Source organism: Lycorma delicatula, chromosome 5 (assembly GCF_047948215.1).
Source record: "Lycorma delicatula isolate Av1 chromosome 5, ASM4794821v1, whole genome shotgun sequence".
Taxonomy (NCBI): domain Eukaryota; kingdom Metazoa; phylum Arthropoda; class Insecta; order Hemiptera; family Fulgoridae; genus Lycorma; species Lycorma delicatula.
Window position 1 is genome coordinate 127,469,265 of NC_134459.1, and position 117,283 is coordinate 127,586,547.

The 117,283-nt window shown below is 28.9% G+C and overlaps 2 protein-coding genes and 3 pseudogenes across 3 annotated transcripts; 1 reads left to right on the forward strand and 4 right to left on the reverse strand.

Annotated features, from left to right (window-relative positions):
• Positions 1 to 3,432: 3,432 nt before the first annotated feature.
• Positions 3,433 to 40,239, reverse strand: SecS (Sec synthetase). Of its 2 annotated transcripts, none has more exons than XM_075365362.1 (10): positions 40,119 to 40,239; positions 36,289 to 36,462; positions 34,129 to 34,258; positions 32,056 to 32,199; positions 31,401 to 31,559; positions 29,302 to 29,566; positions 22,730 to 22,851; positions 12,023 to 12,208; positions 7,504 to 7,644; positions 3,433 to 4,085 (listed from the first exon to the last, which is right to left on the reverse strand). In XM_075365362.1, the coding sequence occupies exons 2-10, from the start codon at positions 36,400 to 36,402 to the stop codon at positions 3,796 to 3,798; spliced, it is 1,551 nt and encodes a 516-aa protein (XP_075221477.1). In that variant the 5' UTR covers positions 36,403 to 36,462; positions 40,119 to 40,239; the 3' UTR covers positions 3,433 to 3,795. The 2 variants fall into 2 exon arrangements, with proteins under 2 accessions (XP_075221477.1, XP_075221476.1); XM_075365361.1 differs by having other exon boundaries at positions 39,960 to 40,230.
• Positions 40,240 to 41,684: 1,445 nt separating this feature from the next.
• Positions 41,685 to 107,222, forward strand: Gnpat (dihydroxyacetone phosphate acyltransferase). The gene is made up of 15 exons (XM_075365363.1): positions 41,685 to 41,813; positions 64,031 to 64,239; positions 67,978 to 68,154; positions 78,893 to 79,022; positions 80,301 to 80,504; positions 80,789 to 80,940; positions 81,175 to 81,359; positions 83,193 to 83,365; positions 86,227 to 86,361; positions 90,415 to 90,564; positions 92,145 to 92,224; positions 95,641 to 95,796; positions 100,774 to 100,943; positions 103,894 to 103,955; positions 106,661 to 107,222. The coding sequence occupies exons 2-15, from the start codon at positions 64,033 to 64,035 to the stop codon at positions 106,780 to 106,782; spliced, it is 2,103 nt and encodes a 700-aa protein (XP_075221478.1). The 5' UTR covers positions 41,685 to 41,813; positions 64,031 to 64,032; the 3' UTR covers positions 106,783 to 107,222.
• Positions 51,533 to 52,528, reverse strand: LOC142325741 (cytochrome c oxidase subunit 3-like; annotated as a pseudogene).
• LOC142325742 (cytochrome c oxidase subunit 2-like) lies at positions 53,205 to 53,834 on the reverse strand (annotated as a pseudogene).
• LOC142325743 (cytochrome c oxidase subunit 1-like) lies at positions 53,995 to 62,247 on the reverse strand (annotated as a pseudogene).
• Positions 107,223 to 117,283: the final 10,061 nt, after the last annotated feature.

The following is a 117,283-nucleotide window of genomic DNA, read 5'->3' on the forward strand; positions in this document are numbered from 1 at the left end:
TGAAAAATATTACAACCAAAATAACTGATATCACAACTACTAAAAAAACAATTTCATTGCATAAGTATTGTGAATCTCCTAATGACAAGAACATTTTGAAATCAAAAAAATGGTAAATAATATAAAAACACTTGCAGTTTAAAGGAATCCTAAAAAAAAACAATTGCTTCTCCTGAATGTAAAAAAAATTGACAATTTTAAAATTACAAAGGTTCACTTGCCAGAAGACTGTTTCAAAATATGACACACAAATGTTTTAAAAAACATGAGAAAACAAGCAAGCTACTCCAATCATTAAGAACATCTATTTAGAGTATCATCATTTTGCTATTTATTATTTTGAAATTTAAACAGCCCCCCTGACAAGTGAACCTTTGTAATTTTAAAAATATCAATTTTTTGGATTCGGGACAAACCATTGTTTTTTGAGAGACACCATCACACTGAAAATGTTGTTTGGGAGGTTTGTATTATTCATCATTTTTCTGATTTTATAATGCTTTTGTCATATGGAAAATTCACTAATATTTTTACAATGAAATTGTTTTTTTTTTTGTAAATGCGATAAATTCTTTAACCACACAATGATAGCACAGTAATCAATAGCACTCTGTAAATCAAAATTACTACACTATATTTGTATGTGCCTAACTCTAGAATAACTTAATTTTTTTTTTAAATCTGTTCTTGTGTCATAGTATTGAAGTAATTATTAATAATGATTTCCTTTCTGCACAGAAGAATGATATATAAATATTAGGTTAAACCAGTTATATTTCATATCATACAGGAATAAGTGAATCAAACCCCAACAAATATTTTTAAGAATTCCAGAAATCACGCAAACCATTCGCTTACCATTCTGATTACAAAAGAAAAATTTGTTTAATATTTTAGAGTACAATATTAGTTTAAAATTAAAACACAGGGAAAATATTAAATAGTTCGTTAACAAACAACTAAATCCCTAATAGTGCAAATTAAATAGCACAGTATACTTCACAAGCTCTTCTTTCATGCTGTTAACCAAAACATAATTTTTAATATTAACCTGGTGAAGGTATATTAATTTTCTTACAGCCACTTTTTTAAATTATTGTATCAATCATCCAGCAGCATATTATTAATCTTCAGAGAAAAGGATTGCATCCTTTACATGGTCACCTTATTTCATAATTCAAGACCTGTATACATCTAGCCACTGTTTTGGCTCTGAATGCCTAACACACCAGTCTTTTTGACTTTAAATAGACCAAGTATAGATTGCCTAGACTTTGAATCACAGTTGATAATAGCATATTTAGGATGATAGTTTTTGGAATGATAAATTATACATACATGCAGTCATGAGAAGACATACATTGCTATCTGATAAATTTCTAAATATACTGATTGATGTCTGTCAATAATTAAAAGTCGTTTAACTTTTAACGTGTTAATTAACAGTAAATCGTACAAAAGGCAATTTCTTATTATACAAATTATAAAATAGGTGTAAAAATTGAAAACAATTCAAAAATATTATAAAATATTTTGATGCTGGATTTTATTAAATAGAGTCCAGCATCAAGAATATTGAAATAATTATACAACCATACTTGAAAAGAATACAACTTCCTTGTTAAGTCTATATTAAAAATACACTGAATTAAAAGGTAGTTATTAAAAAAAAAAAAAAATGTATGTTACGAATATAAGAATATGTACTCTAAAGATATAGTAAGAAGCTGGTAAAAGAATATTAATAAATACAAATAAATAATAGTTAAAATAAAATTATCATTATTTTATCTAGATTGAATTCATTTAAATTTCTACTTCATTATTTATTTTGTTTACATTCAAACATTAATAAATAAGAAACCGTTATAATTAGTGATGCACCAATTTATATATCATATAAAAAGAGAAGTAAATTCTATTACATTAATTTGTTTTACAAAATTTAAAATTGGTTAAAGCTGTAATGGATGGAATTTTAAATTTCTAAACTTCAACATAAATGTTTTAATATTAGCTTTTTATAAAACTTTTTCAGTAATATTTAAATTGCAATTTAAAAAAATACCTTGTCATTGGAGGGAACTTTAAGCTTATTAGCAATATTCTGTATTCCGTCAAACAAAGATTGTTGACAATAGTCCTACCTAAAAAAAGAAAATGTACAACTTCAATTGGATTTATTTATTTATTTATTTTTTTTTTACAGAAATAGGCTTAATTTAATATTTGATAAATATTTTTTTTATCAAACAAAAATACAATAACTTCGGCATTTAAATATTTTGTTGATTACATAAGTAGCTTAATCTTAATGAGAAAACAGAGTGATGAGACAATTCAGTTGAATAGATACTGTTATTTCACCTGTGATGAGCACTCATCTCAGTTTCAGATCATAAATTTGCACTTTTTTCTCAAATGGAAACAATTAGAAGTGGAAGATATGCACATATTCTGTGAAAAATCTGAATTTTAATTTAATATTAAGATTCTTTTAGAATTAATGTGAGAAAATAAAAAAAAAACTACAACGAAAAAATACTAAAAAAAAGTCGTTAAATTGAGAGAAATCATCTTCTGAAAAGTTATTTAATTTTTTCAAAAGGAGGGTTAACAATTTTAAAAGCTTGTATTTACTTTATTCTTTTTAGAACTCTTATATCAGTATTGGTTTAACAATATATATATATATATATATATATATATATATATATATATATATAGTTTAACATAATTTAAACTAACTGTGTATAAAAAGATAATGAGATGGGTTAATAGGAGTTTCTTAATATCCAGATCATATAGGATTTAATTAATACAACTAAAAACTCTTAATCATTTTAAAAATGACTTTTTCTGATTGATTCAGTTATGTATGAATTATATGGAGAATAAAAATAAAAATTACTGAGAGAAAGACCATTTCATCGAATTAGGCATTGATGATAGTTTTATGATTCCTGCTCCACAATTTATACATTCTCACAAAATTGTTAATAATAATTAGAGATACATGAGATGCTCAATATTTGTTAACTTTCAAAATATAAGAAGTACATAAGAAACAAATAAAGCTACAATTTTATTTTCAATAATAACAATATACTATCATACAATTTACTGCAGAAAACAAGAAAAAAGAAACTAGTCAATTTTTTCTAAATTTCAAAATCAGTTCTGTTCTGAAGATGATCAGAAAAAAGTAAGGTTGGAAGATGTGTGAATCGGTATATTTAAAAAATTTGTTATAATTCGAAAAGAAAATTTTTAACAAATTATAATATAACTTAGTAATAATTTACTATCATATAAAAAACATTTTTTTAATATAAAAATTACAGTAATATAATTATTTGTAACACTAATGTTATATTTCTTTTTTATAAAAGTTAAAAAATTAATCAGAAATAAATAATTAAAAAAGCCAATATGATGTCATTAATTATAAATCATGTGCATTAATGGTGTTAATAAATAATAAATTTATTTGCTCAAAAAATTTATCAGATGAAATAATTAGGGAAGTTGCTGCCCAATTTATAAATACCATCCTATTTACTACTTTTTTAAGTCCTATATGCCTATTTCTATCTCCAGGAAAATTATTACCCAGAGTGATTGTTATTCAATTCTAAAAGTGCCTGATTATTTACGCTTGCATTGGTGCATCACTATCCTGCTATTATAAATTTATGTACATTTCGCCTTGACAAAACAAGAAGTCTCTATGATGAGCGAAAAACACAAAACATCCTGCGAAGCGATGCACAATGCTCGGTGTCATTTGATCTATCACTTGCGAAGGCTGTCTTTACTGCTTGCTAGTGAAGTACCAGCACTGCTTCCTTGATCTCCTGCTTCACCATTTATAGTTCCACCTCTGCTTCCTTGACCCGATCTCCTACCACTCATTGTTAACTCCTCAACAGAAGTGGGTGTTGGTGGTGCAGATCGGCCTTTGAGTTTATTTAAAGCCTTATCCAATCGATGTGTGAAAAGGTCCACGTCAGATTTTCGGATACCTAGGGCAGCAGCTGCTGTTAGATAAGGTGTAGGATAATTGGAATAGTGAGCTCCCCATCCTTTAAAAAAAATCATTTATCAATATAGCATCAATATTTTAATTTTTCATCACAAATAATAATTTGTGATAAATTTCTAAACAAATTTAAAAATAATCTCCTCTAACTCATGTATTTCATCATATATTAAAATTTCATGAACAAATTAGTACAAAATATAAGGGAAAAATCAAAATCGCATGTCAAAGTGCAATCAAAATCCCCTCCCAATTACAAATCACAGAAACTAAATTGTTCTGCTATGCATTATAACCTCATATCAGCTGTTAATTGGAAACATTGATTTGCTTTTGGCTACTTTGGTCATTTTTAAAATCAATTTAAATGAACAATCCACTGTCGATTGCAACAAGGAAGAAATGCTAGCAGTGATATATGTTTTTTAAATTCTGAAGGGATAAAATCAACTGAGATTAGTTATAGATTCACAGCAGCATTATAAAAGGTGTTGTTTGAGTGGAAGCAAGCTTTATTTATGGATATATTGATTTAAAAAGGTAGAATTTCTATATCTTTGATGGACAACAGAAAGCTAAGTCTTTCATTTCAAAAAATAATAACAATATTGAAGTGATTAAATGAATGATTCACTACAATCAACAAATATTAAAGTTAATGATGTTACAATAAGCTGAATATAAGACATGTCTTGGCATTTTAAATTATAGACTTTTTCAATTTTTGCAAACTCTGTGCTCACTGGGTTCCACATTAACTTACAGAATCTATAAAGAGAACCGTTAAAATTTTTCAGAACTTTTGAAATGTTAAAAAATAAAGGTGATCAATCTTTGAAGCAGATAACAGTTTTTTTTCAGGTAGAATGAATACGTTTAAAAATGAAAGAAAATGCAATGTTTATTTGGATAACATTTTTAAGGGAATGGTTCCAATAATAAAAGGTGATATTGATATCTGAAAAAGATTCTTTTGAAATTACTGCTACATTATTTCATATCATACTGGGTGATTTCCAGTTCTGGAGATATAAGGTGATTTAAAGGCCAACACCCAACACACACACACATGTGTGCACAAACATTAACATCTAGTTTTTTGGGTTCCTAAGGTGTCAGAGTGTCAAGATCCAGTGAAAACTGCATATGCCAAAATTGGACCAATTACAATACTTTCCCTTCTAGAGCTACAGCGCTATCTAGACAAGAAAGTAATAATATTATTGAATGTGATTAAATGAAGTAACTAATTATTAATTTGACAGATTCTGATGAAACAGCAACAGATATTATCTTTCACTATGTAACTCCTGCAAAATGCTAAGTATCGGTATAGTATTCACACAACACAGTATACTGGTAAAAATTTCTGAACCTGAAAAATAATTACAGTATCTAATTATGAAGTGACAAAAACTAAAACTGTCTACAGTGGGAAGCAGCTACCATCTAGGACAAATACTGTTCCATCAGATACATTTATTATAAGACGAATGGAAAAAATGTTCAACTGAATCATATGATTTCTTTCTTTTTCTGTTTAGCCTCCAGAATCACCATAAGGTATTACTTCAGAGGATGAAATGTATGAATGTAAATGAAGTGTAGTCTTGTACAGTCTCAGGTTGACGATTCCTGAGATGTGTGTGGTTACTTGAAACACAGCCATCAAAGAACAGTGGTATCCACAACTGCCTTTACTAGGATTTGAACCTTACACCTCTTGAATTTGAAATGTACATTATTATTTGCAATGACGAGTTCACCACTACACCAACCTGGTGGGTTGAATCATATGAAGATTAGTACAACAGAACTGGTACCCTTACAACAGAACCATACAAAACTTTCTGAAGTACAATCATAAAGTGAAACAGGAAACAGTATACAAACAAACTGTTATAGGTTTGGGCTTTTAACTGGGAACTTCTCATTTTAACTTTTCATAGAAGTATAATCATTGGCAACATCTCTTTTTATAAAAATGGTCATGTTTTTAGTTCTAAAGTCAATAAAATTTCAATTTTAAATATTTCTGTAAATTAGTAAGAAAAAACAATTTTATCACTTGAAATGACTGTGCTTTTTGTTATGCACACATAAAATACAGATGGCTACGAATGCAGTTTTAAGACTGACCAGTATTGCAGCAATTGGTCCCAGTGCATGAGTATTCGACAATAGAAAATCATTTTTGACAATGTGTGATGCAAAAAGTAAGTACTAATTCGTAACAAAGGATGTAACATTTATTCTCTTTTTTATTTACATTCCAAATGATTTTCATCTTTTAAGCCCTAAAAGAATGCTCTTTTAGCTCTTTTATCAAAAAAGGGATTCACTACTGTTCTGATAAAGAGGCCATGAAAGCAAAGAAATAATTGGCTGTACCACACCTAAATGTTTCTGCATGAATAGAGTTTAAAGGTTATTAATAAATTAACTGTGTAGAAGCAGAAGGAGATTATGTTGAAAAATAAACATATTTTAATAAATAAGTAAATAATAATGTACAAAGACAAATAAAAGTAACTGTTTGTTTAAATTTTATTTTACTTTTGACTTACCTTCATATAATTTTAAGACAATCAGCTACTATCCTACAAAAATTCATTATCATCTACAACAATTATTTTATGATCAAGATCAAAAATCTAGATTCTTATATTAGCAACATTGTTAAATCAATGGTTTCAAAATCTAATCCAATTTTTATTAAAATGTTTTATTTGCAGTTATATATAAAAATAAATAAATTGTCGAGTATTTTTTTTACATTTTTCAAAACTGGCTGAAAAGAATTCAATAATAATAATGTAATGTTAATATAATAAATCTATAACAGATTTCTTTATAAATATAATTTTCCTTAGAAGGCAAAACTAATTAATTTTATATATTTCAATGGAAAAATTATATAAACTTTATACAATAAAATTTATATGATTAGTAAAGTTGTACAAAATTAGTATTCTGACAACTCTCAGAAAAATGTCTTAAAAATAACAAGTTAATTATCCAAAAAATACCAGAAATTTAATATGCAATAATTAAACATTTTTAAATGAAGCATTAATTTTAGAATAATATTATATTTCATTTTTGTGCAGAACATTTTTTGGACTTTTTGTAGTATACAGTAACAACACAAGAGAGGTGCGAAGTAGAAACATATGGAAATTTCTAATAGCTGCAAACTATTTTTAGCTCAATTAGGAAGGTCAATTATTATATTACTGATTTATCACATGATTAAATGATTTGCTGATAACAATGCACAGGCATTCCAATATTATGAAAAAAATACAAAACAACTTTAGTGTTTCTTTTGAAACACAGTTTTTAGTTTTTTTTAGTGAATTTTTATAACTAACCAGTGATGTAATTAACAAAAAATAAATTAAGTAATATTGAATGGGGTTAGGAAAAGAAAAAGTTAAATTATTTTTATAAAAAATTACCTTCAAATTTGTAACCAGCAACCTCCTTCAACTCTACACCTGAAATAACTCGAGTGCCAGAAACACAGCGTAGGAATAGCATTGATCCCAACATTGTGACACGCTTGCTGTCACCTCCAGCTATTGAGCTAAGTGTCATAGCTGTAAGAATCCCAGAAAAATAACATTAAAAAAGGTAGATAAGAGTTGCAAAAATCTGACAATATTTATATTAAAAGAACATCACTTCTTGTATATTTATTTAAATATATATTGGTTCAACTCAAGTATACATTTTCCTGTTATTTTATATGCTCAAAAAACAACTTGTATCGGTTCAGTGTCTGTTGGTAATTTTTCAAAAGAACTCTATTATTTTTTTTCTAGATTGATAATGAACATAGAAGTATTGACAAAACCTTAAATTCCATAAATTTCTTACCAACTTGAATTTAAAACTTGAAAATATACACTGTGGTCAGTTCTAAAAATGTTGTTTTCTCATAAACTGTTACCATAACTTATGAAAGAATGAGTATCTATCCAGTGTAACTATTTAGGGTCTGTAATTAGAGCTAATTCTACAGTAAACAGTGAATGCATTCAGAATTATCTGCGTGAAGTTATAAATTTATGGTATTTACAAACATTCTTCAATTCAAGCATATTCATTTTGCAATGTAGTATTATCAGACAAAATAATAAATAAGATCAAGTTTGAGAATACACATCTTGGGCTGTCAGATTTTTAAAAACAACACAGAAATTTAGCCCATTCAATTATACACTAGTTGATTGCCTATTTTTTTTAAACAATTTATATGAGTTCTTTAAATAATAAAAAAAAAAATTGTTTTAGAATTATTAATCTCTAGATCTTGCTGATTACAGCACGCACATTCATAACCACATAATTTCAAATTTTGAATATCACAGTGTTTTGAGTAATAATTTTTATACCATTCTATTTTTTATGAAGATCTGTCAAACTCTTGCAACGTATAAAGATATATGACACAGTAATTATGATAAGCAAATTTTTTAGTAAAATGTTTTTTTTTTATTTATTATTATTTTATGGACATGGTGGGTATGCTTGAAATTCATGTATGGTGGGTGAGTATAACATTTATTTTTAATAACCACTTAAAGTTAGATACCCAAAATGAACTTAATGGTGTTTGAGGTATTAAATATCTGTGAGGAAATGACTTATTTTAATCTGAAATGAAATTGGGAAAGTTGAATGACCACGTCTATATAATGTAATTTTAAAAAATTGTAACAAATATCTGCCTGTTATAACTTTAATATTTAATTTATAACAGTGAATTCATAAAAAAGCTAACACAATATGTTGCATATCTCTATGAGCTGTAGTACACAGATTTATTTCTATATAGATGGGCTGAAAAATGGAAAAATAATAAGTTATTAATTTCAGATCCAAGATTATAACCAATGCTTCAACATTTTAAATAACGTTACTAGATTAAATGACTTTAATTATAAAAAATTAGGCCTTTAGAATCACGATCTCTAGAGTGGCTCTTTATAATGAAAACAAAAAACATCAAACATGATGTATCTGAAACATTATTAAAGTTAAAAGTTTTATACACTCTTTTGAAATTTCTTTTTGAAGTTCAATCATAATTGAATTAAGTTTTATTCACGTCCATGTAATTATGAGGGATATCTCTAAAGTAAAGACTGCTGGGAAATTTCTCTTCTTAAGGTTGGTGAACCTGTTTCGTTTATGGTCACACTAGTAATGTACACTGCATTGTTGTCTGTAAGTTGTCACGTTGCAGTATCTTTGATTACATGTGAGTTATTATGTTATAAAATGAATAAGAAAATTGATGTTGCCACCAGCTGTGAAATATGTGAAGTCATATGTTATTTAAACCATCAAAACGTTAAGTCGACTGAAATTCATAGACAGTTGGTTGCTGTGTATGGTGATAATGTAATGAATGAAAGAAATGTTCGAAAATGGCGTGAAGGGTTTAGAAATAACAGAGTTAATATGCATGAAGAACATTCGGGGAGGCCCTTGATAATGACAGAGGACTTATTGAAATACATTGATGATGAAATCAGAAAAGATTGTTGCTCAATGATTTCCGACCTGGCCCTTGTTTTTCATGACGTTTTAAGACCTGTTATTGGTCGCATTGTTCATGACCATCTAGGCTTCAGAAAGTTTTGTGCACATTGGGTGCTGCACATCTTAATGGAACATCACAAAAAAATCTGAACGGGATCTGCTTTGGAATCTTTGATGCACTACACAGAAAAAGGTTATGAGTTCCTTAGTTTGAATGTTACCGGCGATGAAACATGGATTTTGTATTACACACCAGAGAGAAAACGGCAGTCAAGTAAATGGCGTCATCCTCAATCACCAACCAGACCAACAAAGGTCAATCCACAGGCATTTGGATGCAAACTGATCGCCACCAGTCTTTGGGATAGGTTTAGCATACTGCTGATTGATTTCATGCCATGTGGAACGATTATAAATGCAGAAGCTTACTGCAGAACTCTACGTAAGTTACAGTGCACCATTCAAATTGGTGACGTGGGCAGCTGACCGACGGCATTGTGTTGCACGATAATGTACGTCTATATGTTGTGGGTCTGACATGTGATTTATTGAGAATATTTGGACAGGAAATTTATGATCACCCACCAAATAGTCTGGACTTAGCTCCTCCTGATTACCATTTGTTTGGGAAATTGAAAGAATTTTTGAGTGGTAAACAGTTTGCAGGTGATGAACTTAAAAATGCTGTTAATCAGTGGTTACATGGACTGGCAGCAGAAGAATTTGATAAGGGTATATTGAAGATTGTGTATTGCTATGATAGATGTCTTAATTCATGTGGCGATTATATAGAGAAGTAGTATAAAGTATGTAGTTTAAGAGAAACAAAAAATATTTATGAAGTTTTTCAGAATAATCTTTTTACAATGAAACGGTCTTTATTTTAGAGATAACCTCTTGTGCATGTTATAGTCTGTTAATGCTGACAAATGGGAAATACAGCTCTGCATTCTCTTTGTATACACAGTATGTCTGAAAAGTTCCTGAACTAAATTACAGATTTTAAGATAAACGAATTTATTCACAACAGCCCTCTACACAGAACCCTTCTATAATTATACACTTGTTGCAGCACTGGAAGAGCCCTTCAAAAGCTCTGGAGAAATCACTTTGTGGGATCATCTTCAACGATGCAAGCCCTTTGGATGGTCTTAATATCGTTGAAAAAGCGACCTTCCTTCTTCAACTTGAGTTTCAGGTACAGAAAATAGTGAATAGGGCAGGTGGGATAAGACAGTGATTTGATTTGCGGCATAATAATATGTTAAAACTGTTACCATGAGAGCTGGGGCATTGTCATGCAAGAGAGTCCTAACTGCCCGGATCCCTGTACTCAGGCCTGATTCGACAAATTCAACAAATGCGACACATCAGGCATTCCATTACTTCCAAATAGAATTTAGAATTCTCGGTTTGACCAGCTGGGACAAATTCATGATGAGTCAGGTCCTTTGAGTCGAAGAATGCAATCAACACTATTTTCGCTTGTTGATTTTTGCTGCCCGACTTTCACTGGTCTTTGTGCTCCAGAATTCAACCAAATAGTGGATTGACACTTCATTTGCAGATCATACATGAAGCAACAACTTTCATTCCCAGTTACAATTGTTTGCAAAAAATTCAGGTCGCTATTGGCAGATTCAACAAAGTCTTGAAGGCGAGAAAGACGCACTTGTCTTTGTTTTTGTTCAAGAAGTGTGGAACGAAACGAGAGCACACCTTTTGGCAGTTCATTTTTTTTGTTAGAATTGTACATATCGCGTCTTTACCGATGTTTAGCAACTGCTATGGCCCAAAGGTTAAGATGAGGTTGTTCAAGCAGGAATGCACGCACTTTCACAACGTTTTCGTTGTGAACAGCTGTTGACGGCCTACTGCTTCATTTGTTGTCATCCAACAACTCTCTACCGCCTTAAAACTTCTTCCATCATGTGTATATTGTAGTATGAGATACACCTTCATCACCGAATGCTTGCTGCATCATAGGATAAGTTTCAAAGAAAGATCTTTGAAGACTAACACAAAATTTTATCAAGCTTCTCTGTTCCATGTCACGAGCTCATACAAGCTCACATGAATATAATTTATGTGGCCGAATATAACTTGAGACTTGAGTGACAAAATTTTATACACACACTTATCAGACATTGTGCTACACAGTTCCTTGGTTGCCTGAGAGATGGCGCTACTTTTATCGAATATAGAAATTTAATTTGGGAACTTTTCAGACCAAACTGTGTATGTTTTTTACTTTTACTGAAATCTGATATCTGAGTGATTGAAGTGGCATATTCAACTCAAGAAGTGCCTTTTAAAGATAGCAATAAGATTTAAGCCTTATAAAAAATATCACTAACAACACACTAATAAACTAGTACATGCTAAAACACTACAATGAAACTATTAGAGAAAATAAAAAAATTATACCTATTGAGATTGGATTATTTTTTGTGTCAAGTAGACGTTCACCATGCTTTGAAGCAACTTTTCCTAGTTCTTCTTTCAAGTACTTGTACATCTCTTTCCTTTGACTGATGAGGTTCTTGTATCCATTCACCCCCAATGACAGCAGTGTAATGAACACATCCATTGCAGGACTTGCAGATGCTCGACCTCAAATAACAATCATTCACTTAACACAAAAGACTGAATGAAAACTGCTGAAAAAATTGTAAAATAATCTAATTTATGAAAATTTACACCTAACCTACATTGATATTTTTAATAAAAGTAAATATACATATTAAAAAGTAAAATAATAAAAAAATAAATTTTTCACTTTGGAAATTGAAAAATACTGAGCAAAGCAATTAATAAAATTTGACATCACGATAGCACAGCACAAGAAGAAAACTTGTCAGATATACATTTAACAATTAATTTTCTATCAGAAATACTGGGAAAATTAATCTGAATACTATGAATCTGTAAACTAATCTGTATACTATTAAAGAACATATTTTCTTTAATATCCTTTACACCCTGCTAAAAAAATTTGACCATAAAAAATTTTCTAATTTTGCCAAATAAACATACTGATATAAAGTGTGTGATCATTCTTTGGTTTTAAACTTTAAAAAATGCTACAACCAAAAAAAAAACATAATTGTCAATTATTATAGTCTAATTGTCTATTAAATCTAGTTTAAATCGTTACTATAAAATTAATATGAAATAAAAAAATGAAATGGGGAAAAGATTGCACTTGGATGTGATTATATTTGGGAGTAGTAAATTTTTTTTTATAGTCTTATGCTCAGGAATCAGAAAGTAAAATAATTACAGCCAACATAATTTTGGAATTTCTCTTATTATTGTATTAGTTTAAATAAATTATTCCATTCACTAGCCACTTGGGAATTCATAATTCAATATTTATAAATTTATAGGGTACTTACGTATTAACGCCACTGCAGCTACAGCTTTATTTAAAAAAACAAAGTAGTCAATCGGATTTCGGTGGAAAATGAACAGGCTCTTTATTAATTTTAATAAATGGTTATTTATATTTATAAATATAATTTAACCAAACTTAACCTACGCTCGCTAACCTTGACTAATTAACACCGTAATTTTTTGAGTATTTATTTAATAAATTCAGTAATTATTATTTATTATTTACATAATCAAAACACTCCTGTTAATTAGTCAAAGTTAGCGAGTGAAACGAGCGTAGGTTAAGTTTGGTTCCAAATCAGTTGATTTGGAAGTCGAGAGTTCCAGCGTTTAAGTCCTAGTAAAGCCAGCTATTTTTACACGGACTTGAATACTAGATCGTGGATACCGGTGTTCTTTGGTGGTTGGGTTTCAATTAACCACACACCTCAGGTATGGTCGAACTGAGAATGTACAAGACTACACTTCATTCACACTCATACATATCATCCTCATTCATCCTCTGAAGTATTATCTAAGCGGTAGTTACCGGAGGTTAAACAGGAAAAAGAGAGGTTAAGTTTGGTTAAATTATATTTATAAAATAAATAAATAACCATTTATTAAAATTAATAAAGAGACTGTTTTGAATCTATGTTAAACTCTATATCGGCCCATTTTCCACCGAAATCCGATTGACTACTTTGTTTTTAAATAAAGCTGTAGCTGCGGTGGCGTTAATACGTAAGTACCATTTGTAGATAAGACATTTTTTCTACATATATAACTTTTTTTTTTAATTAGTTGATTTCAAGTATTTTTATTTTTTTCTACATTTGTTACTTTATTCTTAATAAAAAAAATTACACATTCTATCACACATATTAATAAAAGTTTATCGTTCTAATAAAAAATAAAGTTCTCATTCTAATAAGTTTTAATATCTTTAAAAAAAATTTTTTCTTTTAAAAAAAAAATGTAATTCCTGCATTTACAGTAATTTAATGAAAAATCAGACTGAAGTGAAAGTGATTCAAGAATCAAAAGATATATCTCGATAGGTTCATTTATTGAGAATTCTCAATATCATTTATGCAATGAAATTTATATTATAAAATCTCAAATGTGGATACTTAACCAACCCATGAAATGAGGCAACAAACTTGAAACAAAAATTAGAAGAGAGAAGTAATGAATGCATGCAGAAATCAAATCTCTTAACATTTATATTTTTTATTTAATGTAAATAACTGTTATTTCATAAAATGGAAAACCAAAAGTGGGCGATGATGTATGTTCAAATATTTTTTACTGAATGATGAAGATTTTGTTTCTCTAGCATAACTGAACAATAAAATATAAATTTTACTTAGAAGTTTTAATTTTTTAATTTACAAGCTTGAACTTCCTTGTTTTGTTAATAATCATATCTGTTCTGTAAAACCAACTTTTTTAGGCTTAAATTTACTGGCTCATTTTGAGTTTTTCACAATGGCTCAGTTAGTTTTTTCAAAAAACTCTGAAAATATTAATTATTTTAATCTGTATGATTCAGAATTTTCACATCTTTTAAAATATTACATAGGGCTTAGCAAAAAATACAAATTATACTAGTCAACAAAAGAAAAGTATTTTCGTGTATCTAGAATCACACATGGTGATTACTAATTTTTAGGTGCTGAATTCAAAACTGTTATCAGAATTTGTGTAATACATCACGCTTTTTAGATACATATGATTTATCTACCAATAAATGCATAATCACTACGAAATCAATAATATTTTTAAAAAAATTATTATTGATGTGTGTTCATTGAAAATTGGTTTCAATCAACTAAATTTTTATTTATTTAAACACAGATAAATTAAAATACATTAATACAATTTTAAAATAACAGTTTCTAAAAGTTCAAATCATTGGAAATATCTTTAAAAATATCAGTTTTTAACAGTTAAATCATTGGAATTGGAATTTTTTAAATATGTTGACAAACTTTTTCACTTGTATGATGTCTGATCAGTTTCGCTAAAAAAAACCAACAACAGTCACCCATCATTCCAGGATCCCATCTTCCTTGGTACCAATACTTCATTGTCAGAATATCGTGATGAAAATGCTCTCCTTGCTCATCACTGTCAGAGCCCAAATTTTCAGGAAAAAAATTTAGGTGGGAGTGTAGGAAATTAATTTTTAATGACATCCTACATCCTAAACAATTGTAGTTTTCTAACAGCTTATTAAAAAAAGAACATAGGTTTCATCTTTTCTGTTGCCTAAAAAATCACCAAAAACATCTTTGATGAACCTCCATGCAGCTAGTTCACATTCATTAAATTTATCGTCAAAAGGTGAGTCCTTAAACAGCTTCTTGATTTGTGGACTGATAAATATACTCTCCTTCAGCTTACCGTCACTCAATTTAGGAAAAATTATTTTTAAATGATTATATCTAGGTCCATCTTTGTCAAAAGCCTATACAGAATTTTTCACTAGTCCGAGTTTTATGTGTAGTGGTGGCTGTGTGATTTTACCAATCTCAATTAATGATACTCAGTTTACATTTTTTTCACCATTGACAAAGTTCTACCGCAATGACCAGTTCTTTACTTGGTAATAATGTTTTGTATCACAACTATCCCAAAGACAAAGAAAACAACAATACTTTGTAAACCCACCTTGAAACCAAAAAGTTATGCAAAAACTTTCAGATCACTACAAACTTACCACAATGCTCTTTGTATTTTATTGTTTTTAATATTGATGTCATTGTTTCATTCGTTTCTTTCGTGTCGACTGTATGAGCTAATGGAATGGATGGCTGTTTGTTACCATTAGGCAAAAAACTACCTTAATGCTAACTACAGAAAAGTCAATAAAAAGATGCCATTCTTCAGGAATATGCTGAATTCCACACTCTCTCATCAGGCCATCTACATCAGTACAAAAGCACAATGATTTTTTCATAGTAAAATAAGTTGAAAAAGTTTTATTTTGTGTTCTAAGTGTGGTGAATGTTTGTTTTTTTCTGCTAAATGATTCAAGTATTGCGGTTTAGACCCCAGAAGTTCAGCCTACTGCTTTGATAACTTTAAATCACAAACTAAATCATTAAGTTCATGTTGAATTAAATGAGATTTCTCATCAGATGCAGGAAGAAATTCTTCAACGTCCTCTACATCATGTGCTTCATTTTTAGATTGTTGTTCTAGCAATTTTGGATTAGATGGTGGTGCAGGTACAGTAACTCCTCTCCGTGTGGTACCAGCTTTAGAGCTGAGGATACGTAGTTTATATTGCATAGTTTATGAACTTTCTATTTTTGAATGAAAATTCAAATAGATTTGTCATCAAAAATAGTAGTCTGTGAAGTGGTCCACAGATTCATGCCAAACCATCGGTACAGCAAATGACATGGCTTGTTGTTTCCCCTTTAACCATTCAGTTAAAGAGGTACTGAGCACAATATGCAAATAAAGTGGGACTCTGATTTTACTTGATCCTGAGTGTACAATCAAAATAAAATCTCTAAGTTGTTTTAATCAATTCAGAAATAGTCTTTGTTTGAAATTTAGGTGTAAATTTACCACAGACATAACAAAAATTGTCAGGATGATTTGAACATCCATGAACTTTTGCAGAAGTCATATTGTAGCAAATAAAAACGAGAAAATCTCTTTTGTATCATAAAGAATTGATGAAAATATAGAAAAACACTAATAACTCTGAGAAACACAACACACAGTACAGACAAGTGAAGATAGAGTGAATAAGATTTTAAGCTCTGTAGTAGGCAACCACAGATGTCTGTATGATATCATCATAGAGACATACAAGGATTATTTTTTTTTCAAGGTCCGATCAGTCACAAAATTAAAACCAGTGAAAATAAAATATTTTTTATTTGTAACAAGTACTTACATAGTTACGCTATTTCTCTACATAGTCGCCACTCCAATTTAGATATTTGTCGTAGCATGGTACCAACTTTCCAATACCCTCGTCAAAGAACAGAGCCACCTATGTTTTCAGCCTCGTCAAAGAACAGAGCCACCTATGTTTTCAGCTATGTTTCTACGCTGATCTGCAGCTCGATGTCTGTGCCAAAATGTTGTCCTCCTAGCCAGCGTTTCATGTGAGCAAAGAGGTGAAAATCGGATGGAGCCAAGTACAGGCTGTATGGTTTTTTTTTTTTGTTTGTGGGCGAAAAACGCCTGGGCGTTATCATTGCCCGGTAGTTATTAGTAAAATAACTCCGAAATAATATACAAGGTAAAATAAAATAACTATACAAGGTGTAAACGTAATATTAATCATATAACAAAAATTTACTAAAACAAGCCAAGAAGGCAAAATAAAACTCAAAACCAATACCACAGACAAAGTTGATAAAATATAAAAGTTAAAATAATAGATTAAAGAAAGTATATAAAACGTACCTAATTCCGATGGGTGGTGCAAAAATCCCCTCCCCGGATAGTAAAATTAAATACATAGAACCAAAAAATCAAATTGAAAATAAATGTTGAAATTATTAGAAAAAAAATCTCCTTACAGATAAACATATGAGTATATTAAATCCTTTGCAGTAACCAGATACCATATAAAAAGAGAAACACCCGTTCCAAAATCCCGCTATCGTTGCACAAGATATCACGGATGTTTCTGGGCATATTAAACTGACGACACAACGCTGCATAACATATGCAGTCCACGAGAATGTGGTGCACAGTCATGCGGCAGTTGCATTGTGCGCACAGGGGTGGGTCTTCTCCTGACATTAGGTATTCGTGTGTGACCCTCGTATGTCCCAAGGGCTGTATGGTAGGTGATCAAACATTTCCCAATGAAAACGTTGCATGAGCTTCTTTGTTACAGCTGCAGTGTGCGGCCGAGCATTGTCATGGAGAAAGACAATGCCTGATGACAACATTCCTCTCCATTTATTCTGAATTGCCCTTCGTAGACATTGAAGAGTCAAGCAGTATGAGGCTGCAGTGATGGTCGTGCCACGTATATATGAATTTCACCAAGAGAACTCCATTCTGGTCCCAGAACACAATAGCAATACACTTTCTGTTGGAGAAGGTTCCCTTGATCTTCTTTGGTTTACTGGGAGAATGAGGATGCATCCACTGTTTGGATTGTTCTTGTGTTTGTTCAGTTTTGAAATGGACCCATGTCTCATCCCCTGTGACAATTTTGTTCAAAAATCTTCTCCTTCATTGTGGTAGCGCTGGAGAAACGTTAGGGAGGTGTCCATTCTCATTGTTTTGTGATGGTCGGACAGCATCTTGGGAACCCATATCGCACACAGTTTACGGTACTGAAGTCTCTCACTCACAATGGTGTAGAGAGCTGACCTTGAAATTTCAGGAAATGAATCACTCAATACAGAAATTGTGAACCGACGATTTTCTCGAATAGCCTCATCCACTCGCTCAAGAAGATCATCGATTGATATTCGCTTCCTTCCCTGACCGCCTGCATCATGAACATCTGGCATGTCCTGCTTTAAAGTTCCAGCACCATTGTCGCACTTTGCTGTCATTCATTGAAGTTTCACCATATACATTACTTATTCATTGATGAATTTCAGCTGCATTACACCCCTCAGCCTGAAGAAATCGAATTACCGCATGCACTTCACATTTGGTAGGAGATGCTATTATTGTAGACATGTTTACGTGCTAGCTGCGTGTTCAGAACTAAACGAAGTGACGTGGCGTGATTGAAGGCCATACTAGAGACGCTGCACAACAGATATGCGCAAAGGTTCACCTGATTTTTGCGCGGGTTTTTATTTCGCGACTGATCAGACCTTGGAAAAAATAACCCTTGTATTTGTATGTCTACTTCTCATTATAAAGTGTATATATTTATTTTTTTTTTCTTTATTAAGCATGTATGCATATTGTTTAAAAGTAAAAATATGCAAACTATTCTTAATTGTAACCAGTAATTGATGAAAATGCGTTTATTATAAAAAATCTTTTACACATTTATGATTTATGTAAAACCTTTACATGATTACACAATTTCAATGTATTTGAAATTAGCACCTAAATTTCAGTGAAAAAAGTTGTATAAAATATTAGAAACAATCTTTGTGTTGACAATTGTTATCCCTATTTCAACATCTCTTTTCCCAAAAGGTCTTTTTAATTTATTTTATTACATCGTTTTTAATCAGTAAACTAGTATATTTCTTATGTTATGGTGTGGATCAAGTTGTATTTTTATTTCAAAATTTGTAATTTTGTTTAGGCATGAGTAACGTAAAACATAAATTAAAAAAATTAAGATAATCATTACAGTATAATACAGTTTCTAATGACGGCTTTTAATTGTATTTTATATCATAGTAAGCAACAAGTCAACTTTGATAATCATTTCATAAATAGAATCATAAATCCACCAACATTGATAGTAACCTTAATGTTACAAACATACACAAAAAATCTGATAATATAAACTAGTTAATATGACAACATCTTACCTTATGAAATGTACAACAGAAAAAAATACACAATTCACATACAAAATGATAAACACAATTTAAATCCTACACTTTTCGATACATTCTAATAAGCAACGGCACAATTAGAAAAAATTGCCAGTAGTATCATCAGTGAGAAAATGGATGTTACCTGATCTCTCACTCAGAAATCACATTAGATGATCTGCAAAGACAGCTAAAAACATTTTGCAGTAAGTTATTACATATATTACAAAATAGGCTCAGCTTATCATTTTTAAATACAGTAAAACTCCCCAATATTAAACTTAAAATGGAAGTTTATATTCCCAACATAAAGTTCCAGGGAACAACAATCTGTCTGTTATTTAGAGGCGTCTACTATTCAGAAAAATGCGAATACAGCATTATGTTCAATTATTGTAAAAAATTACTTTGAAAAAAAAAATACTTTGAAAAGAACAACAGTGTTGCATATTTATATCATGTAAATTAAAATTAAATAAAAATTCGTTGCTAATTAAAATGATTTTGTAAAAATTCAACTTTTTTCTATTGTTTTTCTGAAAATAAAACACTGTCCACTATGTTCATACTTTAATAAAAAAAAAATACTGTATTAGTGTAATCGACCAATAAAATAGAAAATAGATTACTGTACTATACTAAAATGGAATAAAAAACAATGTATGCTACAAAAATATTAAACAAGCTACAGTTTACAAGAATACTAATCAAAATATGTACAAAAATATAATAATAGCACTTCAGATATTAAAATAACACCTGGTAATCGTTTTTGTAAGAAATATCACTTTAATTTTCTAACTTCTTTTGTCACTTCCTTACTCATGATGGTAAATCCAAGTTCATCATTGTTCAATTTGGATAATCAATTCTGAGGCAGCAACAAGATCATGGTTGTCAGTCAGTAGATCATCTGTGTTGAATGCGTCATCAATATTCGTGTACTCTGTAATTTCCAAATGATTCAATAAATTCTTGTAATTCACTCTGTTCCACAGAATTTTCATTTGATTCAGTAAGATTTTCAATGTCAGAGTTGAAGTTACTTTGTGGAGGTTTAATACCACCTTTTACAAAACAATTTTTCACGGTCATAATAGTAATCTGCTTTATTGCCATACAAATCCATAAAACTATACCCAGCACACTAATGATTTTAGAAAGCTCATCAGCATCCATAATAACTTCATTTATTGTTGACAATAAGTACTGTAACGCATTTTTTCTACACTGAAGTTCTGAATGAACCGCTGATCAAGTGATTGATCAGGGATCATTACAAAATAAAATGATCGTCGTCTTGGATCTGCATCTATTTTACCTTTTATTGCAGTAATTTTTGTTAAACCATTACAAAAATACTAAACGTGTTCAATATAGTATAGACTTGCACATAATCGATGACGAATCACGCTGGATGATGAATTGATTGAAATCATATCAATGTCTGGCTGGAAAGTGATGCAATTACCAGCAGATAAACAAATTAATCAAACTGAGTATAAAATAAAATGAGAAAAATTATAATTTTTATCCCTGCTGTTCATTTTTCAAAACCGACAGAACAGTTTTTGTAAGTAAATTCATTGTCCGTGTCCATTGTTTAGGTCCATAACTGAGAATTATTTTATCCATTAATACTGCTATAAAACTGTCAAGTAATCTAAAAGTGTCCAGTATAGATTTTTGTTAATGTGGTACCTCATAAGTATTTGTACTGATTCAATTTTTCCTTCTTTGTGGACATTTATCTCACAGCTTACTGTCTCCTATTCTCATTACTTCTGTATTCTTAATATTCACTTTCATAGGATATTCTGTCACAAAGTCCTCTAATGATGAAATCGTCTGATGAATATTTTGTGGTACATCTCCTAAAAACACATGTCATTTGCAAATCTCATAAAATTTATTTTACTTTCTTCGATGAGATCTTACTTCATCCTCTTCCAGAGCACTCTTTGATCACATCTCCAATGTACATATTAAAAAAGGTTGGGAAATGATATGCTCTTGTTTTACTCCTCTCTTACATCAACCCACTCATTTTACACATCCTTTATTTTTATAGCTGCTTTCTGATTCAAGTAAAATTCTTTAGTTTTCTCTCTTTTCAACAGGCTATTTGGTTTTCTAATACTTCCACTCATTTATTTCATGACAAGGTTGAATAACTTTTTATACCTATTAACAAACAACATTTATTACTTTACTCATCAATAGCCCAATCAAATCTCTTAATTCTCTTTTCATTCTGAATCTAAATATTTATTTTGTAATCATTTGCTCCACATTTCTATGCAGTTTTCTGTTCAGACTTGCAGATGAATCTTTACTGAATCCAAAGTCAAACAAACCAGTGATCTTAAAACACTTCACTACACAATGCATTTGTAAGACTGGAATCATGCTTTTTTTAAGTAAGTTTTGAGAGATACCCCATTTTGTCATCATAGTGTACAATTTCACCAATACCTGCAATATTTCTTTATTCTTATTTTTTAATGATTGTATAACTCTTTTATAGGATTGCTATTTCTACTTCATCTTGATTTTCTAAGGGAAGATAAGCTGTGTGTTTGATTATTCAGTTTATCCATACATTCCTTCACCTTTTGAGCATTTCTTCTCTGTATACAATTTCCTTCTCTACAGGCAATTTTTAGAGTGCCTATACTCTTTCTCAACTTAATACATGAACTGATTTATAGTTCAACTATATTAAATATTTTATGCCTGAGCGTTCATCTATTAGCCACTTCTCATCTGCTTTTTGGATTAATCTTCTTAATTTATAGTTCAATATTTTGTAGATCCTCTTACTTTCTTCATCAATTGCCCATTAATAACACAGGAATTAATGATTAGTTAAAGCCAATACGAAGTCTAAACTTGAAAGAACTTTGTAAAAACACTTTAAAAATGTATTGCAGAATAAGACACAAAAATTCATTATTTTTATTTTCCACTGTATGTGTGTGTGTGTGTGTGTGCGCGCGCGCATGTGCACGCACGAGGATCAGATTCTGAGAAGCCATTCATATCTATGCTAATATACTACTTGCTTATATTTCATGCATTTCTAAAATTATTTCCTTTTAGTTCTTGAATTAAAAATTATAAAAACATATTTTTTAAACATCCAACAAAATGAACTGAATTAAAGATATTCCATATTATTTATTTATTGTAAATGAGTAAAATAACTACTTAAGGAAACCTGCTAAAAATTGAAAAAGAAATTCCACAAATTTACCAGGATAATTTTTTGCTATTCTTTCTAGAAGGCCTTTCTCAAACCCAGAAATTACAGCTCCACCAACTGGTACCAATAAATTCTTATCTGTACTTTGAACAAATGCATCCACTCTGCCTTTCCTAAAATAAATAAAAATAATGAAACAAAAAAAAAAAACATTTATTTGTAAAGTTATTTAAATAACAGCGAAAAAACACATAAAAGTAGGGCAATAATATAAGTAATAATATTTAGTAAAGATAGTTAAAAAAAAAAAACAAATTCAGTAGCTTAATAGAAGTTAGAAACTTTATCTAGCTGCATGAAGTTACTTGACTGATGTGACTTAAAATCAATATATAACAATTATAAAATTTATAACCAGTTTCTGAAAAATCATAGGAATACTACACAAATCACTGACTAGAACAATTTCTAATATAACTCAGGCAAAATATGGTATACTTCTAGTGGTAAGAATATAACTGATAAAAATGTAATCAAACCAACAGGGTGCAGAATTGAAACAAACATTTCCTTTTCTTAAGAAAATTTGTTTGCGATAGCAAATTTTACAAATTTCAGGTGATTCAAAAAGGACTTCAAAATTTTAAAAACATATAAAAATTTATTTAGATAACTTACAGATTCAATTGAAGTCTCATTTCATAGCAAAACACATTAAGTTTTGACTCACATAATTCCTTAGTACTGAATTCAGCCATCAGTGTTGTTAAAAATGAATTCATTTACTGGTGCAGAACATGCTCGCTGTGTGTTCTGGTTTCACGATTTGCAATCAGAAGTAATTTTCATACAGTACAGTAGGGAGCCTCCTAGTAGGCATACAAGTTACTCTTGGCACCAAACCCTTGTTGAAACAAATTGTTCTGTTAAACAAAACTCTAGGATGCCCACTTGTCTTTGAAGCTGTTGTGGAAAACTCAGAGAAAACTTTGCCTGTAGTCTGAAGAAATCAACTCGATGTGTATCGTAAGAGACCGACATTCCACACAAATGACTATTTGATGCTATTACATAAATAACTGCACTTGAAGCCAAACAAACTAACCATGGTTCAAAACATTACAGATGATAACAAAGTTGCTCAGTTGTTTTGTATGGAAATGATGGATAGATTACAGATGATACATTTTTAGACAATGTAACTTTTAGTGATGAGTCAACATTTCCACATCAATAGCAAGGTGAACATCTATCTATAACTGCTAAATATGGGGTAGAGAAAACTTTCATGAAACTCTGAAGCACATTTATGATAGCCCTAAGGCCGATGTTTTTTGTGCCCTACGTTATTGGATCACCTGCCGGTTATTGGTGAACCGTAGATATCAAAAAAGAAAGAGGCGTGTCATAGGGTGAGAAGACGTGTGATGAGGGCGCATCTACCAGTCCTCAGGAACATTTATAAGGCCGAATATTGCAATTACAAGAAGGACCTAAACAGAAATATTTGAGATGTGAAGAAAATGTCCTGGAGGCAACTGATTGCAGAAACAGAAACTGACCCATGGAGAAGGCCATTTACTCTACTGGTAAGGAAAGCCCTAAGGCCCAGAGTTCTGGACACGCAGGATGTTTGGGAGGTCCGAAAAATAATGAAAGAACTCTTCCTGGTGGTGAGGAATCAATGACTGAAAAAGGAGGCAACAAGGGCAACCTGCCTTTCTTCATCCAAGAACTTCTGGAGGCAACATCATGCAACCTTCTGGCTAAGGCACCGAGCCTGAAGTGGTTGCCAAATTTGGTTGTCAAAGTGGCGGTTTGGGCACAGCCAAAGGCCTTCCTGGAGGTGCATAACACGTGCCTTCAGGAAGGCATCTTTTCCGAGAAATGAAAGTGCCAGCGGCTGGTACTTCTGCCAAAACTGGGAAGGGATCCGGTGCTCTCTTCCTCTTACTGGCTGCTGGCTATGATAGATGTAATGATCAAGATGCTGGAGTGCATACTCCAGCATAGAATAACCACAGCAGTGGTGGAGAGGGGTGGGCTCTCTGTGAGCTGTTACAGCTTTTGCAGGGCAAGATTCGCCCTCAACGCCATGCCTGCTGTGCTCGAGGTGGCCGGGAGAAACATAAGAGGCAGTCGGCAAAGTATTTTCACTCTCGTTACCCTAGATATGAGAAATGCATTTAACTGTATTTCTCATGTACCCATAAAGCAGCACTGGAAGATCACAGGGTACCCATGCACTTATGGCGCATCATCCTATCTTACATTGCAGCATGCAGGATCGTGTCAGGGTGCAGGGTGGGATTGGTTGAACGGAGCCTGCACAGGGGTGTGCCCCAGGGGTTGGTCCCTAGACCGAGCCTTTGGAACCTGACGTATGATGGGGTATTCCGAGTCACCCTTCCGCAGGGAGTGACCATGGTAGGATATGCGGATGACCTCGCCCTGGTGGTCAGGGCTACCACCCGGCGAGACGCCACTGAGAAAATAAGTGAAGCATATGTGGCAATAAATATATGGATGATGGGGTGGGGTTGTCACTCGCTCCAGCCAAGACTGAGGTGGTTGCTATCTCCAGAGCAAGAGGAGATCGAAACTAAAACAAATGCTGGAAAATAGAAGGATTGATTTACAGCCAGCAATAAAACATTTAAGAATATGGATTGGTTCCAGAATGAAATTTGGCATTCAAACAAATTTTTATATGCTTTTAAATTTGAAGTCCTTTTTGAATCACTGGTATCACACACTCAGCATTTTCAATGTCAGTGATAACAGAATCACCACACACTTGAAAAACAAATTGAAGTATACAGAATTGTAATCAATAATTGTAAAACAGAGCATTATTTTTTTCAAAAATAAGAGTTTTGCTTAATATGGGCTACATAGCAACACTGACAACATATAAACGAACAATGTGAAATCTCCATATTTAGTGACTACAGCTGCCACAAGATGAGGATTATGATAATTATAACATGTGTTTCATCTAATATGAGCTGTCCTAGCCAGACCAAATTAGCAGTTAAAGTGATATCATGCATTTTATCTATAGAGTGATATGCTTTGTCTATTTTCCAAATTTTATCTGAAATTTTTATAAATACAAATGAAAATATTGTGCCTGATAATTGCATAAAATCTAAAAGGAAGAATGACAAAAGAATGATGAATGAACATCCTAAACGAATGAGAAGTAGTAGGGAAGCCAATATAAACTCTGAAAAGAAAGTTGTGGTGGTATAAAATGCCACCAAATAAAAATGTAAGTCTTCTTTCTAATTTTGTTGTCATAACATAAAGGAGTTAAGTAAAAAAATTTAACAATACTGTCTCTTCGAAATTAAATTGTATCTGGCAAATATTTTATAGAATTCAACACAAAAAACTGTTTTAAGTGGCAAAACATTTTCAGTGTTTTTAAGTCATTTAACAGTAATTTTTCCATATCAGGTAATCTAAAAATGTGCAAATGGTTGTCAAGCATTGCTGCAGAATCAAACATTGGCCCTCTTCACTGGTTTTTACAAACTGGTCCATAACAGAAACAAAATAGCTTTTTTATACAATTGATTTGATACATGAAGTAAAAAAGTGGCATAGCAATGTTAAACTTGTAAACAGAAGAAAACAATCATCTATTTATTTTATATTCTGGAAGGTAAAGGAATCATAAAAGCTTGCAAATAATTTTTTTTAATATTATTGGCTTTTAAAGAGACGGAAAAGAATAACAGAAAGAGTTTAACAAAATACAAAAAAAAAAAATATAACAATCAAATACAGAAAATATTTTGAGACAGACAATGCCAAAGGTTTCTTATTTCTTGTCATTCTTATCTAAGTTGTGAGCACGATTTTTGCCAAAATTGAGAAGAAAAAATATTTAGCTACCATTATGGGAAAAGAAGACTTTTATTGACTTCAAGTTTGCTGCAGATTCAACAATACTTAATATAAATTTTTAAGTTAACAGCTGTACAGTGGATTAAGGTTTCAAAACATTTTTCCTTCTATGAGCATGACTAGAAACTTGCTGCATAAAACAGAAGATTGGAAGGCAAAGTTTTCAAGAAAATGTGTAAATAATGAAAATAATTGAACATCTTTAATTACACACCAATAAAGATATTTAGTGATGTGTGGTTGACAGCATTATGTTCTGCATAACCTTCTCTGTAACCTCATGTTCTTGGATTGTTGATAACTTGTTTAGATTTCATGTTATTGTTATTTGAGTGCAATGTGTTAGTAGCGATTTTTGTGTGAATTGGGAAAACTTTCACAGAAATGTTTCAACTTTTGAAACAAACTTATGGAGATGATGCTCTGGGTTGTACAGAATGTTACAAAAGGTTTTGTAACCCTTGACCAGGAAGGTTTTCGACTTCAACTGATGACATTCATGTTCAGAAAATCAACAATCTAGTGTGTCCAAATCACTGATTGACTGTCAGAGAACTAGCAGAAGAGGTTAGCATCTCAATTGGATCATGCCCCATGACATTCTGACTGAAAAATTGAACATGCATGGAGTTGCTGCAGAGTTTGTTCCTCGTTTGATGACCAAACATCAGAAAGAATGTTGAGTGGATATTTGTTGGCAACTTCTTGAACAAGCCAATGACGATGAAACATTCATGCAGAGGATCATAACAGGAGACGAAAGCTGGGTTTACAGCTATGACATTGAGACAAAAGTTCAATAATCACAATGGATTGGTAAAGGATATCCCCAAGAAAGCACATCAGTCTTGATCTAATGTCCAAGTGAAGCTCTTTGGTTTTTCGATTTTAATGGAATTGTGCATTTTGAATTCTTGCCTCAAAGTGAAAAAAAGAACCACACATACTATCAAGGCATTTTACAATGGTTGCATGATAAAATCTGCCAAAACAGATCACAGAGTTGTGGCGAGACAAAACATGGTTCCTTCAATGTGACAATGCCCCCCGCACACTCAACTTTGTGAATTTGTCAGTTTTGTGCCAAAAATCAAATAACTGTCCTCCCTCAGCCAGACCTGGCTCCTTGCAATTTTTCTTATTTCTGAAATTAAAATCAATGATGAAAGGACACCATTTTGATGACATTACTATTGATGACATTAAAGAAGATTTGTCACAGACCTTAAAGGCCATTTCAAATAAAGCTATCCAGGACTGCTTTGCAAAGTGGAAACACTGTTGGTAAACTATGTGAACAGGGGAGGGGAGAACTTTGAAGGAATCAAGGACCAATAATCTGTAAAATTAATAATAAAGATTAAAAAAAAAAGTTTGATTATTTTCTGAACAGACCTTGTATACAATTCATTTGTCACATAACTGAAGAAAAGAAAAATTATACCAAGTTGATGCCGTTTTTAAATTATGAAAATAAAAGATTTTTATCTAACTGTTTGGTATTCAACAACAACAAGCATCTTATTTTATTTTTCTTTCATTTTCAGTGTTAATTTCATCATTTCAATAAATTGTTAGTATTATGCCTGTTTCTAAAATTAACATTTTTTTTTATGTCATAATAATGAATTTTGTATGCTTGGTGAAAAATGAATTTGACTTTGGCTTCCTAAATATTTTGAAGTCTTTTTTATGGATATGGAAAAATGTGTTGGTTTATAATTTAGATTAAATTACTTTGAAAATTTAACTATGCTACTTAAACTGTTTTTATGTCTACTCTACAATTACAAATTTAAATCACTTAAGATACATTTTAAATTCACTACCATGAGAAAAAACTAACATTCTGGGCTTGTCTCCAATTATTCTTAATAATAAATATATATTTCAATGGATGAGACAAACTGATACTCAGCTAAATATAAAAACAATTATGTTGGTTATAAAATTTCAAATAATGATTAGAATTGATTTTAATACTTGAAAACTAACTAGTCTTTTAAATATTACATTTACAATAGCTACTTTGATATTATTCAGTCAATTCTTATCAGTAATGACCTCTTCCCTCACCCTAATTATGTCCTCATTTTTGATAAATAATATAAAAATTTACATTTTAGAATGGAACACACAAGTTAAACCAGATATCACCAAAAAAAAATTACGAAAAGGACGCTCTGTAAGTATATATTATAATGAGATAGCTTACATTTGAAAATGGCATAGTAAGCTAAACAGTAGTGAAGTGTGTACAGATATAATTTTAAATGCTTAAAATTGATAGAATATCCAATTTTAAAATGCTTTCCATTTATCTGAAAATGAAAATATGACAAGGGAAAGATTTACACTAAAAATTTAAGTAAGTTACCATCATATCACTAATATAACTTAATTAAAAAAAAAAAAGAATCTACATAATATAACCACTTATTGTTTAATAGAAAAAAATTGATACATTATTTAACATCATAATAGAAAAATATTAAAAAACCATGAGCATTTTATATTAAATATATATCTATATATATTCAGGGATATTAAAGCAATTTCATTGTATGATTATTACATATTCTACTAAAAAGATAGACATTTGCAAGATAATCCAATAAGAACAACAAATTAAAACAATTATTAAAAAAATTTAGTTAACATATTTAAAAAAAAAATCAGAAACTACTATTAAAACTGTTTAAACAGACCTGGCTGCTTCTTGAATAAGATGCATTAGACGAGTACTTTGCAGACCATAAGCATTATTAACAAGATGAGGAATGTTATACCGACTACAAAGAACCGCTATTTGTTCAAGTGAATCTGCAGCTCTTGGAGCAAAACAACTTGTTGTTGATAGGACACAGACAATATTATCTGAACCAAGTGTCGCCATCTGTGTCTCTAAAGCTGCCACATCTGTACGAAGTTCTTCTCCTTGTACAACAGTTTCAATTACTATAGGTTGTAAACCTAGTAGAAACATAATTATGAATTAAGTCACTAATCTACAATTTTTTGTAATGCACATTAATGACATACATTAAGGAATTCATAAGCCACCAAAACAGTTAAAAAACTGATTTAAATATAGTAAACAAACCTTTAGGATGTAATAAAGTGGAAAACCTAACAAGAAACTTGAATTATGCCCAACAATCACAGAATATACAAAAATAGTAATAAAACCTGTATAAAATATAAACATATAATGTTAACTGCTTCTTAACCAAACATAATTGATTTAAATCCCTACTAATAAAAAAAATTAGGTCAGAAAATAATCAAAATGGTCATACAATAGCGTTAATGCAATAACTCAATCAAATTGGAAGGAAAAAACAAAAAAATAAAAATTAATACTGTAAATATATAACAAAATTAAGAAATATATAAAAATAGGGCTAAATAGACTCAGATCATGACCCCAGTATTTTTTAAATATAATTGATAAAGGGAAGCAAGCTGTAAGAAGTTATTAGTTTAATTATATGAATTATATGAACAAGCCTTAAATATAATCAAACAAGTCATCACAAAAATAAATTTATTAACATCAATCATCAAATCAAAACACTTATTTTTTCTCTCTTCATATTTTTACTCTGTAAAAAAATTAACTTAGTTATCAAGATTAATATACTAAATTAGAATAGTTTTATGGATTTTTTGAATGTTCTTAACAACAACAAACATAGCTACCATTGGAAGTGATTAGAGATTACATTATAAATCATAAATATCCAGTTTATAATAATTTTATTTATTTGTAAAATTTACTGAGCTCAACAGTGCTAAATATAATAAGAAAACAGCACAGTAATCTATCTAGATTTAATCTTTTAAAGCCTAAATACATTCCAGATCAAAAATATATTGCAAGGAAGTTGCAACTACTGATTTTTTAATATATATGGTCCATTTTTTTACTTAATTGTTGAAAAATTAATACTTATTATTTCTAAAACCTTTTTAAAAACTAAAAGTTCTGAAGAACATCATTAGATGTCATCATACAAACCTTTTATCTTGTTATTTTTAGTCTTGACTGAACATATCATTATCAATATATCTAACTATAGGTTTTTTAATGATGGTACAAACTAACCTCCATTATATGAACATATGCTTCAATTTGCATCATAGTAAAATGGATTTTTATTTGTGAAAATGGGTAATGAAACTTTAAAAGAAATGACATTGTGTTTATATTAAATAAATTTAATGATGGTGTTAAGTACTAATTCAATTGTTTTGGCAAAAGTAAAAATGATAACAACTTGATTTACAATTTGGATAATACTTGTGAATGCATTAAAAGTTACTTATCACACAACAGTAAGAAATCAATGTGCTATAAACACTTATTTGGAAACCAGAAAATAAAATGAACTTCAACATAAGAAATGTCCATCATACTTAGAAATATCTGCTACAAAACTCTCCTTTTAATATATAATTTATTTTTTACAGTTCAATATTTTGAAATTTGAATGAATCACTGCTAAAACATCCCCATAAAACATGTATCTCACTATTTTTTGTATTTTTACATTACAACTCTTTATCTTAAAGCTATTGTATATGAATACTGATAATGATGTTCACTCTATCAAGTATTTTAGTTATGTACTCTACTATCAGATTTGTATATAATTTATAAGTGTTAGGAAAAAATCATCCAAATGCAACAACAAATTTTTAAAGCATATTAAAGTAATTAAGAAAAAACAACACCTGCGAAAAGAAAAATATTAAAATGACAAAGGTGGTCAACTGAATTAGAAAATAAATTTCAAATCCAAACCTGCAGTAATTATACATTTGAAACATGATTTTTGATCAATGCGAGACCATAAAACGAATTTGGCTCCAGGTCTATCTTGCTTCATGGTTAACATACATAAAACTAAACTCATTCCAGTAGCCATTGGAATCATAAAACATCCTGCAGAATTATTCACTCCTGCAACACATTAATTTAAAGTTATACTACAATTTTTTTTCAATCACAAATTCTATAATAATTACAAATTTTATAAATATTCTCAATCATAATTACAAAAATTCAATTGATATGGGTGTTATTAAGCTTTATACAAAGCACTACAGCTTTTATTGTAATTTTGCAATTTACGAGCAGAACATAACAAATTCAATAAAATAATATCAATAAACAGTTGTGATAATGACAATATTAACATTCTTATCAACATAAAATATTTGTAATCACAAATAAACTACAAGGTACTAGTTAACTGTTAATTTAACATATATAACAAATAACAAAATTTTCAAAATAACAATCAACTATATTTTTTAGTCAACTTTATTTTTTACCAACGCAAACTATAATTTTTTATGAATGTTAATTAGTTTATATCCATGGACTTTTCAGGTCCTTTTTTGAAAAATACAGTCAATTTATAGCTTAATTTATTCAGTGAGAATTATATACATACCCATAAATCGGATTGTATCCAAGAGTAGGGCATTAGCCAATTTTATCAGCAAACTGGAGCCAGCTGCTTTGGGCTGAACTTCACCTATGTCTCCTGATCGCCCAATACCATGTCCCATTCTGTAATGTCTTCTTGCAACCAAAGCTGGAAGAATAAACATTATTACTGAGAAATATAATTTAAAAAAAAATCAACACAAGGTTAATAAAACTGAATTAAAACAAAAGGTAAATATTTTTAAAGAACCAAAACTAATTTTTTCACTCACTATTGTATTTTTTTTAATGTTTAGTATTTTACTTCTTGATCACAAATACAAAAATTTACTGTTTGCATTATAAACATTATATAATTACTATACAATAAAATTTTATATCGGTAACTGAGGTAGTAAAAACACACCCCTCCATAATTCTCATAATTTAATTAAAAAATTAAGTTTTTTAATTTTAATTTTTTGGGAAAGATCTAAATAGAGATCAGAGATCTTTTGGAAAATACTAAACAAAAAAAATTTAAAAACAGCAAATAAAAATATTAATTTTAGGATGAATTGATTACGAATAGAAATAGAAATTAAGTTTACCCAGCAGGCAACTTAATTAATTGATTATGCAATCACTATAGAAAACAGAGTCCTTGGACAGTTCCACAGGTTCACTACCACTAAGCTGTGATAAATAAATGACTAGAAGAAAAATTTTAAAAGATCACCTTGCTTCTAATTTTGAACTTCGACAGTTGCCTCACCTTCTAGAGACAGATGTATTGGAGAATATAGGACTGGTAATTAATATAAGGCATTGCCTCACAACTGATGGAAAATGTGGGTACTTCACTGTAATGTTTGAATTTACTACTTATAACTTTCATTTGTAATACAAATACAAATGTAATACATTCATTACATCTAGTGAATGACTTTTAGTTTATGCCAAATTACAGATATGGCAAAGCTCATGGTACTAAAAGCCTTAGCTCGGTCTATCAGACATTTTATACAGGTTAAATGATATGACAGACCTAGTTCTTATCTTGATCCTCAACTTTAGGCAAAAATGTAGCTCTTAAATTTTTTCATTAGTGGAGTCAAACTTCATTGGTGATCTTTAAACAAATTCCCAATCGTAACACACATGAGTTACATGTTTCCTTGCTATATATATTCTCCATTTAACACCACACAAGCTCTAAATACTAGGGAAAAAAAATAAATAAAGCTACACTAGATACATACACAATGAAGATCTGAGTAATACTGATGTGCTTATGAAGTATCATTGAACTACTAAACACTATTACTGTCGTCTGTATTTTTCTCCCTAATTTTAAGTCCCTAATTTAAATAAAAAAATTGTTTTTTAAAATTTATTTTCATAGGCAGATTAGTTAGTGAATGGCTTAAACAAGCATCGAGTGTTTTAAAATATCCATTTGCACATGCAAATGGATATTTTAAAACACCAAGCAACTCACTCCTATATAAAATACAAGCTAAAATAATAAAAATAAATCACATTAATGTAAAAAAGTACTTCAAAATTTAAAATTTTGGTACAGTTATGACAAAAACGAAAATAGACAGAATACACTCAACAAATGCAAACCCCTGGAAATAAAAGAATATTTTAACTGTGGTAGTTAAAATATTCAGGATACATGTTCATAAAAGCACTTCATGACAATGAAAAGGTGGGAAATTAAGAGTAATAACCTAGATATTCTAGAAACAAAATTTTTTTTAATGTATTTCATTATACTTAAACATTTAAAATATTTTACCATAAAACAATGGTGTAATTTTGTATCAGTGATGTTCCCAATTCCAAAAGAAATGCAAGGAATTACATATGCTAATATTATAGTTAGTTATTATATTACAGTAAGTGATATTACTGAAGATATTCTCAAGAGCAACTTAAGCAAAGTTTAAAAAATACAAAGTAAATTTGCTTTGGTCCATCAAAAAGATGTTTGGTTTTGAATAACATTCACAACTGAATGTCACAGACAATACTGCATATATGACTTTGTTAATTTCAAATTAATAAAAGCAGGTGTTGCTTAAGCTACCTGAAGCAAATCTAGCTTCCCGTTCTCCAATCCCACAATTTCCAGGGAAATTGTTGCTGTCCATCTGTGCCAAATCTGCCAAAAACAGTTCAATAGTTGCATCATCCCAACCTTCTTCTGGCCACTTACGCTAAAAAATAACAGCAAATAAGTTTTCATGAATAATAGAATAAAAAGTTTAATATGTCATCTGCTAACAATAAATTCTCAGCCAATGATTTTCAAGCACTGTAGCAGAAAGAATTCAATTTTATAAAAAGCAATATTTTTCTGAATAATATTTTGCTACACATATTATTCTATTACCGCTAAACAGTAATGTTCAAGTTCATTTTATTTTGCTTTCCAAAAATTATCATAAAATCCCTTTTACTGGATGTGACATACATTACTGTTCTGATCAATTAGTTATGCATTGTATTTTCATAAAAAAAAGAAAAGTTGCCTATGATATAGCTTGTTAGATATGTGATCATTAAAAGTTTGTAAAACTGTTATTTTATATGAGAATAACATTTTTAACTTCTTTAATGATATATCCTCAGGAGAGGTTAGACATTTTTTTAATCCAGGCATCAATTGCTACAGTCATCAGACTAAAATTATATAATAATTTGGCTCTATATGTTGAACTGATAATTTAATAAAGTGATGCAGAAGACACTTTACAAAATTAAAATTGACATAAAGCAACTTAAAGATTAGAAAAAAAATCATACATTTAAAAAAAAAAAATTATTTTATTCACTATTAATTCAACTTAACATGACCTTGCCATTAAAAATGTTTTACTTAAATGAATAAAGGGTAATTGGGCCTGAATCCACCACAAGGTAATTTTAATTTTCATATATGAATAAGCACTATTTATTATTAAATCCCAAAAAATTTATAAAATGTAATGAATTTAAATATTTTCCGCTAATTTTTTAACATCAAAATTTTAACATCATAGAAAAGTGATTCTTTTTTATGCAAGCAAAAAAACATGGAAATGTTATCGCTGCCTTGATATATGCAAATAAATAATCAGAATCTTACAAGTAAAACCTAAAATGAAAACAAAAATATTATACGTAATACTTAAATATTAACAAGAACATTGCAACATTATAAACTATTAATACAAACAAGAAACAGAAACATAAAATTACGTAACAAAAAACATAACAGTGTAAGTGAAGGCATAAAGGGTCAACACTTGTATAAACTATATAAACGAAAACAACGCAATTAAAGCTAGCAAAAAAAAAAAAATTAAAAAGCAACTACAAGTTCATTACTCAGTACTTCCTTCTTAGTTGTCACAAAGAGTCAATTTGGATAGTCTGTAAAATATATACAATGTTGTAAAGGATATCTTTAACATACTCTGGATAAAAACAGGTAGCTTGAATTTAATCATAAGGCCATACACAAACAATGAGGATGAGGTTGATTGTGAGGTGACAATTACATGTTTCAGATATGAGGGTGTCACTAGATTCATCAAGTAACCATGAGTGACTTTTACATGCCAATTTGTAAATGATAAATCATGATTTCCTCTCTGATTAGTCTGACTGGAAGAATTCATAGGCAGTACAGTATCCTTGATGCAGCAGAGCTTGTTATCGACAGTAGCAGTCCTCATTCTGTAGTTGCTTGAAAAAATGGCTGAAGTCTGAAGCTGAGACATGATTTGTAAAAATCAGCTGAATGCAGGCTTCTCTAGCCATGGCAGACAAATCTCTAATGTTGGTGACATGCACTGACAGACAGGAAAAATTGAGGGCAAGTTTAAGTCAAAACAGATGGCAAAGCCTAATAACCACTGGGACTGTACATACATTTTCTTCTTTTATTCTGGCATCAATGATAATCTTTGTTAATAGTGAAAATAGCCGTTTGAGAACAGAATGTCATAATTTTGATGTACTAACTGATCTTAGATTTGGGCTACATAGGATGTTAATAACTACTACTTCCTATAAAAAAGCATGGCTCCCCACAATCAACTAACAAGCTTGGTTACTAGGGTTATTGATTAAGGTAATTTTAAAAAAAAATTGCTTTATCAATAACCCTAGTAAATAGGTAATAAAATTTACTTCATAAAACATAACAATTTTATTTGTATAGAAGGGAATATCTAAAGTAAATCATAAATAGGGTAATTACCTGCTCAATTAATACTCTAATTAAATTTTCTCTTGATTTTTTTGAAGATGCAGCTTGCTGTAAGTATGTAGCTGGTATTAATCTTTCAGCCAATGTGAAACTTTGGCTGTTCATAGCTGTACAGATCTATTAAATTAATATACAGTTTATTTTTTGTACCCGCTAATTTTTCATCTGAAACATTCAAAAGAGGAATTAAAGCACAAGCCAAATAACATTAAAAAAATGAATTATGAGTTACACCAAGGGAAAGGGGGCAATGCATTAGAAATTAAACAGAATTTAGCAGATTTAATTTGTTCTTTTGAATGTAAGATCCTGTAGGATTCCAAAAAAAAATCTTCTAATATAACTGCCATTTACTGATATATTTTATTAAATTCTTCAATTAATTTCTATCATCAGTGTAATGTGTTGATTAAACACAAAACAATAAACCAAGAGCTGGGCACGATTTTTCCACCAATCGTGTAAATGGACAAATTATATTGGAAATATGAGAGATACCAAGAATATCTCAAATCCCAATGGGCAGACACAACTGGGAATCAAGGTCCCCTGAGCATAAGTAAAGTTACAAAAAATTGTTTTTTTCCATATATCTTGAGAAATATGTGTTGGATAAAATAAGGTTATAACAAATTTTGTTTGTCTTTCCAAGCTTTACAATGTTTTCCTTTAACACTTTCTTTAGAAATAAATAGTTTCTGCAAAAAAAAATAGAAAAACACATAAAAATTATAGATTTCTGTCTTTCATTGTCAAAGAAACTTAGTTCATATAACACATTTATAAATAAAATCATTCATGCAGCAAGACACCTTCCTTAAATATTAAAATAAATTGCTAAACAAAATTCATATCAGTAATAAATCCCTATTAAAATAAACTAAGGAAATCAAATTGAACTTAATTTACAATTGTTAATTACTAATTCATAAATAATAATAATATTATAATAATTTCAATACTCACAAGTTTCTAGTATGATGATGAAAATTTGTATATATAACAATCACCTTAATTTGTAATGCTTAATTATTAACCGATACATAAATTTTCCACAATCAATTTATAATGCTAAATATCACTGCTACGTTCTGACTATTATCACATCTTGGTTATTTAAAAACAATTTTGAGAGAGAAGTAAAAATACCAAATGAATCAGTAATATTTTCAATAATTAAATTGCTAATTATCATAATGTAAGTACTCCAGTTGACTATGCTCATTGATTTATTTATAATGGCTTAATGAGAATGTATAATGAGGTCTATTACTTAATGGTCTACATAATTTTTCTAAATAATGTATATTTACAATTAATATTGTATGTTAAAATTTAATATAGGAAAAAAATTGTAGAGCTTGTAAAGACAAACATAATTTGTTGTAAAAGTTTTTTTCATTTGATGCATATTTCTTAAGATGCGTGGAAAACTGACCTTTTTGCAACTTTACCCTGTACAGGGGCCTTTGGTTCCAAGTTACATATCTGTTTGTTGGGATTTGAGATACTCTCTCTATCCCCCCCACTATTCCCAATATAATTTTATAAATATAATAATTGAGTTGATATAAACAAAATTTTCACTTTATGGTTTAGGCATATTTATTTATGAAATCTCACAATTCTCTATATGAATATGAAATATATTTTAATCATGAAATTGATTTTTGAAATTCAGACCAAAATCATGACCTTTTAACAAAAAGCTATATAGAACCTGTTTTTTTTTTTTAACATGTGAAATTTAAATAAAATACCAAATTTTATTTCATTTTTTTTTAATCATAAAATATTACAATGAAAAAGAAAAAAAAAATTGAAATTAACTGATAATTTATTTATTAACTACAAAAAAGCTGAAAATTACTTTGTTACTAAGTATTATAATTTAAACAAATAATAGTTTTGCTAATCCAGTTAATATTAGCCTAAAAGTAATCATCGTTAATCAATTATACAAATTAAAATAGTTTCTAGTTATATTCTTGAGCGAGTTAGTATTTATAAATAAAGTAAGATTTTCTTAATTATATATGCGATGTTCTGTACAGCTCCAATTAAAACATTTAGAAACAGGCTTAACTTTAGAGGTGCCCCTCCAGTCTCAAACCTATATATATATATATATATATATATATAATAAATAAATCTAACCAAACTTAATCTATGCTCACTAAGCTTGACTAGCAAGCACAGGCTAAGTTTGGTTAGATTATATTTATACTTTTAGATTTATTAATTTTATATATATATATATATATATATATATATATATATATATATATGTGTGTAATTGAAACTGGAGGGGCACCTCTAAAGACCAGAAATACACTACAACAGGGTGGTTGATAACTGCTTCAGCTGAGGGCATTAGTGCATATATTTTCCAGATGCTAATTGTGAATAAAACTTTGGTTTAGCAAACTGGTATGCAACCTGCCTGTGATACTAGTATGGTATTTTTTTTATACATTAGTGATCATGATTGTATCCAGTAATTGCACACATCAATTTTAAGAATAAATTTATTACAATGGGATATCTTAATGTCTACATAAATATTTTAAATGGAGAAATACTATTTAAATTAACAACTAATAATAAAATTGTAATGAAAATAGCAATTTTCGTTATTTTAATAATAAAATTAATGTAATTCCATAGTTTATACCAGTTACATAAAACATAAGCTACATTAACAATAACCATTTATTACTGTTAAATGGCACTGATTTATAAAAACTATGTTCCTTTTAAGTTCAACACCATTATTACAATTATTGACACAGATAGATATTTGTTACTACTACAAATACATTAGCTATTATGTTATTAACCTATCAAATAAAATGATACTGCACTACATTTGTAACTAGAACTGTAACAGTTTATTCAGAACACATAAGGCAATTAAAAAATGGCATTGGAAAACAAAATTATTTCGTATATGAACTGCTAGTTCCATTTTTGTAATAAATTCATCATTATGGTTTGGTTGCTTTTATAAACAACAAACAAGTATATTTGTTCTACTTGAAGGTGGAAAATAAAAGCAAATTATTAAAGAAAAACACTGTATGTTTGGTTTTTTTAACAAAGTAAACCGATGAGTTATATAAACAATTAATAGTAAACTAACAAAATTTGTAGTACATTTATTAAAGAAAAACTATGTATACCAGTAATTAACGATATATGGATACACATTACACCTACTTCATATTTTGTTGGTTAAAATAAGCAGTTCATGAAGCATATAATATATTAATAAATATTTATAGCAGTGTTCCCTATAAAAAAATCGCAGCAATAATAAAAAATAACATAGGAAAACCTTATGGAATGAATAGTGCGGAACCGTTTAAATTCTGTATACTTAAATTACATCGCACTTAACACAAAAACAATTCCGATTTAAACAAAATTACTTAGTGTTATATGTGAATGTAACATAGGTTCACATGATCTCGTAGTCTTTTCTGTAAACAAAATAATCAATCACTTTTCATATACTAAACATTCAATTTCGTTCGGAAAAAAACACGATCAAAATTTTTCATAATACATTTTACAACAAATATAATTACATTCAAAACAATCAAGACCCTAGAAACTACTAATATTTTGTATAAAGATAAATATAAAGTATTATTAACAACCTGCCAGCATATAACCTACTAAAAGCAGGAGAATAACAACTTTTATTTTCAGTCTTGGAAGGTGTAAGATCACTACACAAAGCAACGAAATGGGCACGAACACTGACTATATCAACTTAGTGTTTCACGAAGCCTTTAATTCCTAAGACATTCTATTACCTTTATAGCTGACAACTGTTAAAATAATTGCTTTTTTCGTTCCATAAACAGTTCAATTAATCAACCTATTTGGCCAAGGGCCAACCTCAGGCTACACTCATCATGAAGCAGTAATGTCTGCAGACGACTTTGTATGAGTATTTCCCACGAAAAGAGAAAAGTCCCACTGCATTTTTTCTCGATTATAAAAAAAAAGAAAATGATAGTATTTTTTCATTAATTATAAATAAATACAACGAAAATTACAATTTATTCACCTTTCTGTGTTAATTGAAATAAATGAAGACCCACATTATTTTGTTTGGTTAGATATCCTATCTAATATTATATATTATCAATTATTTTATATATGAATGAAATACAGTAAAACGGAAGGTTCCACATCATTATAGCTGATTAAAAATGATTTATTTTTATCTTTTAATCTAGAGCCCAATAGTCAAGACATAAGAAATTGTTTACAGTTGATTGCTGGGAATAAAATAAATTTTAATTCACACTGAAGTCCAAAAAAAGCAAAATTGAAAAAAAATTCGGAAAGCGATATTTTTCTACAATCTCTATCAACAAAAAGTTATTTCAGTAATTTTAGGTTACTTGAAAACGTCGAATATTCTTTGAAGAATTATCACTTAACCAGACCTAAAATTGTGGCGTTTTGTTGATTGTACTTAGCGTTAGTGGTGAATTAATGAATAAATATAAAATTTACATCATTGCAGTTGCAATTAAATTTTTAGCTTTACTCATATTATTCAGCAGCAATTGTTCGAATCTCGCCCTTGCTCATTTTTTCTGCTCCATGATGAATACTGCTGTATGATAATTTATAGAAATTGTTGTCTGTAAATTTTGAAGAAAACATTATTTCTCGTATTCTGTATTTCTTAAAATTAATATAAAAAAATTAAGCAACTCTTGGTTGGAAAATGTGTTTGAGGAGATTTAGTTAACCACGACTACAATCTGGCAGGCAATCTTTTTCTCAGCTGATATCTGCTATAGCTCCTTTACAGATGCACTAGTTAATTCAAAGAAAACTGTTTATGAATGAAATTAGTTCTATTTTTAAGGTTATTAGTATAATTATCTATAGTAGAAGGGATTTGCTATTATTTATACAATTTTTTAATAACATTTCAAGAAGACTGTTATCAGTTTTAGTGACAGAATAAAATTGAGTTTGCCATTTTAAAATTTGCTCTTTGACGCCGGCTAACGTTGATAGATCATAGCGGTAATATAAGTTAATATGTAATCATTCTGTAGCTTTATATTTTGAAGTATTGCATGAATGTTATACCATCATGATTCATTGAATGTACATTAAATAATTTGTTACAAACTATATTATCCATCTACCTTTCTAGAATTTCTTGTTTACATTTTTCCTTCAATTTCTGCCTCTAACAATATCTTAATTATTTTCATATTCTGATATCAGCATTTGTTTGATAGGCTGAAGATTACATGCAAATTGGTTAGTTGTAGAAGATTGCTTTCCCGCCTCTCCCACCACATCCTCTTGGAGCTTAAGTTCTCGGCAGAGGCGTTGCTAATGTTAAGTTGGGTGGGTACTTCTTCATTTGTGCCGGTTCGAAGGTGCAGGTTGTTTTCCTTTCAAGAAGAGGAAATGTGTTTTGTTGTGAAATATACTAAATTTAGGATTTAAACCGGATTTTTTTTTTTAGTCGGGTCAGTATGATTAGATTATTTGTTCGGCAAGTTATGTAGAATATGAGGTTATAATATTACCATCCTAATGATGTACAATTAAATAATTTCATAATTTGTTTTATCTGTAGATAGATAACGATTGGGTTGTATTTACAAATTACGGTTTGAACAATAAATCTTCGTTAATTGATGCGGTTTTTATAATTAATAATTATAATCTTACAATTATTTTATTTCTAATTTTTAATGATGAAAGTAATCAACTTTTATTTATGTGCTTAGAATTACAGCTACTCGCATGTATGATTAAATAAACGTTTATGGAACGTGCTGTTATCTTCCTTTTAATTTTTGCAAATTATTTTGAAATGGATGTTTGTTACACTGTTAAAAAGAGGCTGTGTTTATGTAACTCAACTAATAAATACTTGGATAACGCTAGAATGTTATAAGATTAACAAGGACCTGTTGTTACAACCTATCATTGTGCAACAACTGAAGTGTTATAATTTCATTGACAGCAATTGCATTCGAGTTTGTTAGGCGGACTTTTTGAAGATAAAACAAAATTTTCTCCATATGGCAGAATTTTTGGTTTTTGGAGGTTAATTTAATGAAATCCTTTATTTTAATGAACTTTAAGATACTGGTTGTCATGAAATGTGCAGTTGCTTTACAGTTCAACAATATATGTCTGTTCACTCTGGTACCTCATTCATAATTTAACATTCTTTTACTGTTTTGTAGTAATACTTTAATATCTTAGTGAGGTCTATAAGGATGGCATCTATAAATTTATGTCATCTGCTTATAGCACTATTGTGATTGTAATGTTTTCTCTTTTGGTGTACAATATGTACATTCTGCACATATTGTAGTCAATTTGTTTAAGTGAGCTTTGACAGAGGAGTATCATAAAAATTTTAGCTTTTTAAAGCTAGGGTATATTAGACCTGAGAAAATATTTAAGGGGTTTTCAATATCAAATCGTCCTAATACGAATTAAAATTTATTTATTTTTATCACATTTAGAAGATTAAGATTACCAAATACTGTATATTGTAGTTTTTGGATATTTCATTTTTTTGGGGGGCGCATTTCATAACGGTACATCAACCAGAATTGCTGTTTTTGAAGTTTTGCAGAAATTTTAATAATTTGCTTGTTTTTAAAGATATCAAGTTAAAACAAAAACAAGGTCATTCTGTGTCAACTGGATCAGGGGACAATTGACCATCTCCAAACTTCAGAAAATTTTGCGTGGACATTCGCTGTGGTCGTAATAATATTTTATCAAATTGTAGCTGTATATGTGCTACTGCTGATTTTTTGTGATCTCTTGAAAAAAAGGGTATTACTGTAGTTTGCTTATACACGCAAAAAAATTATAACTTTAACTTATAATTTTGAAAGCAATAATAAAGCTATAGGTTTGAGTTTTAATATTTTTGGTTAACATTTTATGCCAATTTTAGATGTTATTCACAAGTTTCTTTTAGCACCTAGTTTTGAGATATAGTAGCTGAAATTCAGCTGAAAAGTTGTGACATTTTGTAAGTCTGAGTTTGAGGAAATATAATTCCTTATTTAGTACTTTAATTGGAACAAGACTTTGTAACCTGAAAAAGGACATAATTGTTTACAACATCCTAAAGTTTCAAAGCAACTGGAGGCTTATGTCAGGAGATATTCATCATTAAATTTGGTCAAAAAGTTTTTAGCCCTAATTTTGACCTATGTTTGAAAGCTTATCTCTCAGGTATACCTTCTTAGATTTTGTTAGTTTTATAATAGTTAGACAAAGCAACTTGGTCAATTCATTTGAAATGTTCCACAAAAAAAAACATAAGCTGGTTGCTTGACCAATTCAAAAAAAAAAGAAACTTGCCCACTTGTTTCCTACATGTTTCGGGACCTTAAAACTATTTTAAAAAAATTTTTATTTAAGGTGTTTACCTGTGGTGATCATTTTTGTTAGGTGTGTACACCTAATTTTGTGATTGTAAGGGTTATAGAAAAAATCATAACAAAAAAAACTATTGGTCCTGGAAGGATGAAAAAAAGCAGTTTAATCATATTTTCTCAAGGTAAAAGATTGGTCTAGTGGTCTATTTATCTATCTGTCTTCTTCTTATGTGAAAATTAACAATAAAGTTGCGCATGAGAAACTATGAAATTCACCTTAATTAATAATATTTCAAAAGGCAGGGATTGCATACACGGTTTGAATTATTTTTTTATATGTAGGTATATGTTAGCAGTTTTACCATAAATAATATTAATGGTGATATACTTGCCCATCGATTTTTATGAATTTTGAAAACTAATTTAAAAAAAAAATCAAATTTTAACTTCAATAACTTTGATGGGGCTGATAAAAATCTCAAATTTACACAACTTCTAGTGTTTTTGTAGATGTTTATGCAAATAAAAAAGTTATAACCTCTCAGAAATCATGAAAAACCTGGTAAAGGCGACCATTTTGACTTGACAAATAAATGCCCCAAGGGGGTTTCTTGTCGATCTGCGACAGTATATAAACACAACTCTCTCTCACACTCACCCACTGATTTTAAGTATGTATTTCCTATTTTTCTGTAGTGATCATACTACTAAGTATTCTGTTAAATTAAATTCTTCACAGATTTTTTTGTTAGAGACAAACTAAGTAAAAGAGTAATGACTTTGAACTTTTCTTGCTAGCTATCACAAATTTTTGTTTTAAATTTTCAATTGTACTTTAATATTTAACTGTAATGTTTTAGACATTGCATATTTTAAATGCTAATGAATATTCTACTCTCACTAACATTTGATTGAGTTCTAAAGTTAATTATTATTTGTGCAGAATTTTATCAAGATCTAATATGGCTTTCATGATTAGAGTGATCTGACGGGCAATGACATATTATAATATTTTCAACTTGTACATTATGTGAGATACTGAAAAAATTCCCCTTTTCTCCATTCCTCCATGTTTTTTGCCAAGCTTCTATCATCTTCAAAGCACCTAAGTTTACATATTTACTTTAACATTTTATTTTGAGCAGTTCATGATACAGTTTGTTGTAAAGAAAGGACACAGATGACAACTGACTAACACTCATTATTTTTCTCATGGCATTAGGGAAAGCCACTGTTCTCTTTATTTCAATGAAAAGCTAGTTTTATGAACAATTGAAAAAAATGAAGTTACCAATACTTGAGTTGAAAAACTTTTTTAAAAGCATAGATTTTTTCACAAAAACTTGAAATTTTTCAATTAAGCAGAATATTGTCTATTTTTTAAATATTAGATCCTTGGTACATTTTTTTCTGGAATCTGAATACATTACTGGATGTAAATCTAAATTTAAAGAGTCTGTAGTAGTACTTAAGAAAAAGATTATACTGTAATTTAATGGCATTTCCCCTTAATGCTCTTGAGTAACCAAACCACTTGAGTCTGAAATTGAAAAAAATGAGAGATATCTTAAAATTTTAATAGCAAATTGGTTACTTTTGACTTTTTTTTTGGGTGATTTGATACGGAATAATCAATGTTAAAATGTTATAAAACTTCAGTAAATATTATAGATGAAATGTGATTTCTCATCATATTTTGAATTTATGCTGCTGTTAGTAGTCTTACTACTACAGATATAAAGTTTATTGTGATAATTTGATATTTTTTTTGTGTCTCCTGTTTCTGTTATTTCAGTTTAAATATAGCCATATTATACAAAATACATTATTTAGAGCCTTCTAATAAAGCAAGATGTGTCTCCCAGGTCAAACGTTTTCAGGAAACAGTCCGTTATGAAGCCTGTATTCCCTCCTAAAAAATAAAACAAACTTGAAGGTGAGTTTCCATTTTTTCCCCAAAACAATTTTGATCCGAAATTGAGATGTGTTTTTTTTTTTATAACTTAGATTTTCAGATGGATTTTGAGCTATTTCTTTCATTTATTTGGATTTCCTAGGCCAAAATATGCCATTTACGTAAAGTACGGTATGTTTTATGCAGATTATATGGTTTTCTTTATAAACAATGAAGCTATTAAAGTTTCTGGAAACCTCACAAAATGTAAAATTGATTAATCTGTGTATACAAAATGGCTACTCAAACAGATTGAAACATGCTAAAAATAAAAAAAAATACATTTTGATTTAAACTTTTTCAGAATCTGCTTTTAGGTGATTAAAATGGATTGATCCTTAAATATTTTCTTATAAATAAAATTTGTTAAATTTATTAAAAAGATGTGAAACTTTAATGTTAATAATTTTGTTGTTCACTTCTCATTTATTGGTTCTGTTCTTTAAATTAATAAAGAAATTTGTTTTTCTTAATATATTCATTATGCTGCAAATTACTTCACATGGAAATAGAAAAGATTGAAATTAATAGTATAGATCTAAACTATTTTTCTTATTGTACTAATATGTTAACATAAAGAGTTTCTCATAAAGAAACTGAAAGATTTTAGGATGTCTTGTACAGGTAAAAATAAAGAAAAAGCTTCAGATAAACATCGGGTCCAGAAATGCTTCATTTTTGAGTTGTAGTTGAAAATATTTTTATCTTATACCTGCTCCAAGGCTAAAATGAAGTTACTGTATACTGAAATTTTTAAAACTTAATGGTTAATTTGTTGATGTCATATTGTTTTAACTGAAAAATTTAACAGGTTGCAGTTAAATTTGTAGTAATTTTGATGAAAGTATTGTAACACAAGTTTTTTTTGAAAAACATAATTTTTTAGTTTGATTTACAGTTTAATTTAGTTATTTACCTGTTACTTTAAATTATATTTTGGTTTTTATTTTTTTTAGGATTTTTTTGTTTTTCATTATTTTAAGGTGATAAAAAAGTTAATAGTATTTTATACTTTCCTATAATTTCAAGTTATATTGCTTTGAGCTTATTAACTTATAACTTATAATTTATCTCATATCCTTGCAGACATGGGATAGGTAATAAAAAATGAAAAGTAAATTGTGGTTAAGATTTGTCCTGTGATAATATACGGTTCTTCTACTGGTCGTGCTCCGATTCATGTGAGTAAACTAAATGTATTTACTATAGTTCAGAATATTATTTTATTTATTGGGTAGAATGATCTTGTTTGAAATTTTATTTTTATTGAGAATGGTATTGATATAATAATTATAATTGATATTATTAGTGCTACTACTACTCCTAATTTTCTAGGGATAGATCGTAGGATTGCATATGCGAATAGAAAGTATCATTCGGGTTGAATGTGTAGAGGTGTTCTTAGTGGATTTGCTGGTGTAAAATTTTCTGGATCTATGGTGAGGAATGGATTTAAATGAATTATTATTGTAAAAATTATTATTGTTATTACTATTCCTAAGATACCTTTTGTTGTAAAGTAGGGGTGGAATGGAATTTTGTCAATATTGTTTTTTATACCTAGTGGGTTAGATGATCCGGATTCGTGTAGGAATATTAGGTGTAATATTACTATTGATAAAATAAATACTGTTGATAAAGTGAATGGTAAAATGAAGTGGAATGTGAAGAATCGATTTAGTGTGGGATTGTCTACAGCAAATCCCCCTCACACTCATTGTACTACTATTTCTCCTATGTAGGGAATTGCTGAAATTAAGTTTGTAATTTCTGTTGCTCCTCAGAAGGATATTTGACCTCATGGTAATACATATCCTATAAATGCTGTTGCCATTAATGTTAAAAGAATTAACGATCCTGATATTCATGTTTTCTTTAATTTAAATGATCCATAATATATTCCTCGTCCTGTGTGTATAAAAATTAAAATGAAGAATAATGATGCACCATTTGCGTGAATATTTCGAATTATTCATCCGTAATTTACCTCTCGGGTAATATGTACAATTCTTTTAAAAGCTTTATCAATTCTTGGTGAATAATGTATTGCTAGAAATAATCCTGAAGTAATTTGAATTATTAAGCATATTCCTAGAAGTGATCCAAAGTTTCATCATAATGAAATATTTGATGGTCTTGGTAAATCAATTAAAAATGAATTAATTGGTCTTAATTTACGTATTGATTTAAACATAAGTTTTTTTAAGTGGTCCTTCAAATGTTCTTACGATGTTATTTACTGAGATTATTGTAATAATTAGGATTAATATTATTGTAAGTGTAATATTTATTTTATATATTCTAAAAAATTTTCTTGTTGATTTTTCTTCAGTTAGTTCGGTTGTCATTTCCTTTATTTCATTAAATTTAGTAATTATTTCTGTTGTTGGATCTAAATTTCTTATTATAATAGAAATTAATATAACTAATATTCAGATTAAAAAAATTTTTGTTCTTGGTTTGAATTTTTCATTTGATGCAATTCTTGATATATATATATATGAATATAATTATTAGTCCTCCTACTGTTGTTAAGAATATGATGTAAAGATATCATGATGATTTAATTATTATTGAATTATTTCTGCACATTAGGGCTGTTTGAAAAATTAGTATTGATCCTAGTGATATAGGGTGTTGGAGATATTAGTATTAGTGTTGTGATATAAGTATTGGAGATATAATAATATTTGATAAAATTAAATATTTTGTGAAAATTCAGTAAGTATTTTAATATAAAATATTAGTTTTGGATACTAAAGATGATTTTTTCTTTACTGATTTTGTTTAGGTAAATTTTTTTTAAATTATGATTTACAAGATCATTGTTTTTTTTAAACTATCCTAAACTTTACTTATGATGATTATTTATTTTTTTGGTTATTTCTTTAGATTAATTATTTTTTAATTTGTTCGTAGGCATTTTCTTTTGTGTCTTTTGGGACTTGAATATTTATTACTTTATTCTTTTTTTTTATTTTTGGGTTTATATGTTATTTTGATTTTGATTATTATTTTTTAGTTATTTATTTGGTGTTTGGGGTTTGTGATGGTGTTTTAGGACTTTCTTTATTGGTTTTTTTAATTCGTAATTCTAGAAGAGATTATCTAGATAGATTGACCTTATGTTAAAGTTTATTATTTTTTTTTGTTTTCTTTAATCCTTTTTTGTGTCTTAAATAATTGATTTGTGTATTAAGTGGGTTTGTTTTTTGATTTTTTTGTTTCTATTTCTTATTTTTTTATAATTGATAGGGTTTCATATATTTTTTGTTGTTTAAGTATTTGAATTTTTATTGTTGTTTTGCTATCTATTTATTTACATTATTATTTTGATTTGTTATCTAAGATTTATATTTTTTGTTTTCATTTTTTTTATTTTTGGATTTTATTGTTATTGATTTTTTTAATTTTTATTTTTTCTTTGAGTGTAGATTGATTCCTTTATTTTTATTGATTTTTGGATGAGGATATCAGCCTGAGCGTTTAAGTGCAGGATTTTTTAAAATGTTTTATACTCTTTTTGGTTCTTTCCCCTTTTTGTTTAGAATTTTTTATTTAAATAGTTTTTATGGTTATTTTAATTATTTATTTTTTGATTTTTTATTGAATAATTATTTGATGTTTATTATTTTCTTTTCTTTTTTGATTAAGTTTCCTTTGTTTGGATTTCATTTATGGTTGCCTAGGGCTCATGTTGAGGCACCTACCTCAGGTTCTATAATTTTAGCTGGTGTAATATTAAAGCTGGGGGGCTATGGATTTATTCGTTGTTTAGGTTATATTTATTATTTTTTATTTAATTATGGTTATTTTTTTGTTAGTATTTGATTATTTGGCTGTTTTTTAGTTAGAATATTTTGTATAATTCAAAGAGATTTAAAGGTACTTGTTGGTGATGTATTTTTAATTTTGTGTTTAGGTTTATTTATTAATTTTGGTTCTTTTCATTATATTTTTTATATTAATTTTTTTAATAATGATTTTATTATTTTGGTTTATTTAGTTTTATTTGGTTCTTTTACTAAAAGTGCTCAGTTTCCATTTTGTGTTTGGTTGCCTTCAGCTATAGCAGCTCCTACTCCTGTTTCTTCTTTAGTTCATTCTTCTACTTTAGTAACTTCTGGTGTTTATTTAATTATTCGTTTTAATTATTTTATTTTATTTTGTGATACTTATTTTTTAATAATTATTTCTTTGGTTACAATAGTTTTATCTGGGTTTGCTGCTTTTTTAGAAAATGATTTAAAAAAGATTATTGCCTTTTCTACCCTTAGACAATTAGGATTTATGTTTTTTACTCTTTCTTTAGGTTCTTTGACTCTTTGTTTTATTCATTTGTTGATTCATGCCTTACTTAAGTCGTTACTCTTTTTGTGTTCTGGAATTCTTATTCATTGTTTTTTAGGTAGTCAAGATATTCGATTTATAGGTGGGTTGGTAAAGCAATGTCCTTATGTTGAGTTATTTTTTGTTTCTTTAATTTGCTTATGTGGATTTCCCTTTTTCTCTGAATTTTATTTTAGAGTTTTTTTTTTTATTTGACTATAGAATTTTTTTTTTTTTTTTTTGTGTTACTTTTATTTACAGTTTACGTTTAATTTATTATTTATTTTCTTCCAATTCTTTTTTTTTCCTTACATTAATTTTTGTTACAGTTTTTTTATGTTTATTTGTTGGTTCTTTTATGTTTTGGTTATTTGAGGATGATTTTTTTTAAATTTTGTCTTTTGATTTTAAGTTGATTCCTTTGTTTTTGTTTGTTGTTGTTTTAAGTTTTTTATATTTTTATTTTGGTTTAATTTATTTTTATTTTTTCAGTTCTATGTGGTTTTTAAGATTTTATTCTTCAGGTTTTTTTTTAAATCGGTTTTTTAGTTTTTGTTATTTTAGTTATAGATTAGTTGATGTGGGTTGATTAGAATATTTTGTTTCAGGTGGTTTAGTTGGATTTTTGCAATGGTTAGGTTTTTTTTTTTGATAGGTTTACTTTAAATATTCTTAAGTTTTATTTATTTTTTATTTTTTTGTTCGGATAGCTTAACTAAAAGCCTAACATTGAAATTGTTATTATGAAATTTTTCTCTGGACATTTATAAAATTTATTTATTTATACATTGAAAGTGTATTGTTTTTTTTAAACTATATAAATAAGAATAAAGTAATTTCACTTGAAAGGTAGTTAGCGGCTCCTTTACTTTTTATTCTTTTAACTGGATATAATCAATTTTTTCATTAACAGTGAATAGCTTCTATTTAGCTTCAGTTAAATTGAGTATGAGGATTATCCTTAAAATTAAGTCGATATTAATTGTAATTTTACTTCTTTACTCTAAGAGAAATTGATTATTCAATAATTTTTATTTGCAAAGTAAATGTTATATTTAACTATTCTCCTTAATTTCTTCATTCTAGTATTCCTATTTTTCATTCATGTATAAGTCCTATAATTAAGATCAAGATTGTAATTGTTGATGAAATCAGTCATTCTTCTATAATTATTATTTTTGTTGAGAATATTGGTATGATTATTGAGATTTCAATATCGAAGATTAAGAAGATTGTTGCAATTAAAAAGAAGTGAGTAGAAAATGATTTTCGTGTTGATGATATTTTTGAAAATCCGCATTCGAATGGTGAGTTTTTTCTCGTCTTATTTTATTTTTTTTTAGAGATTAATATTGTGAATATTATTATTATATAATGATTGATCTTAGTGAAATTATTGTTATTGTAATTTTGATTATCTTTTTAATTTTTTTAATCTATTAGTTGGAGGCTAATTATACTTTTTGTACTAAAAAGATTATTATTATTTTCCTCATCAGTAAATTGAAAGATATAGGAATAATCAGATTATGTCTACAAAATGTCAGTATCAGATTGCTGCTTCTAAACCTAGGTGATGTCTGGCTGAAAAATGTATTTTTATGCATCGTACCATTGAGATTATAATGAATGTTGTTCCCACAATTACATGAATACCGTGAAATCCTGTAGTTAGAAAGAATTATGATCCATAAATTGAGTTTGCTATTGTGAAGGTTGATTGTTGATATTCTCATTTTTGTAGAAATGTAAAGTATAATCCTAGAAGGATGGTTAATATTAATGATTTATTTGATATTGATAGTTTATTTAGTAAGATTCTATGATGTGCTCATGTTACTGTAATTCCTGATGAGATTAAGATAATTGTATTTAGTAGAGGAACTTCTAATGGATTAAATGGTTTAATGGATTTTGGTGGTCAGTTTATTCCAATTTCAATTGATGGTGCTAGTCTTGAGTGAAAGAATATTCAGAAAAATGATACAAAGAATATTATTTCTGAGATAATGAATATAATTATTCCTATTTTTATTAGTGATTTTACTTTATTTGTATGATTTCCTTGGAATGTTGCTTCTCGTGTGATGTCTCGTCATCATAATATTATTGACATTGTTGATAAGATTAATCCTAATATTATTAAGTTATATTCTTTTGTTTGGGTTCATTTTACAATTCCTGTTAATATTGTTATTACATTTATTGATAGCATAATTGGTCACGGTCTTTTTGTTACTATGTGAAATGGATGATTTTTTTCATAGGGTACTTCTCTAGAATAAAGAGTTACAAGTGTGGCAAATACGTATGCTTGAATTATTGAAATTGCTGTTTCAAATGCTGTTAAGGTTATTTGAATTGGTATAATGAATATTAAGATTTTAATAGATGATGTGTTCCCTAATAGGGTTATTAGTAGGTGACCTGCAATTATATTTGCTGTTAATCGAACTGCTAATGAGATTGGTCGAATAAGATTTCCTGTGGTTTCGATTAGAATTATTATTGGTGAAATGGCTGAGGGTGTTCCTTTTGGTAGCATGTGTTTGAATATTTCATTTGTAAAGTTTTTTCAGCTGTATGTTGTAATTATGATTCAGCTTGGTAATGCAATTGACATTGATACTACTAAATGGCTTGTAGATGTGAATACATAAGGAATTAATCCTATTATATTTCTGATTATGATAAATGTAAAGATTGATATTACTATGATTAAAATTTATTTTTGGTGAGTTATTAATTTAAATTCATTTATTAGTTTTTTTTCTATTATTTTTATTATTATATTTATTCAAGATTTTTTGGTTCAGTATCATTTTGGTAAAATTATTGTTGTTATTATTATAATTATTCAGTTTCTTTGTAAAAGTTTAGTTGTTGGGTCAAATGTTGAGAATAGTCTAGTTATCATTTTCAGTTAATATGTATTTTTATTTTTTTTTATATTTTTTTTATTTGGATTTAGATTAGTTATAAAGAATAATTTTGTTGTTTATTGTGATTGTGGCTGTTGTTATTATTAATATGATGTTTCATATAATAGGAGATATTTGTGGAATCAAGATGCACATAAAATGTATTTTTTATTTGACAGTTAAATGTTTTTTTTTAAACTAGCTTCTTTCATTAAGAGTATTCGATGTTTACTATATTTTGGTTTAAGAGACCATTACTTTCTTTCAGTCACTTAATGTTTATTAGTTTCATGTTTTTATTCATTTAATGAATGATTTTATATTAATTCTTTCTATAGCGATTGGTATGAATCTGTGATTTATTCCACAGATTTCTGAACATTGTCCGAAAAATACTCCTGGTTTTTTGGTTATTAGGCTAATTTGATTAAGTCGCCCTGGGATTGCGTCTATTTTTACTCCTATTGATGGAATTGTTCAAGAGTGGATTACGTCAGATGATGATACGATTATTCGGATTTGTGTTGAGAATGGGATAATTATTCGGTTATCTACTTCAATTAGTCGAAATGATGATAAGTCATTTTGTGGTTTTATATATGATTCAAATTCTATTTTCTTGGAGTCTGAATATTCATAAGATCAGTATCATTGATGTCCAATTGTTTTAATAGTAATTGATGGTTTGATTACTTCTTCTATTAGATATAAGGTTTTAATTGATGGGATAGCGATAAAAATTAAAATGATTGCTGGTATTGTTGTTCAGATTGTTTCTATTATTTGATTTTCTGTTAATATATTATTTGATAATTTATTTTTTCTTATTGTTGATATTATAATTGTTACTGTTACTGTAATTGATAATAGAATTATTATGGTGTGATCATGGAAATTTAATAGTTGTTCTATAATTGGTCTGGCTCTATTTATTATGTTAAATTTTATTTATGGTGATATTTCTAAGGAAATTACTTTTTAATTTATTAATGAATTTTAAGTTCATGGCAATTTTCTGCCACTCTTAGAATGGCTTAGATGCTAGTGGTAATTCATTAAATGAGTGTTCAGGGGGCGGTGTAATTGAAAATCATTCAATTGAGGATGATTTATTGTTTTTAAAGATTGTAATTCGTTTAAATGCTATAGCTTCTCATATAATAAATATGAATATTATAATTCTGATTATTGAAATTAATGATCCTATGGATGAAATTATGTTTCATGTCATGTAGTTATCTGGGTAATCTGAATATCATCGTGGTATTCCCGCTAGACCTAAAAAGTGTTGTGGGAAGAATGTTACGTTTACTCCTAAAAATATGGTTGAAAATTGAATTTTTAATCATTTTTTATTTATTCTTATACCTGTTATTAGTGGGAATCAGTGAATGATTCTTGCTATAATGGCGAATACTGCTCCTATTGATAGTACATAATGAAAGTGGGCTACAACATAGTATGTATCGTGTAAAATTACGTCAATTGAAGAGTTAGCTAGAATCACTCCTGTTAATCCTCCAATAGTGAATAGAAATACAAATCCTATAGATCAAATCATTTGGGGTGATTTTTTTTTTTTGTTATTCCTTGTATTGTGGCCATTCATCTGAAGATTTTAATCCCTGTTGGTACTGCAATAATTATAGTTGCAGAGGTGAAGTATGCTCGTGTGTCAATATCTATACCTACAGTAAATATGTGGTGTGCTCATACAATAAATCCTAAAATACCAATTGCTAGCATTGCATAAATTATTCCTAGATGACCAAATGTTATTATTTTTCCTCTTTCGTTAGTAATAATGTGGGAGATTAATCCGAATCCTGGAAGGATTAAAATATATACTTCTGGATGTCCAAAGAATCAGAATAAGTGTTGATATAAGATTGGGTCTCCCCCTCTTGTGGGGGTCGAAAAATGAGGTATTAAATTTTCGGTCTGTTAATAGTATCGTGATTGCTCCAGCTAATACTGGTAATGATACTAGTAGTAGAACTGCTGTAATTAGGACTGATCAACAGAAAAGGGGTATTTTTTCTATAGTTATTCCTTTTGGTCGTATATTTATTGTTGTTGAAATAAAATTAATTGCTCCTATGATTGATCTTAGTCCTGCGATGTGAAGGGAAAAGATAGTTAAGTCTACTGAAGGTCCTGAATGTGCAATTTGGGCTGAGAGAGGAGGGTAAACAGTTCATCCTGTTCCTGATCCTGTGCCCACAATTGATCTTGCAATTAAAAGTGTGATTGATGGTGGTTATAATCAAAATCTTATGTTATTTATTCGTGGGAATGCCATGTCTGGTGCACCAATTATTATAGGGACTAGTCAGTTTCCAAATCCTCCAATTATAATTGGTATTACCAAAAGAAAATTATAATGAATGCGTGTGATGTTACGATGGTGTTATAAATTTGGTCATTTTTAATTATTGATCCTGGTTGTATTAATTCTAATCGGATAATTATTCTTCTTATTGTTCCAAGTAATCTAGCTCAGAGCCCAAAAATAAAATAAAGAGTTCCAATATCTTTGTGATTTGTTGAAAATATTCATTTATTCATTGAGAATGGGATGGCTGATTTAGGTGATAGATTGTAAATTTATTTAAGGTTTTAAACCTCTCATTATTTGTCTTGTATTCAATTATGATTCTATATTGCAAATATAGAGGTGCATTACTTGCTAAGGCTTATTTATAATAATAATTTTAACTTTGAAGGTTAATAGTTTTTTTAACTTAAATCCTTCTTTTTAGTTTAATTTAAAAATTATTATTATTGGAATTCCTATTAAATTTAAGATAATTGGGATAATTGATTCTTTTTTTATTATTTTTTTTATTTTTTATTTGGTTATTGTAGGGATTATTATGTTCAAGTATATGAATGTTGACATAATTGATGAAATTAGTATAATTAATGGAATTGTTGGTGCTATACAAATTGTTGATTTTATAATTATTCATTTTATTAAAAATCCTGTAGTTGGAGGTATACCTCTTATTGATAATGATGAAATTATTAGAGATGTTTTTGTTAAATTTGTTTGAGTATTAATTTGGTTTAGAAAATTGATATTATTTTTTTTGAACGTGTTTATTATGGTTAAGTTTTGATTATGGTATACATAATTAATAGAAGAGTAAATTGTTGTTTTGAAATTATTAATGAAAAGATTATTACTGGTGAATTTGAAATTGATGAATATGCTATTAATTTTTTTAGTGATGTTTGTTTTATTCTTGAGATTGGTGCTATGATTATTTATATAATTATTGATGTTATTATTATTTTAATTCTGGTTATTTGGGTTGCAATAAATGTAGGAATGATTTTTTGTATAGTTATCATTATTATGCATATCTCTCATCTTATTATTTGTATGATTCTTGGTACTCATAGGTGGAATGGGATTATACCTATTTTTATTAAAATTCTCATTATTATTAAAATTCTTTCATTAATGGGGCAGTTAATGATAGCATTAATAATTATTGAGGTTATTATAATTGATGATGATATTCTTTGAATAATTAAATATTTTATAGATTGTTCATTTATTTTATTTATTTTTTTTAAAAGGGGTAGAAAAGAAATTAAATTAATTTCTATAGATATTCATGAGAATATTATTCTGTTGGAGGATATTGTTATAATAATTCTTACGGTTATTGTTGTGATAAATATTATTTTTGATAAATTTATTTTAATTAAAAAGAGAATTTATTCATCGATGGGGTATGAACCCATAAGCTTAATTTAGCTTATCTTTTTGTAAAAGGATGTGTGATGCATTAAGAATTTTGATTTCTTTAGTTTCAGTTTAATTCTGGATTTTACAATTTAGCATGAGTGAGGTTTCACTTAATTTACTTCATCAAAGTAATCCTTTAATCAGGCATCTTGCTTGAGTATAAAAATCCATTGTTTTTTTTCCTTTTTTTTTATATATCATTTTTTTTACAGTACATTATTTGCTTATTTGGTTTTTTTAATTTTTTGCTATTTTTTTGCAATTTTCTGCAATTTTTAATTTTTGAGTTTAATTTTTCAACAAAAGTTTTTTCGTTATAATAAGATATTTATATTATATCATTCAATTGATTAATTATTATATTACAAAAAAGAAAAAAGATAGTTATATTATAATATATATATATATTATATATAGTAATATATTTATTTTTGGTTCTTTCCCCTTTTTGTTTAGAATTTTTTATTTAAATAGTTTTTATGGTTATTTTAATTATTTATTTTTTGATTTTTTATTGAATAATTATTTGATGTTTATTATTTTATTTTATTTTTTGATTAAGTTTCCTTTGTTTGGATTTCATTTATGGTTGCCTAGGGCTCATGTTGAGGCACCTACCTCAGGTTCTATAATTTTAGCTGGTGTAATATTAAAGCTGGGGGGCTATGGATTTATTCATTGTTTAGGTTATATTTATTATTTTTTATTTAATTATGGTTATTTTTTTGTTAGTATTTGATTATTTGGCTGTTTTTTAGTTAGAATATTTTGTATAATTCAAAGAGATTTAAAGGTACTTGTTGCCTATTCTTCTGTTTGTCACATAAGTTTGGTTATTTGTGGATTATTTACTATATCTGGTCTTGGGTTTATTGGTTGATTATCTTTTATAGTTGCTCATGCCTTTGTTTCATCTGGTCTTTTTTTTTTAATTGGTATTATTTATGATCGGTTAGGAAGTCGAAGATTTTTTATTGTTAGGGGGTTACTTAACTATTTACCTTCACTTAGTTTCTTTTGATTTTTGTTTTGTGTTATAAATATATCTTGTCCTCCCAGATTAAATTTATTTTCTGAGATTTGTTTAATTATTCCTATTTTAAGATGAAGATTTTTTTCAGTTATTTTTTTGATGTTTATCTTATTTTTTTCTGCTTGTTATAACAAGCAGATTAAAAAGCAGATTAAAATTATCACTGTATACAGTGATAATTTTTTCTTTAACTCAGCATGGTTTATATTGTAGTGATTTAATTTTAATTAATTCTTGTTGTGGTCGTGAATTTTATATTCTTCTTCTCCATTGTTTTCCTATTTTTTATATAATGTTTGACTTATTTTTTTTTTTTTATTTTGCTTATTTATTTTAATTTAAAATTTTGATTTGTGATGTCAAAGATCTTTTTGAGGATAGGCTATGTTTTTCTGCTACAATCTTTTTTTTTTTTGTATTTATTTGTTTGAGTATGATCTTGTGTTTTTTTTTGAGTGATTATTTTTTTTTTTAATTCCTTTTCTATAAGTTTAATTTTTTTTTTGATTGAATTTCTTGTTTTTTTATATCTTTTGTATTTTTAATTTGAGGTTGTGTTTTATTCTATAGTATCGGTTATATAAGGGGTGATTTGAATTTAGTTCTTTTTTATTATTTGGTTTTTTTATTTATTTTAAGTATGGTTTTTTTTATTTTAATACCTGATTTTATTTGTTTATTGTTGGGTTGAGATGGTTTAGGACTGGTGTCTTATTGTTTAGTTATTTAAACTAAAAAAAACTTTGTTAAATAACTTTGTTAAATTAACATTAAAGAAATAAATTTTTGCAACAAACTTTATTTAGGATTTAATTCTGAGAAAACCTATTAAAGTACATCAATCAATCCTGAAGAAGGGTTTTAAAGATTTGAAACGAAACTCAGAAAAGTTTAAGAGATTTGAAACCCATCAGAAACCACTCTATGATTTAATAATTGTGTCAATTTCTGGAATATGGATCATCGGACCCATATTTTCTGGGGAAACTGTTAGTACTGACATCTTTTTATGGCTGTATGAAGATGCATAACTTGACTCCAGAAGAACTTTCTTATAGGTATCCAACAAGATGGAGCGACTGACCACACTTTTGATCAGTCTTATCACTCAAATCTACCAAGATTTCATAAGGATATCAGGGCCACCCTGATTTGTAGACTTATCACCGTATAACTTTTACCCCTGGTCGTATCTGAAAGGGATAGTCTACAAGAACAACCCATGGACACTGGAAGAGTTGAAAGACAACATACGAAGAGAGATTGCCAGGATTGCTCTGCATTTATTATTTAGAATTATTTTTGAAGATCTCTATGGGAAATGTGTAATTTAATTTCCTAGAAAATAATTTTCTATTTCATTTAGATAGTGTTCCATTATTAATGAGGCAAGAAATTAGTTTCCAATGTGATAAGGCTCCTTATTCTTTTCAAGTTGAGGTGCTAATTAATCGGTTTACTAGGTCACCTGACCTCTAATGCCAGTGTAGTCATATGAAATTGTTGTTACACAAACAAAACGTTATTAGAAAAAAAAAATTAGTGGGAAGAATTTTCAGTGCAGTTAAAATTATACAAAAAAATACTGATACATTAAGAAGAGCCACTCAAAGAATTTTAAGAATGGAATATTGTGAAAACAGTGAAGGAGGAAATTTTGAACAATTATTTTAATAGTAAGTTTGTAACAGATTTTTATTTATTTATTTTTAATAATTGATTTTGTTCTGGTTATTTTTCAATATCGAAATCATTCTTATTCTTATTTAAACTTATAATACAACATCTTTCAGCAACGTTTGATCTGTTTTGTTTTTAATCAACATTTTTCTGCAACATTTTATTTATTTTGTTTTTAATAAAAATCAAGTTTCTTAAAGTTCAGTTGACTTTACTCAAGTTCACAGAATTAAATTGTTTGCAAATTTTGTTTATTGGGAGCTTAATGAAGGTATTGTACACAAAGCCTAACATGTGGTTTTGTGACTCAAACATTCTGCGTTTATAAAAGCTTTCTTATTATACATACAACTCTGGGATCTGCTTTATTTGATACTGTAGGTCAAAAAACAAATGAAACATCAAATTTGTTTATTAGTTAAAGTTCCAAAAATTTCAGTATGGTTTCATACCTACTACTTTGCAGTAGAAATTGAGGAACAATTTTTTAAAAGCTACATTTTGAAAAATTAGCATTTGCGTTACATCCCATGGTTATTTGAATTTGTTTCTTTATTTTCACTAGTAGATCATGTACTGAAATTCTTTCTATTTCTTTATGAGATATCCAGGTTAATGAAATGAATCTGGTATTGTGCATATGTTTATAACTTTGAATAAGTTTCCATGCTTGTATAGTTTCATAATGTTTGACTGTTTAATGTATTCTCTTTATTTAATCGTTCAGTAATGCTTGTAAAGATAACATAAATGTTGTTTTTGTTGAACTTGTTAATTTAGGCATATTTCCTTCTAAAATAACAATAAAGAATGGTATTGTAAAACATCTGTTCGTAGCTTTTTTCAGATAATTACTGCTAAAAATGGGACCTGTTTCATGTTTGGTTTTTGTTATTTTAATTTCTTAGTGACAGTTTTGAAATCAGATTCCAAACTCCATTAAGATTCTTAATACGGAAGTGTGAAATTTTGTTACTAACCAGATTAGTAATGTTCATTTATATGAATTGTTCACACTTCTAGTTGATAATTATTTGTAGCTTCCATATGTGGAAGCACATACTACACTTAAGATTAAATGTAGTATTAGTATTGCACATGTCTCATTGTTGTTTTGCTGTAAAGTAATGCAGTTATATTTTATAATAAAAAAAACTACCAAAATCATCATATACTTAATCAAGCAGTAAAAACTACTTAACTTTTTATTGTTTAAGGAAAAATCTTCTCATTTACTAGGTTTGGAAGTGTCTGTTAATTTCTTAATGAAATAGAAGGTGAATGAAAAATCAATATTTAAAGTGGTTTTTTGAAATGAATTTTGTACATGCGACTTAATTTATTTTTTATGTTATTTGCTTGTTGTTTATCAGTGTACAATTTTAATTAGGTAATTATCATTGTGTACTAAAATAGATTCAGATTAAATGTAAGAAATTACATTTCTTACATTCTTTTGAAAAACATAAATTCTTTTGAAATTATGAAATTGTATTAATATTGTAAGAATATTGTTAGAATATTGTTAAAATACAATTTAGTGTAAAGATATTTCTTAATTTTGTTCAGAGTTGAAATAATTTTTTTTTTTAATATCTGCCTTATTGAAATGACAGAAAACTTTTGAAAACTCTAAGATTAAGTTCTGTACTCAAATATTTTAAAATACAAATAGCAATTATCTATTTACAAATTAAGGAATTGGTTTGCTTGCCATTACTCCCGCCACCATCCCATTCGGTTACCCTAAAGCATAAGACCTGAATGTCTGTGCCACAAATGACAAATGGCTACTGAGCCTCGAAACAGTTTAGCGACCAGTGTTCCAACTAGCTCCTAGCGCTAACCTAAAAGTGTGAGCGGAATAAGTGTGGTACCATACACCACTCACTTGTGTGTCCCACTGCCCACTTGTCATATATCACTAAAATGGGTAGGTGCACCTCGTCAGCTACTAAAACATATAGGACAATCAGTAATTAAATATATCTCTTCAAAGGCAGCAATTCGCTGCCACTCCTAGGCCGCTGAATGCCAGCAAGTACCTGTCCACCATTAAAGCGCTTTGAGCCTTAATCAGGCTGGTAGCCAGTCATATTTCTTGCTTCCCACAGCAGTGAGGTAGGAGTCTTTTCCTTTAGGTAAACTACTGATGTCGGTTGAACAACGCAACCGCTTCTAGGAAGTCCCACACAGTCCAACAATGCAGCTCTCGCCGCTTGTGAGTGGCCAATTTTCCCCTTGACCTCTAAGTTCCAGGATGGTGTGGCCCCCCAAGAGCTGGGCAGTCGAACATCATGTGTTCATTCGACTGGACCACCCCACAGACGCACAGCTCATCAGCTGCCAGGCGAAACAGAACAAATATTGGTTTAAATTTACATGGTTGGAGAGCACTTGGGCTCCCATTGCCCTTAAAAATGAAGAAAAGGCATACCATATCCCGAAATCCTGTATAAACTTATACAAGGATCTTCCCTTAGTTGTGGTGTGCCATGCTTCCATTGCAAGGCTGTAAAGCGTCCTCCACAGGTGGGAGATTGGCAACTGTTCAAAATTTAGAACTGGTGCATTGAGATCAACATTCCGCTCCGGTACAGGCCTGGCTCGAAACCGCATCCTAAATACACTTCGGCCTCCCTGCGTCTTCACAATTTCCACATGGCCGCCCAAACTTTCACTACTAAATCGATTGGGAGAGTCTTTCCCATTATAGTGGTAGCCTTGTAGGAGGTTGTTTTAAAAACACCAGTGCATACAATTAAGGCTCTGCGCTGTGCATTCCTTAAATTTTGAATAAGTGCTCAATTTCTTTCCAACCTTTACACCACGTAAGAGATCATACTTTTGAAGACAGCTCGGTACACCATGTACAAATGATGGCCTGACAGCCCGTAATCCTTTTGAGCAATCCTTCTAAGCTTGTGACTGTGTCTGCCACTATTTGCCTAATGAAGTTGCTAAACAACAACTTCTTATCCAACAAAACACCTAGGTACTTATGAACTCTAACTCAGCTGATTACACAGTCTTTATTATTAATATGGGGGGTTATGACTGTATGATAATTTGTCTGCACCCTTGAGAAGCATAAACTTCGTCTTGGGCATAGAAATCTTTAAATTTGAATGTCCATCCAGCCCTCTACGGTTGACAAAACCGCCTGTGCTCTGTCTTCCACCTGCAGTCGTTAGTTACCACGAACTAATGGGAAACAGTCATCTGCGAAAGCCTGGGCCGTGACCCCTTTTGGGAATGTCATGGCCCAGTGACATAAAAATCCGTCAAATACCAGGTTCCACAGCAAGGGACCAAGAATGGAGCCCTGTGGGCTTCCCCACGTGATGGACTTTTCCACAACTAGGTATTCAACCTTAAACAGAGCCATACGATCAGACAAGTAGTCATGTACTACGGCTTGCAGGGCTATGGGAAAATTGCAGCAGTGCAACTCATATAGGACAGAACTCCAACACAATGAAGGAAATGCTGCCTGTATACCAATAAAAATTGCCAAAACATATTTAGAGTTGGCTCTTTCCACTTTGCCAAGAGCATTTAAGATACAATCCTTGGTGCTACAAATTAAGGAAGGAGGTAATCACAAAAAGTTGTACTTTTTATATGCAATGGCTGTTGTTACTATTGGGTCTTTAAATAAATGAAATTAAAAATAAAGCAGTGAACAAGTTTTAATATGGCATAAAACTAAATTTTTCCTATTAATTCATATATAATTTGACTCATCAAAAACTTCCTTTTTTTATAAGTACTGTGCTTTTTATAAATACTGTGTACTGTTTACTGTGTTTTTTAATAAACGTTCAAAATCAGTAATGTATATTTAATAAGTTGTACAACCATGCAGTTAAATCAGCAAGTATAAAAAATAAATTATTATCATTAAATGCTATTTTTCAACTATAATATTAAAATAACTGCTGGTAAATTGAATTTATGCACTTTATAAAAATGTATTACATTGTAATTATGACTGTCTTGCAACATTGCAGGAATTTTTCTCTCATACACAATATGGTTTTATTAAAAAAATCTACAAAAGCTTGGTTTTACAATCAATGTTATACTTGACACTCATTCCTTGGAAGTGCAGAATACTTAGTTAAAGTTATTTAGATTTTGAAATATTTAAGAAAATTTGATACAAACAATTTTATTCTTAGTTGCAAAATTACAAAATTTGATGTTTTCATATACAGAGCAAGTTAAAAGTATAGAAACCCCTCAACAATTATAAAGCCATTCTAGATAGAATACTGTAACTTTCAGGTAAGGTATCAATCAGTCAACTACTTTACCTTTTGATGAGAAATAGAATTTCAACCTTTCTTTGCGGATAGCCTTGGGGTTGTAACTCAAATATCTTAATTGGTAACACTCTTTGTTATGATACATCATTTTCATTGTCCCCTTAAGACAAGAAAAATAGTATAAATATAAAGTTTGTATGATATTTATACCCAAAATGGTGGTGGGATCAAAAATTATGATTGTAATTGCATGTCAGCACATGTTTGTTTGCAAATTATCTTTCTGAATGTGGGCAATCTTGTTATTCCATTTTGTGTGGTTTTTACAGTATTTTACATTTTTTAAATGCTTGTAGTTATTATTTTTTTTTTTATATTTCAGAAATGAAGATGGTTGATACTATGTGTAATATGCACTTACATAATTATAAAGATATTTTGGAGATAAGAAGAAACACAAGTGATTTTATGTGGTGTTCAAGAGAATTAAACTTAACAAAATCTTATAGGCAATATCATGATTTGACTGATCCTTATAAATTCCAATATGATGTCTTCAGAAGTACTGATATACAGAGATTGATAGAAGAAGTAAGTTATAGTATCTAATAAAATCTAGTATGTGTTATTCTTTCTCAGTTTGCACTACAAAAAAATTAAGGAAAGCATTCTTTTTTATCTACCATCTCTTATGTGTTCACTATTATTTCTGCTTATTAAACATCGCCCAAAATTGTTTGGGAATTCTGTGATAAAAAGAAAAAGTATTTGAAAGGGGCAAAATATATATGTATATGAATATTATTATCATAATATATTACATATATAATATTAATTTATATTTATGAATATTTTTATTATTTAAGTTTATTTTCCTCCTGATTGGATAGAATTACATATAATAAAAAGACATATTTTACTTAAAAATATTATCTTTATTAATTCCTTAGGTTAACCATTCAACTAATATAAACTTATAAATTAAATACGCAACGTTTCACTTAGAACTTTATAAGCTTCCTCAGGTGACAATACACATTTATACACACATACAAAATTATCTTACTTACTGTAGTAAGAGAATTTTGTATATAAATATAACTAAATAAGTTAGAAAATTATCCAAATTAATAGAATTTTTTTTTTTTTAATAAAAGTATTATAATGGATTCTAACCAACATAAAGAAAAAATGAATGATTTGTTGGGAGATCAGGAGACTATAGACTTAGTTCTAACTGTACTAGTAAATTACAAAAGGAAAATAATGTACTAATAAAAAATTTATTAAAAAATTAATATGTATCGAAAGTAGATGAACATAGGTTATGCATTAATATTGCAAAACCACCAAAGATTTATTGTTTAATTAAGTTGCATATGGTTGATTGCCCGATGAGGCCTATAGTTAGTTGCATTCAATCACCTACATATGGGTTGTCAAAACTTTTAGTTGAAATTTTACAAAACGTTGGTAATATGGAATTTACTGTTAAAGATTCATGGAGTTTCCATAGGTTTATTGTGGAACAAAATGCTCCAGATGGTTGTTGCTTGGTGACTTTTGATGTTATTTTGTATACCAGTATTCGTGTTGAATTAGTTAAGATTGTGATACGTGAGTGTTGGGAAGACATCAGGCGATATATTAAAATTAATAAAAATGATTTTTTGGAGATTATTGAATTTTGTATTTCTAATATGTGTTTTCAGTTTGAAGAAAATTTTTATGAAAAAGAACACGGTTTGGCAAATTCAATAATGAAATATATTGAGGTTGGGGTTTTAGGGAAATTAAATATGAATATTCCAATTTATAAAAGATATATGTTGATGATATTTTTTTGTGTTTGTCTGAAGACAAAATTGAATATGTTTTTGATGAGTTTAATAAATTTAATAACTCCATTAAATTTATAATAGAAAAGGAAAAAAATAACGAACTAAATTTTTTCATTATGACTGTGAAGCATTGTGATGGCATAATTAATACTGTTTGGTATAACTAGTAGCACATTTGGAATGCACACTTTTCACTTTGCACACTTCAGAATGCATCTTACACTTGACCAGCTCACCCCACTTTTGGGCGTTCCCTGGTTCACTGATTTTTGCGGTGATCTTTCCTTGTACACATCTTTAACAGTTCTGTTTGCTTTGGAATTATTGCGAATGCGAATATACAATATATTGCGAATGGCAATTGTTTGATGTGTTGGTGGTGTTGCAAACACTCTCTAACACCGTTGTACCTCGTGAATGTTCTTATACTTTCAGTATCTCTTCAGTGCAGCCTTGCGTTCAACAAATGATAAGCAAACTTTAGCCATTGTTGCTACTCACTTGTCTTCTGTTGCACTGGCTAATATGACTGGCTTGTTCCACCACCTTTGCATGTAAGGCATAAATTGCCAGCTCCACCAATTTAATACCTTACACTGCATTACATATTAGATTAGTGAGTTTAAGTTTTATTGTTTAGATATTATTTAATTACAAACAGTAAGTACATTTTTTTTTTTGGACCTCTGTATATATATAAAATTTTATTTATATAGATATTTAAATATTGAGATTTGGGATATGAGTTTAGAATATTGAGATTTGAGGTTGAAGGATATGTATTTCTTTGCAGTTTTTATAACAACCTAACCATTGTTTTTAATGTTAAACATTTCTATTTTTCTTTTTGGAGTCATCAGTCATTTGTCTGATTTGATACTATTCTTCTCCATTCCTCTGTGATCTGTATTAATCTTTTAATGTATCTACAACCTATATCTCTCAGTTTTCTCTGTTTCTCATATTCTAATACTTCTCATATTCAGTTTTTACTTTCTACATGTCTTCATCACTAAATTAACTAAATTTGAGTGTCCTTAATTCATGGCCTACCATGCTTGAGATTCTGTTTCAAATTTCTGTAATCTCCTGTTTGTCTTAAGATCTTTTTAAACTGAATTTAATCAACCCATTTTTTCTATATATTTTTGTAACAGCACATTTCAAAAACCTCTATTCTTTTTCTTTTTGTTTTTCTTATTGTTCATGTGTTGTTTCCATAAAGCCTTACCTTAGAAATATTTTTGGAGATTCTAATTAATAAATTTATATTTGTTACTATCATATTTCTTTTCTGCATGAAAGGTGTGCTTGCTTATGTCAGATTACTTTTAATGACTGCATTACATAGTTCGTCCTTTGTAATTTTAACATGTAATGATTTTTATCAATTATAGATCTGTACTTTAGTATGTTAGATATGGTCAGTAATTGTGAAGTAAACATTATTAACAATTTTTCAAATTAAATTCTTATTCTGTTTTATGTATTTTGAGTTCAATAGATAAATTTATTTTGACAATCTTTTATCATTATGAAAATTTTTCTTCTGTTTAAAATTGTTCTGCCACACCTTGGGCCATTTTGTTTACGATTAAAGTCAAATCTTTGTAACTCTTATTTGTTTTCTATTGACTTTATTTATATAATTTTTCTTAGAATTAAGTTATCTACAAATTTTATTAGAAATTTTTATTTTTTACTTAATGTTAATTTATGCTAAACTAAAATAATTTTTTTTCTTTTATATTTTTTTGTATTTTGCAAAACTTTTTTTTGGAAACTACTAGAGATTTTGATCTGGGATCTATTTTTATTTAGTTTTTCAGATCAAAACTCATAAAACCATCAAATTTTCTCTTTAATTAAGACCCTCATAAATCTCAATATGCATTCATCCTTCCTTAGAAGTATGATGTTATCAGTTTTTTTTAATTTATTTACTTAATGTACTCTTGTGCAATAAAAATCAGATTGATTTTTGTTTTTCTTTAATAAAAATCAGATTGAGGGTGCTTTGTATTAAAGGTTTGATGTTATTGGGACCCTCCAGTGGGAATTACTGGAAATCTTGTAATAGAAATGATGAACTTGTTAGCTAAGAAAAATTTATGGTCAGATTGTTGGAATCAATATTTGCAAATCATAAAGGATGTGATAGAATTTGTCTATTTTCTTTTTAACAAGGAGTTTTTAGATTTTTTTATTAAATAAATTTAAAACATGTAAATATATGTTTTAATATCTTTCTTTCAGTACTATTGTAACCAGAAATTACTGTTGTTTAGGTCCATTAAGTTATTTTTATGTGATTTTAATAAATAAATTTTATCTCTTTTTAGAGTGTAATGTGTGCTGTTTCTGTTGTACTAGAATTTAAAATATATTTCTGTTAATATGTAATATATATAAATATGTATCTATATTAATATAATTTATTTATATGTATTTATTTATATTTATATTAATGTGTATTTATTATTTACAGGTTAGCAAATGTAATAATTGCTCTAATGAGGAAGTATCTAAGCATGTAGTTGAAATTCTTAAAGAAATTGGTCATACACGACAGATGGCAGTGTTTAGATGTTTTGGTCTTTGTTTTATAAAAGTATTAAAAGAAGTTATTTCTTGTGTCTTTGTTAATGAAGCACAAATATTAAAGGTATCTTGTTTGTTTTTAAAATTTGTTTTGCTGGAGTTTATTTATTATGCTTTAAAGTTAATTGTAACCTTATTTTAAAGAAAATACTGTTTTTCCATGCACTTGCAATTGTTTTACTCTCTCCAGTTTGAAATTTTCAGTTTTGTTATAAAGCTTTTTTTTAAATTTGTAATTTCCTTTACTCAAATCATTGTTGAATTGGGTTAGATTAAATTGTGTCCAATATAGTCTCTTTTTATTGCAATTAATCAAATGCTAATGTAAAACAATATAAAATTTATTTAATTTTCATAAACATTTTCATAAATTTCTTCCCAGTATAAATAACACTTTAGATTAAAACCTTTTCCGTCTTTGTCTGTCTGATTAAAAATCAAGGAAGGAATACAATATATATATAAAGATTTATTAATTAATTCAATAAATAAGAATAAAAATATAGTATATTTTGGTATTACATTAAAGTGAATGTTCTTCCACAAATATCTTGTTTGAGTTTCAACAAATCTACAAATTCCTTAATACAGAACACAATATTTAATACATTTTTTTTGGCAAGGTCAACAAGATGTTTGAATGGCTACATTTTGGAAAATTTTTCTGATTCTGAAGTGATGAACTTTAAGAAAGATTTTTAAGATGCACTTAAACAAAGGTATGAGTAAGATTGAGAATATAGAATTTTAACCCTTTGCAGGTGGGCTTAATAATCCAGCCAGTATCTGTATACAGCCGTACAGGAGTATATTTTTTTATAGTAGATGCAAAAATCTTTTCTTTTTTTTGTGATATTTTCTTGCTTAATAATAGTACATATAAATAAATGACATTTTGTAGGCGGTGATAATTTTTTTGTTGAGTTTGTAATGTAAAAAATGTAGGCGAATATTTCCACATTAATCTCTTATGAGCCTAGATGAGCCTGCAGCATTCCAGATATATCTACAATTAGCCTTTGAAATAAAAATGGAACGGTCTAATTTATTTTGGTTAATATAAATAATATTTTTTTGTAATTATATATTTATTAAGTTTTATATACATGTAATGTTATGAATACTAAATTTCAAATAATGAAATAAACATAAGCATGACATAAAATTAAATAAACACAAAAACATTACTCACTGTCATTACAGAATATAAAATAATAAAAGAAAACAAATTTTCGATAATATTCTTTTTGTGTGGTAGATTGCAAAACATTTATCTGGGTTTAGATTAGGGTTGTCAGGACACATGTTGCAAAGATATACAGTCTCTGCCCATTTTATTTTTGTAGCAAATGTGATAGCGGGTCGACCCCTTACCTGCTTTTCCAATTGTATGAGGTTTTCCATTTAGCTGTTACTCCAAGGGCCATGTAACTGTCTTCCAGGTTTTTTTAAAGTTTTCTGTTAAATTTGTTGAATTCTCTTTTTAACCAGATCTTCGATTAATTAGTATCTGAACTGCTTGTGAGATATTGGTTTAGTGTCACTGTTACTGTATGTGTTTGTATAATATGTTTGAATTAATTGTAGCAACTTCTAGTAAGAAGAACATTTTATGGTACCATTTCTTTGTGCGTCTCAGAAATTGGTAACTCAAAATAAAATGAGCACTGCAGTTCACACCTCCCATATGCTCCGTGTAATCTGACACTGCAGTTGGTTTTTTAGTGGATGGTTTATTTGGATATTTGCTGGGAACATCTAACATGTGAAGCCTACTAACTTTGTGTTTTGTAGTTAAAACCATTACAGGTCTTTTGTCTTTCCAGCAAACAACTGCGATGCCTGTTTTATTCCTGTGTGCATACAAGTTGCCACACTTCATTATTTTATACTTATTTTAGGCATATTCTTTCTATGTAACATGACAATCCTTGTGATAAACATTTGTTTTTGTAGCAGCTCTTCAGCAAGTTCAGGGCTATTGTAATAACAATCAACATATATGAGGTCTATTAAAAAAATAATTAACATTTTTAATTCCGTGTCAACAGAGATATTTAGTAATGTGTGCTTGGCAGCATTGTGTTTTGCATAATCTTCTCTGTAACTACATGTTCTTCGGTTGTTATCTTGTTCAGTTTTTGTGTTACTGTTGAGTGCTATGTGTTTAAGTATTAGTAGTGATTTTTGTAATGTGCGTTTTTCAGGAGCAACAATACTATGTAAAATTTTGCATGAAGCTGGGGAAAACTTTCACAGAAAATTTTTCAAGTTTTGATACAAGCTTACAGAGATGATGCTCTGGGTTGTGCACAATGCTGTGAATGGTGTTTTACGATTTAAAAGTGGTCGTCACTCAATTGAAGATAACCCTCGACCAAGAAGGCCTTTGACTTCAACTGATAACACATACATTCAAAAAATCAACGATCTGGGGAGTGCAATCACTGATTGACTGTCAGAGAACTTGCACAAGGGTTAGCATCTTGATTGGGTCATGCCATAACATTTTGTCTGAAAAATTGAACATGCATCAAATTGCAGCAAAGTTTTTTCTTCATTTGCTGACTGAAGAGCAGAAAAAACTTCTAGTGGACAATTGCCAGCAACTTCTTGAACAAGCCGATGGCAATGAAACATTCATGCAAAGGATTATAACAGGAGACGAAAGCTGGGTTTATGGCTACGACATTGAGACAAAAATTCAGTCATCAAAAAATGACACATTGCAAAAATTGCTGCTAAAACTTAAACATGTTGTACTCGGACAACAATTACACAAAAACTAAATGAGATATCAACAATCCAAGAACATGTGGTTTCAGGGAGCTTATGCGAAATAATAATAGCCACCGCATGTCACTAAATATCTCTGTTGGTGTGTAATTAAAAGTTTGGTTATTTTTTGAACAGACCTCATACGTGATTGCCAAATGAAGGATTAGTCTGATCTTTAGTAGGATTGAATGAATGCTGACACAATCTGAGTTGTTTTTAGTAATTCAGAACCAGGAATTATTTCTTCTCTGCCAAAATATGGAATAAAATTGTAAATGTAACCATTTAAACTGTCTGAAATAACAAAAACTTTAAAACGAAACTTGGTTTGTTTGGGTTATATACACGAAAGGAAATTTTTCCTTTGCAGGAAATCTTACTTTCATCAACTGATACATGAGAATGTAGAATTATACAATAACTGATATTTCTTTTGAATTGTATTTGTAGTTGATTGTATTTTTATACCTTGATCAGTGCCCTCATCACTGCTAAAATGTAGGTTCCAAAATAGCAACAGAAAATGATTTCTGGTAAACACATCACTAAAGAATTGCATTCGGTTGACTCACTGAAAAATAATCTTTCAGCTCTGACAATGGATGCAGATCCATATTGAGTATTATTCTCAGTAAAGCTTCCAAATCAGATACTGTTGCTTCTTTCCACTTTTTCATTCTACTTTTAGGGCTTGTCAAGGCAAGTTTTTGCCTGTTAACAAAACTATTTGTCTCTGAGCATATCATTGTAAGTAAATCGTCATCAAAAAACAAAAAATAATAGTGTATGGGCATCGTGCTTTCATTGAAAGAAGTCTGTAAAACTGGTCCAGAGTTATTATTTATAATTGTTATATAAAAAACATTCTAAGAGTTGGAGCATGGAATGTTAGAAGTCTAAAAAAGGTTGGTAGGTTGGAAAATTTAAAGAGAGAGAAAAGGATAGGTTAAATGTAGATGTAGTAGGAATTAGTGAGGTTCGGTGGGAAGAGGAAAACAAACGACTTTTGGTCAGTAATTTTAGAATAATTAACTCAGCTTCAAATAATGGACAGGCAGGAGTAGGTTTCATAATGAACATGATAGGGAAGAGAGTAGAGTATTTGAAAATGTATAGTGATAGAATCATTGTAATAAGGATAAAATCAAAACTTAAGCCGACAGCAATTGTTAACGTCTATATGCCTACAAGTGTCCATGATTATGATGATGAGGTAATGTGTATACAAAGAAACTGATAAAGCAATTAAACACATAAAAGGGGATGACAATTTAATAATAGTTTGAGATTGGAATGCAAGCATTGGAAAAGGCAAGGAAGGAAATGTGGGTAAATGCGGGTTAGGCAAAAGGAATGAAAGAGGAAACAAACTTATAGAGTTTTGCATCTACTTGATACCTTGATACTACAAGGTATCAGAGAGATTATATCATAGATAAGCAAAGATTTAGAAATCAACTCTTCGACTGCAAAGTTTATCCTGGAGCGGACATTGATAGCGACCATAATTTAGTGATAATGAAATGTAGATTTGGTTTAAAAATTTGAAGAAAAGTTGTCAGATGAATCTATGAAATTTAGAGAAGCTTGAGGAAGAGGAAGTAAAGAAGATTTTTGAAGAGGACATCATACTCAGACATCGCAAGAGGTCTGAGTAAAAAGGATAAGGTAGAAAATGTAGAAGAATGGGAGAATATTAAAAAGGAAATTCGTAAATCAGCAGAAGCGAACTTAGGCAGAACAAAGAGAACTAGTAGAAAACCTTGGATATCAGAGCATATATTGCAGCTGATGGATGAGTGTAGAAAATATAAGAATGCTAGTGATGAAAGTAAAAGGAATTATCAACTATTAAGAAATGCAATAAACAGGAAGTGCAAATTAGCAAAAGAAGGGTGGGTTAAAGAGAAATGAACATTGGTAAATTAGACAGAGCATACAGGAAAGTTAGGAAACCTTTGTGGTACATAAATAAAAATCTAATAACATGTTAAACAAACATGGTTCACCGATTTATAGTACGAAAGGAAAGGTTAATAGGTGGGTGGAATATATTGAAGAGTTGTACGTAGGAAATGAATTAGAAATTGGTGTTATAAAGGAAGTTGGAGGATGAAAAGGGAGAAACAATACTGAGATCTGAATTTAAGAGAGCATTAAAAGATTTGAATGGCAGAAAGACTCCTGGGATACATGGAATACCTGCAGAATTACTGCGTAGTGCAGGTGAGGATAGATTATACAAACTGGTGTGTAATATTTACGAAAAAGGAGAAGCTCTGTTAGACTTCAAAAAGAGTGTTATAGTCATGGTACCAAAAAAAGCAGGAGCAGATAAATGTGAAGAATACAGAACAATTAGCTTAACTACTCATACATAACAAATTTTAACTAGAATTCTGTACAGAAAAATTGAGAGGAGAATGGAGGAAGAAGTGTTAGAAGACCAATTTGGTATCAGGAAAAGTATAAGGATAAGAGAAGCAATTTTAGCGCTCAGATTAATAGTAGAAGGAAGATTAAAGAAAAACAAGTCAACATACTTGGCATTTATAGACCTAGAAAAGGCATTCGATAACATAGACTGGAATAAAATTTTCAGCATTTTAAAATATTGGGTTCAAGTACAAAAAATGAAGAAGAACAATTGTTAACATTTACAGGAAGCAAACAGCAACAGTAGTAATTGAAGAACATAAGAAAGAAGCCGTAATAAAAAAGCGAGTCCAACAAGGATGTTCCCTATCCCCCTTCCTTTTTAATATTTGCATAGAACTAGCAGTTAATGATGTTAAAGAACAATTTGGATCCGGAGTAACAGTACAAGGTAGAAAGATAAAGATGCTACGATTTGCTGATGATATAGTAATTCTAGCTGAGAGTAAAAATGATTTAGAAGAAACAGTGAATGGCATGAATGAAGTCCTACACAAGAACTACTGCATGAAAATAAACAAGAACAAAACGAAAGTATTGAAATGTAGAAATAATGTACATGGACCACTGAATATAAAAATAGGAAGAGAAAAGATTACGGAGGTAGAAGAATTTTGTTATTTGGGAAGTAGAATTACTAAAGATGGACGAAGCAGGAGCGATATAAAATGCTGAATAGCACAAATGAAACGAGCCTTCAGTCTAAAATATAATTTGTTTACATTAAAAATTAATTTAAAAATCAGGAAAATATTTTTGAAAGTATTTGATTGGAGTGTAGCTTTATATGGAAGTGAAACTTGGATGATCAGAGTATCTGAAAAGAAAAGAAGAAGCTTTTGAAATGTGGTGCTATAGGAGAATGTTAAAAATCAGTTGGGTGGATAAATTGACAATTGAAGAGGTGTTGCAACAAATTGATGAAGAAAGAAGCATTTGGAAAAATATTGTTAGAAGAAGAGACAGACTTACAGACCACATATTAAGGCATCCTGGAATAGTCACTTTAATATTGGAGGGACAGGTAGATGGGAAAAATTGTGCAGGCAATGTTTGGAATATGTAAAACAAATTATTAGGGATGTAGGATGTAGGGAGTATACTGAAATGAAACGACTGGCACTAAATAGGGATTCTTGAAGAGCTGTATCAAACCAGTCAAGTGAATGAAGACAAAAAAAAATATTATTTTTGAGCCCATTGTCACTATAACTCGCATCAATCCAGTCATCCTGATTACTGTCACTGTTTCCATTTTTATTTAATGGTTCAGTTCCTCTTCCATCATTATCACCTAAATCATTTACGAGGGTTGTCTGAAAAGTTTAGAGCCTCAACTTGAAGATGGCAGCACTCATCAACAAAGTTAGAGAATGTATTTGCCATGCATTTGAAAGGTTCTCACTAAAATTTCAGCCATTTTGGACACTCAATTGTTTGAGTAAGTCATTGTGAGTGTTTTTGTGAAAATGGAAATAATAGAATATCGTGCCATGTTTAAATGCTTGCATTTGAAAGCCAATACACGTACGCAAATTAAAACTGAGTTTGACTCTGTTTACAGGGGCTCTGTCCCATTATTTGCCACCATGAAAAAATGGGCAGCTGAATTTAAACATGATCGTACCAGCTTGGTTGATGAGCATTCAGACGGCCAAAAATTGCAACCACCACTGATATCATTGAAAAAGTTCACCAAATGGTATTGGACGACCTATGAATTAAGGTTAGAGAGAGAGAGAGAGAGAGAGAGGGCAGAGGCTATAGAAATATCGAAAGAACATGTTAGTCATATATTAACTGAAGAATTGGATATGCGTAAGCTATCCATACATTGGGTGCCGCATTTGCTCACTTTGGACCAAAAACGCATTCAAATGAACATTTCCAAGGCCCTACTGGAGCAGTTTAAGCAAAACGAGTCAAATTTTTTGCTCTATTCATTACTGTAGATAAAATGTGGATCCACCACTAAACTCCTGGGACAAAACAGTGTACTACAAAGGGTGAACCTGTCTCAAAAAGGCGAAGATGGTTCCATTGGCCGGGAAGGTGATGGCAATTGTTTTTTGAGATATTAATGGAATTTTGTTTATAGATTATCTTAAAAAAAGATAACACAATAATGGGACAGAATTACACATCATTACTTGACAAGCTGAAGGCAGAAATTGAAAAAAAACAACCACATTTGAAGAAGAAAATCCTTTTTCATCAGGGCAATGCATCTGCTCACACTTTGACGGTCGCCATGGCTAAAATTCACGAATTGCACTTTTAATTGGTTGAATTCAACTCACCATATTCACCAGATCTGGCCTCAAGTGACTATTTTTTTTGTTTCCTAACCTTAAAGTTTTGCTTGGAGGAAAGAGATTTTCATTGGACGAGGAGGTTATTGCATATGTAAACACCTATTTTGCAGAGAAAGACACCAGCTACTATTTGGAAGGGTTAAAGAGGTTAGAGCATCATTGGAGAAAGTGTATTGACTTCAAATGAGACTTTTTTGAAAAATAAAACTATATTTAACAGAAAAAATATGTCTTTCTATGTTAGGCTCAAAACTTTTCAGATAACCCTCATATTATAGTATGCATTTGTGATACTACACTAACATTACTAAGATCAGAACTTGCAACACTGTCGCTGTATTCCCCATCACTTTCTTCAATGTGCATTCCCTCATCATCATTTGTGGAATATCACCCTCTGACATAGATCTACTAAGTAGTATTTCAATGATATCAAAAAAATTTGAGTTACTTATGTTAAAAGCCATCTTACTATCACAGATAAGAAGACATTACTTGAGTGCCACTCCCAACAACCCACCTCAGAAAGCCATTCACATTTTCCCCCAGTTTTCAGTACTGGCATTAAAGACAAAAAGGTGGGTGTAACACTACTAAATGTGTAACATTAACTGATATAAAAACTTCAGTAATGTGTCACAACTTTAACCGATATATCCACCAAAAACCCATAAAATCTAGACCCACATGCAGATAAATCTGCAAACTTCTCTAAATGAAAATTTTGTGTATCCAGATATATCCACTATCACCCACGAAGGGTTAATTTTTTTGTTTTATTTTATGTTAAAATTTTTGATATCTTTTTAAACTTTGTGATTGGACTGCTGCTGCTAGTATAAATAAATATATTGAAAATATTTAATAATGTTGTTTTACTTCAAATTAATATCATTTGTCAAAGTTTTTTTTAAATTTTGTTATTGTTCTATATATGTATCTTGTCAGGCAAACTATAAAGAAATAATCTATCAGTCTCTTTCTCTTTCTCTCACTCATGTTTTGCTTCAGTTTTCTGTTTGCCATTCACAAAAATCTCCAAAATTGGATAATTTGTTTGATTTTATTGACATTTAAATGATGTTATTAATTAAAAAATATAAGATGTTTTATTAATTTAAAAATATAAAAAAATAATAAAATTGTATAATAAAACATTTTCAAAATGCTGTCATCTTTAGAACTGACCAGTGACCAGTGGTGCTTTCACAATTTTGTCAGCTGACATTACAATATTACTGCTGTTAGTTTGTATATTATTGTGTTTGTATGTTTTTGTATTTCATAATCTTCAACTTCATCAGCATTTTATCTTTTGTGTGGCATTTTGTTTATCATTTATAGGTATTAATAATCTAAATGGTTTTTCAACTTTAGTTATGAAAAAAGAAATAAAATCATCTGGGTACTCACCAACCCATTTTGTTTAACCCAATCCAGGTTCATCATCAGCCCTGTCCTTCTCACACATCTAAAATCATTTTTGTACCCACATAATTTTCAAATATATAATGAATCTGAAAACCTTTTACTTTGTTACTCTTGATTATTTTTCTGTATTGATGCTGTTAACTGCTACACTTTATGAAGGATGGTCATTCAATGATCCCAACAAATGTTTGAGACAGTGTAGTCTGCTATTGCACATGCAGTATTAAGTAGTTAAATGTATGTTTTGTAGCAGTGGAATGTGTTTTTTTTTTTTGTAAAACACTGTAACTAGCTGGATTGGAGAGCTACAACTAGTAACAAAAGTGTTTAAAACTCATTGGTTAGGATAAATCTTAATAAAAGAAATGTAAAATACAGACATAGGCTAAAGTACACAATGTTTTATATAGCTTGTAAGCACAATTTTTCTATAATGCTTGTTGGTCATGATGATTTCAGGAAACATTTCATTTTCAAAATGCACTATGAAAATTCTAGAATAAAAAATAGCTAAATCAATTACATTTTTGTATGGCTGTGAGTTACAGTAATGATAACTACATCATTAATGCAGAAAAAATGTTTACAAATTTTAGTTTTATGTAGGCCACTTCCCTGTTTTGCATTATAATCCTGGATACATTACTAATGGACTGTATTAAAGGTTGCCCTCCCTGTAAATGTATTTGATAGCACCTGATAGCTTCTCTTGGATTGCAGAAATCTGCTTTGAATCTTATTTAACTTTTTTATCCTTTTGTAATTATTTTACACCCAATCACAAATTTTTCTGATTTTGGGTATTTAACTTTTACATTAACCTCCTTACTGTAACATTTAATTATTTATTATGATTATTTTACCTCAGCAATTTGTATTGAATTCCAGCAATTAATCCTAACACATTTTGTTATTTCTAACTAATTTTTAATTTCAGCTAAGATTACAATATCACCTCTTTATTTATATATTGAAACATTTTAATTTTATGTCTCTGGGATTTTATTCTCTTTTTTAAATTTTTCTTTGAATTCTTTATTGCTGCTTTTATGTACAAATTAAAAATAAAAACAAACTAAATTCTTGTCCTAACCCCTTTTTGTACTTTAATTTACTTGACTTTCTGCATTTTCAATTCTTATTTGTATACAACCAATAAATAACTCTTTTGAATTTCAATCTTATATATCTTAAAAACTTAAAATATTCTGTCCCATTCATTGGAAAAAAGTAATTTTTTTCAAGCTCTAGAAATGTTATATACATAGCTTAGTTTTTCTTTAATTGCCTAACAAAATTAGGTTGAAAATTAAAATTGTTTTTCTCATGTTCCTTTGCTTTTTCTGAGATTGAATTGTTCTTATTATTAGTATTCTAATTATTGTTATTATTAGTATTATTATTGTTATTGTTATTATTCTTGTTATTAGTACACCTATTTCTTGTTCTGGTCCATGAATTTGTTTACTAGTAATTTAGAAGCACGAGATAGGAAGCTTATATGCAATTCTCATATTTTTCTGCTGTTACTTTTTTTTGTTAAATTAATTATTTATTGGAGTCTGGTGCTTTTCCCAGATAAAATAATAATTCAAGGGTGTGTCTTCCCTACTGCTTTATTCTTGTTTAAAAGCTTCTCAGCTCTGTTCGGGAAGCTTTTAGTAAAACAATTCTGCTTGTAGTAAAAAGTCTATTCTAAAATCGGTATAAAATATGTTGGATGTAAAATCAGCTTACATGTATGTGCTGCTGTGCAATATTTTCTTTTGTTTTTAGATGTCCATTATGAAACAATTAAGGAAAATTATTTTGAAAATTGATTGGGAATCTTTTCTTTTGCAGTTGAAGTCTGAAATGGGAGGTAATCCTGTAATATTTGTTCCAAGCCACCGAAGTTATGCAGATTTTCTTCTAATGAGTTACATCACATTCCATTATAATATAGAAATTCCATGTATTGCTGCTGGAATGGGTTTGTATTATATTTATTATTGTTTTGAACTTGGATGTTTGTTTTTAATGTTGTTAAAACAAAAGAACTTATTTAAAAATATTAAACCATAAATAAATCCTTTTAAATAAAATCTTAAGCATATTAAAATACTGTTGCTGCTGGTCACATGTAATTGTAAATAGTTACATAGAAATTAAATTATAAGAGCAAACATTTTATTTTTTGGAGGTATTACCTGTATTGTTTGATTTAATTTTATATTTATTTTTTTTAAGGTAAGGTAAAATCAGTTGCTGGTTGAAAAGTAATGTACACTTGCTAACAACTTGCCAATAGAGAGAGAGAGAGCTATTCAGATGAATCAAACAAAAAGCATGTTCAAATACTTTTTATTGGTTACAGGAGCTTCCTTTCTCCGTTTACAGCTAACAATGGTAAAGAAGTCATCCCATAAATGAAGAATTTAAGCTGTCTTTCCTTGATGTACAAATTCAGTATATCCATTACTTCATTGTCTGTTTATGAAATTAATGTTCTAAGCTGTCTCTTAATTCAGGGTGAAGTGAAAATTATGAGGTGCTAATTCTCTGGATGTATGGATGTTGTTGAATGAATTCAAATGTCAACTTTGTAATAGCATATTATGTTTGTAGCCATACCTTCTTATTGTTTTAATGTCTATTCCTGTGCAAAATTAATGTTGGTTCCAGCGTCCAGGTACTTTATGTATATGTGTTTGATATCTCAGAACTTTTTTCTCAGAGAGTTGTGAATTTTTTTTTTCCTTGATCAAGTGATTCATCACTATAGATGACTTGTAGACAATGATGATTATTACCTGGATTTACTTTTTTTAGTTGCCAAAAATTCACTCTAAGAATTTTTTTAAACCTGTTGATGTAGTGAGTTTAACAAGATTTGGCATGTTTTTAGTGGAGAATGCAACTACAAGATGGCAACATGTACTGTTCTGGTCAGTGTTTTGTTCTCTTGTTATGTGTGACTATGCATTACGTATTAGTTGTCCCTTGTGTTTATTAACATTGTTAATTGTATATTTGGTTAATAAGAATGATCAAGAACAGAAAAAAGCAGAATGATAGCCTTTCATTTAGGGAAGGTTCTTGATTCAAATTCCAGCCAGGTTTGGTATTTTTCATTTTTGAATCATGTTTCGTTTTATTCAATTATTATCATTTTAAATAACTGTAATTGGATGTCATCCTGTTATTACTAAGAAAATAGTTAGATGTTTAGTAATAATTATATTTTTTTAATGATTATTTTTTTTTTTAGATTTTCAGTCCATGCGGGTTATCGGAAAAATACTAAGAGATTGTAGTGCTTTCTTTATGAGACGTTCGTTTGTTGATGATCAGTTGTATAGAAGTGTTTTTAAGAAATATGTACAACATCTTGTTACATATGGTGATGCTCCAATTGAGTTTTTCATTGAGGGTACAAGAAGTCGATCTGCAAAAGCACTAGTCCCTAAATTTGGTAATTTAATTCTATAAATTCTCAAAATCAATTATTAAAGTAAAATATTATATTTAATATAGAATTTCTTATTTACCTAAATTATGATGAGTTCCATTCCCTTTTATTTTTAATTGTTTATGCGCTTCAGTGTAAACTTTATAATTCATGATTTGCTATTAATCATTAAAAATATTTGAATGCTTTGTTTATATATGATTGTTTTTTAACCATAAAGTAACTTCATTAAAAAAAAACTTAAAATTCTATGTATGAATTTGGTAAAATTGATTTTTATGTTCCAGGTCTTTTGAATATGCTTGTTGAACCATTTTTTAATGGTGATGTTCCAGATATTTATTTTGTTCCAGTAAGTTTTAGTTATGAATGTGTTTTAGAAGAATCTCTGTTTGCATATGAAATGCTAGGCATTCCAAAACCCAAGGAATCAACTTCAGTAAGTTATAATTTGTACTTCTACTTTTATTTTTCTTTATTTTGTAGTGCAATGGTAGTTTTTGCAAATGTTACTTACACTTTGGATGTAATAAAGATTTGTTTAAAATATGAATTTGTTAGTAAAGTAGTTGTATATTTCATATACGATAAAGTTAAGTAATTTTTTTTGTTACAGTCAAGTAATTTTCATATTTATGCTTTTTGTTTTGTTTTTTTTTTTTGTTATTAACAGGGACTAATTAAAGCTTTAAAAATTATGGATGAAAAGTATGGAAATGTTCATGCTACATTTAGTGAACCGATTTCATTCCGAAAATATCTAACACAAACTCTTAGTGCTACTCTTGATTTTACCAAACGAGATTCTGTTGAGGAAAGTGGACACTGTTTTCATTTAGCATATCAAATTGTAGATTGGTTAGTATAAAATTGTGGATTACAGTTCCTTACTTAAATATTTAATTTTTAATTACCATCCAAGAAGAAATAGTTTTCATCTCGTGTGTTGAATTACTATTTTGTAATTAATTTAGCTTACCTATATTGGTATTAATATATTTGCTGTGAAAAATAATAGATATTAAAAAGTGATATTTTCATTATATATAGGATCGTTGTGTAAGTAAAGATAAGCATATTTTCCAAAAAAAATAAAAATTTAGCAAAAGCTATGTGGTTTCAAAAACTTAAATTTGTATTGTAGCAATAAAATGGTTGTTCAGCTGTTTTCTTTAGAAATGCTATATCCTACTTTTTTTGTCATCCTTAAACCTCTTGAAAAATCATCTTTCAGTGGTTTCCAATTTTTAGGCTATCAATAAACATTGTTATCAGTTTCCATCACAGCTGTATGTATGACATGCATACATACATCTTAATAGGTAGATGCCTCTAGACAAACCTACTGGTAAAAACCTGAAAAAATGTACAAGGGTACCCAAAGATAACTAGAATTCTTTCTTTTTTTTGTATTGTTTTTTACAAAAAGCCTTCAAAATACTCTCCATTACAGCTAATACATTTGTCTAGTCCTTTATTACACTGTTCAAAACATTTTTAAATTCATTTGTTGTGATGCATGACAGCACCTTCCTCATATTTTTCTTCCCCTGATCCACATTGGTAAAATGCTTTCCTTTCAGGTTCCTTTTCATTTGCAGAAACAATAAAAAATCATACGGAGCTAAATCAGGTGAATAATGGGGGTGAGGCAGGGAAGATATGCCTTTTTTTTCTAAATTGGCGCACTGAGAGAGCTGTGTGAGCAGGTGCATTATCATGGTGGAGAAACCAGTCGCCTATCTGTCACAAATCGGGCCTCTTTTGCCACATACTGTTGTGCAATCTTCAAGTGACCTGACTCTCTTCTTGATGAGTCGTCAAGGCGCAAACTTTGCAATGTGACTCTTCTCATGCACAAATCTTCTGATAAATTTTGATAAATTTGCTGAATTAAGCTCCAAATTACTCCAGATAATTTCTCTATTTCTTCAATGGATCATTGTCAGTCTTCAAGCACAATTGTGGAAAGTTTTTCAACACTTTCACCCGTTTGGGAAGTTGAAGGTTATCCAAAATGAGGTTGGTCATAATCAACATTTCACCTTTTTTGAAAGATGAAAACTATTTTTTCACTTGAGTTCTTTCCATAGCAGTGTTCTTGTAAGCTCTTTTCAAAACCATAATATTTTCTATGGTTTTTTTCCCCAAGCAGGAAGTAAAAACTTTGCAGCTGCAAGCTGTTCATTAAAGTCTGCCATGTCAAAAAATGGAAAGGAGACAGTACAGATTTTACAAAAAAAATCACAGATCAGAACATAACCTTCTTAGGTGATGCTGTTTGGCAGACTGACACAAAAAAAGTCACTTGATGCTCCTAGTAGGAGAATTGCATACTATAAAAACTCAGTCGAGTGCTACATGAATCTGATTATTTTCGGGTACCCTTTCAAATGGTTCTTTACTATCATTCTTTAAGTTCAACCTCTGCTCTTATTTATGGAAACCTGAAACAATTATATATACTGAAATTATATCATAGTTGTAAAATACAATTTGTTCATTATAGTTTGTCTGTCATTGGTACTGCTATAGACCCCTTGCAAATTTTCATTTTCTAATTTGTATATTTTCAACAGGTAGAATTGAGATATTAGTCATATATTACCCCTTGCATAGCTTTAATAGAATCTATGTGTTTAGATTTTTGTGTATAAGTGTTTATATTAATTTGTAATTGTTTTTGCTTAGCCAACAGAAAAATATGGTGCTGAATACTTTTAATATTCTAGCAATGGTATTGACCAACCATCTGATGGTTAACTCATTGGAACCATTGCTTATTGATCATGTTAGCAAAGATGTTGTTTGGTTATCTGCTGTACTTAAGACTCAAGGTGCAGTTGTACAACCTATATCTCATGGTAAGAAAATTGTTTCATTTCTTTTCTGTAGTTTAGTAGTTCATATATACACTTAAATTAAAACAAAATTTATTTTATTAGATCAACCAAAGTACAGAATAAATAAAGTAGGATGACTTAACTTATTCTACTATATATGTAGGAGCGCTTTGGCGATTTACTCGCATCATCAGCTGCATTATATATTGTATGTGTAATTACATGTATTGCATATATATATTACATATATGCATTACCTACCATGCATTTATTTATTCTATTTAAAATTTAAAATGTGTAATCTTTTTATTATTTTATTTTAAACTTTTATTCAGTTAAATTAAAAATTAAAACAATATTTAAAAATATGAAAAATTAATTAAAATTAACGTTAAAAATTTTTACATGTGTAAAAATATGACGGCAAGGCATAAAATCGAATTAAAATTAAAAATTAAAATTAAAATCAGATAAAAATAATTTTAATTAAAGCAGTTATGCATGCTCTCCATTTAACTGAAATTACTTTCTTATACTCTGATACTATACTTGACTTTACTATATGATTCTTAAAAGAATTGATTTGAAAAAAGTGTGTGCGTGCATGCATTTGTGTTTGTGTGTCCAATAATGGTAGTGGAGTTTTGTGTGTTAATCATTACCAATTTTGGGATTATAATAGTGATCATTTTATTTTTTTTTAATAATTGATTAATATAATTATAGAATTGTATACCAACCAACTGATGATGCAGGATTCCATGAAAGTTGATTATTGGTGTTAATTTTTATTTTAAGTGTATTTATCTGTTACTGTGTTTTGGTGGTTTAAATTTTCGGTTAATATTGAATATTTAAATATATATATGTTTATAATCATGTGTGTACAGAATTTAAAAAAGAATGTTTTTATTGTTAAAACATCCTGGATATTTGAATTCATTATTGTTTGGTTAGTGTTGTTGACTGATTAATAAATGCTCATAAGTTTTCTTTTATAATCATCTTTTCTACCTGTATATCGATATTACATAATTAAAGTGACTGTTATTGATTAGGTTTCTAATAAATTTAATTTTTAGCAGTTTTTGTTATGCGCATCAATCTTCCAAAATTAAAAAGGTAGGCTTAAGAAATTTAATAAATTTTATTTCTGATTTATGAAATCATGTTTGTTTCAGTGTTTACTACACCTGGTTACAGTGTTTCTATTTTCTTAGAGTATTATACAAGTAATTATAAGAAAGTAATAAAATAATTTTTCCCAGAGCTTACAAACTTACAGTTTAAAAAAAGTAATTTAAAAAGTTAATTTGTTTATTAGTTTTATTAGTTTAGTGTTTCCTTTTTAATTCTTTTAATGTATTCTTCATTATGTTAAGAAAGATAATTGCTGAGCAGGTAGACCACTTTTATGCCTTTTAAGCTGATACCTTAGATTTCATTCAGGATTAAGGTTGATTTTGTTGCTATACTTTGGTAAAAATCTACAAGCTAAGTTGAAATTAAAATGTTACCTTTGTTGACTTGGGTCTAACATTAAACAGAAAAAAATTGATTTTATAAATGTGTTTTCTTTTTATGTTGTGAAAACTTTTAAGTGAATTGAAAACCTTTTGAACATAATACTCTAAAATGTGAATCGAAAGAAATCGTATGTAATTTTTATTCAGAATTATTTATTTTAACTGATCTACTTTTACAGAATATTCAAAATATAAATTGGTGAGTAGCATGTGTTGAGTTCATTATTTAAACTTTTTTGTGTTTATAATACTTTTTCAGAGTTTATACCAGGTGATTCAAAAAGGACTTAATAAATTTAAAGGCATATAAAAATTTATTGAGATAGCTTTCAGATTCAGTTGAGTTCTCATTTCATAAAAAAAAAAAAAAACAAACAATGGCTTTCATTTTTAATGTGACATAAAGCCCACCTAAATTCAATTTCATTCCAGACTATAGCCAGCAAGTCAGGGGTTAACTCTGCAGCTGTGATGTTAATTCGAAGCCTTAGCTGAACAAGATCAGCAGATAAAGGTCGTGTACATAAACCGATCTTTAATGAAACCCCACAAGAAAAGATCTAGCAGGTTAAATCTGGGGAGTGAGCTGGTGCCCCGTTTTCTTGATAGTAATGACGTCCAACTTGGTCATCAACATCTAACTGAGGAATTAGAAAATTTTGAACATGTTAAGATAAACGATTCTAATCACGGTTGCCTCCTGGAAGAAGAACAGTATGTACAGTCTTTGCTTGCTTAGGGCACAAAAAACATTGACCTTATCATGAATGTGCTGCATAATTTGATAAGGGTTTTCACTATCCTATATTTGGCAGTCAGTAATGGGTGCTCACCTTGCCACTAAGTGAAATGTTGTTTGTGGTATGCCAGTCTCATATGTGGCGCATGTCCAGTTAATTTATTCAGACTATGTACAGAGCTTTCCCTGAATTGTTCCACAATAGGGAGGCATTTTTTGCAATTCAGGGAGGCATGAGCATCCTGGTGATTTTATGTGTTTAACAGCACAACCTGTCTCAACAAAGGTTTGATCCAAGAGTAAATTGTTTGCCTACTAGGAGGCTCCCTACTGTACTCTGCGAAAATTATGTTGAACTGCAGTTGCTGACTGCAAATCATGAAACCAAAACAAGCAGCAAGCACGTTCCACAACAGTAAATGTATCAATTTTTTAGAACACTGGTGACAGGACTGTTGTCCAAATTTGGTACTGATGAACTACATGAGTCAAAACTTCTTGTGATTTGCTATGAAATGAGATCTCAACCGAATCTATAAGTTATCTAAATAAATTTTTATATGCTTTTAAATTTGTAACTCCTTTTTGAATCACTCTATATTTATGTTTTTTATTAGGCACAGCTGTTTCTGTTCTTATGGAAAGTATTAAAGTGCATCAATCTTTAATCAGAGTTTCTGCTTCTGGTACAATCTCCTTAGTAAAACTTAATAATGATAAATGTAAAACATTAGATCCACAGACACTTAGAGGTAAGTTACAGTCATATCTCATATCTTATAATAATTGATAACTGTTATTTTTAATGTGAAGTTTATGGATTGAAAAGACCTTTTGATTGTTATAAAGTAGTTATTATCCCAACAATATGTGTTTGATACAAATGACAGCATTGGGGAAGCATTGCAATTACTCATTTCCATAGTTTTGATGTGTGAAAGAAACAGATAAAAAGCCGATAACAAATGTAATTATCTTCAAAATATAATATTCAAGATTGTAATAATTAATTGTATATGAATGCATTTGTTAATGTCTGAAGAAAACAATAAATTGTATGAATAATTAAACTTTTAATTTTAAATATAATTAAATTAGCATGAATATATTGCCCTGTATATGTTGTAAAAGTTAGTAACTGAATAAGGATTTAGTTATTACTTAAATAAAAAATCAGTAATGTTTTGTTTTATCCTCAAACTGTATGGCACATTGATGTATCAGTATTTGACTGATATATCATGTGCATTAGTCAAATCTAGTAGTAATGTATTTGTGTTTAAAATTCGTTGTATATATTTTTCTTTTTTTTCAAAACTTTTTTGAAAACTTATTTATTTCATGAGTTGTATTTACTTATTTATTTCATATTAATAAACAGATACTGGATTTAATAATTATTAAATAATTTGATACTATTAAATGATTTGATCTGTATTGTACCTTGGTGGATATGGAATTTTTTTTTAATAAGATAACAATATATACATGCTGATAATTTTAATTTTTTTTTACTATTTATAATTTTAAAAGTATTATTTTAATTACGTGTGTTTTTTAAAATGTTGATTGAGCTGATCCTCTGAAAGTACTTAAGACAAATAAGGTTAGTGTTCTGCTAGTATAGATATTATTACGTTAAAACTTCCCAGTGTTGGACATGGCTTGGAACCAACAATCTGTCCGTTATTTAGAAGCATCTGCTACTTAGAAAAACATGAATAAAACATTATGTTTGGCTATTGTACAGAAAATAGAACAACAAAATTCTGTATTTATTTCATGTAAATTAAAATTAGAAGAAAAGTTAGTTGCTGATTAAAATAACTATATAAAATTCAAGTTTTTTTAAAATTGTTTTTCTGAAAATAAAATACTTACTGTCTTCTGTTTTCGTATTTGAATAATAAAATAATACTGTACTACTGTATTTGGCTGATAAAATGAGAGAATAAAATTACTGTACTATACTAAAATTTAATAAAAACAATGTAAGCTAAAAATATTAATCAAAAAAGCTATAGTATATAAAAATATTAATCAAAACAGATGTACAGAAAATAATGTAAAAGTTAAAATAAAAAACCAACTACATATATATATAATTTATTTATATGTAGATGGTTTAAAATAGCATCTGTTTTAGTTTAAACTAAGCCTTAGTACTTTCTTTTTTCAATAAGTGATTGCACTCATTAAAATAATACCTTCGGGTAGTCCTTTTTGTAAGAATTATTGCTTTAATTTTCTAACCTCTTCTCTTACTTATGGTAAATCCAGGTTCATTGTCATTATCATGGTTATCAGAGTCATTGTTGTTTGTTATGGAAGTAGTCAAGTCTGAGGCTGTAGCAAAGGTCACAAATATCAGTCGATACATCCTCTGTGTTGCACGCCTTCAGTGTTTGGGTACTTTGTGTTTTCCAAATGGTTCAATAAGTTCTTGTAATTCACTCTTGTTTCACAGATTTTTCATTCGGTTCAGTAAGATTTTCAGTGTCAGAATTGAAGTTATTTCGTGGAGGTTTAATACTGGTTTTTATGAAACAGTCTCACTGTTGTAGTAGTAACCTGCTATATAGCCATACAAATCCATAAAATTGCATTCAGCACATTAATGAAACTTTCATTGTTGACAATAACTATCATAACACCTTTTTTTGTACTGGATTTTAAAGTTCTGAATGATCTCCTGATCAAGTGGTTGACATACTCCAGTAGTATTTGGGGGAAGAAACATCAATGTTAACATTTTCTAAGCTAAAGTTAGGGTGGAATTTTGCATTGTCTAAAAATAGTATGACTTCCCTATTTTTCCTTCCTATTCTACGATCAAAACTTAACATAGTCCATCATTATGTCCCTAGACATCCAAGATTTTTTATTTGAATACCATTCAGTTTTTATTGAATTTATGTTCACACTGTTAAAATATAGTGGCTTTGCAGTTTTGTCAATTAATGGTTTTTCAGATTCATTTGACATAATCACAGCCAATGTAAGTCACTTTTTCTTTTGATATCTTCCCCATGTACATTTTTTCTCTTTTAATCAACCTGTTTCACTGGGCAAATCCCACAAAAAACCAGTTTCATTACAACTAAAAATGTTTTTCGTTATAACTCATGCATATTTCATTTAACTTTTCCTTCTACTCTGACACCAGATTCTCATCTACAGCACCAGCTTCACCGTAAACACTTTTATATGAAACATTATGTCTAATTCGAAATTTATCTAAACTCATTGAACAAAGTTCTTTAGCAATTTCTAGGGCTTTCTCGTGTAGTTCCAGAAACCAGAATGTTATTAGTATGAGCCCTACAAAATCACTTAAGTCAAATTGTCAGCCGCTATGCCTGGCATTTTAGGAATACATGTTTGCTTAACTGATTATAATTTTTAGTCCAGTTTTTAGACTTCAGGATATCAAGTTTGTTTTTTTAAGATATTTAGCTGAGTTTTCCCAACATCAAAATGTTTTGCTATATCACATACACTGAGGTTTTTTTTTATAACTTCTACTTTTTCTTTTAATGTCAAGTGTTTACAATTTTGAGACATTTTAAGTTTGCGGTAACAATGATTGTAATGATGTTTATATAATAAACAAAATTGAATATTCAGTAAAATTTTCTATACAAATATATAGAAAATGTAAACAAAATGTACTATAAGAAAAAATACAGAACTCTACCATAACAAAAATATTACACATGTTCAATGTGCAGTATACACGTGTACAGCAACTATTGATGAATCACGCTGATTGATGAATTGTTTGAAATCATAACATCACTGTCTAGAAAGGAACTGATACAATTCACAACAGATTAGCAACAAATTAGTTACACTGAGTATAAAATGAAACAAGAAAAATTACAATTTTTATTCCTGCTAACTATTTTTCAGAACTGATTGAACAGTTTTTATAGATAAATTCATTTTCCATGCTTATTATTTAGAAGGTCTTTTATTGAGAAGTATTTTATCCACTAATACCAATACTAAACTGTTGGGGAAACCTATAAATGTCCTGTATCAAGAAGTCTGTTATTTAGTTTAGTTTGGTTGTAGTTAGTTAAAGTTGTGTGACAAATATATATATATATAAATAAACTATATTTAGATATTTTATATATATATAAACTAATAAAATGATTGATTGTCTGATTACTTGTTATATTCTAGGTGGCACTTACTATTATATCAGCTGTCATATAAGAGTTAGTATGTATGATAATATTAATTAATTACTTGTAAATGTATGTTGACTATAATGTAAAAGATCCTGGGCAAGATGGTAAACTATTGTGATCTGTTCCAATCACAGGTAATCCCTCTGTGGATTATCTGGTTCCACTTCTCTTGATGTCACTTGCTAGTAGCCGGCAGGGTAATTGATTCTTTATTGGATACAATATAGTAATGACCCTCTATGCCTGTGGTACTATCCAATAATTAATTCTATTTCCTATCCAGGAGTTGGACAAAAAAAAACTTGAACAAATGCTACTAAAGCTGATGCATCTGAATTGATGAGTATTCATATACCATCATTTTTTAGTTCATAATTCAACATAATTCTGATAACTTGCAGAAGTTTAATAGTATTAAAAATAATATTAGTCAAATATTTTAATTAATAATCTTTAAAATCTTGATTGCTGCTTTATATCTTTGTTAAAGCAAATGTAATGTATAATTGTTTGTTTGAGTCTTAAGATTTTGAATGATAAAGAAAGTGCTATAATAAAAATTTTACAGCATATTTATATTGTATTTTTTTTTTTTTTTTGTTTTAGGTCATAAACTGAGTACTGATATGATGAATTTGGCTGTACCAATGTTGACCTTACAACTTTATGTCAATCCTTGTTTACATTTTCTCATTAATTCTGCAATTATCACTGTTATAATGCAGCAGGTTGGAGCAAACAGCCATATTAATAAAAGTAAGAGTTTTTTTTATTTTTCTGACCTGATGAGTTTCTCAATTTTATAGAATGTCTTTAATCTAGGTATACTCGTTACATCCTACTTGTCTGATTATTTGATTTATGAAAGTAACCTTTATTCTCCTTAAAAGTATTTATTATTACATTTTTTGTTCTCAAAATTTCATAGAACCTGAATAATTCAAAACATAACTTTCAATATTCTTCTGTTTCACCACATCTCAAAAGCCCCTGTTGTTTGTCTTTGTTGCTTTTCTGTCTTCCAGGTTTTACTGATTCAGTGTACGTATACAGAGTGTATCCATATTGCAGACATACTGTAAAAAATCCCTCCATAATCTTTTTTCCTCAATCATTTGAAAGTACAAAATTTTATTATATAAAGGAAAACCATCTACTTTTATTAACATTTATTTTGTAATTTATTTTATTATTGAGTTAATTTAATAGGTGTGATAATAAATTGTATTTAAACTATAAAAATCTAATGTTAAAGTCGATTAGATCTCGAAGAAGTTTGTTTATATGTTTTATATTTTATGTCCATTTCACTAGCCTGTCTTGGCCATGTTTCCCTTTGATGATTTTACCTTCTTCCCTTTTATCTTTTTTGATTTTTTCTCTTTCCCTTTTCTGATTTATCCCTTTTTCCCCATGCATAAATCGGTCCAGTAAGTAGTTTTTTAGTCTGTAGGAGACATACATATTGGAAACATTGAAATGGAATTGTAAAATATTTAGTATAGCATGTGTTGCTTTTACATCCAACAGATAGTGCTGTTTTCCACAAATAACATGTTTTTACCTGTCACCGGTGTATATAAATAATTATTTACTATTATTTACCTTAGGTATATAAATAATAGGTGTATAAAAACGCACCTATTAAAATGGAATACCCTTATTACCTTCGACTGATCCATCTGTGAAAATCCAGTGGAATCCATATTATTATGACGTGCCGATATACTCTAAGGTTGTCTGCAAGAAGAACTCTGGAATTTCTCAATCTTTTTTTACAATTCCAGGGATGGTTAGTTCAATATTAATGTTGTCAATCAACCATGGAGGAGTGGAGCTTACTATTGGAAAGACCTCTGGTGCACTTTGTGTAGATTGGTGTTCTATATTTGATATGATACTATTGAAGGAGTTGCGATTCTAGACGATGGAGTGGATGGTTTTGCGGAAGAGCCTGGACTTTGATGTGTTTTATCATGAAAATCCTCCCAATGTACAATTTTAATGGTTCAATTGCCAATTTAATCTCCATCGACTGGATGCTGGTTGTTCTAGGACATCCCAAACATATCCTCATAGAGCTGTTCTGAATTTCTTCTAACTTCTTGAGATGACATGCAGTAGCTAACCTCAGATCCATTTGTCATTTTTGATCTAGTCAGATAAAACTGTCTAATAGTAACAGTATCTGCCATATATGTATATATATTGTCATACGTAAGTGATATACGGTAGAAATTTATCATATTGATCATAAGGCAATATGTTTGAAAAAATTATTTATTAGTGCTTTTTTATTTATTGTAAATTTCTGAGGAATTTTGTTTTATTTTCAGATTCATTATTTATGAAGTTCGTGTTTGTTCGAGAGTTATTTGCTCATGAGTTTGTATTTTATAGGCCAGTGGAAACCCAGGTAAATAAAATTGTATTGTTTATTTACCCCCAAAAATGTTTTCCATGAGTTAAGTAATAATGCGTTTAATATTTAATTTTGTACTCTGTTTCAATGACTCAGAAAACTATTACAAATTATTACTGAATTTCTAAGTTTTTCAGTCCAGCAGAATGTCATCTTAAACTCACCTTTTTCTAAAGCTGTAGCATAGCATAAGAAAGATTAGTATCCTGAAAAATTTGTTTATTGACTTAGTATTTCATTACATTTCCAATAAATTGCAGATAACAATTTTAGGAATAGGAAAAATACTATTTTAATTATTTTCATAAGAAATTATACAATACAGAAAAAAAAGAATATTTTTAAACAAAGTAAGTCATTAAATGTGATGAATTTTTTTACTATTATTTATTGTTTGTATTCTATTAATGTTAAAGAAAACAATGTTCAACATTAGTGTGACAAAATGCAATAATTAAAAAAATTACCAAATAGAAAAGGATGTAGTGAGAAGGTAAAAAGGAATGAGAATTAATCTATTGTAATGAGAAAAAAAATTGGTTTTTTTCTGTATAAGTGTATATATAAGTGTTGTAGATTTACAACTCGTAGGGAAGCCTGTTGCATTCTTCTGGCATACTTTCTGTAATGCAGCATTACATGTACAGGTGTCCCACAAAGAGGCATATATTTTTTTATTTAGTATCGCTCACCCATTCCCCCACCAATTCTATTGAAACTACAGAACTTTTAACGTAGGTTTTAAAAATTACTGTGAAAATGTCAACCTTCTAAGATTTATAGAAACAAATTTGTGGCTTTCAAATTAAAACATCAATTTCAGATAAACCACATTTTTATTCATTACAAGATAGCTGGTATGAATAAAAACCAATGATAATTAGAACTAGAGTAATTAAAAACAGTTAGATAATTACTCATGGTTATGACTAAATTATTAACTTGTGTTATATAATTTGAACAGCTGTTTAACAAAACATCATCTGTTTTTAATCATTTTTAAAAACAGATTATTAATAAAGTTTAATAAAATGTTAATGTTTAATTAATTTGTTAGAAGAGCAAATTTTGCAGAATTTGTTCTAACAAAATTAATTATTCATATTTTATTGAAGTATTTACTGATCATAACAATAATAACTTTTCTGTAATAATATTATTGTATGAATGATTAAAAATTAATGTTTTAAATGTAAATTAGCCTACTTTACATTTATTAAAAAGGGAATAAATATTTTTAGTTGTACATAATTAATTTTTGTACCTAATTATAAAAAAGCTCTGTGGCCAGTTCTTCATCATTGCCTGTATCGTCGCGGTCAGATTCAGAGTTTGTTGAAGAATTGTCTGTCTTTCTAATAAATATAATAAACTTATCAATGACATCCAAAACAATATATAGACTCTTGTGGGGCTTCATTTTTCAAACCGCAGCCAGTAGTTCATGTAATTGGAAAAGAGGTAGGTCGTCAGCAACGATCTCCACACGAACAGAGATATTTAAACAGTATTAAATAATTCCAAAACTTGCGCCCCAGTGAGTACAGGAAGACTGCATCCAAAACGTCCCATGACAATCCTGAAGCCGTCCCCCCATATATTCTGATCAATCTCATCACAAAGCATTTTCCACGCATTTCTCTTGGCTCTCTTGATCACAGACTTGTAGCAGCAGGGAGTAGACAGGTACTCTTCATGGCACAAACAGGACATGAAGAAGGATATTATCACGTCCAGCCATCCTCTGATAAATCCAATGCAAAGCCTGTCATCCTCCTCTGAGCGCATTTAGGTTAGGTGACTACCAATAAGCTATCTGTCTATTACCATCAAGAGATCTCATGACGCATGCTCTTTCACATTCCTCTGACACAATGTCTGTAAGAGCCAGAGGAGTCGATAACCAGTGAGGCTGACCACCACACACTCCTTCAGCCTTGAACAACCAGCCTTGGAGACCCTCCTACATAATCATGGTTGCCAAACAACACCAGCAAGCTCAACCAGTATGAATAAGTAGTCATTCAGACTCTCTATGTCTAGGATCCGCCAAGAGACAATGGAACAGACATGTGTAGAGCTCACAAAGGTTAAGTCTATATAGGAAACACCAGAATTGTGAGAACTTTATCTCTTGCTTAGTGCTGCGGTCAATAAACTGACCTAAATCATCAGCCAGTATTTCAAGCCTGATAACTAGTCTCCAGACTTCAGACTTCTACCAGAACCCTCCTCCTCATCCAAAGAAGCCACTTGAAGGCGCTTAGCTGCCGGGGAGGACGTCTGTCCAATGGGAATGGCTGTGAATGAGCCAGCCTCTTCTGTCTCCATCACCAGGGAAGATGAGAGCTATTGGTAGGGTGCTCCTTCCTACCTGGCGACTGCCACAGCTGCTTCATAGCCTGGAATGGATTTATCTCTATCCTGTGGCTATGTGGTGCGAGTTAACACAAAAATAGCAACAACTCCTTGTTTAAGGTCCAAAAACAGGTGATTTGATACCCCACACAGTAATTTTTGTTATGGGTAGGAAAAATGTATGGAACTGAAGCTATGGTAAATATTTTTAGGGAGGGGGTAAATGAAAGAAGGGTTTGGGATTGATACAGATACAGGAGGGGATGATTAGATATGGAAGGATAGAGATAGAGAGGAAATAAGGAAAGGAAGTTTCTCTTATATTCTGTCTGGGACTTAAATAAACTCACCTAGTATGATTGAACATTTTTCAGCCCTACTGACATAGGTATGACATCACCATGTCGTTGAAATTGAGTAAACAGATTTCCAACCAGTTTATACTGGTAAAGCAGTAGGATGATCAAAACACACCTTTATTGCCAATGGCAGTAAAGTTGATGTCTTAAAAAACCAATAAAAAGTAAATCTGTTAGCCAATAGTCCGAATGCACACTTATCAGGCTCCATCAGTATGCTGGTACTGCATTATTTAATGTAAGAACAAGAATTTCTATTTTTTTTATATATTGTACTTGATGTATTTGTCTTTCATCTTCTTGTCCTTCAATATTGTTAGTTATTGAAGCCATATGACTTGCTGTTTAATATTGTGTACTTGAACAAATCATTCCCTTTATAATTAAAAAGGTTTTCATTTCTCTTAGAGACTGTTCAGAATTCATTTGAGAAGTTCAGTCATGTTTTTCTGTAGGAGGTGCAGATAATTACTTTCCACCAAAAATGATCCAAAGGCACAATTTGACAGTTCAATGAAATGTATCATTCTTATAGACTTGCTTTAATCAAACTTCATTTACTTATAAAGTGTAAAGTGTATCTTTTATTATAATAATTAGTAGAAATTACATTCCTGTTATGCTGTTATAAAAACTTTATTTTTAATATTGTTATTAACTACTGTTTTTTTACACATCATTGCAATTTTTCAGGAGTTTGAGGATGCTTTAACTAAGCTTGAGCTGTTAAGTATTATTGAAAGTGAACCTCTAAGGCTTGGTAACCACCAGAAGTTGCAAGCACTATTTTGTAATTTACTGTATCCATTTTTCTCTGGATACCTTTCTGTATGCAGATTTCTTCTAACTGTAAGTCTTTGTAATGCTAGTTATAGTTTTGTTTCTATTAGTTAAAATAGGCATCTAATTACATGAATCAGATAAGCTAAAGGTTCAAGTTTTGCAAACCTTTCCCGATTTATATATATATATATATAATTATACTTAGTTCAAATACAGTTCATTTAAATTATGTATTTTATAATTTTTAAGGTAGTGTTAAAAATTTTAAACAATTACACAAATTATTTTCTGATAGTTTGTATCAAATAATACAGGTAAAACCTTTCTGAAACGCCTTCTGAAAAGTGAAAAAAGTTTTAGTCCCCATCACTGTAATATTTATGGGTCTTAATAAACCTGGAATTGAAAGAAAATATTTTATTGTTGAATTAGAATGCTTTGAGTGAAGAAAATTCCTTTTTTTTAGCTTTTCTAACCGTAGTTTGATAACACTGCATTAAATTTTTGTAATAATGCAGAATTATGAAATAAACAGCTCAGTATAAAATAGGCTGTTTCTGGGAATCTGGTATTGGATTGCTGTTTTGAAAGATAACGCTGTAGTAGAATTATTTGAAGCAGATAAAACCCATCATAAATTAATATTTTTTTTTTTGATTGGTTATTAAATAATATTCATTTTGTATTCTCCTGGTTTAGTACTACATAGTTTTATGTCATTCTGTTTTTGAGTTTGACATAATTACTTTTCCTCAAAGTAGTTTTATGATTTTATTCTTAATGTTTATTAGTACAGTATTGCAGATTGCAGTGAATATTTTGTAACCAGTGATTCAGTATATTAATTTAGTGTAAAACATTATTAATATTTTACTGTTATATGCTAAATATGTTATTGTATTATAATAATACATTTGCTTCTATCAAAATATATATATTTTGATGTTTTAAATATTACATAACTAGACAACAGAATATGCGTATTCGTTTATAATAGTTTTTAAAATTAAAAAAAAATAATAATTTGACAAATATTATGTATACATAAAAATGAATGTTTGTTTGTTTGTCCTGTGTGCATTCCTATACCATTCATCCTATTGAAATGAAACTTTCATGAGTTATTGTGCACACGCTTGTGAAACTTTCTGAATTAGTTTGGACTCACTAGGTGACACAGGGTCCAGATGTTTCAAAAGTTTTATCTATGGTTCGATTTGGCTCCTATACAGAATATCTATTAGTTACATGAAATATTTTTATAAAAGATGGATCTGATCTGCTAGGTGGTGCAAGGGTCGAGATTTTCAGAAAATTGTATTTATGGTCCGATTTTGGCTCATATTCAGCATATGTATTAGTGTTATGTGAAAATAAATATTTTTGCAAAATATGGGTCCTCTAGGTAACACTGGGGTCTAGATATTACAAAAAAATGTATTTATGGTCTGATGTAGCTCATATTCAGAATATATATTAGTTATGTGAAGAGAAATATTTTTGTGAAAAGGTAAGGGGAAAAGGAAAGAGGGAAAGGGGTGAAGATTGGAAAAGGGAAAGAGGGAAAGAAAGGTTAAATTTTGTGATAATCCATAATGTTTAGTTTTTTAATGTTTTATCAAACTTTTATTTGTGTTCGTTTAATCTATATATATATATTCAAATCTAGCAATAGTGAAGCATTGTCGTCGGGTCAGCCAGTTATAAAATATATATAGTTAAATGTAATTATAAACTTAAATAACAGCTGAGGATGCAGGAATCCATGAAAATTGATTCTTCGAATTAATGTGGTAATTAACTAATCTGTTTACTGTATTTTGGTGGTTTATATTTCATTTAATATTATTTTATACAGAGTGATTCCTAAATGCATGGCAATCTCTCAGTGAGAGATTGAGAAGAAATAAGAGAGATGCAATCTCTCTTATTTTTGGGTAAGGTATAATTTGTGAAATTAAACCATACTGAGATTCTTGGGGTACAGATTGAGGTGTAAATTTGGTACTTCCTTATGGTTTTTGATCTAAGAAATTGAATTAAAGTGGTCCATCTCACTTTGGTTTTAAGAAAAATGGAATAAATACAAAAAGGTTTACATATACCTTTTTAGGTTTAGAATAAAAAACTTTGTTAATTTACCAATAAACAAATAAAAATTTCTAGATAACTTTGTAGAGTATTTAATTCTGATAAAATCGATGTACTTAACGTCTTTTAAAATTAAAAACAAATTTGAGAAGTTGAACTTTAATTAGAAACAAAACATGTAAACTGGATCGGAAAAGTGATAAAATTTTTAACAGAACAATTTACATAGAAATGTTAAAAATTTTTTAAATAAATTTGAAATTCATCCTTCTAAAACATAAAAAAAATGTATTTTTTCATAGATTGGCAATAACAGCTGATCATGAATTAAATTTAGTGTCTAGCGTTAGACTATTCATTTGAGTGGTGTTTGTGCTGTTATGGTTTGGTCAGTCATTCACAATTGATGATACCACAAATTTGTTTTCATTTGGAGGGTTGACGAACATGTTAATTTATTATAAAGTAAATAAAAATGGGTTAGCTGCTGGACGTGAATGTTGGGAAAATTATCCAATTTCAAATAGTACAGATCATAAAACATTTTAGGCTTTAGACAGGCAAGTTCAAGAAACATATGCTTAAACCACAACAATTCGTTATCACATTGTTTTCATGTTACACAATCAAGTGTGTGGTGAACGTCAGGGAGCAACACAATTGTAGCCATTCCATACATGCGTAAAAGAGTTATTACCACCTGATTTTGATAAAGTGGTGAAATTCTGTCAATGGTTAATTAGAAAATGTGTATATCATCCTGATTTTCTAAGTAATCACACTTGGTGTGTTAAGACTCAGGTTCAACACTCATACTTATACTTGCTTTAATGCTCACACTTGGTGTTAAGACTCAGGTTTCATTTCACGTTCTTCAAATTTTATTATGATGAGAAACTTTAAATTTTGTTTAAAGAATAACTTTTAAATTTTAAAAGTCCTTCAGATGGCTGCACACAGCTCCGGACGGTTGTATTCGGCTCCCTACACACTAAAAGAGCAAGGCTTTATGCTGGCTCCAACTAGAATAGTGTCTATAGTATCAGCCATCAGAAACTCAACATGTATTTATCAGTCATGTATAATTAATTTACAACAATGTTACATTTATGAAGCATAAGTTTGAATATTATAATAAAAATAATTTGAGATACAATCAAAACAAAGACCTATTTATTTATTTAAATGAACCAATGTATAAAATAATACTTAGAATAATTTTAACCCAACCGAAGTATTAAAACAAGGCGGCAGATTATTTGGCATCCACTTGGGCAGAAGAAAATTCCCATGAGTTTGCTACAAATCTTTTCCAACAATCATTTCCACTTGTGTGGTGTAGTTTTCTTGGTGATAATCTCAGCCCTACTCGCTTACCGTCAAGGCTCAGTGGAAAGTGGTACTTGAATTTTTTACAAGCAAATTGATAGAAATCTTGGAAGATATTCCACTTGCGGATAAAGTCCAGATGTGTTTTTCAATGATGGCACCCACTTTTGTCGTGATGTGATGAATCATTTAAATAACACTTTTAGTAAGCAATGGATTGATTGAAATGGATCAGTAAAATGGCCACTCATGCCAATCTCCCCATCCCACTCCACTGGACCTTTTCCTTTGGGGTTGGATGAAGTCATTAATCTGTTCTGCTCATGAGTCTATTCTGCTCATATTAACATGCTAGAAGATTTAAGGCATCAAGTCTTAATTGTATTGTATAATAGAAGTTGGACCTACTATTAGGAATAATATTGATATTATTAGATGTGCTCAGCTACCATGGATTTGCAAGCTGAAATATGCATTGAACAATATGACGGCCACAATCAACAACTAATTTTTCTTTAAAAAAATTAATTCTTTGAAGAAATGTTTGCAGCTTTATCAAGTAATCATTTTGATATTTAATAATTTTTAGAAAAAAGGCAAAAAATCTTTTTTTTATTTTTTTATTAATTTTCTCTGTTATTGATAAATTTTCTATTTGTTTTCATTTACATTAGTTGTTCAAACATTGATGAAAATTATTCTCATTAAAAGTCACTTTTCTGATCCAGATTGTGCATTTTGTTTCTAATTAGAGTTGAAGTTCTCATATTTGTGTTTAATTTTAATAGATGTTATTTACATCAATTTTCTCAGAATTAAATTCTCTACAAATTTAACTAAAAATTGTTATGTTTATTGTTAAATTAACAAAGTTATTTTATTAAATTAACAAAGTTACTTTATTCCAACCTAAAATGTGTATTTTCAGACAAAACATGTTTGTGTTTTACTTCAAAAAGATGAAGAATATAAATAGTTTTTATAGAATTCTGTAATAATATTTTTAGACTGTATATTCTTATCTGAAGATGTAAAAAACACTGAAAAATCGCTTTTAACCAAAAATGTATGCTCTTAAAAGTCTTTCTTACTGGATTTTGTTTATGTTGAAATGAAAATTATATACTAAATGATGTTGATATTATTTTATTATCTTTAGCTAGTATAAAAAGAAATTACATTTTAGGTTAATTGTATGTGAAATTAGATTAGTTCATGTATGTGTATATATACTTTTTATTTATTACTTATGTAATTCAGTTTTGTTGGTAGGATACTCTGTAACGTGATTTATTTGCATGAATTTGCTGCTGCTGTGATGTCTAGCAGCAGTGATTTAACTCAAGAATTTTTAAAATTTGAAAAACGTAATTAAAAAATTAATTCAAAGATCAAAAATTTGATTTCTTAGAATAATTTTCTTCAAAACTTATAACTCATTTAAGAAATATTTTATTTTGATTTTCTTGTCAGCCAAACGTTTTTGAATATTTTGCATACCAGTAGCACTGTAGACAAAAAGATGTATCTTCAAATAAATTAGTTACTTCCTCCTACACTTCAGAATGCTGTAGCCATTTTCTTATTCATTAATTATCTTTGTTTTTCTCTTTCGTTAAAAAGGCAGATAATTTAGAATGGGAAGAAAGGCAATTTTTAAAATCAGCACAGGAAAGGATCGAAGAAGAATTAATTTCTGGTTGGCTATTGCAGCCATATTGTCTTTCTCTTGATATGATTTCATCCTGTATTGCTGCTTTGACATCAATGATTGTGTTGTCAAAAATACGCCGGTAAGTTATCCTGTCATTGTATGATTATTTTACATTTATAATATAGAATATAAATTATTACTGATTAGAAAATGAAGATTTTATCTTCAGATAAATTTTTGCTGTAAAAGTTATATTTCAATGCTCTCAGATGATTTATTAATATTGACATATAAGTTTGTGACTAAGTCATTTTTATTAAATAAGTTTTACAAGACTTAAAATTTTTTTTACAAGATGTTAAAATTTTTTTAACATCCAATTCAATTAGGTTTTATATGATAATCACTCCAAATATGAATTTTCTCTCAAATGCTATCTGATTTTAATTTCTCCCCCTCTTCACGCTCCCCCTGCCCTTTCTGTGTGTTTATCATTGTTTTTAACAGATCAACTACAGAATGAGTAACAAAACAGAAGTCATTCACCATTTAAGTATCGTCTTTCATAGCTTGACAGTAATACTGTTTAATGTAAAAATAGGAAAAATCTGGTACCAGATTTTAATGTTTTTAAGGTTTCAAATGTAAAAGAAGTAAAATCCCACCATTACAATTTGACATTTATATTTGTCATAAAAATATAAATAAATTGGGAACTGATCACCATTGAATGTTAAAATAAAATTTGTAAATTAGATAATTTTGTAATCATTCAGTGTCACATTAATTAATGTGAATATTAAGATTTTTCCCAAAAGTAATTTTTATTAACCGTAGAACAATTTTTTCTTAAATGACTATCTGTTTTTATGAACACTTTGAAGGGACATGTAAGAAATTTTGAAAATTATTTTTTTGAAGATATGTATGTATGTATGTATGTTCTACCATAATTTTTTGAAAAAAATTTGGTAATATAGACATAAAAAAATTAGCTGATGACTTTTTCACAGTAAATTTAAAAAGAAAAGTTTTTTCACGTTGCTCAATAGAAAGTTAATTAGCTCTGTTTGTTAAATATTTTTGTCTAATATGCACAAAAAAGATCAGAATTTTGTGATGAAAAATAGATATGTGTATATCAGCCTAGTTGTTCAATTATAAAAAAAAAAATATACTGGGTGATCATTTGAAAAGTTACCACATTTATTATTCAACAGCTATCATTTTATCTATCAGCTATCAATTCGACAGGTGAAAAGTATTTGCAGTTGCTGGATGCAGTTATTCACTCACTAATATTCCATCACTTAGAATATCAGTTAGATGACAATGGAAATATGTTACTTAATAAAAAAAAAAAAAAAAAAAAAAAAAAAAAATTTTTTTTTTTTTCATGCTTCACTTCAGCAAGATGGAATACCTGCTCACTGTTCACTTCCAATTCAACAATGATTGGACTGAACGTTTCCTAGGCATGGGATAGGTAGAAGAGGTACAATTGAGTGGCCGGCAAGATCTGTTGATCTTACACCACTGGACTGTTTTTATGGGGTCATTTAAAATCAGTAATTTATAAAGAAATTCATGCTTTCCCTCTTTCTCTTTATATAATAGTAAGATTCATATTATTCTCATAGTTGAATATTTTAAATTCTATTAATATAAACCACCTTGTACATAAAATTAAATATATTAGAAAAATATTACAAATACAAATAAAAACAGAATTTCAATTTGATAACCATCAGACAGTTTTTGAGGGAGACAGTCAAAAACTGCAACAGATAGCAGCACTCTTATAATAAATTAATATACAGTTTTCATTATTTTTTTAATTTTTAGTATATAGTTTAATTAAATATTTCAACCATGACTGAGGATGTGGGATCCTGCAAAAGTACGTTCATGATAAAATTAATGTAATATATGTTTTACTCTGTATTCTGTACTAGGTGGTTTATGTTAAAAATATATATAGTGTATTTATACTCTAAGGTGCATATAATGTTCACCTTAAAAAGAGGTCCCATCTCAGTAGTTTATACTAAATTCATATTTTTATAAAATGCATATATTGGTGTGAGATTAGTAAAATGATTTGGAAGATGTTGGTACAACTGGAGCTGGAATGGGAAGGCTGTTTATTGCCTGTTCATTTAAGTAATGCAAGCATTGGCTTTTGGACAAGGTTGTGTAATCATGTGGTGTTGTTTATTAAAATGCAGTTAACTGTTGAAGAATGTGTATATTCATGATGGAAACTTATTTAGAGATGAAATCTCATGTTGTATGTTGATGAAAGTTGAAGGAGAAATTTAAAAGGAAGCACCAGTGAAAATTGTGTTATTCAGAAGTTAAGTTAAAAAAAATCATGAAACAGGTTTGGTGTTACATCAGAAATGTTCCTACACAGGTCAGTTTTAGCGATGCAGGTTGTGCAGGACATTAAAGCAGCATTTACAAGAACTCATAAATCTTTGCGGAGACTAAGCCAAGAAAAGAACATTTTACTAAGTTCAGCTTACATTACAGTGAGGAGTACGCTGAAATGTTGTCAGTATCGAATGCAGGGTTTCCTTGAGTAATCAATGCTGATTATGCTAAAAGGTTCATTACTGCTAATGTCAGTAGGATAGTGCCACTTATCATACAGATCACTTTATACTATAGACATACTACAGTATTTTTTCTGTGAGAATCTAAAGGATTGTGGTCACAAAGATTCCTGATCTGACTAGTCCAGACTTCTTTCTATGGGGTTACTTAAAAGAAATGTTTGTAGCTGGCACAGTACCAGTGCCATCCAGGAAAAAGGACAGCATACAGCTAACAAGAGTAGCCAGGAACATGGTCAAACGTGTTGACAAAAGCATAGAAATAGATGAACATCATTTTTAACACTCTGTAAATTGTTTTGTAAGTGTTTGCCAATTAAATATTATTTATAGACTAAACTAAGTGATATAGTCTCTTTTAACATCCAGTATTTATTAATATAGTGATAAATATAATGATCTAGTAGTATTAAGTGTGAGTCTCTTTTATTATCTAGTATATATTAATCTTTTTACTGTTTCTTTTTACAGTGGGTCACAAGTTCATTACAAAGTTGATAAAGATAGGTTAATACCAGTTATATCACATTTAGGTGAGTATAATTGTACTTGTAATCATATATTATTATTTTGCTTTATAATATTTTTAATTTATACACTGTGACTAAAATGCAAAACTTTACAAAAAATAGCAAAAATGCAAACAGTAACAAATATTTAAATATTCCATTTTATTAGTTTGATTCATTTAATTTATTACTTCCCTGGATTGTTCTTGTTATTTTTATACATTATACCAGTGATTACCAAAGTGTGTGCCACAGCACCCCAGGGAGCCACAGCCTCTTCACAGGGGCGCCGTGAAATGTTGTAAAAGCTTTGTAATTGACTAAGACATTTATAATTATTAATTTAACGTTAATAAAGTTAAAAAATAATGAAGATGCACGAGTTTTCTTTATTTTTATCTCTTACTTACGAGTAGCCCTTCTTTTACTTGGGTAGGGCGCCATGGAAAAATTTTAATTGAAAACGGGTGCTGCTACTCAGAAGAGTGATGCTGTGTTTAAAATGTAGAAAAACAATACAGTTGTTTGTTTTAGATTCTTTAGTTATCAATAGAATATTTGCACACATAAAAGAATAAAAAAATTGGCTTTTAATGTAAATCACACATATTCTGCTAGATTATGCAAAATTAACAACCACCATTCATTAACAACTGCATATAGTTTGGCCTGCATGTCTGTTTGCACTGAGAAGTCAAATGAAGACAGCAACCGTAAATGCATTTAAATTTTTAAGTATGTCTTGCTTACTAAAGCAATTGCAGTGAGGAGTTTAGTCAACTTATAGTAGTTTGTTTAAGAATAGAAAAAACAGAAACAGTGTAAGTCATTTTTTATATTAAAAAACTTTCTCTTATGACTTAACACTGACATTTGTCATATTCAAACTATCTGTAGAATTGGTGGAGTAGAATGCTGCCATATTTCTAAAATACGTAGCAAAAAATAAATAAATATATACTGAAATGTGTATGAGCCTTACTTCTGTTTAAAAAGTAACTTCTTTTTTTATTTTTTTGGCAGTTATTATTTGTATTAGGTTTCAAAACAATTGCCTGTATTACTTTTAATTTAAATCTCGTATGAAGGTTAGATTCAGTCATTGTTTATGACTTAAAAGTCTGAAAATAATTTCAATCTCTAGACTTCATTATATAAAAATATAATATTAGCTTCATAAATTTGTTTGCCTATGAGCAAACAAACTTATGTGATCATACTGTGTGTGCAAAAATAATCTCTGTAGAAGTATGAAAACATTTTTGATTGTAAACATTTTATACACTACATTTTTGTTAAATCAAGTTGAAACAAAATAAATGTTGATATTGATAAAGATGACATAATTTAGTCTGTAAGTAAAGTAATGTGACTGGTGCAGAAAAACCATATATTTACAATCCAATTATACATGGACTCTATCACCTTCAAAATAGTTCCCTTGGGAACCTGTGCAATGCTTCAAACAGTTTTCCCACTCTTCAAAGCAGTGTTAGAACTCAGAAACTGGAATATCGTTTAGATGGTTGGTTACATTTTTTTTTTTTTTGTTTTCTACTGTTCTAAGATGGTGTCCTTTGAGGCGTTTTTTTTAAAGTCGGGAATAGGAAATAGTTGCAGGGACTCAAGTTAGGTGAATAAGGTGGTTGAGGAATTACAAGAATAATGTTTTTCTTTACCAAAAACACATTAATTGAGAGTACAGTATGGCAAGGTGCGTTGTCATGATGCAGCATCCAGTTGTCTTTGATGATAACTCTTTTCCACAGTCTTTCAAGAATTTCTCAGTAAACATATTGATTTAAAGTCTGTCCTGTAGGCAAAAACTCCTTATGGACAATCCCATTACTACTGAAGAAATAAATTAGCATGGTTTTTATTTTTGATTTCATTTTTGTTTTTTTTGGGATGTGGTGAGTTTGAAGTGTACCACCCTTGCTCTGGCGTTTTGTTTCTGGGTCATACTCAAATATCCAAGATTCATCACCAGTAATAACATTTTTTAGAAAATCAGAATCAGTTTCAATTTACCCTAGAAGATCGCAGCACACATCCACCACACTGATTTCTTGTTCAACAGTGAAGTTTTTTTGGAACAATCTTGCACAGACTTTTTTCATGTCCAATTTCTTTGTCAAAATTTAATGGACTGTGGTATGGTTGAAATTCAATTGTTCTACAATCATTCTGACAGTTAATCGGTTGTACTACATCAAGTCTCTGATCTGCCCAACATTGTCGTCATGTTTTGACGTTAATGGTCTTCCAGAGTATGAGTTGTCTGCATCTGATTCTCAGCCATCTGAAAATGCTCTAAACCACCTAAAAACTTGGGCTTTCAACAGAGCATCTTTTTCATATACCCTTTTCAATTTTGAAAAAGTTTCAGTAGCATTCTCACAGAGTTTAACACAACTTGATTACACAACGTTACTTATAATTAGTATCGCTCATTTTTGTAACGCACAACAAAAACTCATTTCACAAAAATTTTGTTTACGTCTCACGTGGCAACAATAGATGAAAAATATTAATAACTAATATAAATCTGCTGCTCATATAACCATATGTTTATTAGTAACTTTACAGTGTTGCCACTTTGGCTGCCAAAAGGAACTAGTCTTATTACTTTATTTACAGACCTCATATACTTCATTATAACATAAGGAAAACCATTGTTGCCTTTTTTATAGTATTTTTTAAGGTTAATAGTTTGTTTTATTTTACAGAATCTCTATTTTATCTACCTCAAAAGTATCAAACAAGGGATCAGGATAGTTTGGAAGATACAGAATCGATTCAAGTTATTTCATCATCAGAACCATTGCAGAGATTAGTCTCTAAGCTTTAAATTTTTTGATGATATTGTTTGTATTAATTTTTTGGTATGTGTTGAAATTTTTTAAGTTGGTGTTCTCTGCCACACCATGTACTATTATAGAATAAGTGTTTGTGCTGTGTTGCAGAATTTGTGTAATACATAACTTTATTTTACATGCTTTATGCTTACAAAGACAATTAAATATATTTTGATGTATGTATACGTCAGGTTTTTTTTTGCTTTGTATAGGTTTATGCTTGGGTGGTTACGTTCATGTTTATTATTTAAAAAATTTGAAAATATGTGTCTTCATGTATTTATTAATTTTTGTTTGTAAAATTTATGAATACTGTTTCCAATCTCACCTGTTCAGACACATGGTAGAAAATTATGATTTTAAGTGATGATAAAAATATATTGAAAATATCTTTAGGTTATATATTATATAAATAATTAAAAAAAGTGTAAAACTTGCATTTGGTAGCTAATAATTTAGCTTATATGATTACAAATTGATAGCATATTGATGTTAATGGTTAGAATTTAGAAGTAGTCTATTTATTTTATTCTTTAAGTGATGAAGTTTATTCCTTAAATTGTGGTTTTGTTGAAAAATTATTTTGCAGTAACTATTTTTTATATTGTTGCATGTGTATTTTTCAGAATTATTTAACCAAACTAGTCTTATTAATATTATTGTTGAAAGAAGAGACTAAAATTATGATAAAGTTGTAAATTTAAAATTAGTTTGATATATTTTACCAAAAAATTTTTGTTTGAATTATAAAATCTACACAAATTAGGTTAAAAACTTATGTTCATATATTTTCAAATAATATATTATTGCTGCCAGCAAAAAGAAAAATATATTGAGTGCTCTGTAATAACAATTGAATTGTTAACATAACAATTCATTGTTCATGCAAATATTATTTACATGAGGTGCTCTTCAGTAGTTTTCTGAATTTGTCCAAAAAAAGGGTAACATTTATCAAAATCTGTCCTTGGGTGACGATAAATCTTCTGCCACCACTTTGAAATTTTTATGAAATTTAAATGAAGTTTCTTTTTTTTATTAGGAGTAAATGTGCTTAGTGTCAACCAGTAAAAATTAACTTGACAGTGCTCTTTGCTCAAGAAAAATTCAGTTTTTGTTATACTGTTGTAAACCATCTATTGACAGAGGGTGGTTGTGATTACTAATAGTGTCTTCCATCATTAATTGTAACTATAGTAAGTTTTGGTTATTTTTGATTAGAAATGACCAAAATTAGACTAATCAAAAATTAATAAGCTAATTGAATTGTCATTTGGGAAACAAAAGTCAAAAATGCAAACTTTCAGTAAACTGAAAAAAACATCCTAGGTATTGTAAACTTCTATGAAAAAAATTTCAAAAAAATTAACGTTACTTTAAGTATGTATTAAGTCTTTGAGGACCAGACCTTTTTTTATTTGCAGATGATTAAAAAAAATTGCATGCTTATGTTATTGTTGGTAAAAAAACTTTCCATGCCTTAAGGTGATTATTTGTAAACTTGTGCTAAAAAATGTACAAAATTTTTTATTACCAATATTTTATAGCTGTTTACTTTTTATATTGTAGGACAACTAGATATATGTTTTAGGTCATATCTTATTTGAAAATTTTTGTAAAGCTTAAAGAATTCAAAAAAGAAATAAAAAAAAAAAACAAAAAATGAGTTTGAAGTCGCTCAACTCAAAATCAAGGCACAATTTTACTATGGGAATCATGATTTTTAGAATTACCCTGTTTTGTATTAAACTTGAAAATTTCATGATTTTTGCAAGAAATTGATAAATTTTGGTAAAATATATAAGTTTTTTAAAACTCTCAGTACACAAATCACTATCAGGTTGAACATTCCTAAGTTCCTGATCAATTTCACTCTGTGTTTGAAATGCACCACATATTTTGCTTATTAGAGCAACTCTAATAAATATTGCTGGAAAAAAAAGAAAACTTTAACATGAAATCAGTGTAATATTACTATCCAAATGTCACAAACAACTAAAAACATTGATAAACACATAATGTTCTTGGCTCATTATCTACATACTCTGCAAGACACTAATAAATACAGTATTGTAAAAAACCAAATAAATAAAATAAAGCATTCCTTTTCATTACGAACAAATTATGATTTCACAGCTAACTCAAAACAATAACAAACGAACGACATTTATAAATTAGTAACGAACACGATTAAATTTTTTCTAAAAATATAAACAGTTGTTAAGTTCAAAATAATAATTATTTTTGTTTACAATCTGAATATTGTGATGTCAGGTGCAACTTTAAATAATAGCAAACATAAGTTATCAAGCGGACTGCCATGTCTGCCATATCAACCAAACTTGTGATCATACAAACATCATTTTGACACTAATGAAATTTCACCAAATTGTCTTTCTCACATATATGAGGTGGATGAAAATAAATTTTATGTGGACCCCAATTTCTATTGGGGTTTTTTTTGCATAAAACTGAATGCGATGAAAACTCAAGTGGTTTTCAAAGGGTTAAGCATGCATTAAAATGAAATTTACAGTTTTTTAATTTTCAGTGAAAAAATGTTCAAAATGTTATTTTTCAGTCTAAAAATTTTGACTTAGATTGTTTCTCAATAGTATCTGGTCGTTTTTAGTTGCTATGGCAACACTACCTAACATATTTCATTGTTTTATTGTGTTATTGAACAGGAGTAAATAAAAACACACTCATAAGTTGTAAACATTGTATATTATCAAAAATGAAATTAATCATATTGCAATTCCTCAAAATATAACAATTTTGTAAATATAAATTTTTTCTGAGAATCTTGTTTCAAAAATTCAGTTTTCATTATCTTTTTCAGTAGTTGGCCAGGATAATATTATTTCATAGAATTCTCTAACTTCATTTGATCTGGTAAATACTGTTTTAATTTGGCAGTATCATCAATTTTTTTAATTTATTGATATAAGCTGGACTTGTTGGCAGACTTAATTCTCTTCTGTTTTTATTCCTTCAGTGAAGCTATGAATTTGTTAACCATCAATGTATGATTGAGCTATAACTTCATTTTTATATGTACTCTCAGTGTGAGAAAATGAATTTATGTATTTTGAGACTAATTTTTTTCATCTTTTGGCACTGATTTTCCAGCTGATTCGGTAGAAGCATATTTTTTTTTTAAATTCTTGCCACCAAGTTTTAAAATTGATTGTCTTTTGAATCAGGCACAATAACCAGAAATTCATTTTTCCTGTTTGATATTGAAATTTATTTTTATCTTTTTTTGTTTTGAGGACAAAATAAGTTTATATAATTTTCCAATAAATAGCTTTGGTTGTTATTTTTCTTTTTAGAACTGTGAAATCTCTTAACACTGGACAGAAGAGTGTGCTCTCAAAGAGGGAAAAGCTGCTCTACATCTTTAATTTTTCTAATGAAATTAAACAAGAGAACATTCTGATGAGGATGTGGTATGTGGTTTTTATTCCATCATACCCGTCAGAAAAAACTTGTAGATGTTCTAAATTTTGTAATGTACTTTTCCAAAAAGTTAGTAGAAAAGAACAAACTTCATTTGGAATAGATAACACTATGTATTTTTAATTAATATGAATATAAATAATTTTCAGCAACCAATTTCACTGACAAAATTGTAATTTTATGTCATTTCTTTTGGTCATTTAAAAAAAAACTTGTTTACATCTCAGAAATTTTTACTTCTATTGCATTAAAAAGATAATACGTTATTAATAATAAGTTAAAATAATAATAATAGTAATAATTTTAATAATAATAAAAATTTAATATTTAATAATAAGTTAAAATTTTAATAATAATAAGTTAAAATAATGAGTTATTAACAGTAATAAATATTTGTTTGCAGTTAATTCCAGGACTAATTCTGGCCATGTGGTTCCTTTCTAGTTAGTCTAAAAAGTACCTGGCAAATCTAACCTTTTTTTTATAATTTCAGATTTGTAATTAGATCTGTTAATTACACCTTTCTTATATCTCATTTCCCAGTTTCATCATTTGTATTACTGGTAATGCTAAGATCCATATTTCGTCAAACATCCAATGTATAATTTTTTTTCAAAACAGCAACAAACTTTTTATAGTCAGTAAATAATGTTTCTCAAGAAAATCAGGTTTTTTTCTGGTTCTGATATTTACTGATAATGGTTAATATTGTTTCTCGGGCAAAAGGTATATTTATCCTTATACATTATGAAAGCCATTAACCCATTTTGACCAAAAAATTGACTTGCGTTATTTTTCAAATGACTGATTCAATTAAAAGTTAACTGTTGATTTTTCATAAAGATCGTTATTTGGTGTTGCTTCTGCTCATAATATGTAAACCTTAGAAAGGTTGAATGGCAGTCGCAGCATTTATGCTTATAAAATAAGATATATTGACAAATTTCATCAATTGTACGATTATTGTTAATAAACAGTATAGCAAATTGCATCCTTACAGCAGAATGTAATTTTTTTCATAAACTAATCTATTTCTGGTTTATTATTGTTCTTTTATGTTTTCTTCATATTAAGTGCTTTCACAGAGATTTCAGCATTATCCGATGAAATCTTGCATATGGTAAACATATATCTCTATATTCTAATCTTTCAAGATATATTTTAACCCATTATTTGTTATTTCACATGTTCTGACTTGGCAGAGATCTATACAAAAGTGGCTTAATATGAAGAAAAGAGAGAGGAATTAAAATATTAAACAGTAAGTAGGTGATAATTAGTTTTTTCAAAGATTAATATAATAAAACAATGGTGTTATATATAACAGCTTGATATTATTACCAAAATGTTTAACCATATAGTGTTCTATCTCAAGCTTATAAAAATTCAGATCTAAAATTTATATATTTATATTAGGTAATTTTTAACTTTAATTATCTTATAAAAACAAATACCATTTTATGCATATGCTTTAAAAAAACAGAAAATACTGAGAATGATATCCCTGAACAGACTATCCCATAAAGGATACATAATAGTTACGATTACTGAATTTGATTCTATGTTGTTTTTTTGAGTGAATTTTTAGTGCTTTTGTCTAGCATCTCATATAAATTTGATTATACATAAGTTACCAGATATTTTAATTTTTTTTTTTTAGGTTGTTTTATTAGAAATTTGTAGTTGCATTAATTTATTATGAATCTATTGTTATATGTTGTAAAGTTAAGTTTTAGTGTATTAGAAGAATTACAATTTAAGTAATAATTATAATATGAAAATGAAATTATTAATTGTACAGTAGAATGTGAAAATAAATACTGTAATTCATGAATATTTTAGTATATTACTAAATTATATTATTTTAGCTGAGTATATTGTCATAGATTATTCAAATGAATTCTACGTTTAGTTTTTGAAATATGAGAATAAAAAGGATATTTTCCCAGTTTATTTCTTTACTTTATTGTATATTTCTTAGCCACTGGATTGGCATGATTTATCTGAATCTATTATTAGAATTTTACAAATGCGATTGATTGTACATGTATTTATTAATGAAAATGGTAAAATGGTAGGGAGAAAAGTGCTTAACCCGTTGTTGGGAATTGAACATTTATGCTATTATGCCACTTGTTTTGCATCTCCCATCATTATTGAAACTGCTAGTTTTGTCAGTTAATTGTTTTTGTTTTCATCAATTCCAAAGTTACTGCTGTCTGAAATTTTTTTTAATTTGAGAAAGCAAATTATTAGATCCAGATCACGGATATCTGTGTAAAGGGCTTGAATACATCCGGATCAAATTTTTGAAGCAGTGCTCAAATTGTTGCACCAGTTTCAGGCAATCATTTTCACAGTTCAGTTCAGTTTTTCACTTGCAAAAGTGGGTCATCCAGAAATATCTTCATCAGGAAAATTCTATATTGCTTTATTAAACATGATGCATTATTTTCTTATTTTTGATTTAATACAATCTTACCATTGACTTTACCATCTTACCTCTTTTCTATTTGCCATACATAATATCTTTACACACACACACATGGTGGGATTTTATATCTTTTTAACACATATGCTTAGGAAAACGGTAAAAACACATGAAAGTGAAACTTGTACAGACTAAGCTAATATAAAAGGGGACTAAAAGATTTTTTATCACATAATTGGTGATTCTTATGCATTTGGTAAAAATGTGTCTAGTGACATTGTACATCATGAACAAAACATTTCTATTTTCTGGACGATCCTTGTAAATATTAGTATAGAAATCCTAGTATTTTCAGCTTTAAAATATACATTTTATGTCCTTATAGACAAAAATAAATAAATAAAATTTTTAATTTTCAGAGATTTATTTTGTAAGCGCTTTTGGCCTTCATAATTTTAGAATTGTTAAGTATTTTTAGAGTAATTTGGTAGTTCATTACAGGCAGAAGGTGTATTCTTTCTCTGTTGGACACACATGCCTTGATATGGTGCTGTCTATTTGGAGTATCTATACTTTAGAATTTGTCTGTAGATTACTCTAACCTAGAGTATTCTACTTAAGAAAATACTAACAAAAAAAATTGACATGAAGGTGTTATTTATACTTTTCTTATCGCTATCAGTCTTGTTTATTTTCCTTGCTAATTTGCTTAAACTTTATTTTTAAAAATTCCATTTTTTGGCTTGTTACTGCTTTTTGTACATCAAATAAATGTCTAATTTTGACCTCTAATGTTTAATAAAAATACTGGTACAAATTCCCTAATTTTTAAAATTTGAAAGATATGAACATTTTTAGGGTATTAGGTAGGTATATTTTCACATATACAACACAAAAAGCATCTCTGTTTTTTTTTGTTTTTTTTTAAATATGTTAAAATAACATTTTTTTCTTTAATTCATTCCAGCAGTGTTATCAACTATTTAATAATAAAATAAAAAACATTTAAAATTATAAGTGGTTTGCTAGCAGTTTTAAAATTATTTTGTATACAGTTTGATAAAATTATTTATTTATTCACTAAAACTGATAACAATTGGATTCTAAATAATATAATTTAATTTGACTTAATTATTAATTAATAATTTAATTATTCTCCTTTATATAATTTAATGTTTATCTGTTGTCCTGTTAAAACAAATACGTTTTCCATTTTAATTTGTACATAATTTACATTTGGTCATTGTAGAACTCCCAACTTCTATTATATAAAAACAATACGTAATTAAATGTTTCTATTAAAAATATATTTTATAATTGTAAATGTTATTTGTTTTAAGTAAAAATATAATATAATGTAATCTACATAAATCATTTTCATTAATAAACTGTGAAATTTGGAGTAATAAACATACAAATGTGTACAGATTGAACATCGGAGAACCTTTCTATTTGTCTTTGAACTCTGTCAATAGATTATTCATCTATTAGACAAAATATAATGATTTTAATATATTCCTTGTAAGAGATTACGGTCCTATTCTAAAGATCCAAATTCTTGCTGCGAAACCAACGAAAGTTTTGTGGATTTGTAAAATCCCCTAATACTATCAACTGAATTGGCAGTCTACACATAATTATTCACTAAAATTGTGTATTTTAATAAGTAATCTTTATATTGGTTCCAAAAAACAAGTTTTTTTTTTTATCAGAATGCAATTTATTATAAAATTATTGGGCTGTGAAATACATTTTTAAAAATTCAACACAAGAATGGTTTTGGTAACTCAAAAACAAAAAAAAAGTATGCAATATGTGTTCAGTGTTATTAGTTTACATATACTGATTATTTAAAAATGCTTTAACCGTAACAATTGTGATTTATTCTTACTTATATTTAAGATATGAAAAGGCTACAATAAGTTTTTTTAATAGTAAGGATCTAGAAGAAACAGTTGTACTAAATTCTGTTTACTATATTATTTAAAACATTTAAGTATTGCTTATAACAGATGTTTCACTACTGTACTGCACTATCAAAAAAGTACTGGGAATTGTTAAATAAAAGGACAGTTTTTATTTATTCATCAATATTTATTTTGTCTCCTTCAAAGTAGGCCCCATTTGATGCAACACACATATGCCAGCATTTTTTCCACTCTTCGTAACACTCTTCATAGGTGCTTTACCGGTATGGCCTTAAGCTCCTTCCAAGAATTTTACTTTATAACTTCAATCGAGTCAAAATGGTTACCCCAGAGTATTAATTTTAGGTTTGATTGTATTTATTGCATTTTTGGCTTTAAATTCAGTCACAATTGTTGCTCCTTGCGATGGCGCATTATCATGTAAAATTCACAAATCTGGTCGTTTCTGACGGATTTTTGTAAGTAAATGCTTTAATATGGCCAAATAGTATTCTTTATTGACTGTCTGACCCTCTGAAATGAATTCGTGATGGACCAAACCATGAATATTGAAGAAAACAATGAGTATCACCTTGACTTTTGAACAACTTTAATGAGGTTTTTTCGCCTTGTCTTTTGCACTCCATTCTGATGACTGTTGACTTGTTTGCATGTCAAACTCGTCGATCCATGTCTCGTCACCAGTTATGACACATTCCATAAATGTTTGATCACAGTTGGCGCGACCCAGCATGTCTAAAGAGCCAGCATGCCTGCTCACGGATTACTTTTTAAGAAAATTGACCTGTTTTGGAACATTCATGTGGCGATGCATCTCGTGCTTGAAATATCCACCAAAATTGAACAGACTCATGAGAGTCTTCTTAAGAAGCTAGAATCGCGATTATCAAACACAATTTCCTATCATGCTCATTTTGGGCATAGTACAGTGTTAACCATCTTACAGAAAAAAAGTTTTTAAAAATCATTAGCGTGGTTCTTTTATAAACTTTTCTTTTATTTATTTAAGTACAAATTCCCAGTACTTTTTTGACAGAATGTATTCTTAGTATATCTAGTTGTGAATTACTATACATCGAGTTATTTATAAATATTTTAAATATTGTGATTTATAAGTTGTGAAGCAAATTTTATTTATAGAATTGTATATAACCTGCTTTACATTTCATTTGTTATAGTGCTAATTAATCACATATAATAAATAGATCATATGTATTAATTATGTGTAACATTGTAGGAGTAATAGAATTTATAATAATTATTATTTACATCATTTTTATTTTATATTTACCCAAAAAATATTAATTTTGATTTTATTTACTGTTAAGGTTTAAAATTACAATTCTTTCTTTTATCCATTTGTAATAATGGAAATAATCTCTTTCATTTTAAAAAGTAATAAAATTGAATTATTTTGAGGACATAGGGACATTCACAGTTATCTTAATATTAATCATGATTTCTGTTTCATCAAATCCTGAAGTCCTATCCAGTACTGCACCTTGAAAGTTACCTGTTCAGAATCATGCATTTATAATTCATTCATGAAGTTTTAATGTTAAGCATTATTACTGAAGGTATTTTTTGGAATGATATTATGCTTTTAAGTATTTATTTATGTATATTTTAATTTGTACAGTTCATCCACTAAAGTTTTTAATTATGAATTTTTTTGAAAATATATTATTTATTTACCACATTTTCATCTTTATTAATTCTTGAATCATTATTAAATTAGTATTACACTGTATTTTTATATGTTATACTTGTTAGCATAATGAATTAAATTTATTTTTTAACGAATTACTTTTAAATTATTGATTAATTAAATCTAGTCATATCTTGATATTATTTTTCTGTTAAAAACAAAACTAATTTACACAATAGGTAGATCTTAAAAGAGGCTTAGTTTATTAATTTGCTTGTTTTTATTATTGTCAATTAGAAGTACAGCTTAAGCTTTACCTCCGCTACCACTATTCGTATTAATTATTTGTATTTCACATTACATATGTATATTGTATTTATTAATTTATTATTATTACCTTCAAATAGTCTGTTAGTTTTATTTATGTAATTAATATTAAATATGTATTGTTTATTTAAATTACAATGCAGATTATAATTTATTTCTTATGAAACTTAGGAATGTTTAATTTTTGTTTGTTCTATTTTCTTAAAATTCAGTTAGTAGTTATTCTATTAAATAATATCGATTAGTTATTATTTAAATAATAGGATAAGATAAAATAGATAGCTAATGTGGCAGATGCAAGACTAAAGATGAAATCATTAACGAGCTTTAAGTGACAAAATAAATCATTTGTTCTTTGTAACTGGTGTGTAGTATGTTATGTAGCAAAATCTAGCGTATTTTAAAAGATCATACTTACTGTAATGTGTTCTTTGAATTATTTGTTATGGTATGTACATATATTTTATATTGTATTAATAAATTATAATGTTTAAAAGCTAGAAGATGTTTATAATTTTTTAAATTCAAAAAATTTGACTTGTTGCTAACAAAAGTTAGCTTTCTTCTGCATTGTTACTTCATTTTTTCTTATTCTAAATAAAATACTGAGTATATTTTATAATGAACTATTACATCAAATAAAAATTTATTTGTATAATGGGTTTATAAATCTCATTAATAATTAAATATAGGCAAAA

Bases quoted from the DNA above. Each gene is read 5' to 3' on its own strand.
- SecS (XM_075365362.1), bottom strand. From the start codon at position 36,402: ATGAACAGCCAAAGTTTCACATTGGCTGAAAGATTAATACCAGCTACA. The intron at 12,209-22,729 runs GTAAATTTGTGG...TTGTTATTTGAG, and splicing joins AATAGCAAAAAATTATCCTG to GTCGAGCATCTGCAAGTCCT. The intron at 4,086-7,503 runs GTAATTTTTTAT...TTTTTTTTAAAG, and splicing joins TGCTGGTTACAAATTTGAAG to GATGGGGAGCTCACTATTCC.
- Gnpat (XM_075365363.1), top strand. From the start codon at position 64,033: ATGAAGATGGTTGATACTATGTGTAATATGCACTTACATAATTATAAA. The intron at 80,941-81,174 runs GTAAGTTATAAT...TGTTATTAACAG, and splicing joins AACCCAAGGAATCAACTTCA to GGACTAATTAAAGCTTTAAA. The intron at 86,362-90,414 runs GTAAGTTACAGT...TTTTTGTTTTAG, and splicing joins AGATCCACAGACACTTAGAG to GTCATAAACTGAGTACTGAT.